The 144,179-nt window shown below is 41.0% G+C and overlaps 1 protein-coding gene across 1 annotated transcript; it reads right to left on the bottom strand.

The window, feature by feature from the left end:
• Positions 1–46,380: 46,380 nt before the first annotated feature.
• On the bottom strand, positions 46,381–47,846 carry LOC149018699 (NAC domain-containing protein 87-like). The gene is given in 4 exon segments (XM_089153946.1): positions 46,381–46,753; positions 46,755–46,790; positions 47,174–47,471; positions 47,669–47,846. Coding segments are annotated over 4 exon segments (879 nt in total). The 5' UTR covers positions 47,841–47,846.
• Between the last annotated feature and the right edge of the window lie 96,333 nt (positions 47,847–144,179).

Raw genomic sequence — 144,179 nt, 5'->3', positions numbered from 1 at the left:
CTTTGATTCTTGTCTATAGAACTTAATAGTCAAATTTTGGGCTTTCTATTTAGACATTTAGATTGTGTTAATTACTTGATTAGTAGTGTTCTTATATTGTTATTAATCATCCCTCCAAGTTCCGGATCGATCCGAACCCCGGAAGACCGATTTTGGACCAAGATCCCAAAATCCACTATGCAGCCCGAGACTGTCTTGGTCGATCCTCCTTGGTCGATCCCATCGACCAAGAGCATCGACCAAGCATGCTGCTGAACTGTGTCCTTCGCCGTTTTGACCCATTCGACCTTCGATTTTCCTGATTTCTTCTCTAATATTTTATTTATGTTTGTCTAGGGTCTTATTACCATCATTGGATCATTCTTGTGTGACCTTTGGATCATCATCATCACAGCATAAGGTAAGGACGGTTATCACCATAAATACATAGGCTATGAGATTATGTGTTGATGTTCATAACTTAGTGAACATAGTCTCTTTATTACCTTTGAATGTCGTAGGACTGCTATACATGCTTTAGAACAGTAGTATTGTGTTTTTATATATTCTTGTTATAATGATTAGTCATTCTTGTTACTCATATATATGATGAATCATTGCGATGTTATGACTTAACTTCTATTATGATGATGTATCAATTGTGTATGGTATAATGGACTTGAGCATGTGATTGCTTAGGTATAATCTGGGATTGGGGAGTGTCCTATTGACACTTCTGTCCTTGGGCATTAGAGGGAATAGTATGGGATGTTCTCCGAAGGTGCCCATTGACACTTTCCTGGATTATTGGATGACATATATAGGATTGTCTAGTTGTGTGGCTAGGATGTCTTTGTCATGTCAAGACCCAATCGGAAGGACATTGAGACCGAACGACCCGTGGTAGTGTATGGTTTGATGGGCGCTCAAGACCGGTAACCAACTCGTGAGAGGACATAAACCATGCTACGGATACTCGAAAGGGGCCATTTATTGGTAGAGTTGCAAATAGCTATACTTGGGCTCACGGGCGCTCGAGACCGGTGAGTCATATCCATGAGAGGTCGTGAGAGCTTCCAGTCTACTATTTGTGGATGACCAATAGGGTTGGTGAGTCCGGTGGGTAATATCCGTGACTCTAGTGTGAAGGATACCGGAAAGGATCCCGGGATGGGAGGAATAGAAGTATCCGGATCTGACTTGATACGACTGAGTATATGACTTGCATTGGGCTAGGCCTTACCTTGACATGTGCCAATACTTAGACCAAATGGTGATGTGAGAGAGTGGTGACCGAAACCCCAACCATGGATTGTCTGAGAGGGATGCAAGACCCGATTCCCCCGGGTGCTGAGTGATTGAGACTTACCTAAAAAAGTATGGTGCTATGACTTAAAGGATGTCTACCTTAGAGACTAGCATTTATAGAGTTAGAATCATATTTGCATCATGTGTTTCATATCATACTGCATCATGTTATGACTTGTACTCATATGGTTTATGAATTATGGAATAACTGCTTTGTTGAGTTCTTTGAACTCATTCCTTTTGTGCAAATGTTTGTTAGATTATCCCACAAGTGTTGAAGACCCCGATGGTGCGACCTATGAGACAGACCATGATTCCACATACTACCCTCCGGGTGGTAGCTACTATGAAGACCAGGGTTATGGTGCCGAGGAGGATTACACTACGTACCAGGGTTAGCCCCACAGTGGTGAGGGAGTAGTCATGTTGGGCTTTCTTCGTCCACACTTCCGAGGATGCACTTATTAGAGTAGAGGAAACCCTAGTCTAGTCCCCCACCCCTGGATTTTTGTTAAATACTTGGATATGTAATTAACTTTCACTGAGTTACTCTTTAGATGTTGGATTGTAACTTAATTTGATTTCTTGCTACTTTTCCGCTGCCACTGAGGGAGTGACTTCCGCTCACTCTCTCTTTCTTTTGATCACACTTATACATTTGGTATCATATCTATTTCCGCACTTTGATTATCTGTTCTTATCATATCCATGATTGCTTTTATTATTGCTTTTACCTTGATTATTATTGTGCATGATTGTGTTATTGCATATGTGGGAGGCATGGTCCCTCGATGCTTGATCCTTGGACTGTGGATCACATACCCGAGTATGCCATGTAGGGTACCGGCTGGGTGGATGTGACATTTAGCGCCAGTGCAACCTGTAGGACAGAGAGAGCTTGTCTATTATTTTTGCCAGACCAGAGAACATCTTGCTCGTCTCTACCCTCGTAAGTCAGGTCGTTCTGTTGCTTTAGTTGCAAAGCCAGTTCAAGCCCCTCCTACTGGTAAAGTGTATAGCATAGTTGGAAGCGAGTTAGAGCCGAACCAAGATGTCATGACTGGTACATTACACTTAGCCTTTAACTCCTGCTATTAATCTATTCTTTGCTTGTGCATTGCATACATGCCATATGCATTGTGTTGATTTATTCTTTTCCGTATGAGTTGCCTAGTTTCGTTTGGAAGAAGTTGTGGGATAGAAGTTTACCCCGAAAGAAATTTTGGGAGAAGGAAGTCCAGATGAAAGTAAAATATTTCCATCTCTTTGGAAGCCAAGTACTCTCCCAATTTCAAGGACAAAATTCTTTTAAGGGAGGAGAATATGAAATCTAGCCCAAACCCTAGCCCAGACACCATGTCTGTTTTGGATGAAGAAGTGACTTGAATGGTGTATGACCTTGAAGGTGGACCTTGAGCTCAGTATGGATAGCTTTAGAAGGTCATAGGAAGTCATACTTTTCCCTAAGTTGGTTGAAGGCCTAAGTGTCGGATTTGACCTTGGAGATCCAAATTCAGCAAGTTGAAGAAGGGAGATGTGAAACCCAGCCCTGACCCTAATCCGGAAACTTTGTTATTTGTAGGTCCAGTGACCCGAAGTAGGGCAAGAAGTCATCTTTGGGCCATTTCTGTTGAAGACTTGATGGCTGGATTGGAATCCATGAGTGTTGATGCCAATGTCCAAATGGTGGCCACCGGATGAGTTGGATTAGTTGATGGTCTTGGAGGGTCTCGTTGATTTAAAGGCATTTCAACTCCTAGGTTGTCCTCTGAGGTGTGCAAAACCCCTTGATGTTTGGACTTGATCGGCCTTCAATTCCCTGTTTTGGTTCTGCTTGATTGGTCGCTCATTGGTCGAATGGACCAATCGACCAATCAATCGACCAATTGATTCGTTTTGAATTTGAATCCTGTCTCTTCTATTTAAGTCTAATCTCGGGAATACTCCGCCTCCTCGCCTCCTAAGCCTCGGGCGGTTAGACCCTAATCTAACCCATTCCCTTGCATTCTTTGGTGATCTCTCGAAGCTTGAAGAATTCTTCATCCTCCTACGAGGTATGATTTCACTCACTCTCTCTTCTACCTCGATTTTCTTTCTTTAATTCTGTTCTTTGTTGAGATCAGGAAGAAGATGATGCACTCTTGCAACCATCTATTCCATGATCTCATCATGATCTTTAAGATCCATGATCATCATCATGATCTTAACCTCAGCTAGTGGAATCATCGAAACCCTAACCCTAATCCTTTGAAACCCTAACTCGTGAGATCGTCTGGAGGCTTTTGGTACCTCCCTTGTGAAGGAAATCTTCTTGGGTAATATTGTGTTACCTAAACTTCATCATTGATGACCCTTCTTGTTATTTTTGGCTAACAATTTATCTCCCTTCATCCGGATCTCACAATTATTTTCCGAGGGAACCAAAAGGGTAAAACCCTAATTCTTGGGTAAGATCAAGAACCTCTAGTTTAATCATGGTAACCCAATCAACTTGTTTTCTTTACTATATCTATAATCCTCATATCCTAATTCTTGAATCTTTGATTATAATATTTTTCTCTCATAATCTATGTTTAACCTAGTAGGTTAACCTTTGTGTTCCTAGGTTATAATTTGGGAACTTGATTTGATTTATGATTTGATATCCTCTATACCCTAGAATACTACCATGATAATTCCCCTCGTTTGTACCCTTTTGAACCATTGAATTCGGTTCTTGATTCTCAAAATTCGGTTCTTGCGGCCCTGTCTGCATTGGTCGACTCATTGGTCGCGGTCCAGCAGACCAATCAATCGACCAATGAGTACGACCTCAATCTTGGTCCTTTTCGATTGATTTATGATCTTTTCCTTTATGCATCTTTCCTAACATGTTGTGTGCACTTGTTTAGGCTGTCTTCTCGGTTTAGTCAAGATCATACTTGATTCTTTAGATCCCATCCGAGTTAGAAGGTAAGGACGTTAATTCCTTAACTACATAGATTGCTTGTTCTCTGGTTTCTACTTTGTGAAACTATGAGTTACCTCTGTTGTTGTATTTTATTCGATCTCCTCGTGGGCGTGCACTTGTTTATATCATCTTTTTCATTATTCATGTTATATGAATTACTTATTACTGCTTAATCGTTTTGCTTTTACATTCTCTTTTATATGATGACTACTAGTTGTGTATGTCATGATTGATCGGAATGTGTTTGTTAGTTTGCTTTGGGATTGGGAGGTGTCCATTTGACACTTCTGTCCTTGGACATTATCGGAAATAGTATGGGATGTTTCCGGGGTTGCCCATCGCGCTTTCCCGAATCAATGGTTGTCATACTTAGGGATGTCTAGCGGTGTTTGGCTAGGATATACCCCTGTTATATCGGACCGATTCGGAAGGGTATTGAGACCGAATGACCCGTGGTAGCAATGGGGATTCACGGGCGCTCAAGACCGGTAACCAACCCGTGAGAGGCGGAATCACATTGTGGGGCCATTTATTGGAGGGTTGCATATGGCTAGACTTGGGCTCTGGGCTCTTAAGATCGGTGAAATGATCCGTGAGGGGACATGAGGCTTCCCGTTTACCATATGTGGATAACCAATATGGTTGATGAGTCCGTAGTCGGGGACTATTGGACTCTAGTGGGGATACCGGAAAGGATCGCCGGGGCCGGGATGGAAGTATCTGGACTCGGTTGTGTAATTGAGTGATGACTTGCATTGGGCTAGGCTTTTCCCCGACATGTGCTAGTACTTTGCCAAATGGTTGTGAGAGAGTGTGTTGACTTAACCCCTACCATGGTTTGTCCGAGAGGGATGCGGACCCATTCCAATCGGCTGCCCAAGATCCTTAAATGGTTGAGGGATCCAAGATATCTTATATGGTTGAGGGTGTGAGAGGACTTTCCCTAAGAGTGGTGCTATGACTTAATGCATGTCTACCATAGAGACCAGCATACATGAGTTAGATGCATTCACACTTATTTGTTTCATCTGCATTGCATCATGTTATGTTTTGCCACATGTTATCTATGATGTTTGGATTAACTACCTTTTACGAGTTTCTTCGAAACTCATTCCTTTTGTATATTCTTTGTTTAGATTATCCTGCGTCGATTATTATGCGAGCGAGCGGTGAAGCGCAAGCCAATGAGCGTATTACACGCAGGTGCTGGCGGCGATCAAGATTACTCGATGATCCCTCGGCGGATCAGCTGCGTACTACTTTTGAAAACAGCATAGAGTTAGAATGGATTCATTGGATTGCGGTCCATACTTATGAAGCGTTATCTATAAACTAGAAGCGTTTGATCTTAGTTTATTTCTTAGTACATTTGTTTCAGTTGTAATTCCTTTTGACTTTCATACTATGTTCCGCTATTTTGGTGAAGTGAGTTTCCGCCTCACTTTACTCCTTTTTGATATCATTGGATATCCGGTATCTTTTTTGCACTCTGATTATACTGATTATTCATTTTTGTTTTGAACCTTGTTTATAATATTAAGCCTTGATTAATTCCTGTTTATGATTATGTTATTGTATATGTGGGAGGATGATTTCCTCGATACTTGATCTTCGAGGCTGTGGATCACACTCTCGGGTATGCTAGTTAGGGTACCGGCTGGGAGGATGTGACAGGAGACCCTTTGGTCGATCCCCCATCCACCAAGCAACATCGACCAAAGCTGTGAAACTCAGCCCTATCCTAACCCTGGCCTTGACCCAGAACCCTTGATGTTTGTAGGTCCGAAGACCCGGAGTGGTGGAAGAAGAGACTTGTGGGCCCTCGTAGTGGAAGACTTGGTGTATGATTCGGAGCCCATGGATATTGACAGTGAAGTCCCTTACTTGGATACACTGTCAGTGTTCAGTGAGAAACTACACCTAGAAGAGGGGAAGCTTAGTTGAAGTGTTTGATGTGCTTCTGGTCTTGTTTCGAAGGTATTTCTCTACTCTAGACTTGTTTATTGACTTGTAGGAGAAAACCCAACTCAATTCAGACCCGTATAGCCTTTCATTTCCCTGATTCAAGCATGTTGTCCATGCTTGGTCGACTGATTGGTCGACTTGGCCAGTCAACCAAAGCCAGTCGACCAAAGGTTGTACAAATCCGAGAAAAAAGATGCTTTTTGGATATTCCCCTCTCTATTAAAGTGTTTCTCATGTTTTGAACCCTATTCCACATTTCTAACTTGCTGAGAACGTGAGGAGAGCTTCCCAAAGCACCTCCTTGGTAGTGGTGAAGATTATTTCCTTCCAATCATTGCCAATCATTGATTCTTGTCTCCATTAACACCTACAAGGTATGATTCATCACTCTCACTCTCTATTCTACTCTTTTCTTTTCTTTTCTTGCTATTGCAACCTTGGAGTTGATGCTGCAACCTTGCAACCATCACTCCAAGTGTTCACTCTTAGCTAATCATTGATCTCATTCCATTTCCATTGATGCTATGCTCTCATTTCAATCCTTGCATATGCATTCCTTTGATTCTCTTCTTAACTTCATGTATTCTTGTCCTAAACTGAGGTATATAGTGTGCTATATTTATGTTTATTGCTAGCATATGATTCTAATCCAATTCCCATTAGTTCCCCTAGCTAATTCATTCATTTTCAATGCAATCGCACTTGATTTCAATTCATGCTATGATTATTGCATTTAGAACATAGGGTTTCAATTTGGGGGTTTCTAATTGGACCATTATATTGTATCAACTACTTGATTAATAGTACCCTTATACTTTATTACAGTGAATCCCTCCAAGTTTCGGATCGATCCGAGCCCCGGAAGATCTATTTTGGGCCAAAAATCACTATTCAGCCCTGGTACTATTCACTTGGTCGACTGGTTCAGTCGACCAATCAGTCAACCAATTGATTGCTGAATTGTGTACTTCGCCAATTTGATCCGTTTGACCTCCAATTTTCCCGATTTCTTTTCTAATCTTTCATTTATGTTTGTCTAGGGTCTTAATACCATATTTGGATCATTCTTTTGTGGCCTTTGGATTATCATCATCGCGGCTTAAGGTAAGGACGGTTATACCCATATGACATAGACTATGTGATTATTACACTGAGTGTTGGTAACTTAGTAGGCTTAGCTTATTAGTTGTTTTTAGACATCATATGACTATTGTAGTTACCTTATAACAGTAGCACCATGTTCATTACTTTGCTTATCATGTCTATTCATTCTTGTCATTTACTTATACACTTGATCATGTGATGTTATGACGTATCTTTCAATATGATGATGTATCATGTATGTATGAAATGATGAACTGAGAATGTGATTGGATAAGTATGATTTGGGATTGGGGAATGTCCTTTTGACATTTTTCTCCTTGGACATCGGAGGGAATAGTATGAGATGTTCTCCGAAGATGCCCATTGACGCTTTCCCGAATTGTTGGATGACATACATAGGACTTGTCTAGATGTGTTGGCTAGGACATCCCCGTTGTATCAGACCCGAATCAGAAGGGTATTGAGACTCAACGACCCGTAGTAGTATTATGGTTTGATGGGCACTCAAGATGGGTAACCACCTTGTGAGAGGAAATAAATCATACTACGGATACTTGAAAGGGGCCATTTATTGGTGGGGTTGCAAATAGATAGACTTGGGCTCACGGGCACTCGAGACTGGTGGGTTATATCCATGAGAGGACGTGAGAGCTTCCCGTCTACTATTTGTGGATGACCAATAGGGTTGGTGAGTCCGGTGAGTAATATCCGTGACTCTAGTGTGAAGGATACCGGAAAGGATCCTGGGATGGGAGGAATGGACGTATCTGGATTTGACATCATATGACTAAGTAGATGACTTGCATTGGGCTAGGCTTCACCTTGACATGCACCACTACTTAGACCAATGGTGATGTGAGAGAGAGGTGACTTAAACCCTAGCCATGGATTTGTCCCGAGGGATGCATGACCCATTACCAACCGGTGATTGAGTGATTGAGACTTACCTAAAGAAGTATGGTGCTATGACTTAAAGCATGTCTACTGTAGAGACTAGCATATGTAGAGTTAGAATCATACTTGCATCATGTGTTTCATATCATCTTGCATCATGTTATGATTTGTATCATATGGTTTATGTATTATGGATTAACTACCTTGCTGAGTTCTTTTGAACTCATTCCTTTTTGTACAATTGTTTTGTTAGACTTCTCTACGGCTAGGTTGTCTTTGGGTTTCAACCCCCTGAGCAAAGCACCCTTGTATAGCAATATACTTGGGGGCGGTTGCTAGTGGCGGTTGATTAAACCAAGCGACCGCCTTAAGCGACCGCCACTTTCTGCTTGCGGGAAAATGCCCTATTTTGCCCCCTGTTCGTTATAAATAACATCCCTCGCCCTATTAACGCATTATTATGTTCGGGATTGCTATTTTGGGAGATTAGGCGGCAGTGGAAATGTGTTGGAAGGTGGGCGAAGTGCTGTTAGTGATCTGGAACCTTTTCCCTTTTATTCTTGGTGATTCTGGTTAAGGTAATGAATCTTCATATGCTATTCTCTTCTTTTTAACCTCTAATTGATTTGAACCCATCCCCATTTTGTTAGTGGTTACCCAATTGATTAGTTGTAGCTCTCTTTCCAATGTTCTTGATGAGATCTTGTTCAGAAACGAATCCTTGCATTTGTTAATGGATGGATCTAATCAAGGGGAATGATTTGGGTGGTTGATCTTTGTTAATTTTAGGGTTTCGTCTCACCCCTTTGTTATAGACCTATTAAGTTTGAAATTTGGACTAAGATCATCTCAAAACGCATTGAAATCGGATGATCAAAAGTCTAATTTTTGGAGTTGGAAACTATCTGAAACAGGGGCGGTCGCTTGTGGAGGTCGCTTAACCTAAGCGAACCACAAGTAATCGGCTGGTTTTCAGTGACTGTGTAGGTTTGATTTTGGATTTGTTTTGACTGTTGACTCTTATACATTCTTGTAACCCTGCATATAAGTGTCCTCTGTTTCTACTTTAAGTTTTATAATTGTGTTCGGATTGCAATTTAAAGGACTTCTACTAAATTACAGGTAAGGACATGCATTCTTATTTATATGCAATTACATATACATGATGATTCAGCTGTTCTATTTACTATTCTTTGACCATTTATCTTTCTATAATTGTATAAAGCATGTGAATCTTATTGCATACTTGCTATTTGTGATGTTCCTTTATATACTTCATCTTTTTATGATATTTCACAACTGTTTTGGCATGATGATGAGTGATGTAGTGTAGTTGTGATGGAAGGGGTATTCCATTGGGATATCTTGTCTGGAGATATCAGAGGGCTATGGTATGGGACACATGCTCACTGATGCCTCTAGCACTATCATGATTACTGGATGACATACCTAGGAGAGTCTAGAATTGCATGGCTAGGTACCCCACATGCTATTACCCTTTTGGCAGGGGAATTGAAGCCAGGTGACCCATGACAATGGTGACGTGACTCTATTTCATCCTACAGCGGTAACCAGTCCCATGCGGAGACTCATTGGTCCACTATTGGTCATGCAATGGTAGGGTTGCATATGTTAGGTTGGGCTCATGGATGTCTAAGGAGTGGACCGGGTGTCCTGAGGAGTCATGAGAGCATCCGTCCCAATAATATGTGGATGACCATAGGGTTTAGGAGTGGAGTCCAACAGCGGTAGCCAGTCCGTGAGGGTTCTCACTCCTAGGTTGTGAAGGATACTAAACCGAGTTGGTTGGTGCCATAGGGGAAGTATCTAGACTTCATATAGTATGTTACCATTATGACTTGCATTGGATTAGAAACCGACATGCGCTAGTACTCATTGCCAATGGTTGTGGTGAGAGAGTGTTGACTTAACCCCATCCATGGTTTGAGAGCCAGGTGTGGACTTACCCCTTTGCCCAGGATCCCTAGGTAACCAGTCCTTGCCGGATCAGAGTGACTAGACCTACCCAAAGGAGGGCTAGTGTTATCTCTTAAAGCATGTCAACTGTTACTCTATTAGAGACTTGCATAGTTAGATCTTAGTAGCATTCATATTTCTGCATATCATCCATATCATTTCATATGTGCATTCGTGGATTGTATTGACATATATATGAGAATTGTCTGTTCCTTATTGAGTTCGTCATAACTAATTCCTTTCATTGTATATATTATATGAGTTGTACAGATGATGGCACAACGTCAAAAGTTGGAGATGATTCGTATGAAAAAACCTTCTCGTATGAAGCTGATGTGGCATAGACAATGGTACATGAACTTGCAGAGCATGAAGCCTCCTGAAGATGCTTGGTGTGCGCTTATAGCACCCATTGATGGGCGGAGGAGATAGGTTGCCAGGCAATTTGCCCTTCGTATGGAGAAAGATTGGAGGACCCCTTTACTTGTTAATTTAGAAAACCAGTTTTTAGATTTAGAAAAGAAAACCGGAAAGAGGATTATTTATTTTATTTATTTTGCTTCCGCTGAACTCGATATTACATTTGATTCTTGATTCTTTCTTGGATATTTATTAGAGTATTTGGACTCCTGTAACCTTTTTATTAATTATTGCACTTATTCTTGCTCTTGATTGTCTATACTTGTGTTTATTATTATTGATGGGTAAGACCGTGGATCCTGTGACGGTTCACTCCCACGGGTTGTCGGGCGGATAACCAAGACTGGCGGGTGGGTGTGACACTTGGCCACTCTAATGGAGTTCAAGAGGAGGGAGAAAGTCAGTCTGGGAGGCATAAGAAGGAGATTTTGGCATGTTCGGAAACCAATGCTAGAGGATTCAAATTTCAAGGTAAACTATACCATTGATCAGGCCTTGAAATGACCTCTATACCCATCCTTAGATCATAGGAATCAGCCTTCGAATAAGAGAGATGGAGGGCCAATTGATCATACTAGTTGCACGGCTGGTTTAATCGCCCCCCTACCTAGGTGCGAGGCAGATTCAGGATTTCGGGTTTAAAACCCCATTTTATGACTCTTACCTCTCTCAAACGCATTTCTTTATGTTAGAGTGGGGTTGAGGCTTGGGAGTGGAGGAAACCTTGGAGTTTGTTGGATTCCTTGCATGTGGTGAAGCATTGAAGTGTGAATAATCGCAATAGCATGTCGAAAGGTGAACATTCATGACCCTCTCTTGAAACCTATCTTTTAAGGTTATTTATGAGCAATGAATACTATGTTGTGGTGATTGTTGATGTTGGGTAGTATTGAATGCTTCTTTCTACCTCTATTTATGTCTCCCAACCCCAATGATTGTTGATTTGTGCAAACCGTTACATTCGACATTGATTCGACCTCTTTGAGACGCTTGCGGGTAGACACACAGAGCCTAAATTGGGAGCTTTTGTTTGGGAATCAATTGGGATGTTTGAAAGATGTTTTGGGGACCTTAATTTTGTTAGATTGAAGACCCCAAAGCCCCATTTTGAGTTGATTTCAAAATAGAGTCGAAATTGACCATTTTGGTCGCAACCCTAGGGTGGGCGGTCAACCGGCCTTGGTAGGCATATTCACTTGCCCCTTATGTTGGGTGTGTGTTTTGACCCGCTTTAACCCTCGATTGATCCTTGACTTACCTTCGTTTGATTTCTCATGATTCAACGCTTAATTTGAGTTGATTGTACCTTCTTTGGTGGATCTCTTTGGACTTTGGAGAGTGTTATTGACACTAACAGGTAAGGAATACATCGCCATTATCTCGTGCATTTGAATTCATTTGAATTGCTTAATTTCATTTATGTTGTATAATTATTTAAAATGCGTGAGTCTTTTTAAGACAGAAGGTAATGTGATTATTGTTTATTTACTTTTTAAATTATTTAAATGATAATGTGATTAATATGTGTGTGTGGATTTGATGGTGGGACATTGTCCTCTGGTATGTATATATACCAACTGGGGTTTTGGGTTTGCCTATTACCTTGGTGACTCTATATCTTCACTTAGACCTAGGCATATAGTCAATAGGTGTCTAGCTGTGTTGGCTAGTGAACCTTGAATGCTACTACCCTTTCGGTAGGGGTATTGAAGTTGAGTAACCTATGATGGCAGTGGTTGGGTCTTGAGGGTATCAAGCGGGCCCAATGACATCATGAGATGATAGAGTTGCGTATGATAGGGTTTAAGCTCATGGGCATCCAAAGATGGCTTGAGTGCCTTGAGAAGATATGAGAGGCATCCGCCCCAACATATGAGGATGACCATAGGGTTAAAGAATTGAATCCAAGAGATGCATCCCGTTGAGGATACCAACCCTAGGTGGGAGGGATGTCGAGCCAAAAGGGCACTAGGCATGAGGTAGGGTATCCAAACCACATGTGGTACAATACTGTATTACTATGCATTGACCTTAGAGTTATCCCTAACACGATCCAGTTCTTAGACCAAATGGTGATGTGAGAGAGTGGTGACCTATTCCCCAACCACGGATTGAGTGACTTGACCCGACAATTGTGGAGAACACAAGAGGTGCCTCTTGTTGAGGGAGTGTGACGAGACCGCCCAGAGGAGGCTGGTGTATAGCTTAGTGCGTGTCTACCATAAAGACCTCATGGTTAGTGTTAGGAGCATACTTGCATACCCATTAATTATTCATCTCATTATTATATATACATGGTTGTTATTGAAATCATAATAGATGCGTGACACATGGTTATGTTGACTTCACTGAGTTCTATTGAACTCACTCCTTTATATATATGTGTGTGTGTGTGTGTGTGTGTGTGTGTGTGTGTTTAGATCTTACAACAGCAGATGAGGGCTCCATTCAAATGGAGAATTTGCAGGTAGAATGCTTTGAGGGATTGGAAAGCAAGGAGATGGACTTGCATGGAGATTTGTGCCCGTTCTTGGATTTCTCCTATCAGGCTGAGTATTGTTGAGGGCTTGACGATACCTTTTGAGATTGTAGCTTCCCTCGTGGCCCTTTGCTATGTCCTTCTTATTGAGCCCATAGATGGGAGTGCTACCTAGTCCTTGGAATCCTCGTTGAAAACTTAGTCTTCTGTTGTGAACAATTACTCTTCTTAAATTATGATGAATTAACTTGGCTAACTTTGGATATTGATTTTGGATTGAATATTGGATGAATGTAATAACTTGATCATTATAATTTGATCTCATTACTTTAATCTCTTCTTGCTCTTTAATTATGCTATATTGTATGGTGTCATGGGTTTGGCCATGAACCTTGGTCTTGTAGTGTATCACCCCCATAGGTATTCAGGTATGAATGGATTCAGCTGGGTGACAAAAGATGGTATCAGAGCCTAGGTTCACTTTCAAATCCTAACTCTTATGTGATATATTAAGGGCATCTTGAGTCATTTATCCATAAATGACTCGATAGGATTAGAAGTGAATAATAGGTTTCAACCACTAGCTTGAGATAACATACAATAAACATAGGAAACCCAAAGTCGCACAAGTGTTAATAAATAAACAAGCATAAAACATAATAACCCATATTAAATGATAAAGGTGCATAAGTTAATGAAAATATTACAAACCAAAATATCAAGTGAAAGAGTGTGGACAAACATGCATAATAAGAGTATATAACATAAGTCCAAAAATAAAGTAAGCCGAGTTGGGTAACTCAGGGATCAACCAAACATCAAAGATAAGTTGAATCATTAGCGCTTTAGAGGTGGTGGAGGCAAAGGCATGTACTGGTTTTATAGGAAACACTCCCAGTGGATGACGTGGTCTTGTATGTCCCTCATTTGTTGGACTATGTCCTACTGGCGAGTGTTAATCTCCACAATCTAGCACCCTATGAAGTTCTGGTTCTACTCGATCCTCCCTATGGAAGCTAGGAGCATCACCCACTGAGAGGGGTCTACTAGAAAGGCAGTCGATGCCTGTGAAACCTCCCTAGCTCGGGAAGACTAGCCCTATTCCATACGGTGCGCGGGTGGTTTATCCTCTAGTATCTAATCATCCTTGCCATTTGCCGATAAAATAGGAGAGTTGGGCCCATCCCGAATACCCATCTGTGAAAGGAGCCTCCTCCCTATATTATCTCCTATGCCTTCCTATATCTCCTCATTGTCGCTAAAATCCATTCTAAAGTGCTTGAAAATGCAGGTCAAGAGTTGCTTGAACCAAAGATTCGACATCATGGGGGTTCTCTACCTTGTAGATTATTGCTCACTGGATAATGTAGGCAAGGTCTATAGGATACCCTACATACACGACAATTGTGACGAAAGCCTGCATTAAGGAGATCTTGTCTTGATGCCCTCCCTTGGGCACGATATGCAGCTCACAATATGGGAGATAAGTTTAGGAGAGGGGAGCATACTGCTACCCTTGCGCACGTGATCACACTCATCGTTGCACAACATGGTAAAAATAAGAAATCTCTCTATGTAGTGGATGGATTCATGCCCACCCCCAGGGGATAGCATGAGGCTGATGCTTGGTGGAACGCAATCCGACCAGTCTTGGAACCATTACATAAAAACAATATTGCTTGGGATATGTTCAAGGATGCTCTTCTGCAAGAATTACTTTCCAGAGTCGGTGAAGGATGCCAAGGAATCAAAGTTTATGGCACTTGCTCAGGGAATAATGACAGTATTGGAATAACAACCAAAGTTCAAAAAATTGTTTTACTTTGCTCTTGAGTCAATGAAGGTGATAGAGAGACAAATAAGTTCTTCAAAGGACTCTTACCTTCTATTAGGACATATCTCTCTATTAAGCCAATAGAGAGTTATGCTCAGATCATTCAAAATTCAAAGGAAGTGGAAGAGTTGGAGAGAGATAACCTTCGTTTCTAGCACACAGTGCAAAATAAAGACATAGGCTATATTGATAAAAGCAACAAGAAATTTAACTGACCTGCTCCATACCCCACTCCATCTTTTTAGCCAAGGGGTGTAGGCTATGGATATGAAAATATGCAAGGTGGACGAAGTGTTACTAGTCGATCAGTTGGTACTACTTAAGCCCAAAGGCCCATCTATGACAATCCAAGCCCCATAAATTAGAGACCTCCAGTGTCACATCCCCCTTGTGGGTACCCTAACAACAATACCTGGAGGTGTGATCCACAGCCCCGAAGATCAATTATCTACAATCATCCTCCCACATAGTACAACAGTATAATCAAGAGGAAGGAATAATCATTGTATAAATATCATTAAAGAAACAATCAAGGATAGATCTTAAGAAAGATCACAACGAACATGAGAGTGCATAATAAACGATACCAATAATAAATCACTGATAGAGTATAGTAGAAATAACCCTAAAGTCATAGTGGAAAGGTAGATCAAAACTCTAATGTATTACAACCGATTGAAGTAAAGGAATAAAGAAGTCTAAGAACCGTTCAAAAACTAATCATAATAAATCTCCGTATCAAAAAGATTATACCTAAACTCAAAAACTTCCATATCCAATATGGGACACTCTAGCTCCAGAATAGGACTAATCCTAGTATGCACAATCATCACACTGGTAATTTTCACTGTGATGTTCGTAATTGTGAAATCCCTCACAACCCTAACCCAAAAAGTTATGTTGTAGGTCCGAAAACTTGAAGTGAAGGTAGAAGACAGCTGTGGACCATCTCATTTGAACCCATAGGGTCTAACCTAGAACCAATGGAAGTAGATGATGAAGATCCCATTTTGGAAACCCTAAGTGATTTTGGAAGAAGATGCAGTCTGAATGATGATGGACATGGAATATGGACAAAGATTTCAGTGCTGACACTATTAGAAGGTCTTATAGAACTAGGTAAGACTCTTTCATAAGTTGGAAAAGGATCCAAGTGGAGCTTGTGACTTTCGGAGACCAAAAGACCATTTTGACCAAAAGGTACTACCTTTTTTGATTGCTTTGGTCACCTCAAGCGACCAAAGCTTCCCTGAGACAGATTTGGTATTTTTGGAAATTAGGTTTCCGAAGCCTTATATATTCAAACTTCGATCTAATTTGAGCCACTTTGCCCCTAAACTTGTGGAGAACATGAGAAGAACCCTAGAGTTCACTTTCCAAGGCCAAGGAAGATCCCCAAGCATCCAGGAGAGATTCCTACGTCAAATCTTCTTCTTCAAGGAAGATCCCCAAGCATCTAGGAGAGATTCCTCCGTCAATCTACTCTCTCTTTTGTTTCTACCCATTGTTGTGATTGTGAGAAGGGTCTTATGCTACTGTAACGACCCATTCTTCAATTCTCACAGTCTTAGAGTGAATCCCCGTTCACTCTATCCTTTCCATGGACAACGGTGTGATTTTGGTATTAAGCCTAGCATGATCTTCATGATCTTATTCTTACTTGAATTATTTGCATTCTAATCCATGTTAGATCTATTCATAGGTTATTTCTTGACCATGATCCACTATTTTCTTATCTCTAAAGTGAATTCCAAATCACTCTAGTCTATTTATGAAATCTGCGAATTGAGCCTATTATGTGATTTATTAGATCTTCATTTCAATGACCATTTTTTATGCTTAGATCATGATAGATAGTCTCCTTATGCTATTTCATCATTTTCCTATTAATTTCGGAGTGTTTGGAACTCAAATGATGAGTTTCCAATCAAAGGTATGGTTTTCTGTCCGTACACTACATGCTTGGTCGACTGCCTTGGTCACTCCAAGCTACCAAGGTGTCATGTGACAGCAAGTTTGCCCCGTTTGACCCCGTTTCGTCTACGATCCTTTAGGGTTTGTTCCTTATGTTCAATACTCGTCTAATTAGGTTCTCTTTGGTGACTTTGGATGTAAAATCCAGCCCTATCCTAACCCTGACCCTGACCCGGATCCATTGTTGTTTTTAGGTCCGAAGACCCGAAGCGGTGGTAGAAGAGACTTGTGGACCCTTTTGATTGATAATTTTGAGTCGGAGTCCGAGCCCATGGACATTGACGATGATACCCCTTACTTGAGTACATTGTCAGTGTTTAGTGAAAATCTGCGCATCAAAGAAGAGTGAATCAATTGAAGTACCTAATGGACTCCCGTGCACAATCCAAAGGTATTCCCATGAAACTAGACTCCTTGATTGACTTGTAGGAGAAAACCCCACTCGATTTGACTCTGTATAGCCCTCCAAATCCCTATCCGAAGTTGCTGAACTATTTCTGGATTTTCTGCTGAAACTTGTTTTGGTCCATCGACCAAGACCATCGACCAAAGTATCGCAGACTCGAAATTAATAATTCTTTGGAATATTCCCTATCCTATTTAGACTAGCCTCATGTTTTGAGCCCTATTCTAATCGTTATCACTCCGCAAAACGTGGGGAGAGCTTCCCAAAGCACCTCCTAGGCATTGGTGAAGAAGATTCCACCCAAATCATTGTTCCTTGCCTCCATCAACAACTACAAGGTATGATTCATCACCCTCACTCTCTATTCTATTCTTTTCTACTCTTTTTCTTTCTGTTGAAACCTTGGAGTTGATGTTGCAACCTTGCAACCATCACTCCAAGTGTTCACTCTTGCTTAACCTATGATCCTCTCCCATGTCCATTCATGCTATGCTCTCATTTCAAGCCTAGCATATACATTCCTTGATTTTCTTCTTAACTTCATGCATTCTTATCATAAACTGAGGTATATAGTGTGCTATGTATATGTTTATTACTAGCATATGATCCTAATCAAATTCCTATAAGTTCCCCTAGCTAATTCATGCCTTTCCAATGCAAATGCAATTGATTTCAATCCATGCTATGATTCTTGTCTATTGAACTTAGTAGTCTAATTTGGGGCTTTCTATTTAGACCATTGGATTGTGTTAATTTCTTGATTTGTAGTGTTCTTATACTGTTCTTAAGCATCCCTCCATGTTCCGGATCGATCCGAGCCCCGGAAGACCGAATTCGGACCAAAACCCCCAAAATCCAACATGCAGCCTGAGACTATTTTGGTCGATCCTCCTCGATGCCATCGACCAAGAGCATCGACCAAACATGTTGCTGACTGCAACTTCACCTAGTTTTGACCCTTTCGACCTCCGATTTTCCCGATTTCTTCTCTAATCTCTCATTTGTGTTTGTTTAGGGTCTTAACACTATTATTGGATCATTCCTCTATAACTCTTGGATCATCATCAACTCAACTTAAGGTAAGGATAGTTATCACCATAAATACATTGGCTATGTGCTTATGTCTTGATGCTCATAACTTAATGAACATAGCCTCTTAATTGCTTTTGAATATCATAGGACTGCACATGTTTTAGAACAGTAGTATTGTCATTTCATATACTCTTGTTATAATGATTTATTATTCTTGTTACTTGTATATATGATGGATCACTTCGATATTATGATTTAACTTCTATCATGATGATGTATCAAATGTATGTGATATGATGGACTTGAGTATGTGATTTCTTAGGTATAACTTGGGATTGGGGAGTGTCCTATTGACGCTTTTGTCCTTGGGCATCGGAGGGAATAGTATGGGATGTTCTTTGAAGGTGCCTATCGACACTTTCCCGGGTTATTGGATGACATACATAGGATTGTCTAGTTGTGTGGCTAGGTTGGTCCTTGGCGTGTCAGACCCAAATCGGAAGGGCATTGAGACCGAACGACCCGTGGTAGTGTATGGTTTGATGGGCGCTCAAGACCAGTAACCAACCCAGGAGAGGACATTAACCATGCTACGGATGCCTGAAAGGGGCCATTTATTGGTAGGGTTGCAAATAGCTAGACTTGGGCTCACGGGCGCTCAAAGATCGGTGAGTCATATCCGTGAGAGGATGTGAGAGCTTCCCGTCTACTATTTGTGGATGACCAACAGGGTTGATGAGTCCGGTGGGTAATATCCGTGACTCTAGTGTGAAGGATACCGGAAAGGATCCCGGGATGGGAGGAATGGAAGTATCTGGATCTGACATGATATGACTAAGTAGATGACTTGCATTGGGCTAGGATTCACCTTGACATGCACCACTACTTAGACCAATGGTGATGTGAGAGAGAGGTGACTTAAACCCCATCCATGGGTTTGTCCCGAGGGATGCATGACCCATTACCAACCGGTGATTGAGTGATTGAGACTTACCTAAAGAAGTATGGTGCTATGACTTAAAGCATGTATACCATAGAGATTGGTATTCATAGAGTTAGAATCATACTTGCATCATGTGTTTCATATCATATTGCATCATGTTATGATTTGTACTTATATGGTTATGAATTATGGAATAACTACCTTGCTGAGTTCTTTTGAACTCATTCCTTTTGTGCAAATGTTTGTTAGATTATCCCGCAGGTGTTGAAGACTCCGATGGTGCACCCTACGAGACGGACTATGATTCCACATACTACCCTCCGGGTGGTAGCTACGGTGAAGATCAGGGTTATGGTGCCGAGGAGGATTACACTGCATATCAGGGTTAGCCCCACTGTGGTGAGGGAGCGGCCGTGCTGGGCTTTTGTCGTCCACACTTATGAAGACATAATTATTAAGATAGAAGAAACCCTTGCTTAGTGCCCCATTCCCCTGGATTTTTGTTAAACACTGGGATATGTAATTAACTTTCACTGAGTTACTCTTTAAACTTTGGATTGTAACTTAACATGATTTTACTACTTTTCTGCTGCCACTGAGAGAGTGACTTCCGCTCATTTTCTCTCTCTTATAATCATACTTATACACTTGGTATCATTTATTTCCGCACTTTGATTATCTGTTCATGTCTTATTCATGATATCTGTTATTTATTGCTTTTACCTTGATTACCATTGTTCATGATTGTGTTATCGTGTATGTGGGAGGCATGGTCCCTCGATGCTTGATCCTTGGACTGTGGATCACATACCCGGGTATGCCAAATAGGGTACCGGCTGGGTGAATGTGACATTGGACCTACCCTCTGATCTCTTTTCTTTGAAGTTTATGGATCGAGTTTAAGGTGAGTATGTTCACTTATAATTGACATGATTACATTCCTTATTTTATTAGAACTTGTATGCATATCTTAACTATGGTTTTAGGACTGTTCTATATTTGTCATATTTCTATAATTTTAGAATATGTTTTGTTATGTTAACTTGCATACTTGTATGAATGTGGATGATTCCATTGTGACTGGACCTTGATATGATATATTTGTTGAATCATATTGAGATGTGATTGCCTAGGTTGTAATTGTGGAATGGGGAATGCCCTTTTGGTATTTCTATCTTAGGACATCAGTGAGGTGGTATGGGATGCTTTCCCATGTTTCCCCTTGGCACTTTCTGCGATTACTGGATGTCATACTTAGGACTTGTATAGATGTGTTTGGCAAGGAAACCCTGTCATATCTCACCCTATTGGCGTGGATATTGAGGCCGAGTGACCCGTGGAAACAATGGGGATTGTGGGTGCTCAAGACTGGTAGCCAACTCGTGAGAGGACATAATCACATCATGGGGGCCATTCATTGGTAGGGTCGCACAAATAAGCCTGGGCTTATGGGCACTCAAGACTGGTAGACAAACCATAAGAGGAGATGAGAGCTTCCCATTTATTATCTGTGGATGACCAATAGGGTTAAGAGTCTGTAGTCCGAGTTGGTTGGTGCCATAGGATATGATGACTCTTGGGAGGGAGATAATGGAATGGACAGCCTAGGCACAGTATGGAGGTAAGGATATCAAAACGGACTGTCTAGGGCACAGAAGGGAAGTATCTGACTCTGAGATTGATATGACTCAGTAGATGACTTGGATTGGGCTAGGTATAACCATGACATGCAGAGAGTGGTGATCTAAACCCTAGCCATGGAATGTTTGTGATGGATGCCGTGACCCAACTACCGTGGAGAACCCAATATACAGAGATTGTTAAGGGAGAGTAACTGAGACTGCCTAGAGGAGTATGGTGTTCTATCTTAATGCATGTTTGCCACTAGAGACTAGCATATATAGAGTTAAAAGCATATTTGCAATAATGTCTTATATCATATTGCATCATGCTTGTTCAAAACTATTTGTATTCATTATTTGTGATTGAATTACTTGCTGAGTTGTTTTGGGCTCACCCTTTTAGGACAATGTTTGTTAGATGATTATGCAGGTTCGGAAAAGATCCTGAGCTTATGTGCGGAGGACCCTTCCATATGTGATGTAGTTACGGAAGCAGTGGGAGAACTTGGTGATCAGTGGTATGACCTGACCACCTGTATGGACTACACTAATGGCACCTATTGACAATAGTAGACATGTCTTGTTTGTCGTTGGGAACATGAGCTGGATATTGATCTCCCCTGGGTGAAAAAGTAGATTTGACATAGAAGAGGAAGAGGAAGAACTGATGGAAGATATAGGTTTGATATAGACTTCTTTACTTCCTTATTTTATTCAGTTGTATTATACTAGAGTTTTGATCTACCTTTCTGCTTTGATTTAGAGTTTATTTCCATTATATTCTATACTTTGATTTATATTGGTATCATTTATTCTGCATATTGATATTCTTTTGTGATCCTTTTGAGCCTTTCGTCGATTTTTTTATTTAATAATATTTATACAATGATTTTCTTTTGCTCTTGATAATACTATTGTGCTATGTGGGAGGATGATTGTTATGAATTGATCTTCGGGGTTGTGGAGCACACCTCTGGGTATTGCAGTTAGGGTACCGGCTGGGGGGATGTGATAGTAACAGCCAACACCTTGTACACAATACGGGTCACTCTTCATGGCCTCGTAGTCCTGGATCTCGAAATCATTGGTACCTACAACAAGGTCTAACTAACATTGTCCCCAATGGGTTAGCTCAAAAAAATTCAGCAAGTAGTTCAATCACAAATAATAACTACAAATAGTTTGGAACAAGTATGATGCAATATGAGATGAGACTGTAATGCAAGTATGCTTCTAACTCTATATATGCCAGTCTCTAGTGGCAAACATGCATTAAGATAGAACACCATACTCCTATGGGCAGTCTCAGTCACTCTCCCTCAACAATCTCTATATCTTGGGATCTCCACAATAGTTGGGTCAGGGCATCCATCTCAGACATTCCATGGTTGGGGTTTAGGTCACCACTCTCTTACACCACCATTGGTATGAGTATAGACGCATGTTAGGGTTATACCTAGCCCAATGCAAGTCATCTATTGAGTTATATCAATCTCGGTGTCGGATACTTCCCTTCCGTGCCCCAGTCCGTTCCAGTATCTTTCTTCCTAGAGTCATCATATCCTATGGCTCCAACCAACTCGGACTATGGACTCTTAACCCTGTTGGTCATCCACTTATAATAAACGAGAAGCTCTCATGCCCTCTTATGGGTTGTCTACCAGTCTTAAGCACCCATGAGCCCAGGCTTATTATGTGAGCCCTACCAATGAATGGCCCCCACAATGTGATTGCGTCTTCTCATGGATTGGATACCAGTCTTGAGCGCCCGCAATCCCCATTGTTGCCACGGGTCACTTGGCCTCAATTCCCAAGCCGATAGGGTGAGATAGACAGGGTTTCCTAGCCAAATACATCGAAACAAGTTCTAGGTATGACATCTAGTAGTTGCAGTAAGCACCAAGGGGCACCATAGGAAAGCGTCCCATATCACCTCCATTGATGTCCCATGACAAAAATACCCAAAGAGCATTCCCCATTCCCCAACCACAACTTAAGCAATCACATTACAATATGATTCCATACATCATATCATATCATAATCCATTCATAATAGAATCAATCACATTCTTAAAAATATGCAAATCAACATATGAATCACATTCTAAAATTACAGAGATATAACAATAATAAATAAGTCCTAAGACAGTGGTTAAATAATGCATACTAGTTCTAACATAATGAAGAATGTAATCATGTTAATTATGAGTGAACGTACCCACCTTAAGCTTGATTTGAGAACTCCAGAGAACAGATCAATGGGTAGGTCCAAGTTACTAAAGAAACCCTAATAATACAAGGATTAGGTATTAGGAACAAACCCTAAAGGATTGGAGATGAAACAAGACCAAAACAAAGACAATTGTTGTCATTGTACCCTTTGGTTGCTTGGGGCGACCAAGCCTTCTGTGTACGGACATAAAACCCTAATTTTGAGCGGAAACTCATTGTTCGGGTTTCAAAACATTCTGAAATTAATAGGATAATTTTGAAATAGTATAAGGAGACTATCTATCATGATCTAAGCATCGAACATGGTCAACATAATAGAAATCCAACGAATCATATAATAGGCTTAATCCAAATCAGTCTGTAGATTTCACGGATAGACTAGAGTGAATGGGAATTCACTCTAGGAATAAGAAAACATTAGATCATGGTCAGAAAATAACCTAGGAATAGATCTAGCATGGATTTAGAATTCAAATAACTCAAACAAGAATACTACCATAAAGATCATACTAGGCTTTTACCAAAATTATACTGTGTTGCTTATGGAAAGAATAGAGTAAATGGGGATTCACTCTAAGACTATGAGGATAGAAGAATGCGTCATTACAGTAGCATAAGACCTTCCTCACAATCACAATAACGGGTAGAATCAGAAGAGAGAATAGATCTAGAGAGAATGAGAAGGATTGCTAACCTTTAAGAAGAAGATTTGACGGAGGAAACTCTCATGGATGCTTGGGGATATTCCTTGGTCTTGGTGTCACATCCACCCAGCCGGTACCCTACCTGGCATACCCGAGTGTGTGATCCACAGCCCCGAAGATCAAGTATCGAGAAAATCATCCTCTCACATATAAAATAACATAATCATGAACAAGATAAAATCAATGTAACATTATAGAAATAAAGAGATCAAAATAAGAAGAAGAGGATGACAACATAATCAGAGTGCAGAAAGAAATGATACCAATATAATAATCAAATGTAGAGTGTGCGAAAAGTCACTCCACAACTACAACAGAAAAGTAGATCGGAAGTAAAAGAAAAGATTACAACAGGTTCTCAAAAGAAGAAAAGAAAAGAAGTAATCAAACTAAACTAAGGTCTCCCCTGACTAAAGAATGTCTTCATAAACATAAACTTTATAAATCAAACATGGCCGCTTCCACTCCAAGGTAGGGCTAATCCTGGTACGTAGCATGATCACACAAGGAATCTTCACTGTAATCTTTGTAACCGCTAGCACCTTGAGAGTAGTATGCATCATTGGCTTGTGCTTCATAGTACTAGCCTTCATAGTCGTCAGTACCTGCAGGATTGTCTAACAAAGATATTTTCAAAAAGGAGTGAGTTCAAAAGAACTCAGCAAGGCAAGTTATTCCATAATAACATAAATAACATGATAGCAGAACATAGTAGATGCAATATGATATGAAACAGACAATGCATGTATGAATCTAACTCTAGGTATGCTGGTCTTTATAGGCAGACATGCTTTAAGTCATAGCACCATACTTCTTTGGGTAGGTCTCAAATCACTCTCCCTCAACCATTTTAGTATCTTGGGTTCTCCGGTGGTAATTGGGTTCTGCATCTCTCTGGACATTCCTTGGCTGGGGTTTAGGTCACTGCTCTCTCACATCACCATTGGTCTAAGTATTGGTGCATGTCAAGGTAAAGCCTAGCCAAATGTAAGTCATCTACTTGGTTATATCAACTTAGGGTTGGATACTTCCATTCCTCGCCCTGGGTGATCCTTTTCGATACCTTCCCCCCTAGAGTCATCGTATCCTATTGCTACAACCAACTTCGACAATGGACTCATCAACCCTACTGGTCATCCACAAATAATATATGGGAAGCTCTCATGTCCTCTCACAGATATAACTCATCGGTCTCGAGCGCCTATGAGCCCAAGTCTACTAATTGTGACCCTACCAATAAATGGCCCCCACAATGTGATCTATGTCCTCTCACGGGTTGGTTACCAATCTTGAGCGCCCATAAACCCACATTGCTACCACGGGTTACTCGGTCTCAATACCCTTCCGAATCGGGTCTGATATAACAGGGACATCCTAGCCAAACAACGCTAGACAAGCCCTAGGTATGAAAACCAATAATATGGGAAAGCGTTAAAGGGCACCATCAGAAATGTCCCATACCACTTCCACTGATGTCCAAGGACATAAACATCAAAAAGATATTCCCCAATCCCAAATCATACCTAATCAATCATATTCCCAATTCAGTCATAGCATACATAACTGACCATCCATCATATAGAAAGATAAATAGACACATGATCAATTGAATATGAAAATTACAAGAATGGTGTTCATACATGATCAAGTAATAAGAAAATACATGAACAAGGTACTACTGTACTTGAAGTACTTACAACAATAATATCATATTAAGAGAATATAAGAACAGTAGTAAATCTAAGAAATTCCCAAATTAGAAACTAAGATTCATGCAATCTATGTTAATATGGAAACAACTATCCTTACCTTAAATAGATTCGAAGAAAATCCAGAGAAACAAGAGATCAAGTCCAAAGTTAGCAAATAAACCCTAGACAAACACATGTACAACATTAGGAAAAAGCCCTAGAAGATTGGAGGTTAAACGGATCAAATCGGACGAAGAAATCAATGCTGTCCCTGCCTGGCAGCTTGGCTGGTTGACTGGTCTAGTCGACTATGCAGTCAACCAGGTGAACAGTGTTCGTAGCCAAAAGTTGAATTTTGATTCGAAACTCATCTTCCGGAATTCGAAACACTCCGAAATTTCAAAGGAACCTTAGGAACAGTAATCTAAGACTAACTAGCACAGATTAGACACTAAACAATGATTAAAACCATGACTTTCTATTTTGAAATGTGACTTTCTAATTTGATCAAAAGCATGGTTTTCAATGAAAAAAACCATGGATGCAAAGGAGAATGAAGCATTCACTCAAGAGGATCATTAGTAATAGATCAGAGATGAATACTAACATAAAATTAGATCTAATATGCTAGAGAAATCAAACTAAAAGAATGATCATGTCTTCATGAAGAAATCATATGAATCATGGCTAGAATCAAGTATGAAGATCATAGCATCAATGGAATGAATGGAGATTCATTCTCAATCATTAGAGATTGTAGAAGAGGTGTTTGCAAGGTTGCAATACCTTCTTCATAATCACAATAGTAAGAATTTGATCATGCAAGAGTAAATTAATAAAAAGTATAAGAGATTACTAACCTTGAAGATGAACAAGAGATGAAGAACTAGAGATCTTGCAAGAGTTCTTCACTAACACCAAGGAGAGGCTTTGAGAGAGGCTTCCCACGTTCTCTAAGGGTTTTAGAAACAAAAGAGGCTAAGAAACACGAAGTTCTATTATATAGAGCACCAAAAGAGCTAAATAGAAGATATTCTTAGATTTTGTTAGCAGCTGGCAGCCTGGCTAGTCGACTGGCCAGTTGACCAAGGTAGGACAACAAGGTCTAGACAGGGAATTGAAGGCCTAAACCTACTCAAATTCTAGTGGGCTTCTTCCAACTCAACAAATGACTTATCTAGAATAGAGGAATGCCTTCAAACCATGTCTAAGTAGGCTTTAGGTCCAACAACTAAGCTCTCCTTCATCAAGGTGTAAATTCTTCTCAAACACTAACAAAGTTTTCAAGTATGGAGCACCATCATCAATCTCCATGGGTTCGGGGTCAAACACCATGTATTCTACTGAGATGGCCCATAGTTGTCTTCTTCCTTCACTTCGGGTTTTCGAACCTACAAACAATAGGGTTTCCGGGTCAAGGTTAGGGTTGGATTTCACACTTGGAGAGAGTGCTCTAGGGTTCTTCTCACGTTCTCTAAAAGCTTAATGACAATATGACATGAATTAAACCGAAGTTTGAATATATAAGGCTTCAAAAACCTAATTTCCAAAAAGTTCCAAATCTGTCTTGGGGAGGTTTGGTCACTTAGGGCGACCAAGGCAATCGACCAAACAATACCTTTTGGTCAAAAAGTGAAATTTTGTCCTTGAAAGCCACAATCTCCTCTTGGGTCCTTTTCCAACTTATGAAAGAGTCTTACCTGGTTTTGTAGGACCTTCCAATTATGTAAACATTGTACTCAATAGTCCATCTCCAAGTCCATCATCATTCAAGCTGCATCTTCTTCCAAAATCAGTTAGGGTTTCAATAATAGGATCTTCATCATCAACATCCCTTGGTTCTAAGTCATACCCAATGGGTTCAAATGAGATGGTCCATAGTTGTCTTCTACCTTCACTTTGGGTTTGCATACCCACAACATAGATTTCCGGGTTAGGGTTGTGAAGGATTTCACATCCAATGCCAATGCAGACAGTGGGACAGAAGGAACCTACTTGTTTTCATTACCATCAGACAGGACACTATTCTCATGCATGCCCTCAAAAGACAAATCAGCCAACTGCAATAGTGGCTAAGCCACCACAAGCCCCTTTTTCCAGGAAGTTGAATAGCATAAATGGGTCTGAATTTGATTAGAGTCACGATGTTATCACAGGTACGTTGCTCATAGCTAGCCTCAGTTCTTGCGTTTGTTTATTTTACACTGGTGCATCCCATTCCTTTATATCATTTGCTTTTGTGAAGAATATTATTTGTGACATCTAAGAAGTTGGTCAAGGGTCTAATGATTAGTACCCCCATTAGATACGGTAGTTCGATTGGATGAAGTAATGGAGTCTTGCCCCGTAACTATAGAAGGTAGAGTTTTAGAAGCTCAATTGGTAATCCTAGACATGAAGGACTTTGATGTAATTTTGGGAATGGATTGGTTAACTGCCCATAAAGTAGTTATCAATTGCTAGTTAAGGAAGGTACAGTTCCATCCTAAGGGAACTACACCTTTTGAATTTCAAGGCAATCAATGACGACTTAGTAAGAAGACCTTAGCTGCAGCTTCGCAAGTAAGGGCATTGGTGGAAAGTGTATCACTCAATGTTTCATCAGGGGATGAAGACAAGAAAGAAAAGAGTATTGAAGATGTTGAGATAGTAAGAGACTTCGTGGATGTCTTCCCAAAGACTTATCAAGATTACCGTCGGAAAGAGAATTAGAATCCGCGATAGATTTGATTCTTAGAGTGGCTCCAATATCGAAGGCATTGTACATGATGGCCCCCACAGAACTGAAGGAATTCTAGAGACAACTAAATGAGCTCTTAGAGAAAGGTTTTATACAACCAATTGTATCACCTTGGGGAGCTCCAGTGCTATTTGTGAAGAAGGACGGTAGCATGCGGTTGTTTATTGACTACCGGGAGTTGAATAAGTTGACTATCAAGAATAAATATAGGGTTCCTAAAATAGATGATCTCTTTGATTAGTTGAAATGAGAGGCAATGTTTTCAAAGATAGATAAGAGGTCTGGTTATCATCAACTTAGAGTGAAGTCAAGTGACACCTTCAAGACTACATTTAGGATTTGTTGTGGACACTACGAGTTTAAGGTGATGCTTTTGGATTGACAAATGCCCTTGTAGCTTTCATGGATCTGATGAATCGTGTATTCTAGGGTGTCCTAGATAAGTCAGTGATTGTACTTTTTCTTTTAAATAGATTTTGTTGCCTAGATTCTTTTTTGATAGATCTGTTCAAGCTTGGTCCACATCTTCAAGGTTGTGTCATCATCCTCACTAAGACATCTAATCACCCCATCAGTAATGTTCAAGTTCATGCATCCAATGGCATTCTCCATAACCTCAGTCTGAAAGCAAGGTTTATGCTCTCAAAGAAAGCATTAGGGTCATCGATGGCTCTCAACAATCTCTGTTGGGCCATAAGGGCTCTCATTTTCCTCTTCCAACTGGTGAAATCACCAGTCCCATCAAATTTCTCTATCTCTACACTAGAGCTCCCAATTGAAGCCCTTAAATCGGGATACTTGAGGTCTATATCCTTTCCTACAACCACACTAGGGGTAGGGGTAGTCACACTAGGAGAATACTCCCCTAACTCCTCAACTCCCTCTATGGTCTCCACTTTGATATTACTAAAAAAGTTATCTAAAGCACAAAAAAATCACAGGTATAACAAATTGAATTTAAATACAAAAATCCAACAACAATGGTTCATACAAGTGTCATGAATGTTTTCAAAACACCCCAAAAAATAGTTCAGAATATATATTATATCAATCATAATAGGCTATATTCTTGAAACAATAAGCAATGGCACTTCTAGCTTCCCAACACTGGCTAAACCAGTGTCCACCAAAGCCTACAATAGATTTACACAATAATTTGTATATAATTAACAATTAATTGAATCAGATGAATCAAATCCACAAATTAAGAATCAGAAAAATATTAAAGAATTAATTCTATGCATAGGACTCAGTTTAGTAGAACCAAATTGCAATTAATCTGTAAATCATATTCACAATAGTGATTTCAAATAGCAAGATTGCAAAATATTAACAAATTAGAAAAAATCATAAATAATTTATTAACAAAGTAATAGAACCTAGCTAAACCACATTGCACAACAATTATTCAAGAAATTAATAGCAGAAGCAAAATATGATATACACATAGATGTACTGTCAATTAAATGATAAGAACCATCAGATTAATTAACTGAGTGATAGAAATGATGTGGCAAAACCAGATCCAAGCATGTATATATTAGATTAAAAGAAGTTGAACAATTGAATAATCACAACAAGTACCTTGGATCAGATATGCAAAACTCTAATCAGTTAATTAAGAGTTACAAATAATAGATCAATTAACAATGAATTAGAGAATCAATCTAGCAAAACTAGATTGCACATAGAGTGTATCAGACTCAAAGAAGAATGGAACAATTAGATTAATAATCGATCAATATTGCCAAGTGTTGGTAAAATTCCATATATCTCAATTCGATAATAGAAGGGAAAATAATCCTTACCTGGATTTGCTTTTTCCCAATATAGAATTACCATAGCGGAAGTTAATTTGGATCCACGTCCTTGTTCCACCACGAACTCATCACCGGTTTGATTCCACAATCACAAGGAGAGGGAATGCATTCCACAACCCAAATGCTTTGTGGATGGATGGTATAAGATTGAGATCCAAAGCAAGGAGAACAAGATCCTCGAACAATTTCTCCTTCCTGCGTTTCTTGGAGAGAGAGAGAGAGAGGGAGCCGGCTTTCATAAAATCTCACATACGAATAATCAATCACACAAGTGATGTGGTGGTTACCAAAATATATAACCCTATATTTTGTAACCGCCCTAAAAGTGATTTTCAAGTTTTTCCCTTGGGCATATAATTATACTAATAATCAATAAATCCCAACATCTCCCACTTGCACAAGGGAAAGTGTTAATCTCTCTATCATAGTGTGTCCCAGACACACATGTATATCCCAGATATACATATTCGATCTCTCTATCACAGTGTATCCCAGACACACATGTATATCCCAGATATACATGTATTGATCTCTTCATTATGTATCCCAGATACATAGACCTCTTATGTCCCAAACACTAACTGTGAAACCCAACCCTAACCTTGACCCGAAAACCTTGTTGTTTGTAGGTCCGACAACCCGAAGTAAAGCAAGAAGTCAACTATGGGCCATCCCAGTGGAAGACTTGGTGACTGGCTTTGAATCCATGAGTGTTGATGGTAGTGTTCCATTTATGGAAACTGTATCTTGATGAAGATCGGATCAGTTGATGGACTTGAAGTGCTCTCTATATTGGTTCGAAGGCATTTCTACCTACTAGCTAAGTCACTTGGAGTGTGTGCAAAACCCCTTGATGTTTGGATTTGATCCGAGCCTTCATTTCCCTATTTTAGTCTTGCTGTTCTGATTGGTCGACTCATTGGTCGACTGGACCAGTCGACCAATCCAATCGACCAATGGGTTTTGTTTTTGCTAATTAGGTCTTGCTTGCTCTATTTAAGTCCAATCTCGAGTCTACTTCGTATTTGCTGCCTCCAAACTCTTTGGAACTTATCAGAGCCCTATGCAAGTCATCTCCCTTGCGTCCTTGGTGATTATCTTGACGGATCTTCGTCAAAATTCGTGCTTCTACACAAAAAGGTATGTGATCATCCTCTTCTGTGTTTCACCTTCGATTCTTCATTATTTTCTTTCCTTTTCTGATTGAGGACAGTAGAGAAGATGTTGTATCTCTGTTGCAACTATCTCTTTACTCCTTCCCTCTCTTTTCCTAAGGATCTAAAGCTTGGTGGATGATCTTCATCAAGATCATCACTCGCTTTTGAGGGGGAAAACTTGTATTCATTCACTTTCCTTATTTAGATTATTGTTCTTCAGCCTTAGATCTAATTTTCTTGAAGATCTATGCATGCTTTTCATGATTTCTTATTCACAATCAGTTATCCATCATCTTATTGTTCTTGTCCATGATTTTTACTATGAATTCTTCAAGAACCATGATTGATCTAACTATGGTAACTTTTGTTTCCTAATTTGTAACTTGAAAACTTGATTCGATTAGTGTTTTGAAGTTCTCTTTATACTAGAATGCTGCCATTGTAGTTTACCCCTTGTTTAGTACCCTTTTTGAACCACCAAATTCGGTTCTTTATTCTCAAAATTCTGATTTTTGAAGCCCACTGTCTCGGTTGGTCGACTCATTGGTCGACTGAGGTAGTAGACCAAGTCAATCGACCAATGAGTACAACAACTCCATATTTGGTCTATTTTGGATGTTTTGATATCTTTCCTTCTAGGTGTCTTTCCTAATATGTTGTATACACTTGTTTAGGACCTTCTTCTCAAGTTTTGTCAAGATTTTACTTGATTTCTTAAGATTCCTTTGCGAGTTATAAAAGGTAAAGATGGTTACTTCCTTAACTACATAGATTGCATATCTTCGTTTCTATATTTGAATCTTAATTTATTTCTTTAATTAGATTCTTGCAATGTTATACTACTGTTGTACTATTTTGATTTTAGTAGCATTACTTGTTTATGAATCATGTATGATTTACTTACCAAATATATGCAAGTTATATATTATTATTGATTTCTTTCCATATATGAAGTTGCCATATATGTGATGTTATGGATTGATGCTTGTGTATGCTTAAGTATGGTTTGGAAAGGAGAGGTGTCCTTTTGACACTTCTGTCCTTGGACTACTACGGGAATATTATGGGATGTTTCCGGAGATGCCCTTTGGACACCTTCCTAAACTGTTGGATGACATATTTAGGACTGTCTAGTGATGTTTGGCTAGGATGTCCCGTTATGTCAGACCCTAATCGGAGGGGTAGTGAGACCAAACGACCCGTGGTAGCAATGGGGATTCATGGGCGCTCAAGACCGGTAACCAATCCGTGAGAGGACAGGAATCACATTGTGGGGACCATTTATCGGTAGGGTTGCATATGGTTAGACTTGGGCTCACGGGCGCTCGAGACCGATAACCAACCCGTGAGGGGATGTGAGAGCTTCCCGTTTACCATATGTGGATGACCTATAGGGTTGATGAGTCCGTAGTCAGGGACTATGAGGACTCTAGTGTGAAGGATACCGGAAAGGATCGCTAGGGGCGAGGAATGGACGTATTCGGATCTGACTTGATGTAACTGAGTAGGAGACTTGCATTTGGCTAGGCTTTGACCCTGACATGCGCCAGTACTTAGACCAATGGTGATGTGAGAGAGTGGTGACTTATATCCCCAGCCATGGAATGGCCCGAGGGATGCCGGACCCACTACCAAAAGGCGTATTGTGATGAGACCTTCCTAAGGAAGTACGGTGTTATGACTTAAAGCATGTTTGCCAATAGAGACCAGCATACATAGAGTTAGAATCATATTGCATCATGTGTTTCAAATCATGTAGCATTTTACTTTGCTTTGAAATCCTGCCATTTATGTTGTTATGGATTTTACTGCCTTACTGAGTTTCTTTGAAACTCATTCCTTTTGTACAATGTTTGTTAGACTACTCTACAGGTACTGATGACTATGAAAGTCAATTCGAGGAAGCACAAACTGAAGAGGCGTACTACACGCAAGGTGCTGGCAACCATGAAGATTACATTGAGGATTCCTCAAGTGGTTTTGCTTGTTACCAGGATTAGCCATGATGTGGAATGGGAACGTCTGAGCATAGTTGATGAAGTCTATGTTTATGAAGATGTTCTCTATAAAGTAGAATAGACTTTAGTTTAGTATGCTTCAGTTTTCTTTCCTATTTTAGATACAGTTGTAATCTTTCTTTCTTTTTATTTACGATCTACTTTCCGCTTGGTTGTAGAGTGGGATTCCGCCTCACTTTACTTTATTGATTTGACATTCTAATTATCTTTCGTACTCTGATTATATATGATTTACTCTTTCCTTGTTTGGATCTTTTGTTTATCTTTTGCACATTGATTGTTATTGTTCATGATTATGTTATTGTCTATGTGGGAGGCTGATTACCTCGATACTTGGTCTTCGGGGCTGTGGATCACACACTCCGGTATGCCAGGTAGGGTACCGGCTGGGTGGATGTGACACTAACATCCACAAGTCATATTGGAAAATGGGTTGTGCGACTGGTGATATTCTTGCACGTGTAAGCCCCAAACTAGAAACCTTCCTAGAAGGCCAGAATGGCACATCACTTAAAGAAACACATCAAATATGCATTAGTACACCACAATGTTCTATGTTTATTCAAACTCACCAGACTAAAGGTTTCTCGATCCCTACCTTCTTGTCCTTAAAATGTTCACTACTGTAATACATATAGTTGGCGCCAGCTAACACTTTTAGGGTGCAGTTGAATCAAACCTTTTTTTTCGCCCCAGACCATCACAACACTTAGGATTGACTCATTTCCCGGTAATGCCCCTTTAGGTCGAATCAATCATGACCATAGGTAACACTCCAAAGCAGCCACATCAACCCTTCGTTTCACGATGTCGTCAAAAGTCACTAAGAACACTAATGGACCATAAGGCCTAGGACTCACACAATGAAAGGATCAAGGATCCATTCTCTCATTTCCAATGATCGCTAAGCACACATAGTATGTATGATATACGTGCTATGGTGGTGCATTCTATACACAATAGAACATATGTCCCTCTCAACACCATATAGGTCTTAGTCTAGATGCAACCTCTTGCGTTTAACCCGAATTTATTTATTGTTGCCACCCTAGCGCCACATTAAGTACTCACATCTAGCTCCTATAGGCAACATGAATAGTGAGAACATTCATGTCGATTCTCTTCACAATAGAGAAAATCATCTTGATTCCAAATCAAGGCGACATCATGATTATGAATTGACCTACACAAAGTCATTCACAATCCGTCTCATCTCTGCTCGCCTCCAAGGCGCTAGAGGCAAATGCTCGTGTGAGTGAGCCATTATCTTGCCTATTGACATATCTCATTTTATGCTAGAAGAACACAATCACACAGAAAGTGAAAAATAAATGCTGGAATGAACTCATATTACTCAATAATAAGAAAGTTTCAGTACAAAAGTAAGTCACAATCTACGCAAACCCAAGGATTTTACATGAGAAATAAAAACATCCTAGGCTATAGGTTTGGTAAGAGGGTCAACTACCATCTGACTAGTAGATATGTGCTTAAGTACAACTTTCTTCCTTGATATAATGTCTCTAACAAAATGATATCTTAACTGTATATGTTTGGTCTTCCCATGATACTTGGGGTCCTTGACATAGCTAAGAGCTACCATACTATCACAATAGACAAGGGCAGCCTCTTTGGATGTCATCACAAATCCAGTATGTTGTAGGAATCTCCTCAACCAAACAGCCTCTTGAACCGTAGTTGAGCATGCCACATACTCTACTTCCATGGTCGAGAGTGATATACAAGTCTGCTTCTTGCTACACCATGAAATGGCCCTGCCATTCAACAAGAAAGCATATCTAGAGGTCAATTTGTGCTCATCAATGTCTCCAGCCCAGTCAGCATCGCTGTAGCCAACTAATCGAAAATTCGATCCTTGGTAACACAACATGTAGTTACTCGTTCCTCTAAGATATCTCAATATCCTCTTGACTACTTTCCAGTGCTCTATGTCTGGGTTTGATTGGTACCAACTAACCAAACCCACTGCATAACAAATATGTCACATCCCGCCTGCCGCTGGGCCCGGTTACCCGCCCGAACAACCCGTGGGTGCGAACCGTCACAGGATCCACGGTTTTAGTCTATCAACAATATTAAATACAAATACAGATAATCAAGAGCAAGAATAGTGCAATAATTAATAAAAAGGTTACAAGAGTCCAAATACTCCGATAAATATCCAAGAAATAATCAAAGGAAAGAATCAAGAATCAAATGTAATATCGAGTTCAACGGAAGCAAAATAAATAACTAAATAATCTTCTCTCTGGTTTTCTTTTATAAATCTAAAAACTAGCTTTCTAAATTAGCAAGTAAAGATGTCCTCCAATCTTTCACCATACGATCATCAAAATCTTGGCAATCTACCTCCGTCAGCCATCAATGGTCGCTATAAGCGCTCATCAAGCATCTTCAGGAGGCTTCATGCTCTGCAAGTTCATGTATCACTGTCTGTGTCACATCAGCTTCATACAAGAAGGTTCTTTCATACGAATCATCTCCAACTTCCAACGTTGTGCAACCATCTGTACAACTCATATAATATATACAATGAAAGGAATGAGTTCCAACGAACTCAGTAAGGAACAAGCAATTCTCATATATATGTCAATACAATCCACGAATGCACAGATGAAATGATATGGATGGTATGCAGAAATATGAATGCTATTAAGATCTAACTATGCAAGTCTCTAATAGCTGACATGCTTTAAGATATACACCAGCCCTCCTCTGGGTAGGTCTAGTCACTCTGATCCGGCAAGGACTGTTTACCTTTGTAGGGATCCTGGGCAAAGGGGTATGTCCACACCTGGCTCTCAAACCTTGGCTGGGGGTTAAGTCAACACTCTCTCACCACTACCATTGGCAATGAGTACTGGCGCATGTCGGGGTTTCTAATCCAATGCAAGTCATAATGGCAACATACTATATGGAGTCCAAATACTTCCCCCTTTTAAATAGCACAAAGAGTTCAAAAATTACTAGGATTTCACCAAACTGACCAAACTGACCATGTTGGTTGATTGGTTGCCAAAGAGAAAGTTCTAAGGTCCTTCCCACGCCATCAAGAGGTTTAGAAACATAGTGGGATAGCTTAACACAAATTTCAAAGAAATAAAGCTTTTAAAAACCTTCAAAACAGAAAATTACCAAAATGCCCCTGCCTGGACAGCTTGTTCAAAAATAGGGATTTAATGGGCCTAACTTCAATATTTTTGGATGGGCTTCTTTCAACACATCATACTACTTACCTAGTATGGAGGGATGTCTTCAAACCAGGTCCAACTAGGCTTTAGGTCCATCAACCAAGTTCTTCATCACAAATAAATAGTTCAACTCCAAATCAAAAAAGGTTTCCATAAAGAAACACCATCATCAATATCCATGGGTTTTGGGTCAAACACCATATCTTCTACTGAGATGGACCACAAATACATCTTCCTCATTTTGGGACATTGGATCAACCCTAAGGGACAGGTTTGACATGGCTTCCTAAGATTTTCAAAGATAGTAAAACTGAAATCACGGTCCAACTTCAAAGTCAACATTAAACAAACCCTACTTCACCCAAAACAGATCGAGTTTTCGGGCTAGATTTGGGCTGGATGTCACAAAATATTTGGCCTAATACATAAGGCTACCCACTGCACTGGAATTAGAAACTCTTTCCATCTTGGTTTTCTCCTCTAGAGTCTTAGGACCATATCAAGGCTCAAATGCACCCTTCTCCACTGGAGTATCTATTGGTTTGCAGTTGTGCATTTGGTATTTCGTCAAGACGTTGTCAATATAGGTCTCTTGAGATAAACCCAGAAATCTCTTTTGCCTATTTCTGACAATCTTGACACCAACCACATAGCTTGCTTCACCCATGTCCTTCATATCAAATACAGAGGACAACCTTTTCTTAATGGTTTCCAATAGCTCCTTGTTATTGCTAGCCATGAGCATGTCATCTACATACACACAATGGTCTTCCTCAAGCATGGAAACCCATTTTCTATCATAGCTTGGTGGAAGAGCACATTCCACTGTCTAGATGCTTGCTTTAAGCCATATATGGACTTCTTAAGCTTGCACACTTTGCGCTCAAGTCCATTAGCTTTAAAGCCTTGAGGTTGATCCATATAGATCTCTTCCTCAAGTTCTCCATTGAGAAAAGCAGTTTTTACATTCATTTGATAAAGCTCCAAGTCCAACTAAGCAACAATGGCAAGTATGAGGCGGATGGAGGCAAACCTAACCACAGGGGAAAAAGTTTCCTCATAATCAACGCCCTCTTGTTGGGTGTAGCCCTTAGCCACTAAACAACCCTTGAATCTCTCAATAGATCCATCCACCTTTCTCTTGATCTTGAGAACCCACTTGTTCCCAATAGCCTTTCGGCTCAGCGGTAAGTCAACCAAGTCCCAGACATGATTAACTTTCATCCACTCCAACTCTTCCTCTATCGCTTTCAACCATTCCTTTGAGCTTGTCCCTACAAGAGCTTCCTGCATGCTCTTTTGTTAATGCTCATCGACTAGAGTCATCTCACATTCGATCTCTTTAGGGGTTACCATGCAGGCTTCATCCTCTATGTCAAAACGTCGATGAGGAACTAGCCCGCGCCCACTACAGTGCAAGTGCATGTCAGATTGCTCACCCTCTGAGGTAGCAATCACATCTGCACTCCCACTCCCACTAGGATCTTCTGGATGAATCCTAGGTTCATTATCCAGAGTCTAAATCTTTGGAGTGACAAGATCACTATCTTGTATCTCAAAGAATTTCAATGATTCTTTGTTAACTCCTAAAAGAGATGGAAAATCATTCTCCAAGAATGTTGCATCCCTAGACTCAAGTTTTGTTCTCCTCTCACTCTCATCTAGTCCAATGAAGACATGGCCCTTTGAGAGTTCATAATATCTTACAAACATACACTTTCTTCCTCTAGATCCAAGTTTCCCATATTGGTGAGAAATAGAGTGAACATATGCTGCACATCCCCATGTGCACAAGTAACTCAAATCTAGCTTCCTTCCAGTCCACAACTCATATGGTGTGGAAGGAACCGATTTGGTTGGAACTCAGTTGAGGATATAGGCTACAGTCAGCAAAGCATCTCCCCAATAATAGATGGGTAGGTTTGCCTATGCCATCATGGATCTCACCATGTCTAGCAAGGTTCTTTTCCTCCTCTTAGTAACCCCATTTTGTCGTGGAGTTCTTGGAATAGTAAGTTGCCTAGATATCCCCTTTTCATCACAAAACCCTTTGAACATATCGGAGAGATACTTTCTACCTCTATCCATTCTAAGAGTTTTAATCCTTTTATCTAACTGAACTAAGCTCATAAATTTCTTAAAACATTTTAGAGCTTCTAACTTATGAGAAATTAGATAAATATGACCATATCATGTATAGTCATCTATGAATGTGATGAAATAAGCTTGTCTTTTTCTAGTATGCACATTCATGGATCCACATACATCTAAATGAATAAGTTCAAGAGGAAGAGAGGCTCTCAAAGCCTTTTTGAATGGTTTTCTAGTTGTTTTTCCTGCTAGACATGATTCACAGGCTGGCAAATCAGATAGTGAACCTTGGCCCAAGAGACCTTCTCTTGCCAACCTGTTCATCCTATCTAAGCCAATATGTCCTAGTCTAGCATGCCACATATTAGAATCAATACACACAGTATTTTGGCAAACAAAAGCATTATTCCATGAAGCACGAGCGTTCACTTGTTTTGTGTACTGTCGCACCTGAATCAACAATCCACAAATGATTTAGTTCAGCAAGCATAGTAGAACTTGTTACAAAACAAGATGAGGTATAACACACTGTACATACCCCCTGCTCAGTGCAATCACGAGCAAAATGACCAGGCTTTCGGCAGTTAAAGCAAATAAGAGGTGATTTCTTCTTGCTAGCACTGGTCCCCCTTGAACGCTTGGTGCCACTCTTGTTTTTGTTCCCACCTTGGTTACTTTGCATGGACCGTTGAGGTTGAGAGAACTCCTTCTTGTGCTTAGAGCCTGCACCCTTACTAGTGCTAGCTTCAGCAACAAATACTTCAATGTGAGGAGCTTTCTCCTTCTTGTGCTTGGACATGATGGTTATATGCTACCTCATGGTGTGACCTTGGCACATCTTATAACCATCAAAAGTGAGTCCAAGCTGGGGGCCTCTTGTGGTGGGAGTCCCTCCATATTGGAACTTCATAGCCTCTCATAAAGACTTTGCAATCCTACGCTTCTCAAACCGAAGCATCAGGTCATCCCTCATGGAGGATTGGATAGTAATCCTAGCTACCCGGTCTTTCCTCTTCTAGGCATTGTAAAGCTCAAGGTCCCTGCAATGCTGTGCAATGGTACCTTCCTCAAGTGGGGACATGGTTTGGTTTATGGTTTCCAGCATGTCCTGCTCTTCCAGAAGATGCTACACCTTTCGGTGCCAGAGGTCATAATTCCTTTCATTCAGTTTATCTCCTTTCGTGAGGTCAGCAACGATGTTCTTGGTAGCAGCCATTAAGCTAAAGAGAATATATACAAGGATGAGTGCAACTATTCTAGCATAAAACACAACACAAAACAAGCAAACAATTCACACCAGCATAGTCAATCTATGGGATAAGCATTTAAACCAAAAGAGATGCTAACAAACATTCAATCAAATTCTCATGCAAACCCACATAGACTTATTCTGTCACATCCCACCAGCCAGTTCCCTATCTGGAATACCCGGAGGTGTGATCTACAGCCCCAAAGAAAAAGTTTAGGAACGATCATATCCATTTAGCACAATAACATAATCAAAATCAAGAACAAATCATTGTATTCAAGTATTTTACTAATAAAAGCCAAGAAAGGATCTTAGAAGGATCACAAAAGAATATCAGAGTACGGAATAACATGATACCAAATCAAAAGACAATTGTAGAGTATAGCGGAATTATACCCCATAAACATATAAGGAAGGTAGATCGAAATCTAAGACAAACTCTAAGCTAATATAAGTAAAAGAAAAGTCTAGAAGAAACAAGAGAAGTCTAATCAATGTCTTTAGTCTTCATCTTCTTCACTTTAGGGTCATGCTCTTGAAGCTTCGGATCAGCATCTAGCGCACGATCCCATCGGCGAATAAGACAATGGCGGCTGCCATCAATGGGAGCCATCAATGTAGTCCAAATCCGAGTGTTGGTTGCCTCGTTGTTCATTACCTTGTCTAAGGACATCCGGAGTTGTACCATATATGGAAAGGTCCTCCATGATGGGGCACGAGTTCTCTTTCGGTCCTGCAATGTCATCTAAAACAAGTCCCCCAAAGGGTAAGCTCAAAAGAACTTAGCAAGTAATCCAAACATAATAAGCATCTTCACATGCATTCATAGGCAAACATATATGCAATGATATGAAACAATATATATACAAATATGCTTCTAACTCTATGTATGTATGCTAGTCTCTATTAGCAGACATGCTTTAGGTCATAGCACCATACTCCTTTGGGTCTGGTCCAAATCACATATCATCGGTTGGTAATGGGTCTTGAAACCTTCCAGACAACCTTGGCTGGGGTTTAGGTCAACACTCTCTCACATAACCGTTTGGTCTAAGTATTGGCACATGTCAGGGTAAAGCCTAGCCAAATGCAAGTCTTCTACTTAGTTATATCATCTCAGGTCCAGATACGTCCATTCCTCGCCCCTGGCGATCCTTTCTGGCTATCCTTTCCACTAGAGTCAGCATAGTCCCGGACTACGGACTCATCAACCTTATTGGTCATCCACAAATAATAGACGGGAAGCTCTTATGTCCTCTCACGGATTGGTTACCGGTCTTGAACGCCCATGAGCCCAAGTCTACTATTTGCAACCCTACCAATAAATGGCCCCCACAATGTGATTCCTGTCCCCTCACGGGTTGGTTACTGGTCTTGAGCGCCCATGAATCCCCATTGCTGCCATGGGTCGTTCGGTCTCAATACCCTTCCGAATCGGGTCTGATATAACATGGGTATTCCTAGCCAAACACTGCTAGACCAATCCTAGGTATGTCAACAAGTAGTTAGGGAAAGAGTCAAGGGGCACCATAGGAAAGCATCCCATACCACTTCCACTGATGTCCAAAGACAGAAACGCCAATAGGGCATTCCCCATTCCACAACTACGACCTAGGCATCCACATCACATCATGATTCCAAACATATCATATCCACACTCATATCCACATCATAGTCCATAGCGCATTCTCATAATCAATTATCAATCCTAATATGTAATTCACAATGTGGACAAGCTACTGTAGTTGCAAAAGTATCATAATGTAAAAGAAGCTAAACAACAGTAGTTAAATCATGCATTCATGTCATAATACATAAAGACATGTAAATAGGCATATTGTTTGTTGGAATATTCACCTCGTAATCCAAACTTATAGTCTTCAAATAAGATATCAGAGAACAGATCCAAAATCACCTAAACAAGCTTGACAAAACATGTATAGCTCATAAGAAGCAATTCCAAAAGATTGGAGTCGAAACGGATAAAAAACGGAGTTGCTGTCACTGCGGGTAGATTGGTTGGGTTGATTGGTCCAATCGACCTAGGTAGTCTACCCAGTGAACAATATGAATCCAAAATCAGAATTGTGGTCCAAAACCTATTCTACATGATCCGGAATGCTATGAAACTTGGAGGGAATCTCTAAAACAATAATCTAAGACTATCTAGAATAGTTTAGACATCAAACACTGATCAAAACCAATACTTACTAATTTGGAATCATACTTTCTAATTTGGTAGAAAACATAATTTTCAAAGAAAACGGGCTATGAATGAAAGAGATGGACTAGAGATGATGAGATCTCATTCTAGTATATGAATACAGTAAATCAAGTATATGAATAATCATGGAGATGCATCTATAATGCTAGAAGAAATCAAAATAAGAATATGATCATAGTTTTAAGAAGAGATCATAAGAATCACGTTGAGAATGAATATGAAGATCATAGCAATAGAGAATGAATAGAGATTGTAGAAGATATGATTGCAAGGATGCATCATCTTCTTCGTAATCTCAGTTCAGAGAAAAGAATGATCATAGTAAGAATGAATCAATAACATATTAGAGTGATTACTAACCTTTGATTGAAGAACAAGAGAGAGAAAGCTTGAGAATTGAGTGTAGATCTTCTTCCACACCAATGGAGGCTTGGAGAGGAGTTCCCTTTGTTCTCTAGGTGTTTTGGAGGCTAGAGATACGAAAATCCGAAGTCCTATGGTATATATAGCAATATAACCCTATTTAGAAGATTCTGCCCGAATTCAGTATCCTTGGGTTGATTGGCTTGGTAGACTGACCCAGTCGACCCAGGCAATCTACCCAGGCAGTCAGCAAAGCCTAAGTTAAGGAATTGAGGTCCTTTCTCTTTTTGGAATCAAACGAGATTTTACACACACAAACTATAACTTACCTAGTATGGAGAAATGCCTTCAAATCATGTCTAACCAAGCTCTAAGGTCATCAACCAATCTTCTATTCATCAAGGCGCATTTCATCTCCAAATCAGACAAGGTTTTCAAATAGGGAATTCCATCATCAATTTTCTATGGGTTTGGGTTCAAACACCATGTCTTCAACTGAGATGGCCCACAAGCCTTCTTCCTTCACTTCAGGTCTTCGGATCTACACTAAGGGAGAGGTCCGACCTGACTTTCTAGGATCTTGTAAACATATCAACACTATACTCAAGATCCAACTTCAAGGTCAAACATCAAACAAGTTCTTCTCCATCCAAAACAAATAGGGTGTCTAAGCTAGGTTTAGGGCTGGATTTCACATATACAATAGTTTCATTCTGTGTTAGAAACATGATTAAAAGACTCATAATCAAAATAGTTTTAATAAAATAAAACACTCTATCATGTTTATGCTATGAGGTGGTTCACACAGAACTCTTCTACCTCACTAGCTCCCACTAGGCCCTCAATGCCAAAACATCACTCAAAGTGTCAGGCTTCAGGTGTCCAATAAGTTAGAAACACATTTTGAACCGGATAGACCAAGTCTTAAAATCCATCTCCCAGATGGACTGCTGTCTGGCTAGACGGACTTTTGTCTCCCTAGATGGAAAATCAGTTTGGTCCTCTATGATTAGACGGACGACCGTCTGGTCCACTGTGACCAGACAAACTTTCCTTCTAGTCCACTGTGATCAAACGGACTTTCCTTTTGGTCCACTATGATGAGACAGACACCCTTCTGGTCCTCAGTGACCAAACGGCATTTGTAATTATGCACGAATTACAGAACTTGAAAACATAAAAAAAATGTTTTTCACCCAAAAAAATTCCTGAAAATACATTCTCATGCATCATCAATCATGTATGTTTTTACAGAAGGAAAATCACAAGGATCCTCCCACTTGGATCTAAACCCAAAAATTAGGGTTTCTTAAAACCCTCTCAATCCTCCATGGGTTTCCATCAAACCTTGGATTCTCTGTGGGTTTCTATAAACCCTTGATCCTCCCATTGGATCCATTCAAGAAAGCAGAAACAATAGGGAGGAACTGAGAATCATGGGAATTTTGGCTCTAATGCCAATGTTAGTAAAATTCAATATATCTCAATTCGATAATAGAATCCTTACTTGAATTAGCTTTTTCCCAATATAGAATTACCACAGCGGAAGTTAATTTGGATCCACATCCTTGTTCCTCCACAAACTTGACACCGGTTTGATTCCACAATCACAAGGAGAGGGAATGCATTCCACAACCCAAATGCTTTGTGGATGGATGGTATAAGATTGAGATCCAAAGCAAGGAGAGAGAGAGAGAGAGAGGGAGCCGCCTTTCAGAAAATCTCATGTACGGATAATCAATCACACAAGTGATTTGGTGGTTACCAAAATATATAACCCTATATTTTGTAACCACCCTAAAAATGATTTTCCAATTTTGCCCTTGGGCATATAATTATACTAATAATTAATAAATCCCAACATCAAGAAATAACCTTAATAGCCGTCAATCATCTCATAGGGCATTAGAAACGAAAAAGCCCCCAAATTGCTTCCACCAAGAACTAAACCCTAACCTGCTCTAATGCCATGATTAGGTATTAAGGGTCGATTGTTGTGAAAATCAAGAAGGATAATAGATAAGAGGAGACACCGGATTGTTTATGGGGTTCGGTAAATGCCTACATCCTTGGGGCTTAGGTGATACCTAGATCCACTAATAGAGAGATAGGAAAGAAATTATAAAGGTGACATACAAGCCCACCGACAAAGGATATACACATTGTAAGGATCAAAAGCCATCACAATGTCGCCACTAAAGCACCTCCAATCTACCAAAAAGTCACTTGCATAGGAAGAGAAGAAGTTGTGCTCGAAACCTTACGCTGAGCCTCTCTATGTTCTTTTCTCCAAAATGATATAACCCCAAGTTGAATGAATAATATGAACCAAACCAACCCAGTTACTTATAAGCCCTACTCCAACTTAAAACAACCTGGCCAGTTCAATGAAACTAAACCAAGACCAAATAGAAAACCCATGGTCCAATTACACATGATCAAGGTAAGTTATATCACCAAATTTTGGTGGTTTCGGTTCATGGCGAACCGAAATCCATAACGAAATCCGAATTTACAATATATTGCCGGAATATTGCCGGAAAATCGACTATTTTCGGGCGATTTGGCGAAAGACTAGCGAATATCGCCGGATATGCCAAAACTCTATCGATCCATGCTCTTTTACCTCCATTATTAGTTGTTATCTATAAACAAAGAGGGAAAATGCAACGTTTTAGTCAATATTTTCCAAGAAGAAGAGATAGATGTTGGAGCAAGGAGGAGAGAAGCTTGCAGAACCGCCATGGAAGCAACAAGAAAAATAACAAACAAAGTATAGAGACCACGATCAAACTCCTTCATCACAAATAAAATATTGAGAAAGTGAAACGACATTGGCCATCCACAGTAGAATCACAGGGAAGGAGAAAAAACCTGAAAACCTCCATTTTGCAACAAAGGTTCACAAAACCACCAAGCTTGAAAACCTCCATGGCTCCACCTCCATCTGCAACGAAGGTTCACGAAACGACAAATTGTGATTAAATTTATTGGTTTTATTTCCAAATCCCAATGTAGTTTTTTCATTTTCCAAAGTGATTTTGCATTAAATTTTGATTTTATTATCCCACCGTCCCACACATTCCAATTTCATGATGTGATGTCACGTCATTGCTTTTTTTTTTTTTTTAACTTCACTTGCCTTGTCCTTCACGACTACTTAGTCTCCACACTCCACGTCATTGTCATGAACCGTTGGCTAGCGAACCGGCGAAGTTGGCTGAAACTTCGCACCTTGCACCTGATTAAATAAAAGGGAAAATTACATATTAGCCCATTCTACACATTACTTATCACATCCAAAAAACAATAGAAATATGCATGCAAAGCTGTGAGTTTCAATTACTGGTGTAAACGGATCGGATTCAGATCGGATCGTGGTAATACCATATCCGCATCCTATTATATTCGGATGGATTCGGATAATATCCTATTGGTTATCGGATGGATTCAGTCGGATTCGATGATAGTCGGATAGTTATTTTCTCAAGTAGATTCTTCTAAATTGGTATAAATACAGAACAAACACAAGTTTTTGACTACTTGTTGACATCTTTAGCACTTTATTTGTCAGGGCTAGGTTTGAAATTTAAGAATTTTACAACTTTGGTAGTTATTTTAGAAGAAAATCTAAAAAAAATAGTCACATATCTCAAGTAAAATTTTTATAAAAATGAGAAAATAAATTTAGGTAAGTAACTTAATCGGATAATTTAATCGGACGGATAATAATCGGTAAGAAAGGGGTATACTATATCCGAATCCTATTACTAATTAAACAGATTCGAATACCCCTAAATGAATGCAAATGCAAATTCGGAGACGGATTTTGGTTATCCATTTACACCCCTAGTTTCAATCACTGTCTGCCTTACTGAACAAAATAGGTCAAAAAAAGGATGGTATCTTTACGCTTGATCTACACACTAAAAACATTTGTACATGTAAACGTATATACATCAATATTTCAAACACAAGCTGGGCAATTTTTCTTAGTAGTTCCAGAGACAGTCAATCAAGTCCTCAACGGGTGCTGTTCCTGAAGAAATTCCATCAATATTCTCGTTACTTCCGAAGGTGGAAATCACTGATGATGAGATGTCGGTGCCCAACCCGGCCGTATCCTGAGAAATGCTAACCTTATATCGGTGATGTTGTTGATCAAGATGAACATGATGACCACCTGTTGTTGCTGCAGATACGTTTTTCCCGTCGGCTCGGTCGTTGTAGTTAAAGTAGGGCGAGTTCAAGAGATCCGCCAACGATGGTGAATAGTCAAATAGCAAATCATCGACAAGACTGAATGAGTTCATCCTTAGTAGGCTGCTGGTTGATGGAATTATTGGGCCTCTCTTGCACCCCCCTGTTCTTGTGAAATACCTTACAAACCACCCATTCATCCAGCATTCGTACACGTATGGTTTATTAATTGATGGTCTTTAAAATATTTATATATATGTAAGCAATTCATTTTTTTTTTTAAATTGTTTCGAGTTTTTACTGCTTAATGGAGTTGTTATCGCATGCAAGAAGTGTTCTTGAACACAACTAGTTATTACATGTGACAGCTTAATTTATTAGGGATCGGACTCCTAGCAGCAGTGAGGGCAGATTAAGACTCTTGACCTGTGCCCATACTCAGGAAGTATCCCCTCATCTGAAAATGATGAAGATTGAACTTCCGCGTTTGAAGAAGTGAAAGAAAGAGGAGATCCAAAGCAAACTTAAAGGGGATTGAAGTAACTTTTAAGGAAAAACTAAACGACTATCCTTGATTAAGTTACCTTAGCGGCGGCAGCAGGAAGAAGGTTGACATGATAGTAGGAAAGTTTGCCCTGGAGTTTGTATTCATGCATGACCCAATTGGTCTTTTCTCCTTTGGGAGCTCTCCCGCGATAGAAAACGAGAGTCTTCTTCATCCCCACGAGCTGCTGTTGGCAGCCTTTGCTATAGATCTCTTTATCCTTCCCAGTAGCCTTCCAATATCCGGCTTCCGTTGCTCTGTTTGTTCTGAAGCCTGTAGTATATTTTCTATCTTTCAGGCAGAAGAAGTACCATTCTTTTTCTCCCATTTTCGCCTTCTCTGCGTGTAAAAATAATTGAAAAACATTAAGGAAAGAGAAGGCATAGGCATCATCATGGAAGACACTAAGGAATAGATTAATCCTGCAATATAAGTTTGTATTTATTAAAAAAGACGAAAAAAAAAAAAAAAAAAAAAAAAAAAAGAGGCATGAGCACATAAAGATGATAAAAAAAGGCTCGATCGATCGCACTTACGTGGTAAGTCCCAGGGTTCGCACTTGTTCATGTCTACCTCGCCTATAGCTCTTGTACTAAAGCCACAATTCAAGACCTTCTGTGAAAGATAATGGGTTATGATCTCTTCATCCGTCGGATGGAATCTATAACCAGGAGGCAATTCTATACAGACGTCTCCTTCCGTTAGCATTGAAACTTTGGCATCCATAGAAACTAATCACACCACTAAGTTCCGTGTGTAAATCTACAGAAATTACGTCACTTAATAACCAGAACAACGGGAGAGAGATTTGCGTTTTCCCCTTCTGATAGAAAGCGAAGAAGAAGAGCTCGTTAAATAGTAGGGCGGATGATTTTTGAATTCCTAAGACCCGTGGGCAACAAGGAACTTCCCAAAGAAGCTTCTTATGGAGAGTACTTTTTCTTTGATGAGTTGTCTATGAGGAAGCAGAATGACCTTGCCATTAGTTTCATGTTATTATGATATTACTAATTATTATCATCATCATACTACTTTTTTTTTTGGGGTCCACCATCATACTACAATTATAAGAGTATGTACTCTTCTTTTTCGGTAAATCTTTTTGTCCTTTTTTGTCTTTTATCTTTTTTCCAAATACAAAAAATGTTGTACTATTTTCTATATGTTTACTTATTTTTACAAGGATAATTTAGACATTTTAACCATAAATTATTATCAATTTATCATTAATTTTAATCCCTCTCTTAATTTCTCTCTCGATTTATCTTTCGATTTCTCTCTTCACCTCTCTCAATCTCTCTCAAAGTCTGTTGGTCTCTCGATCCCCTCAATCTCTCGCTCGATCTCTCTGAATTTCTATGAATCTCTCGCTCGATCTCTCTCTCAAACTTCTCGGTCCCCTCAATCTCTCTCAAAGTCTCTTGGTCTCTCAGTCTCTCGATCTCTCGATCCCCCCAATCTCTCTCAAAGTCTCTCCCTCTCTCGATCTCTCGATCCCCCAATCTCTCTCTCGAACTTTCTCGGTCTCTCGATCTCTCTAAATCAGTCAATCAATCAACAGTGTCTCTCGATCTCTTTGAATCTCTCTCTCACTCTTTCTTTTCCCTTTCATCTGATTTTTCTTTTTTCCTTGGGCAAAGCGTAACCCTAACGATACGGCACACGCACTCATCATATCTGCAGGTACAGTTTTTATTCTGTTTTATGCAGTTTTAACAAATAAATCATACCATTCTGTTTTATGCAGTTTTTATCTTTAGTTTGAGTTTTTGTATTGATCATTGTGCTTTAGGAGTATATAGTGAACAGATAAAAATCATACCGTTCTTTTTTATGCAGATTTTATCTTTGGTTTGAGTTTCTGTATTGATCATTGTGCTTTAAGAGTATATTTCTCTCTGACTGTGGAGGATGCACTGCTGCACTGAGTTTGGGAAGTGGTTTCACTATGAGTTTAAACTTTTGTCATATACTTGCCTGTGGTTAATATTTGTAGACAATCTTCAAAGCAGTTTTCAACTGGGAATACATTGGTCATGCATATCATTTATTTGCAATATGGTATGAAATTCCAAGATGTGCTTCTACATCACTGAATGATTTGATGTGGATTAGTTAATTCCTCCAGATTGAAAGTTGTATTAATTTCTAAGAACAAATCAAACATGGATCTTGCTGACTTTGTTCTCCCCCAACATAAGCTTTATTTACAATAGCAATTATGACTGTTTTACTTCCCATTGAAGCTCTCTCCAATGCTTTTGTTAGTTCATCTTTTGGACTGCTTATGCTCATGATAGTCTAATAATGGAAATAGAAAGAACCCAACAAGAAAAAAGATTACATTTTCCAAAAATAAAGCAAACCCATTTCGAAATTCAATGATCTTAGATGTTGATGCGTCCAAAATCTGCTCAGCCCTTGGATCTCCACGTGATGTCCTGCAAAACGAAAGCGTCAGATGTGGCCCGACCGCTGGGATCGGGAGTCCACCTCCGAAGGCTAAGTCAGTTGATGAACTTAATCACAAACGGCTCTGCTAGAAGCACGAGCTAATGAATGAAGAAACGGGAAAGGTGATCTAGATAGCAGGACGCTGATAGTTTGGATCTATCAGTATGTATCTGAACCTGAGTCTCAGATAGTATTCTTTTTGATCGATTGATCCGTCCCTCACCTTGTATGGTAGTGAGGTTTATATAGAGTGTACCTTCGAATCTCCTTCGTTGGATGCACTCGAGCCTTCTTCGGGTAGTCGTTGGATCTTATCAATGAGATCCGTTGAGCGATAGACTTCTACTAGTTTGGGCTAGTAGAGGACTCCTGAGATAACCGTTAGGTTATGCGATAGTTATCCCTTTGATGATGATTATCCGCAGCCGTCGGTTTGAGTCTCTTTGTCATCGGGGTGATTACCCTAATCCATAAGTAAGATTAGGGCACGCTTGCGGCCGAATAAGCTTTCTTCTTCAGACAAGCCATCTTCCGGATCCGGTTCGCTCGGGAGCGATTCGGTTTTCTCCGTCTCGACCGGGGTCGAGGGTCGGACCAGGTATGAACCCGGTCTGATCATAAACTCTCCATATCACGAGCCCCCCAGACCAAGCGTTCGGTCGATCCCGAGGGCTTGGTTTTTAACCGGGTTCGTCGTCGGTGATGATCTCTGCGTGCTTCATTAAAGTCATATCACATTTAATGCGGTGGTCACTTTTCCTCGAGCGTTGTGAGTGTAAGGCCACGTATCTTCGTTGCGATTGATCTGTCGTGGCTCACGTCATCCAAGCGACGGTTTCCGAACGCCTATTTCGGATTCGTGAGTTCAAACTTTCAAAACGTCTTTCAATCTTGATCGTTGATTTTGAATCAATCTCGATCGTTCGATTCCCGAACACTCGTGCGGGAGCTTTAAAAGCGGTTCGTTGTCTTCGTAGGTTTCATTCTTCCCGTCTGGAATTTGAACCTTTGTCGTCGCCTTCGCGCCTTCCTGCTCTCAAGCTTCCGTCTCACCGAATCGGTAAGTTTACCGGTCTTTTCTTTTTGTAGTTTACTGAAACAAGTAATGGCGGACGATAGGGCTTCTTTAGTACCCCATGTTGGTGACAGCGGTGATGCTTTTGCTTCTCCTGCTCTCGAACAGTCGGATAGTGATAACAAAACCCTAACCGTCCTCCTCGGCGGGAGTTCGCTGAAGTTTCTCAAAAAGGTTTTGAAAGAACAACCGAAACTTCTCCTGTCCTTCTCGAGTCTGGATCTTCCAAGATTGTTAAGTCTTCTAGGCAGCCTCAAACCTCCGGGTCCAATGGTGGGCCTGGCTCTGTTCCTTCCATTTATAATGGAGAAACCCTTCTTTCAGCTGTCCAAGATTTTGACCTTCCTTCCTCTTATCGGTTAGGGCTCCCCACCCTGATGAGAGGGTTGATTCATCCCTTTCGGGTGAATTTTCTCTGTACATAGATGCACTGGAAAGCGGGGTTCGCTTTCCCTTTTTTAATCCTTTATTCTCCGCAGTTTTGAATCACTGGAACATTTGTCCCGGAATGCTCCTCCCCAATAGCTGGCGTCTCATCGTCGGCTTCTTGGGTTTGTGTTTTGAGCTTGGCATTACGCCATCTCTTTCTCTTTTTGTACATTTTCATGTTCTTTCTATCTCCCATCCTCCCGGATGGGTCTTTCTTTCCAAACGCAATAAGGCTGAACTTGATTGGAGGGGCAGCATCCTTGTCAAAGGAACTTGCCCTTCTAATCACAAAAGATGGCGTGAACGATACTTTTTCTGTCGAGCGCCTCCATCAGATCTTAACTTCCCGACCACCTAGAGGAGGTTTACTTCTTCATCCGAAAGTAATCGGGGCCTTCCCTTATCCAAAGAAGACGAGGCGGCCATCAGGAAGATCAAATCCATTCCGTGGTATCAAGAGATACATGGATATGAAGTGGAGTATAACTCTATCCTTCAAGATCTTGGGGCTTGGCTCATTGTGAGCTTCTAACCATCATCCTTTGATTTGACTGAAGTGATATGTCTTGAATTCCGATTCTTGTCCTTCTTCTTTGCAGTGCCTCCCAGAACGAACCCCGAAAGCCTGCGGGTGAAGGCCGCTAGGGCCGTTGTGACAGCCGAGCAACGATCGCCCAGGGTCTTGACTGCAGATCAAGAGGCTTCTCTTCCCTCTCCCGACCCCTCTTACGGGGTATCGGGAATATCAGGGCCCGTAGCTGATGCTTCAGGTAAAGGGAAGAAACCAATGGTGGAGAGGGCTAAAGTCTCTTCCTCCGTCCGAACCAAGAGGAGGCATGACACAATTGATGCTCCCTCCAACAAAAAATCCAAAGCTTCGACGGATGGTGAGGAGGTCTTCATCCCCCAGTGGACCCTGAAGATGACCGACAGGGTTACTCGGGATCCCGAGAAAGCTGCAGAGTGGAGCTCCCTCGGTCTTGCTCCTTCGGTCGCCGGAGTTTGAAGCCCTGGATGACACCTCCCTTGTTAGTCAATCTACAAGGTACCGGTCTTCTTGCTTACTTATGTTTTCATAATTTCTTATGACTTCTTCTGATATCTTCCGTCTTCCCAGGAATGTTGTGTTGAGCTTTTATCAACACATGGAAGCATTGAGCCGGGTTGGTCGCACCAGCTCCTTGCTGCAAACTTGTGAAGAGAAATTGGCCAAGGCCAATTCTGAAATAGACCAGCTGACTGCAGCTACCGTGGAGCTGCAGAAAAAGCATGAGGAAGAAGTGATCTCCCTCAAGGAAGCTCTTGAGGCTTCGAAAATTCGTGTCTCTGCTGCCGAGCGCGAGGCCGAGAAGCAAAAGGCAGCTGCCACGTTGTTTGGTGACAGCCTTGAAATCAAAAGTAGGGAGCTCGAAGAACATCCGAAGTTGGCAATCCCTAGCAAGCCCGAGCATATAAAGCCGGACCTTTGGAAGGAGTGCATTCGGAAATACCCGAACAGCGTACCTTTCTCCGAATTGCTAGGTTTCTACAACATTCAGGCTTATCGCATGGGGCGGAACGACGTTTGGGGAGCAGATCCTTGGAACGATCCCTGACTTCGACACTGCTCCTTTTCGTGAGGTATGCCACCCAGAGGTCTTCGGGAAAGTTGGTATGGATCTTCCAGACTGGGCTCAGGGAGAAGATGATCCTTTTCCAGCTGACCCTCAATATGAGGCATATCTGAATGACGAGCCGGCACTTCCAGAGGAGAAATCACAAGCCGAGTCTCAAGTTGTTGCTGTAGAGGATTCAGCCGATGCCACTCTTGAGGAAGGCTCTTCTCATGGTCCCGAGAAAAGTCCTCCCGACCAGGGTCCCTCGGGCAACAATGAAGAAAAGGCTTAGGGAGTTGTTCTTTTGTAAAGATGTACCCTCAATTTAATGAATAGACATTTCTTTATTCATGTTGGCCTCAAAATTTCCCCGTCTCCTGCCGAAGTCTTGCCTTGAATATCAAAGTATTAATGATAAAACTTATCACTTAACTTTTCATTCCTCGCCGAATGATGATCTTATAGAAATATTGTGAAGATGTGTTTCGGGAAGATGCGTTAATCTTCCCCACTACTTCATTTATTGCAAAGTCCGCACGTTTCCCTTCTGCGAAGTTCAAACGTTTTCCTGCTTTCGTATACCATTAACTGTTTCCAATGAATCGGAAATACATCCATTATTTTAATGGCAAGTGCGACGATTGGAGGTTTCTCTCGCATCAGGTGCTCGCTTCCACATGTTTCCATGTGGCATCCCTTCGACCGTTGATCTTGCTTTTTGCGGATTTCGAAGCGTCGCTTCGATCTGGGTCGTCGGTTGTCCTTAGCCTTCAACTGTCGTCTTAGACCTTAGGCTATTTAAAGCCTTCGTGGGTACTCTCCATCTATCCTGACTTCTGCAAGATAGATTTGCTAAGGTGCCAAAGCAACCTTTCGTCCTTCGGCCTGCTTCCGTATTCCTAGTACTCCAACGACAGCTCTATCCATTTCTGAACAAGTGAGTTTTTTTATTTCTCATCTCTTTCCCCACTTCCCCCCCGAAGTAAACTGCACAGTAGTTATACTTGGGGTTTAGTTTGTTGGTCTGTCGTGAAGCTTTAGAAAACTAGGGTTTCCCCATTGTTGTTGTCGTTTATTTCTGTACTGATACGGCTGGTTTTTTTGTTGTTTTGCATAGTGGCTCCCAAGATCAACCCGAACTTTATTAGAGCAAAATCTTGCAAGAAAAGGGTTGCATCGGTGGTGGTTGGGGCCAGTGTGGTGGTTTCAGCTAGTGAATCCTCCAAGCGTAAGGCGACTGCTGGCGGTGAATCTTCAAGTCGATTCCTGCAGCTTTCGTTGATGCCGTCCCTACGCCTCCTTTGCCCGAAGTGATCGCTCGTCTTTCCCGGAAGATCTTGATCACTCCGTTGCTGATGGTGCTGCCGGCACTCCTGCTGGTGAGCCTGTTGGTGCACCCCCGAAGAAGACTCTTCGGGCATCCGAGGCAACTATGTTGGCGTCTGATGAAGGTGTGGTCCCAGCAGGTGTTGCTCCTATTTCTAACTCCAGTGCTTGTTTGGCATCCACCTCCTCTCTTTCTGAGTTGGAGGATTTTGCCACTAGGAAGCGCCGTCGGGTGACAAGTGATGAAGCTCAGCCTTTGCTTGATGTAGTTCATCCTTCTCATCCTTCGCTTGAATTAGTGTCAAACGAGTTTGACAGAGAGTTGGAATGGTGTACTGCTGCTCGAATGACTTCCGAGAGCGCAGTTCTTTCCAAACTTCCGGATGAAGTCTTTACGAAGTCACTTGGTGATGTAAGTCTTTCTTCATTATCCTCCCGATTTTGAAAATTTACTTTTCTACTCCTCGCTAACTCGAAAGTTGTTTGCGGGAGTCTTGCTAGTAACTTCCACAACCAAGTGGAAGCAAGTTACTAGACTCGAGAGGTTGACCAATGAAGTTTCTAGGCTTCGGGAAATCTCTGAAGCTAGCTAAAGATGTTGAGATTGCTCGCCTTCGAAATCTAGCTTGGGAGGTGGCGGGAGAAAAGAATTCGATGATTGGTCGTCTTCGGTCGGACTTGGATGATGCCGGGGAGAAGATCCGGCGACTGGAGCGAAGCAGTTGGAAAGTCGGGAGCTAAAGGATCCGAAACATTACCCGAAAGGCAAGTCTGTCGTTCCTTTGCCCGAATCCCTTCCAACCGATGTTCGCAGAGCTGCGTCTTCAAGTATTTACACAAGGTAAGCCTTTTGTTGATATGCTGAATGCTTATAACTTGCAGGCGTACCGGGATGGTGAGAACGAAGTATGGGAATCAATATTAAGGAAAAATCCTCATTTTGATACGACTCCCTACAATCTTGTTTGCCATCCCGAAGTATTTACCGACACGGGTATTCCTCCTCCCGACTGGACCAAGGATAAGATTGATCCTCCACCTTCCGATCCAGATATTATGCAATATCTGGAAGATTCTCCTGTCTATTCTCCGCTGGAAGAAGTCAATTATGACGAGCTTGTATCGAATGCGAGTTTGGTCGAGGACCATTCTTCTCCTGGACAAGCTGGACAAAGAGTATGAAATTGCGGAGGATTTTCTGAATATCGAAATATTTTTGTAATCCTCATTTCTTCTCTTCTTTTCCTTGACTCCCCACCAATGGTTGACTCATATGTTTGTTCTAGCAAAGTCGCGTCGATCTTGTATAACTTGTTAATAGTCACCTGTAATGACTTTCTTCTTTGATCAGAGATTGTATCCAGCTCTTGTAATTATTTTGATACTGGCCTCTTTGGATCTTCTGAAGAAATAAGAAATTACTTTATCTTGAACTTTGCTAGCCACTTGAATCGCCGGTGCATTAGGTCTTAGTTGTCTGAAACAATGCCTTTACTTAAGGATTTCCGGAGAAATACAATAAGTCTGAGAAGGAACTCACTCGGGTTTTAAACCGATGCCTTATACTTAAGGATAATTCAAAAATTCAATAAGTCTCGAAGGAACTCACTCGGGTTTCAAACCGACGCCTTGCAAAAGGAACTCACTCGGATTTTCATCCGATGCCCCGACTTAAGAAAGTTCGAAAAATTTTCCATAAGCGTTGAAGTGTTGAAGGACCCACACGAATTTTCATCCGATGCCTTATAGTTGGATCTTGTTCTTGAATGAGGTGTATGATGCCCCCCAATCAAAAGATAGTTTGTTAAAAGCCAAAAATTGCATTGATTGAGATCATCCTCAAGGATAAAACTTTTTGAGATGCCTAGCATTCCACGAATGATCCAACTCTTTCTAGGAATCTATGTTCTTCAGCCTGTAAGCTCCTGAACCGACCGGTTTCACAACCATATAGGGTCCTTCCCAGGAAGGGTCCAACTTTCTTTGGTGACGCGGGTCGGAAGCTAGGGTGTTTCTCAACACCAAATCTCCGGCTAAGTACCGACGATTCTTCACTCGAGTATTATAATGAGACGCTATCCTTCTTTGATAATGTTGAGTTCGTGCTATTGCCTTTGCCCGAACTTCGTCCAACAAATCAAGACTATCAAGCAGTCCTTGTTCATTTTCTTTTTCCTCGAACTCACGATCCCGTAACGTCCCCGCCATTATCTCCACAGGTGCCAATGCTTCGGATCCATACGCCAACCTGAATGGAGTTTCTCCTGTAGGTGTTCTAACCGTAGTTCTATAAGCCCACAATACATTATGTAGTTCTTCGACCCAAGAAGCTTTGTCAGCTTCGAGTCTTCTCTTTATTCCTTCCAGTAGTGTTCGGTTAGTAACCTCTACCTGGCCATTGCTTTGGGGGTATGCCACTGAGGACATACGATGCTCGATCATATATGTTCCATAGAATTGCTCAAATTGTGGACAGTCAACCGAGTACCATGGTCGGTGACAATTATCTTTCGAATCCCAAAGCGATATATGATTGATTCAAGCACAAATTTCTCCACTTTTTCTCGATAATTGTCACCGATTACACTGCTTCTACCCATTTTGTGAAGTAATCAATTGCTACTATCAGATATTCCCGTCCGCTTGATGCCTTGGTGAATTTGCCCATGATATCAATTCCCCACATTGCAAAGGGAAAGGGATTTAGAATTGAAGTCATAATTTCCACCGGGCGCTTCGATACTGTAGCATGAATTTGACAGTTACTACATTGACGAACGTAGTCCATAGCAGCCTCTTGGATCTTAGGCCAATATAACCTAAGTCTTAGAATTTTGTGGGCCAGGGCTCTGCCACCCATGTGAGCGCCACAAATTCATTCATGAACCTCAGCCAAAGCTGATTTTGCTCCTTCGGGGCCTATACATCTCATAAGGGGTCCAGCATAAGATCTTTTGTATAGTCTCCCATTCTGAATGAAAAATCTAGCTGATCAAATCTTGATCAACCTTGCCTCTCTTTGGATCCTCGGGTAACTTGTCATCTCTTAGATATTCGATTATTGGATCCATCCAAAGAACGTTCTGCTTCAATATAAGAAATTTCTTTCTCATGATAACTTGGAAAAGTTACCTCTTCAATGTAGACCGAAGGGTCTAGATTCTTTTCCTTGGCATTGGCTAGTCGGGATAGCTCATCCGCCACTTGAATTCTCATTCCTCGAAATCCGAGATATCTTCAAATTCCGAAATTGGTTCTGAAATGCCCGCACTATCTCCCAATATTTTTGCAAGCGTGGTTCTTTAATGCCATACTCCCCCTGGACTTGGTTGACTATAAGTCGAGAGTCACTATAAATAGTAACATCTGCGATAGCTAATGCCTTTGACAACCGAAGTCCTGCTATCGGGGCCTCATACTCCGCTTCGTTATTACTTGCATCAAATGCGAATCTCAAAGCATATCGAATAATAAATCCTGCTGGACTTTTTAATAGAATTCCAGCGCTGCTCCATCTTTATTACTCGAACCATCCACATATACTTCCCAAGTGGTTGGTATAATGGGATCCTCAATGGTGGGTTCCACTGGTGCAGTAGTTTCTACTACAAAGTCGGCTAATGCCCGAGCCTTGATTGCAGTTCACGGGGCTTAAAGCTCACTTGGAACTCACTTAGCTCAACCGACCAGGATACCATCCTTCCGGACAAATCGGGTTTGTTAAGAACTTTACTAAGAGGAAAAGTTGTAAATACCTCAATTGGATGAGCCCGAAAATATGGCCTTAGCTTCCTGGCAGCCATCATGAGAGCCGAGCACGCTTCTCAATCTGCGAATATCTCGTCTCCGCATCTAGCAACACGTGGCTTACAAAGTAAATCGGCCATTGTTTCTTATCTTTCTCCCGAACAAGTACTTTGCACCGACCACGAAAGGGATGTCGCTAGATATAGCTGTAATATTTCCCCCTTCTCTCGCTCCGGACAGGATCGGTGGTTGTCCAAGTGCTTCTTTTAATTCCTCGAAAGCTTTCGGCACTCTTCAGTCCACTTTGCTTCCTTACGCCCCTTCAGGTCTTTAAGTGCCTTGAAGAAAGGCAAACATTTTTCTCCGGACTTGGAGATAAATCGATTTAAGGCAGCAACTCTCGCTGTGAAACATTGTACATCCCGAACGGTTTTGGGAGCCTCCATAACAATCAGAGCTTGTATTTTGGCAGGATTAGCCTCAATTCGCCTCTGTGATACCATGAAACCCAAGAATTTGCCCGAGGAGACTCCAAAGGCACATTTTTCGGGGTTCAACTTCATTTGATGTTTCCTCGATCTTGAGGAAACCTCGATCAAATCTGCAATGTGATTTGCTTTTGTAAAGTTTTTCACCAAAGCATGTCGTCAACATATGCTTCAACATTCTTTCCTATCAGCTCTTTGAAAATCTTGTTGACGGCCCTCTGATATGTTGCTCCTGCATTCTTCAGGTCAAAAGGCATGACCTTGTAATAATAGCTTTCACGATCAGTCATGAAAGCCATATACTTCTCATCCTCCTTATTCATAAGGATTTGATTATACCCTGAGTAGGCATCCATGAAACTTAAAGTTTCATATCCTGCAGATAGCATCTATCAAGAGGTCAATCCGAGGCAACGGGTAGCAATCTTTTGGGCAAGCTTTGTTTAGATCCGTGTAGTCTATACACATCCTCCACTTCCCATTCGCCTTTTTCACCATCACCACGTTGGCCAACCAAGTTGGGCACTCGATTGGTTCTATGAAACCAGAATTCTTAAGTTTTTCAACTTCGTTCCGAACGGCTTCATACTTTTCAATAGAGAAATTTCTTCTTTTCTATATCACTTGGTTTCGCCTTAGGGTCTATCCGAGTTTGTGCTCTGCAATGGCCCGATCGATCCCGAGCATGTCCTCGGCAGACCATGCGAATACATCTTTATTCCGTTGAAGAAATAACTTCAACTCATCTTTAAACTCTTCCAAATTGTTCGGACCCGATATAAGTAATCTTTTTCTCATCCTCGGTACACAAACCTGGATTTGCTCCAGTTTCTCCACTGGTTCGGGCCTTTGCATCTTCTCTTCCCGATCATCTCGAACTTCTATGGGGAGGGCAGTAACCTTCCTCGGACCCTCCTTGTCTTTTAATTAGGCAACATAACACTGCTGAGAGAGCTTAGTCGGAGGAGACTTGACCGATTCCCATATCGGTCGGGAATTTTATCTTCGGGTGCTTTGTCGAAACAATAGCACCTATCTTGGATAAAGATGGTCGCCCGAGAATCATATTATAGGCTGGTAGTTCTCGAACCACCAAAAAATTGATTCGGACAGTTGTTTCTTTAGGGAAACTTCCAATAGAAAGATCCAACTGAACCGATCCTTCCGTTACTGCAGATGACCCTGCAAAGCCATATAGGTGTGTAGATGAAGGTTTCATCAAGTCCTGATCCACCTTCAATTTTTGATACACTTTGTAAGAAATTAGGTCAGCTGCAGACCCTGTATCAATCAATACTCTATGCACTTCCCGCCGTGCAATCTCTACCTTGATGACTATAGCATCATCATGAGGTAAACAAACGTCTCTTTCGTCTTCTTCGCTAAAGGTGATAGAATCTTCACCATTCAGCTTCTTCCGCTTCTGCGCCTCTCCGGATCCAACAAATTTGGATTTTGTTTTCAGACTCCGGAATGATTCGGGCTCTGGTCCCCCGAAGATGGTAAGGATGGGTGACCGAGGAGCAGCTTCAATCACCTCCTTGCCTTTTTTAGACTTCGAGGCCTCCCTCGATCGTTCTGAACTAACCGAACGATCCCTTTTAGAAGCAGCCGCACGTGGCTCCTTCCTTCTCCTGCTAACAAAACTGGACAGATGTCCCCGAGATATCAATCTCTCAATATCTCGCCTTCGATGACGACAGTCATTAGTGTAATGACCATAGTCCTTGTGGAATCGGCAATACTTTTCCCGATCCTGCTGCTCTCCGGGTTTCAAAAGAATTTTAGGCGGCCACTTCAAAATATTTTTTCTTTTGAGGATATTCAAAATATCGGCCCGAGGAGCATTCAATGGACTGTACTCACTTCTACCGGGGGATCTTTGGCGCCAAGGTTGGGATTTTCCAACCTGATCGCGAACATTCTTCTTTGGCTTCTGCTTCTACTTAGGAGCCTTTTGTTCCTTATTGGAGACTTTATTATCTCCTTGGCGCGCATCTAGAATCTCCATGACTTCAGCCTCGCTTCGGCATCTCTGTACCAACTCAGGCATAAGTCGTGGGTATATCCTTTAGTAATAAATCTAGGAGTTTCCGATTTGTGAGTCCTGTGAATAGAGCGGTTCTGGCTACTTGTTCATCCAAGTTTTCTATCTCCATCGTCACTTTGTTGAATCTTTTCAGAAACTCTCTGATCGATTCGTTCTTTCCTTGTTTGACAATAAACAAGGTTTCTTCCGTTTTCTTGACCTCGTATCCCACTCCGGGAATCGCCCTATGAATTGGCGTGCCAATTCGTCAAAGTTTACGATCCTTCCCGAGGGGAGGTTAGAAAACCACTTTTGTGCCGCTCCGATTAGAGATGAACCGAAACCCGCATAAAATTTCATCGAATTACCCGAAATCGCCATGGTCTGTTGGTAATAGCCGATGTGAGCTGTTGGATCTCCGGAGCCATCGAATGTTGAGAAGGTAGGCAAACGGAAGTTATGGGGAAACCGATATCCCGCAATTGGCTCAAGCAAAAGGAGTCTTCCGAATGACTGAGTAAATATCCTCAGTTATTCTTCCCTTAGCCAACTGCCCTAACTTCTCATTGATGTTGGCCAATTCTTGACCAATCTGGGTCGGGTGATCTTTAGCAATACGATCACAACCTCGATTAACACGATCATCACGTGCTACTCGATCATCACGAACAGCCCGTCCTTCACGAACGTTTCTCTCGTCACGAACTACTCGATCATCACGAACGGTTCTTCTGACAGTGGGTGAGTGAGTTCTTACCCCTGAATCCAACCTTGTATTTGAATCAGTTGTACTCTCTTGTGGTCTGTCGAACCGACCGCCTCGCCTTGGTTGATCATCAATCCTCCGAAGTCCTCGGTCTCCTTCACGGAAATTCTGATCAACATTCCGGTCTTCAGCCATTCTTTGGTCACGTGGCAATGCACGTCTCCTTGAATCGTGTTGATCAAGTTCTTGTGGTAAAACCACTCGTCTGGTGAGCACGCGGAGTGCTTGGCTCACCTCCAAGAGTTGAATCTTTACCTGATCCAATTGATCTTGGATTGTATCAGGAGGAAGATTACGTCCTCCCCGGCCATCATCCACCTCGATAGGATTTTGACTTTCTTGAGGAATATCCGGATTATTCACCCCAGTATCCCGAACACCGGAATTGCGTTGTGCAACGGCTGCTGCGGCTGCTGATCTAGTCACCATGGCTTTTTCAAGTCTTTCCCACAGACGGCGCCAAATGATGCGTCCAAAATCTGCTCAGCCCTTGCATCTCCACGTGATGTCCTACAAAATGAAAGCGTCAGATGTGGCCCGACCGCTGGGGTCGGGAGTCCACCTCCGAAGGCTAAGTCAGTTGATGAACTTAATCACAAACGGCTCTGCTAGAAGCACGAGCTAATGAATGAAGAAACGGGAAAGGTGATCTAGATAGCGGACGCCGATAGTTTGGATCTATCGGTATGTATCCGAACCCGAGTCTCGAGATAGTATTCTTTTTGATCGATTGATCCGTCCCTCACCTTGTATGGTAGTGAGGTTTATATAGAGTGTACCTTCGAATCTCCTTCGTTGGATGCACTCGAGCCTTCTTCGGGTAGTCGTTGGATCTTATCAATGAGATCCGTTGAGCGATAGACTTCTACTAGTTTGGGCTAGTAGAGGACTCCTGAGATAACCGTTAGGTTATGCGATAGTTATCCCTTTGATGATGATTATCCACAACTGTCAGTTTGAGTCTGCTGTCATCAGGGTGATTACCCTAATCCATAAGTAAGATTAGGGCACGCTTGCAGCCGAATAAGCTTTCTTCTTCAGCAAGCCATCTTCCGGATCCGGTTCGCTCGGGAGCGATTCGGTTTTCTCCGTCTCGACCGGGGTCGAGGGTCGGACCAGGTATGAACCCGGACTGATCATAAACTCTCCATATCAGATGTAGAGTTAGTTACATTTTTGTTTGACACTTCTTTGCATCTGCAATTCTGGAATGGAAAGATGCGATGGAGAAGAAGGAAGGTGAAGGATGCCATATGCAAAGATAGAATAGTCCAAAGGGAAGAAAGGAAATTACAATCAAATTGAAGATGTTACCGTTAGAGTGATCCATGGTTGTTCCTATCAAAAAAGAGAAAACTTATAACTGTCTTTGCATTGACTAATTGGTAAGCAAAGAGTTTCCAAAACCTTTTCCAAGGACCTCCTAGCCAGAAGCAGGAAAACAGGGGGATTTCCAAGATGTGCTTCTAAATCACTGAGGCTGCGTTTGTTTGCTGGAATAAAGGTGGGGTGGGAAAAAAGGGGTGGAAAAATTCTTGAAAAATGTGTAGATGTCTTACTTTTCCTTTAAATCCTAAAATGGTAGAGTGTTTGGTTGCTTGGGGTGGGAAAGTGGGAATCAAGGAACCTTGTCTGCTGATGTGGCAGTTCAACTTTCCCACCCCATGCTATTTTAAAACCCCACATATTTGGTGGGATTTTGTGGGAAAGTTGGGAAAAGTAAAAAGTGGGACCCACCCCATCACTTTTCCACAAAACCCTTTCCTTTCCTTTTCTTCTCCCTCACCCCACTACATGTGGGACCCACATGTTTTTTTTTCCCCACCCCTTTTTTTTTCCACCCCACCTTTGCAAACAAACGCAGCCTGAATGATTTGATGTGGATTAGTTAATTTCGCCAGAGTGGAAGCTGTATTAATTTCCTAGCCTATGGTGTATGATTTGGAAACAAATCCTCACATCTTATTTTTGGTTGAATTTATGTTGTTAGAGGGTTTGATGAGACTGATATAAATGATATTGAAATACCCTTCTTCAATCACCTGATATTGATACTAGTATAGGCTTTGCACATTTTTTACAACCGAGACTATGGAAAATACCTGTTACTCTTACTGTTATTGATAATATGTGATGGAAGGTTCAATGGAACTTATGCGTAAGGAGTTGGCAGTAAAACAGTCGCATATTTGACTCAAGAGGATTGATGCACTGCTGGACTGTTAAAATGCAGATTCCACTAAGAAATTAAGGGGGAAAAAAAGGCATTTTCTTTTATTCTATCATTCCCTCTCCCTCACCTGCGTATGGCTTTTTTGTTTTATCTTCTTCTCTCTCTCCCTTTTTCAGGTAATCATTTTCAAACTTAACATAGGCTACTGAGGAAATCAAAGTGCCATAATTCATTCGTACACAAAAAACTGGGTTTTGTTGGGTATACTCAGCAATGGTTTTGACAGCCTCCATCATGATCCATATGCTCTATCGTCTTTTTTAAGGTTCTAGCAAATCCTACCCATTCACTGAAGTTGACAATTATCTCATTCCAATCCTTTCTTTTACTAATGCATGTTTCATAAGAAGGATTTTGGGGTGTGTCACCGCAACAAAGCTTTTAAAGCGTGCCTTCAATAAAGCGAGCCCCTGGCCTTAGGATTGAAATTCCTAAAAGATCTATTGTTTCTAGCTTTTGCTTGGCCTGGGTTCCTTTTATTCTTGATAAAACCTCTTCTTATGCTGACTCTGTCGTGCAACACTGGGAGATCTTATCTTACTTCACCTTCTTTTTACTAGTTGCAGGTATATATTATTTGGTTCAACAATCCCAGTGTGGATCAATTTGAATTGTTTGGACCACCTTCATTGTGGGGCCGAGGAAAGTTGACAGCAACGTTTTAATGGGATTGTGACATCTGTTTTATAGTCAATTTGGCTTGCAGCTTCAGAATTTTGTTGCAGGTGGCTGAGTACCATGGACTGAAAGGTTGTGGGATTCTGTTGGTGTGATACAGTTTATTTCATCCTTTTGGCAGTCTCTTCGATATTAACTATCGGTACAGTGCATTGGTTTTTCATTATTTCATGAACAATGACTTTTCCATCAATTGAATGTTACTTTCTAGATTACTTAGAGAAGTTGAATGTGGATTTTATTTTTTTGGGTATAACCTCCATCCTGTTCTTGGACTATTCATTTAGAATGGCTACAAGTGAAGTGTCAAACAACGTTCATGATCATGGGACGACACCTGTTGATGAAAAAAAGAAGAGAGTTAGATGCAACTACTGTTCCAAAGAAGTGAGCGGTTTCAGCCGCCTTAAGCAGCACTTAGGAGGCATATGTGGTGATGTACTACCATGTCAAGAGGTTCCCGTAGATGTAAGGGTTCAAATGAGAAACAGCTTACTTGCAAGAAAGAAAGGGTTCTGAGTAGGGAAGTTGACACACTTTACCATCCAGATTTACCATGGAGAAGGAACTGGTGTCCTAAGACTTCCAGTGACAGAACAGTGTCTTGGGGAAGAGACATCACGGATCAGTGGACCATCTGCATGAGAAAGATCCGGAAGAACCCACACAAGGGGAGATTCCTTTCCGGTGACAAAGAGTGAAGATGGAATGCAAAACTTGTCAAGGAATGCTCAGAGGTCCATTGGCAGATTCTTTTATGAAACTGGTATTGATTTCAGCTTGGCCGAGTCACTTAGCTTCTGGAGAATGGTAAGTGATATCCTAGGTAGTGGTACTATTGCCTATAATACTCCCAGTTCTGAGGAACTTAAAGGGTGGATCATGTGGGAGGAGATAAAAGAGATTCAGCAGTATGTGAAGGAGGTGAGGCATTCATGGGGAAGTACAGGAAGTAAGCTTTTTATAAAATTATCTATTGGTAGCCGATTGAATTAAAATTTGATTGCTCTTATATTTCATGAAGGGTTTATTGCTAATTACCACTTGATTGTTCAATAATCAATCTCTTAATCCAACTCTATGATTTATCCAAGACTGTCGTTTTAGTAGGGAGCACGGGAATGGGTGAATATTTGCAGATTTTACTCATGTAACCTACACTGTTATGAGGTACCTATATTTCTGTGTCTCACACATGCATTGCTGCGTTGGACATGCCGTTTTTAACCCGTTACAGTTTCTATTGCCCTTAAGACCATTTTCTCTAAAATATTTAGACATGGAAGTGTGGAATGATGGAGTTCTGTCAATCTATTTACAGTGTTTTGTGGGGATAGATGGAGCTATCATAGTCATTGATAATGCTCTGTCTAATTTACTTCTTATGGCTTGGCCGCCTAGATTAAATTATTCCTCTTTTCTCTAAACTATTTGTCTATACTTTTTTGGAGAGTTTATCTTTCTTATGTGCAGCAACAAACTCTCACTCTAATTGATCAGGGTTTTAAATTTTTAGATTTACCTACCACAGATATTTGCTGTATGATTATATTAGATAATTCTAATGGCCTTTGACTTTGTTTTCATTTCAGAGAAACAATTTGAGGTTGCAGGATAGATCAGGGCTGCTTAATTGGTTTAAAATCAAGTCTTACATTGTTTAATTTCATTTAAAATTGTAAAATAGTTCAAATATATTGTGGACGTGCAATAAAATAAGGTTGATGTAGCAGGACAAGACCACCATTGGAGTTCATACCGAATAAAGAGCTGGAGCTGGAGTTAAAACCATGCTGGATGCGTTCTACATTTTAATGATGAGATGGGTTTTACCAATTCAAAACAACTTAATAAAACACATTAATTGTAAATATCCATTAATTGCACACAATGTTTCAGATATTAATGTAATGGTAATTAGTCTTTTCGAGCTTTTCTTTCAATGAATAATTATGGCTGGTAATCTGTAAAGATTGTAGATCATAAGAATTTCGCATTGCAGTGTTACTGCTTGCCTTCAAGTAAATTAGCAACACGCAACGAAGCTGGATAAGTTTATAACACCAGAACTCCAAGCACATGGACGTTGCAATAAACACGGCTAGAGCCATTAAATGGCACCGATGTTGAAACCATGACCTCAATGACACTACACTTCACAACTTTAATCCTTTCATAGTAAAACAACACCAATTCTGATTCAAGTTCTAGCGGTAACCTGAGCCATGCACACTCCCCTGAATATTTTTTTCATAGCTTTCAGTTTCATGCGTTCGTCAAAGAATCCAAGAACCTGTCCTTAAAAGGAACCACAACTTTTTTTTGGATAGTATTACACAAGGCAAGACATCACAATAGACATTAACCAGAAATAGACTGACCCTTAGTTGTAGAACTTTCTAATGGAACTTCCACTTACTATCACATCCACCCAGCCGGTACCCTATTTGGCATACCTAGGTGTGTGATCCATAGCCCCGAAGATCAAGTATCGAGGAAATCATCCTCCCACATAAGCAATAACATAATCATGAATAGATTAAATCAATGTGTAATAATAATAATCAAGAAATCTAAATAAGGAAAGAACAAGATTATATAATATCAGAGTGCAAATGATAACGGATAAGTATCTAATCGAAAGAAGTAGAGCGAGGCGGAATCTCACTCCACTAGTGCAGCGGAAAGTAGCTCAAAAGAAAGAAAAGAAAGTACAATTGTTCCCAAAAAGAAAGTAAACAAAACTAAACTAAAGAGTAGTTTTCAACTTTATAAAGAATATCTTTCTAAGTATAGGCTTCTAAAATCAGGCACGGACGCTTCCACCCCACGGTCGGGCTAATCATAGTACGAAGCATGATCACACGAGGGATCTTCACCGTAATCGTTGTAACTGCTATTACCCTGCGTGAAGTATACCTCTTCACCTTGCGCTTCCTCATATGGACCGTCATAGTACTTAGAACCTGTAAAGAAGTCTAACAAAAGATATTGTACAAAAGGAGTGAGTTTCAAAGAAACTCAGTAAGGCAAGTTAAATCCACAAAAACATAAATAACATGATTACAGAACATAACATGATGCAATATGATATGAAATAGACAATGTATGTATGAACCTAACTCTATGTATGATGGTCTCTATTAGCAGACATGCTTTAAGTCATAGCACTACTTCTTTAGGAAAGTCTCATCTCACAATGCCAGTTGGTAGTGGGTCCTCCATCCCTCGGGACAATCCATTGCTGGGGATATAAGTCACCGCTTTCTCACATCACCATTGGTCTAAGAACTGGCATGTCAAGGTTAAGCCTAGCCAAATGCAAGTCTTCTACTTAGTTATATCAATTCAGTTCTAGATACATCCATTCCTCGCCCCTGGCGATCCTTTGCACTAGAGTCAGCATAGTCCCTGACTACGGACTCATCAACCCTATTGGTTATCCACATATGGTAAACGAGAAACTCTCATGTCCCCTCTCAGGTTGGTTAGCGGTCTTGAGCGCCCATGAGCCTAAGTCTATCCATATGCAACCCTACCAATAAATGGCCCCCACAATGTGATTCCTATCCTCTCACGGGTTGGTTACTGGTCTTGAGCACCCATGAATCCCCATTGCTACCACGGGTTGTTCGGTCTCAATACCCTTCCGATTCAAGGTCTAATATAACGGGGTATTCCTAACCAAACACTGCTACACAATCCTAGGTATGAAAATCAATAATTCAGGAAAGCGTCAATGGGCATCTTCGGAGAACATCCCATACTATTCCTTCCGATGTCCAAGGACAGAAGTGTCAAAAGGACACCTCTCAATCCCAAACCATACCTAATCAATCACATTCATCAATCAGACATAACGTACACAACCATTGTCTCATCACATAGAAACATATACAATGACATGATCGATCTCATACATAAGTGACAATAAAAGACATTCATAATCAAAAGAATTCATATATGTAATGCTATTGTAGTTGTAGTACCTACATCAGTAGAATCACAACAAGATATTACATTTATGGTAGTGAATCCAAATGAATTCAAATATAGAAACTAAGATTCACGCAATCTACGTAATTATGGAAGTAACTGTCCTTACCTTGTATAGCTTTGAGAATATCCGAGAATCAAGGAGAATGATTCTAAACTTGGCAAGAAGATCCTAAACAATCATAGATACTATATTAGGAAAGAGATCTAAAAGATAGAAAGTCAAACCAATTAGAACAGACCAAGAACAGAGCTTCTGTCTTCATCGGTCGATTGATTGGTCTACTGACTCAGTCGACCAACAGAGTCAGTAAGGTACAGAAGTGATGTTTCTGATCCGAAACTTGATTTACATGATCCGAAACATCACCAAACTTGGAGGAGACCTCAATGACAGTATCCTAACATTAAAGAATAAGTCTAAACACCAACATTGATCAAAACACAAAGATACAAATTTGGAAACAAAACCTTCCATAAAAGTAACAATTAGGGCTTTCGATGAAATCGTAGTATGATCATGAAATGGAAACCAGAGATGAAGGAATACTCATTCTAGTAAAGAATAAGCCGAGATCGTACGCTAATCAACCAAGAAAAACATATCTAAAAATGATAAGGATCAAATCAAGAAATTGGGTTAGGGTTAGACGTTGTTTCATGATGATTCCACAATGATCATGGCGAAGATCATCATGAAACCATAGAATAAAGATCACAAGAAGATTTTAGAAGAGATGCTTGCAAGAATGCAACATCCACTTCATAATCCTAAACACAAAGAAAAGGAAAATCAGAGATGAGGAAGAAGATGGGAGAGATAACCAACCTTAGAAGCAAGAAGATGAAGGATTGCTTGAGTTCTTGCAAGATTATCACCAAGGATGCAAAAAGAGGCTTGGAAATGAGTCTTCACATGTCTCAAAGGGCTTAGGAGGCAGAGGAGACAAAATAAACTCGAGCATGCACTTAAATAGAGCAACCAAGACCTAATCAGCAAAAATAGATCTGGTTGGTCGATTGGTCCAATCGACCAAGCAGTCGACCAAGCAGGACAGCAAGGCCAAGACAGGGAATTGAAGGTCCAGATCAAATCCAAACTTAAAGAGCTTCTACACACACATCAAGTGACTTACCTAGTATGTAGAAATGCCTTCGAACCAAGTCAAATAATACTCCAAGTCCATCAACTAAACTCATCTTCAACTAGGTGCATCCTTTTTTTAGTTCTGAGCAAGTTTCCATATATGGAATACCATCATCAACTTCCATGGTTTCTAGGTCAAACACCAAGTCTTCCACTGATATGGCCCATAGTTGACTTCTTCCTTTACTCCGTGTCATCGGACCTACAAATTGCAGGGTTTCCAGGTCAAGGTCAGGGTTAGGATAAGGCTGGATTTCACATTCTCCCCCCCCCCTTAAAAGAAATTTCATCCTCGAAATTGAAAGCGTACCTGTACTTCCAAAAAGATGAGGAAACTTCTCCTTCATATCTTCTTCCTTCTTCCTTCTCCCAAGAAGCTTCTTCATGGGTATGGTTCTTCCACCGAATATTCACCAAAGGGATGGTGCAATTCCGCAATTGCTTGTCCTTCTTATCTAGGATTTCGGCTGGCTCTTCATCATAGGTAAGATCAGCGCTAAGTCCTTCAGGTGCTTGCTATAGTATGTGTTCTGGATTCTCTATGTATTTCTAAAGCATCGAAACATGAAACACATTATGAACTTCAGTAAGAGATGGAAGCAAGGGTAGACGATAAGCGACAAGTCCAACCTTCTCAAGAATCTCAAAAGGTCCAATGAAATGAGGGCTAAACTTTCCTTTAACATTGAATCTCATCACACCCTTCATAGGTGAAACCTTCAAGAAAATTTTCTCCCCAACTTGAAATTCCAAATTGGTTCTTCTCTTATGAGCATAGGATTTCTGTCTTGACTGGGCAGACTGAATCCTTTCTCTAATCATATCAACCATCGCGCTTGTAGCTACAATCATTTTCAGGCCTAAGACTTTTCTTTCACCAGTCTCAATTCAATACAAGGGTGTCCTACAAGTGTTTCCATACAAAGCCTTGAATGGAGCCATGCCTATTGTTGCTTGATAACTGTTGTTATAGGCAAACTCAACCAAAGCTAAGTGTTCATCCCAATTCCCGCCCATATCAACAACACAAGATCTAAGCATGTCTTCCAAAATTTGAATTGTTTGCTCAGATTGTCCATCCGACTGTGGGTGATGAGCAGTACTCAAATTCAATTGGGTTCCCAAGGCCTTTTATCTGTCACGTCCTCCCAGCCGGTACCCTATCTGGCATACCCGAGAGTGTGATCCACAGCCCGAAGATCAGGTATCGAGTGATCAACCTCCCACATAAACAATAACATAATCATGAACAATCATAATAAAAGTGCGGAAGATAAACCATAGATCCAATAAAGTAAGAATGAATCATAAATGAATCAGAATGATAGATATAATCAGAGTATCAAACAGATAAGTAAAGTGAGGCAAAAATCCCACTCTACAACCAGCGGAAAAGTAGCTCTAAAAAGAATAAACTAGACAAAAGCTAATCCCAGTAGCAAGTACAATGGGTAACTAAATTGTTCTCCACTTTATAGACAACATCCTTATAAGTGTAAATCTCATAAATGGCACAAGGACGCTTCCACTCAATGGTCGGACTAAGCATCGTACGGAGCATAACCACTCGCGGGATCTTCAGTGTAATTGTGGTAACCGCAATCACCTTCCTGGAGATATGCCTCTTCGCCTTGCGCTTCTTCATAGGGACCGTCATAGTACTCAGTACCTGCAGGATAGTCTAACAAACATTGTACAATAAAGGAATGAGTTTCAAAGAAACTCAGTAAGGCAGTTAAAAATCCATAATAACATAAATGGCAAGATTCCAGAACAAACATAAATGCAATATGATATGAGACAAGCAATGAATGAATGAATCTAACTCTATGTATGCTGGTCTCTATTGGCAGACATGCTTTAAGTCACAGCACCGTACTTCTTTAGGAAGGTCTGCTCACATCCTCAACCATTTAAGATATCTTGGATTCTCTCACAGATCATTTCACCGGTCTTGAGCAGCCGATTGGTAATGGGTCCTTCATCCCTCGGGACAAACCATGGCGGGGGTTAAGTCAACACACTCTCTCACAACCATTTGGTATAAGTACTTGGCGCATGTCGTGGTAAAACCTAGCCGAATGCAAGTCTTCTACTTAGTTACATCAAGTCGATCCAGATACGTCCATTCCTCGTCCCCGACGATCCTTTCCGGTATCCTTCACACTAGAGTCCTCATAGTCCCCGACTACGGACTCATCAACCCTATTGGTTATCCACATATGGTAAACGGGAAGCTCTCACGTCCTCTCACGGGTTGGTTACCGGTCTTAAGCGCCCGTGAGCCCAAGTCTAACCATATGCAACCCTACCAATAAATGGCCCCTACAATGTGATTCCTGTCCTCTCACGGGTTGGTTACCGGTCTTGAGCGCCCATGAATCCCCATTGCTACCACGGGTCGTTCGGTCTCAATACCCCTCCGATTAGGGTCTGACATAACAGGACATCCTAGCCAAACACTACTAGACAATCCTAGATATGTCATTCAACAGTTTAGGAAGGTGTCCAGAGGGCATCTCCGGAAACATCCCATAATATTCCCGTAGTAGTCCAAGGACAGAAGTGTCAAAAGGACACCTCTCCTTTCCAAACCATACTTAAGCATACACATGCATCAATTCATATCATCACATATATGGTAACTTCATATATGGAAAGAAATCAATAATTACAATCAACTTGTATATAATTGGTAAGTAAATCATACATGAATCAATTTAAGCAATGCTACTGTAATCAAGGTTATGCAGCAGTAGTATATCGTTGTAAGAATCTAATTTAGGAAACATATCAACGATATTCAAATATAGAAACTAGATTCATGCTATCTATGTAATTAAGGAAATAACCATCCTTACCTTTTATAACTCGCAAAGGAATCCTAAGAAATCAAGTAAGATCTTGGCAAACTTGAGAAGAAGGTCCTAAACAAGTATATACAACATATTAGGAAAGATCCCTAACAGAAAAGATACCAAAACATCCAACACAGACCAATTGGAGTTGCTGTACTCATTGGTCGAGTAGGATTGGTCGATCGTCCAACGATCGACCAATCAATCGACCAATGCAGACAGTAGCCTAAAAAAAACAGAGTTTTAAGATATGAAATCCGAATTTGGTGGTTCAAAAGGGTACTAATCAAGGGGTAAACTACATCAGTAGTATTCTAACATATAGGGGACTTCAAAACACCAATCAAATCAAGACATCAAGATCCAAATTAGGAAACAAAAAGTTACCATAATTAGATCAACCATGGATCTTGATGAATTCGAAATAGAAATCAAAGACAAGAACAATAGGAGGATGGATCATTGCTTCAGGTAAAGGTATCATGAAAACATACTTAGATCTTCAAGGAAAAAGGCTTAGAAGCATAAATCTAAATAAGGAAATAAAACCTACCATATATGTAACTACCATGCTTCATGAAGAACACATAGTATGGTAGAAGAGAACAATTAGAGATTGATAGATCATGGATCATGGAAAGAAAACACAGTAATTAACTACTAACATGATCAATATAGAAGATCCAAAGAGATCAGAATTCAAATCAGATGTTTAACAAGATTAGATCATGATTCCTTCAAAATCTTGCAATGATCATGGTTAAGATCATTGTTCTAGCCTCAAATCCTTAGGATGATCATGAGAACATGTTCAGAGATGTTTGCAACAGAGAATGCAGCATCTCTTCTACTGTCTCAACTCAAAAAGGAAAGAAAAACAAAGATGGAGGAGAAGAAGAGAGAGTAGACATACCTTTTGATGCAAAAAGGAAGAGTTTCGACGAAGATCCGTCAAGAAAACACCAAGGATGCAAGGGAGATGACTTGCAGAGGTCTTTGGTTCGTTCCAGAGAGTTTGGAGGCAGCAAAAACGAAGTGGACTCGAGATTGGACTTAAATAAAGCAAGAAAAACCTAATTGCCAAAGACAGCACTCATTGGTCGAGTGGATTGGTCGACTGGCCCAGTCGACCAATCAGTCGACCAATGCTGACAGCAAGTCCAAAACAGGGAATTGAAGGCCCAGATCAAATCCAATCCAAAAGGGGTTTTGCACACAAGTCAAGTGACTTACCTAGTAGGTAGAAATGCCTTCAAACCAAGATAGAGAGCACTCGAAGTCCATCAACTAATCCAATCTTCATCAAGATTCAGTTTCCATAAATAGAACTTCATCATCAACTTTCATGGATTCAAAGCCAGACACCAAGTCCTCCACTGGGATGGCCCAAAGCTGACTTCTTACTTTACTCCGGGTCATCGGACCTACAAATAACAAGGTTTCCGGGTCAAGGTTAGGGCTGGGTTTTACATTTTGCAAACTGTTCCAAAACCTTGAGGTGAACCTAGGATCACGATCAGAAACAATACTCACTGGCACTCCATGCAGACGAACTCCATTGTCCACATAAAGCCGAGCTAGCTTATCCAAAGTATGAGTGATCTACATAGGAATGAAATGGGTTGATTTGGTCAACCTATCAACAATTACCCATACAGTGCCATTGCCTTTACTTGTCCGAGGCAAGCTAGTCACGAAGTCCATAGAGATATCTTCCCACATCCAACTAGGAATAGGAAGGGGTTGTAGTAATCCAGATGGGGGTTGACAAACTGCTGTCACATGTTGGCAAGTCTCACACTTGGCAACAAAATCTTCTACATCGGCCTTCAAACCAATCCACCAAAAATGTTCTCTTAAGTCCTTATACATCTTGGTGCTTCTAGGGTGTACTGTAAAGATCGACTGGTGTGCTTCCTTCAATATCTCTTTCTTGATTTCTTCATTAGTTGGCACACAAAGTCTACCTCCAAACAATAGAACACCATCCATAGATATACCAAAGTCAGGGTCCGAATCAGGATTCGAAGAAATCTTCTCAATCTTTTCTTTAAATTCCGGATCAGAACCTTGCAGAGCAACAATTCTGTCTCTAAGGGTAAATCTTGCTGTCATGGCAGAAAGAACAAAATCCGAACCTTCAGGGACCACTTCCAAATCAAAACTTGCAATTGAAGACAATAGAGGTTGACTCAAAGCATTCAAGTCCAGTACTTTCTTCTGACTTTTCCTGGTAAGAGCATCAGCAACCACATTTGCCTTACCAGGGTGATACTGAATGTCACAATCATAATCAGAGACCAATTCCAACCATCTTCTTTATCTCATATTTAACTCCTTTTGGATAAAGAAGTATTTCAAACTTTTATGATCCGTGAAAATAGAAATTTTCTCATCATAGAGGTAATGTCTCCAAATCTTCAAAGCGAAGACAACAGCGGCAAGTTCTAAATCATGAGTGGGGTAATTCCGCTCATAATCTTTCAATTGCCGAGAAGCATAGGCCGCCTTACCATGTTGCATCAGCATGCAACCCAAACCAATCTTTGACGTGTCGGTATAAACTGTCAAACCGCCGAAACTATCAGGTATAATCAACACCCGGGCACTTGTCAATCTATCTTTCAACTCTTGAAAATTCTTCTCACACGCATCAGACCAAACAAACTTCTCTTCTTTTCTAGTCAGCTTAGTCATGGGAGCAGCCAACCTAGAAAAGTTCTCAAGAAACCTTCTGTAGTATCCTGCAAATCCAAGGAAACTCCTTATTTCCGTCACAGTCTTCGGTCTTTCCCATTCAGCAACTGCTTGTACCTTTTTGGGGTCAACTCAAATACCTTCAGCTGAAACCACATGGCCAAGAAATACTACCCTTTGGAGCCAAAAATCACACTTGCTGAACTTAGCATAAAGCTTCTTTTCTCACAGTCTTTGCAAAGTGAGATTTAAATGCCTTGCATGCTCTTCTTCATTCTTCGAGTAAATCAAGATGTCGTCGATAAAAACTATCACAAACTTATCAAGCACATCATGAAATACTCGGTTCATGAGGTCCATGAACACAACAGGAGCATTAGTCAAACCGAAAGGCATGACTCTTAACTCATAATGCCCATACCTTGTTCTAAACGCTGTCTTGAAAATATCACTTGGCTTCACTTTCAATTGGTGATATTCAGATCTTAAGTCAATCTTTGAGAATACGGCTGCGCCTTTCAATTGATCGAAGAAATCATCAATCCTGGGCAGCAGATACCTATTCTTGATTGTCAACTTGTTCAACTCACGGTAATCGATGCATAGACGCATACTACCATCTTTCTTCTTGACAAACAAGACCGGAGCTCCCCAAGGTGATACACTAGGCTGTATAAAACCCCTATCTAAGAGCTCATTCAACTGGTTTTGTAGTTCTTTCAGTTCAGTAGGAGCCATTCTATATAGAGCCTTAGATACCAGAGTAGCTCTAGGGATTAGATCTATAGAGAATTCAACATCCCTATCAGGAGGCAGCCCTGATAGATCACCAGGAAAGACATCAACGAAGTCACAAACAACCTTGACTTCTTCTAACTTCTTCTCTTCCTTTACCTTGCTATCAGGTGAAGCATCTTCTACTAAAGCACAGACTTGCATCAATGCGGTCAAGGTCTTCTTATCAGTTCTTCCTTTTTCGCCTTGGAATTCAAAAACTGAACTTCCACAAATCTGAAACTAGATTTTCTTTGAAGAGCAAAGAATTATAGCTTTGTGGGCTATCAACCAATTGATTCCCAAAATGATATCAAAGTCTTTCATATCAAGAAGTACTAAATTGGCTTCTAAGTTCTTCTTCACCAACCAAAACAGGACATTTAGCTAACACCTTATCTTGTTTCACCATAGATCTAGTAGGAGTACTAATCAATAAACAACTAGATAGATTCTCAGGTGTTAGGTCAGTCTTCTTGATGAATGCAGATGATATGAACGAATGGGATGCACCCGTATCAAATAAGAAAAATATAGGAATAGATGTCACATCCTCCCAGCCGGTACCCTAACTGGCATACCCGAGAGTGTGATCCACAACCCCTAAGATCAAGTATCGAGGAAATCATCCTCCCACATATACAATAACATAATCATAAACAGGAAATAAATCAAGTTTTAATATTATAAACAGGGTTCAAAACAAAAATGAATAATTAGTATAATCAGAGTGCTGAAAGATACCAGATATCCAATGATATCAAAAAGGAGTAAAGTGAGGCGGAAACTCACTTCACCAAAAATAGCGGAACGTAGTATGAAAATCAAAAGGAATTACAACTGAAACAAATGTACTAAGAAATAAACTAAGATCTAGCGTCTTCAAGTTTATAGATAACGTCTTCATAAGTATGGACTTCGTCAATCCAATGAATCCGTTCTAACTCTATGCAGTTCTCAAAAGTAGTGCGCAGCTTGATCCACCGGGGAATCATCAAAGTAATCTTGATCATTGCCAGCACTTTGAGTGTAATACGCTTCATCAACTTGTGCTTCGCTGTACTGCTCGTCATGATAATCTATATCTGCAGGATAATCTAACAAAAAGAAATATACAAAAGGAATGAGTTTCGAAGAAACTCAGTAAGGTAGTTAATCCATAACATCATAGATAACATGTGGCAAAACATAACATGATGCAATGCAGTATGAAACAGATAAAGTATGAATGCATCTAACTCTATGTATGCTAGTCTCTATGGCAGACATGCTTTAAGTCATAGCACCGTACTTCTTAAGGAAAGTCCGCTCACACCCTCAACCATATAAGATATCTTGGGATCCCTCAACCATTTAAGGTATCTTGGGCAGCCGGTTGGTAATGGGTCCTGCATCCCTCTCAGACAAACCATGGTAGGGGTTAAGTCAACACACTCTCTCACAACCATTTGGCATAAGTACTGGCACATGTCAGGGAAAAGCCTAGCCCAATGCAAGTCATCTACTCAGTTACATCAAGTCAGTTCCAGATACTTCCATTCCTCCCCTCTCGGGTTCCTTTCCGGTATCCTTCACACTAGAGTCACAGATATTACTCATCGGACTCATCAACCCTATTGGTTATCCACATATGGTAAACGGGAAGCTCTCATGTCCCCTCATGGATATAACTCACTGGTCTCGAGCGCCCATGAGCCCAAGTCTAGCCATATGCAACCCTCCAATAAATGGTCCCCACAATGTGATTCCCGTCCTCTCACGGATATAACTCACCGGTCTTGAGCGCCCATGAATCCCCATTGCTACCACGGGTCGTTTGGTCTCAATACCCTTCCGAATCGAGGCTGATATAACAGGGGTGTATCCTAGCCAAACACTGCTAGACATCCCTAGGTATGACAACCATTGATTCGGGAAAGTGTCGATGGGAAACCCCGGAAACATCCCATACTATTTCCGATAATGTCCAAGGACAGAAGTGTCAAAAGGACACCTCCCAATCCCAAACCAAACTTAATCAAACACATTCTCAGATCAATCATGACATACACAACCAGTAGTTCATCATATAAAAGAGAATGTAAAAGCAACATTAGATTAAGCAGTAATAAGTAATTCATATAACATAAATAATAATAAAAAATGATATAAACAAGTGCTACTGTTCCAACAGTAGGAGATCAGAATTAAAATACAATAACAGTAGGTAATCTCATAGTTTCATAAAGTAGAAACCAGAGAACAAGTAATCTATGCAGTTAAGGAATTAACTATCCTTACCGTCTAACTTGGATGGAATCTTAAAGAATCAAGTATGATCTTGACTAAACCTAAGAAGACAGTCCTAAATAGGTGCACACAACATGTTAGGAAAGATGCATAAAGGAAAAGATCATAAATCAATCGAAACAGACCAAGATTGAGGTTGCTGTACTCATTGGTCGATTGATTGGTCTGCTGGACCAGTCGACCAATGAGTCGACCAATGCAAACAGTGGCCTACAAGAATCCGAATTCGATGGTTCAAAAGGATACAAATCAGAGGGGGATTATCATGGTAGTATTCTAGGGTATAGAGGATATCAAATCATAAATCAAAACAAGTTCTCAAGTTACAACCTAGAAATCATGAGGTTAACCTAATTAGGTTGAACATAGGTTAGGAGGGAAAAATAGAAAAATTAAAGATAATGAACTAGGATATGAAAGAATTCAGATCTAGTAAAGAAAACATAATAATTGGGTTAACATGATCAACAAGGGGGTTCCTGGGTTTGATCCAAGAAAATTAGGGTTTCACCCTTTTGGCTCCCTGGACAAATAATTGTGACATCTGGATGAACAAAGACAAATCAAAACAGGAAAATATAGATGATTAAGTTTTAGGTTAACACAATGTCACCCAAAAAGGATTTCCCTTTCACAAGGTAGGTTACCAAAAGTTCTCCAGACAAACACACAGGTTAGGGTTTCAAAGAATTAGGGTTAGGTTTTCAAGAATTCAACAGGCAGGGTTTAAGATCATGATGATGATCATGAGTCTTAAAGAATATGGTGAGATTAGAGAATTGATGATTACAAGAATGCTTCATCATCTTTCTGATCTCAATGAAGAACAGAATAAAAGAAAGAAAATCAGAGATAGAAGACAGAGTGAGTGAAATCATACCATTGCCGTAGGAAGATGAAGAATTCTTCAAGTCTTTGCAAGAAATCACCAAAGAATGCAAGGGAATGGGTTAGATTAGGGTTCTAACTCGTTCCAGAGGCTTAGGAGGCAGAGGAGGCGGAGTATTCCCGAGATTAGACTTAAATAGAAGAGACAGGATTCAAATTTCAAAAACAGAATCAATTGGTCGATTGGTCCAATCGACCAATGAGTCGACCAATCAAGACAGCAACTTCAAAACAGGGAATTGAAGGCTCAGATCAAGTCCAAACATCAAGGGGTTTTGCACACACCTAGAGTGACATACCTAGGAGTTAGAAATGCCTTCGAATCAATACAGAGACCACTCCAAGACCATCAACTAATCCAATCTTCATCCGGGTGCAGTTTCCACCATTGGGACACTGGCATCAACACTCATGGATTCCAATCCAGCCATCAAGTCCTCAACAGAAATGGCCCAAAGATGACTTCTTGCCTTACTTTGGGTCACTAGACCTACAAATAACAAAGTTTCCGGATTAGGGTCAGGGCTGGGTTTCACATTCTCCCCCCCTTAAAGAAATTTCGTCCTTGAAATTGAAAGCGTACTTGAGCTTCCAAAGAGGTGAGGAAACTTCTCCTTCATATCTTCTTCCTTCTCCCAAGAAGCTTCTTTAGGGGTATGGTCCTTCCAACGAATCTTTACCAAAGGGATGGTGTGATTCCGCAATTGCTTGTCTTTCTTATCCAAAATTTCAGCTGGCTCTTCATCATAGGTAAGATCAGCACTAAGTCCTTCAGATGCCTGCTGTAAGACATGTTCCGGATTTTCAACATATTTCCGGAGCATTGAAATGTGGAACACATTATGCACAACAGCAATAGCCGGAGGTAATGCCAATCGATAAGCAACGGTCCAACTTTTTCCAAAATCTCAAAAGGTCCAATGAAATGAGGGCTAAGCTTTCCTTTAACATTAAATCTCATCACACCCTTCATTGGTGAAACCTTCAAGAAAACTTTCTCTCCAACTTGAAATTCCAGATCAGTCCTTCTCTTGTCAGCATAGGATTTCTGTCTTGACTGAGCAGACTTAATCCTTTCTCTTATCATATCCACCATTGCGCTTGTAGCTTCAATCATCTCAAGACCTAAGACTTTTCTTTCACCCGTCTCAGTCCAATACAATGGTGTTCTACAAGTGCTACCATACAAATCCTTAAACGGAGTCATGCCTATCGTTGCTTGATAACTGTTATTATAGGCAAACTCAACCAAAGCTAAGTGTTCATCCCAATTTCCACCCATATCCACCACGCAAGATCTGAGCATGTCTTCCAAAGTCTGAATTGTCCGCTCAAATTGTCCATCTGACTGTGGATGATGAGCTGTACTCAAGTTCAATTGGGTTCCCAAGGCCTTCTGTAAAATGTTCCAAAACCTTGAGGTGAATCTAGGATCACGATCGGACACAATACTCATTGGTACACCATGTAGACGAACCACATTATCCACATAAAGTCTAGCTAGCTTATCCAAAGTATGAGTGATCTTCATAGGAATGAAATGGGCTGATTTGGTCAACCTATCAACAATCACCCATACAGTGTCATTGCCTTTACTTGTCCGAGGCAAGCTAGTCACGAAGTCCATAGAGATATCTTTCCACTTCCAACTAGGAACAGGAAGGGGCTGAAGCAATCCAAATGGAGGTTGATGAACGGCTTTCACACGCTGGCAAGTCTCACACTTGGCAACAAAGTCATCAACATCGGCCTTCAAACCAATCCACCAAAAATGTTCCTTCAAGTCCTTGTACATCTTGGTGCTTCCAGGGTGTACTGTAAAGATTGATTGGTGTGCTTCCTTTAATATTTCCTTCTTAAGATCTTCATTTGCTAGCACACACAATCTACCTCTAAACAATAAAGCACCATCCAAAGATATACCAAAGTCGGGATCCGACTCAGGATTTGAAGAAATCTTCTCAACCTTGTCCTTAAGTTCTAGATCAGAACTCTGCAAAGCAACAATTTTATCTCTAAGACCAGACCTTGCCGTCATAGCAGAAAGAACAACAGCAGAAATTCTCAGGAACAACTTCCAAATCAAAACTCTCAATAGAAGACAACAAGGGTAGACTCAAAGCATTCAAATCCAGAACCTTCTTCTGAATCTTCCTACTAAGAGCATCAGCAACAACGTTTGCCTTACCAGGGTGATACTGAATATCACAATCATAATCAGAGACTAGTTCCAACCATCTTCTTTGCCTCATGTTTAACTCTTTCTGGGTAAAGAAGTATTTCAAACTCTTATGATCCATGAATATGGCAATTTTCTCACCATAGAGGTAATGTCTCCAAATCTTCAAAGCAAAAACAACAGCGGCAAGCTCTAAATCATGAGTGGGGTAATTCCGCTCATAATCCTTCAATTGCCGAGAGGCATAGGCTACAACCTTACCATGCTGCATCAGTACACAACCCAAACCAATCTTCGACGCATCAGTATAGACTGTCATACCACCAGAACTATCAGGTATAGTCAAAACCGGGGCACTTGTCAGTCTATCCTTCAATTCTTGGAAATTCTTCTCACAAGCGTCAGACCAAACAAACCTCTCTTCCTTTCGGGTTAACTTAGTCATAGGAGTAGCTAACCGAGAAAAGTTCTCAACAAACCTTCTATAGTAACCTGCCAGACCAAGGAAACTTCTTATTTCCGTTACAGTCTTCGGCCTTTCCCAATCAGCAACTGCTTGGACTTTCTCAGGATCAACACGAATACCTTCAGTAGAAACCACATGGCCGAGGAATACTACACTCTTGAGCCAGAAATCACACTTGCTAAACTTAGCATAAAGTTTCTTTTCTCGTAGTCTTTGCAAAGTGAAATCTAGATGCCTTTCATGCTCTTCTTCACTTTTCGAATAAATCAGAATATCATCAATGAAGACAATCACAAACTTATCGAGCACATCATGAAAGACTCGGTTCATGAGGTCCATGAACACAGCAGAAGCATTAGTTAATCCAAAAGGCATGACTTGGAATTCATAATGGTCGTACCTTGTTCGGAAAGCTGTCTTGAAGACATCACTTGACTTCACTTTCAACTGGTGATACCCAGACCTTAAGTCAATCTTTGAGAACACAGCTGCACCCTTCAATTGATCAAAGAGATCGTCAATCCAGGGCAGCGGGTATCTATTCTTGATAGTCAACTTATTCAACTCACGGTAATCAATGCACAGACGCATACTACCATCTTTCTTCTTGACGAACAAGACCGGAGCTCCCCAAGGTGACACACTAGGTTGTATGAAACCTCTTTCAATTAGCTCATTTAACTGGTTTTGCAACTCTTTTAACTTAGTAGGAGCCATCCTATACGGAGCCTTAGATATCGGAGCGGCACCAGGGACGAGATCAATAGAAAATTCAACATCCCTATCTAGAGGCACTCCCGATAGATCATCAGGGAAGACATCAACAAAGTCACAGACAACCTTGACTTCGTCAACTCTTTTCTCCACTTTTCTCTTGCCTTCAGAAGAAGCATCATCTACTATGGTATAGATTTGCATCAATGCGGACAATATCTTTTTACAAACCCTTCTTTTCTCACCTTGAAATTCAAAAACTGAACCTACGCAAGTATGGAATTGAATCTTTCTCGAGGAGCAAAGAAATACAGCTTTGTGGGCTGTTAACCAGTCAATTCCCAAAATAACATCGAAGTCTTTCATATCAAGAAGTACCAAATTAGCTTCCAAGTTCATCTTACCAACCAATACAGGACATTTAACTAATCCTTTATCTAGTTTCACAATAGGACCAGTAGGTGTACTAATCAATAAACAACTAGACAATTTATCAGGGATTAGGTCAGTCTTCTTAATGAATGCAGATGATATGAACGAATGAGATGCACCCGTATCAAAAAAACAAATGCAGGAAAAGAAGCGACTGACAATGTACCTGTGATCACATCATGGCTTCCATCTTGCTCAGTACTAGAGGTACTGAACACTCTACCAGAGGGAGGAGCAGGAGCACTCTTCACCACTGGAATAGGCTGCTGGACAAGCTTCTTTGGACAATCGCGAGCAAAATGACCGGACTGCTTACAGTAGAAGCAAACAGGATTGCTCGGTCCTACCGGAGCAGCTGCAACAGGAGGCTTCTGAACAAAAGGCTTAGCATTCGCATTCACTGGCCTAGCACTTGCATTCACTGGAGGTCGATTCCCACCATACTAAAACTGACCAGGCTGTCGAAAACCAGGGCTTTGACCTATACTCCTAGGCTGAAAAGCAGGAGTGCGATAGGGTGTAGGTCTCACAAAGCGCTGATCATTACGATCCACCAAACTAGGGTTTCTAGACTGTCAAGGCCTTTGCACACGAGCATTCTCCTTTTCATTTTCTTCCAATTTCTTCGAGTTCTGCACCACTTGGGCATAGCTCACTATAGGCTGGACAGTGAGATAGCCTTTAATTGGCAGGGCGCAATCCCTTAAAGAACTTCTTCGCCTTAGCAATATCAGGCTTCAGAGAATCAGGAGCAAAGAAATGAAGTTCCTCAAACTTCTGTTGGTACTCTAACACAGACAAGGATCCTTGTGAGAGAACCATGAACTCAGCTTCCTTCGCATCCTTTACCGCCTCAGGGAAATAATTCATGCAAAAAACCTCTTTGAATAAATCCCAAGTTACAACACCTGCATGCAAACCTTCCAAAACAGGCCGAGTGGAAGTCCACCAAGGATCGGCTTCATGCTGCAACTTCGCTCAGCAAACAAAATCTTTTGAGCTTCGGAGCATTGCAGATGACGAAAAGTCTTTTCCAACTCATGAATCCACTTGTTAGGGAACAAGAGATCCTTGGTAACACCAGTAAAGTTGGGCACCTGCATCTTCAGAAAACTCTCCATCAGGCGAGTATGAGGAGTTCTAGCAAGGCCACCCGCATTTGGAACTGCGGCATGAGGATTCACATTAACACCAGCACAAGTCTCATTATGCAGTGTCATGAAACCCGTCAACATCTGATTAAACTTGGCTGCTTGTTGTTGCATCATATTGCCCATAATGTTGGCAATATCATGAAAGCTTCCGACATTCGGGGCACCTGGTATGTCCGGAGACCAGAGCGCTTCGACACTCCACAGGCCGAGTTCCTGTATGAGGCCTACTTCAGCTACTGCCAGATCGAGCTAGGACGTCTATTACACCTTCGCCAGCTCCGAGTCTTTAGGATACAACAGAGGTTTGACACCTTGCAGTGGACTCATCTCTTCACAGAGGATCTGCCTGTATATCCTGAGCTAGTGAGGTTGTTCTTCAGCAACCTTACTTACACCGAGGAGGCTAGAGGTCCAGGGCATCCACTTAGACTTGTCCTCAGGAGCAGGGTCCTTCAGACTCATATTCGCTTTTCCACCAGATCGTTAGCCGAGATCTTGCGGGTCCCTCACTACCCAGATAAGTGCGTATGGATACCTGCAGAAGAAGATATAGATAGCTACTTGATGCCATACGAGTTGCGCGAGATATGCAACACACTGTGGGACAGCCGCCGGTGCTTCACTCCTAGGAACAGCGAACAGATGACAGATTATGCACGAGTTATCGGTCGCATCGTCGGTCAAAACATCATGCCGAAGGCTGGACATTACCATAGGATTACAGTGATGGAGGCCATAGTCATCTACCGTATTTACATGGGCTTCGAGATTGACCTTTCCTACATCATACAGTAGGTCATGCTGGATCTGGTTCTGCGGCCTAGCATGAGGAATCTTTGCTATGGGAGGTTACTGACTTTGATCTTCAGGCATTTCGGGGTCAGTTTCGAGGATACACCAGTGGACACTGGTCCACAAGGATATGTCATGGGGACTAGGATGGTACGTCAAATGGGACTGACACAGACAGTGAGATCTCCTGGTCCAGAGGGTGAGGAGGATGATGAGACAGAGGATGAGCAGGAGTCAGAGATCATAAATCAGTCGAAACAGACCAAGATTGAGGTTGCTGTACTCATTGGTCGATTGATTGGTCTGCTGGACCAGTCGACCAATGCAAACAATGGCCTACAAGAATCCGAATTTTGAGAATCCATAACCGAATTCGATGGTTCAAAAGGATACAAATCAGAGGGGAATTATCATGGTAGTATTCTAGGGTATAGAGGATATCAAATCATAAATCAAAACAAGTTCTCAAGTTACAACCTAGAAATCATGAGGTTAACCTAATTAGGTTGAACATAGGTTAGGAGGGAAAAATAGAAAAATTAAAGATAATGAACTAGGATATGAAAGAATTCAGATCTAGTAAAGAAAACATAATAATTGGGTTAACATGATCAACAAGGGGGTTCCTGGGTTTGATCCAAGAAAATTAGGGTTTCACCCTTTTGGCTCCCTGGACAAATAATTGTGACATCTGGATGAACAAAGACAAATCAAAACAGGAAAATATAGATGATTAAGTTTTAGGTTAACACAATGTCACCCAAAAAGGATTTCCCTTTTACAAGGTAGGTTACCAAAAGTTCTCCAGACAATCACACAGGTTAGGGTTTCAACGAATTAGGGTTAGGTTTTCAAGAATTCAACAGTCAGGGTTTAAGATCATGATGATGATCATGAGTCTTAAAGAATATGGTGAGATCGGAGAATTGATGATTACAAGAATGCTTCATCATCTTTCCGATCTCAATGAAGAAACAGAATAAAAGAAAGAAAATCAGAGATAGAACACAGAGTGAGTGAAATCATACCTTTGCCGTAGGAAGATGAAGAATTCTTCAAGTCTTTGCGAGAAATCACCAAAGAATGCAAGGGAATGGGTTAGATTAGGGTTCTAACTCGTTCCAGAGGCTTAGGAGGCAGAGGAGGCGGAGTATTCCCGAGATTAGACTTAAATAGAAGAGACAGGATTCAAATTTCAAAAACAGAATCAATTGGTCGATTGATTGGTCGATTGGTCCAATCGACCAATGAGTCGACCAATCAAGACAGCAACTTCAAAACAGGGAATTGAAGGCTCAGATCAAGTCCAAACATCAAGGGGTTTTGCACACACCTAGAGTGACATACCTAGGAGTTAGAAATGCCTTCGAATCAATACAAAGACCACTCCAAGACCATCAACTAATCCAATCTTCATCCGGGTGCAGTTTCCACCATTGGGACACTGGCATCAACACTCATGGATTCCAATCCAGCCATCAAGTCCTCAACAGAAATGGCCCAAAGATGACTTCTTGCCTTACTTTGGGTCACTGGACCTACAAATAACAAAGTTTCCGGATTAGGGTCAGGGCTGGGTTTCACAATAGAAGTGACTAACAATGTTCCAGTAACCACGTCATGGTTTGCATCTTGCTCAGTACCGGAAATACTGGACACTCCACCAGAAGGAGGGGCAGGAGTACTCTTCACTAAAGGAGTGGACTATTGAACTGACCTCTTTGGACAGGCACGAGCAAAGTAACCGGTCTACTTACAGAAGAAGCAAACAAAATCCTTAAGTCCAACAATGGTAGCTGCAACTGGAGGCTTCTAAACCAAAGGCCTAGGAAATGCATTCACAGGCCTAACATTTGGAACGTTCACTGGTTGCCGATTTCCTCCATACTGATTATACTGGCCGGCTTGCTGAAATCCAGGACTCTGACCTACACTCCTAGGCTGGAAAGTAGGAGTAGGGTAAGGTGCAAGTCTCATAAAGCGCCGCTCAGTACAGTCCACTAAACCAGGATTCCTTGACTGCCACGGTCTTTGCACGCGAGTGCTCTTCTTCTCAGTCTCTTCTAACTTCTTCGAGTTCTAAACCACTTGAGCATAGCTTCGATAGGCTGAATAGTGAGGTATGCTTTAATTGTTGGCCGCAATCCTTTAAAGAATTTCTTTGCCTTAGCACGGTCAAGCTTCAGAGAATCAGGAGCAAAGAAGTGGAGTTCCTCAAACTTTTGTTGGTATTCTAACACTGACAGGGATCCTTGCATCAAAGTCATAAACTCATTCTCTTTTGCATCCATCACGGCTTTAGGGAAATAGTTCTTGCAGAAAGCCTCTTTAAAAACTTCCTATGACACAACTCATGCATGCAACTCTTCCAAAATAGGCCAAGTGGAGGTCCACCAGGCATCAGCTTCGTATTGCAACTTCTATTCAGCAAACAAAATCTTTTGGGCTTCAGAACATTGCAGATGTCGGAAAGCTTTCTCCAACTCACGCAACCACCTTTTAGGAAACAAGGCATCTTTGGACACACCAGTGAAAGTGGGCACTTGTAGGTTCAAGAAACTCTCCATCAAACGCGTATGAGGAGTTCCAGCCAACCTTTCCACATTCAGAAATGCAGCATGAGGATTTCCGTTGGCACCAGTTCGAGTCTTATTGTGTAGAGTCATGAAACCTGCCAGCATTTGATTGAACTGGTTCGTCTGTTGCTGCATCATATTGCCCATAATATTGGCAATATCATGGAAATTTCCGATGTTCGGGGCACCGAGTATGTCATGAGTACCCTGATCACTAGTGTGGGTCTACTCAGAACCATCAAGGGGTATCTCAGAACCGCCAAGAGGTATCTCACCATTCCCGTGGCTACTGGATCCACCACGACCACTTCTTAATAGAACCATTCTGCAAAACTGAAAACATCAAAAACACCGAATTTCGAAGTTTCAACCTAATCCACAAGTCCAAATGATTAAAAATCTTAAATCATGCTCAAATATATCCATTTAGTCATTAAACAATTAATCATAGGACAAAATCCACGTCTTCCCAAAATTCATCAGAAATCAAGGCCACTGTGTAAAACCCAGCCCTAACCTTGACCCGGAAACCTTGTTATTTGTAGGTCCAGTGACCCGAAGTAAAGTAAGAAGTCAGCTTTGGGCCATCCCAGTGGAGGACTTGGTGTCTGGCTTTGAATCCATGAGAGTTGATGATGAAGTTCTATTTATGGAAACTGAATCTTGATGAAGATCGGATTAGTTGATGGACTTGGAGTGCTCTCTATCATGGTTTGAAGGCATTTCTACCTATTAGGTAAGTCACTTGTTATGTGTGCAAAACCCCTTTAGGATTGGATTTGATCTGGGTCTTCAATTCCCTGTTTTGGAATTGCTGTCAGCATTGGTCGACTGATTAGTCGACTGGACCAGTCGACCAATCCACTCGACCAATGAGTGCTGTCTTTGGCAATTAGGTCTTGCTTGCTCTATTTAAGTCCAATCTCGAGTCTACTTCGTATTTGCTGCCTCCAAACTCTTTGGAACGAACCAAAGACCTCTGCAAGTCATCTCCCTTGCATCCTTGGTGATTTTCTTGACGGATCTTCGTCGAAACTCTTCCTTTTGCATCAAAGGTATGTCTACACTCTCTTCTTCTCCTCCATCTCTGTTTTTCTTTCCTTTTTAAGTTGAGACAGTAGAGGAGATGCTGCATTCTCTGTTGCAAACATCTCTGGACTTGTCTCTCATGATCATCCTAAGGATTAATGGCTAGAACAATGATCTTAACCATGATCATTGCAAGCTTTTGAAGGAATCATGATCAAACCATGATCTAGTCTTTGTTTAACTTCTGATTTGAATTCTGATCTCCTTGGATCTTCTATATTGATCATGTTAGTAGTCAATTGCTGTGTTTTCTTTTCATGATCCATGATCTATCAATCTCTAGTTGTTTCTCTTCTACCATACCATGTTTTCTTCATGAATCATGATAGTTACATATATGGTAGGTTTTGTTTCCTTATTTAGATTTATGCTTTTAAGCCTATTTCCTTGAAGATCTAAGTATGCTTTTCATGACACCTTTACCTGAAGCAATGATCCATTCTCCTATTGTTCTTGTCTTTGATTTCTATCTTGAATTCTTCAAGATCCATGGTTGATCTAATTATGGTAACTTTTTGTTTCCTAATTTGGATCTTGATGGCTTGATTGAATTAGTGTTTTGAGGTCCCCTATATGTTAGGATACTACTGATGTAGTTTACCCCTTGATTAGTACCCTTTTGAACCACCAAATTCGGATTTTATATCTTAAGACTCTGTTTTTTTAGGCTACTGTCTGCATTGGTCGACTGATTGGTCGATCGGGACCATCGACCAATCCACTCGACCAATGAGTACAGCAACTCCAGAATTGGTCTGTGTTGGATGTTTTGGTATCTTTTCTGTTAGGGATCTTTCCTAATATGTTGTATACACTTGTTTAGGACCTTCTTCTCAAGTTTGCCAAGATCTTACTTGATTTCTTAGGATTCCTTTGCGAGTTATAAAAAGGTAAGGATGGTTACTTCTTTAACAACATAAATTGCATATCTTAGTTTCTATATTAGAATCTTGTTAAGTTATTTCTTTAATTAGATTCTTATGATGTTATACTACTATGGTACTACCTTGATATCAGTAGCATTACTTATTCATATTGAATTGACTCATGTATGATTTACTTATCAATTATATACAAAGTGATTGTGATTATTGATTTCTTTCCATATATGAAGTTACCATATATGTGATGATATGAATTGATGCATGTGTATGCTTAAGTATGGTTTGGAAAGGAGAGGTGTCCTTTCGACACTTCTGTCCTTGGACTACTACGGGAATATTATGGGATGTTTCCGGAGATGCCCTATGGACACCTTCCTAAACTGTTGGATGACATATCTAGGATTGTCTAGTAGTGTTTGGCTAGGATGTCCTGTTATGTCAGACCCTAATCGGAGGGGTATTGAGACCGAACGACCCGTGGTAGCAATGGGGATTCATGGGCGCTCAAGACCGGTAACCAACCCGTGAGAGGACAGGAATCACATTGTGGGGGCCATTTATTGGTAGGGTTGCATATGGTTAGACTTGGGCTCACGGGCGCTCAAGACCGGTAACCAACCCGTGAGAGGACGTGAGAGCTTCCCATTTACCATATGTGGATGATCAATAGGGTTGATGAGTCCGTAGTCAGGGACTATGAGGACTCTAGTGTGAAGGATACCGGAAAGGATCGTCAGGGACGAGGAATGGACGTATCTGGGATCCGACTTGATGTAACTAAGTAGAAGACTTGCATTTGGCTAGGCTTTACCCTGACATGCGCCGGTACTTAGACCAATGGTGATGTGAGAGAGTGGTGACTTAACCCCCAGCCATGGAATTTCCCGAGGGATTCATTGTTTGTCTCATACCATACTGCATTTATGTTTGTTTTGAAATCCTGCCATTTATGTTATTATGGATTTAACTGCCTTACTGAGTTTCTTTGAAACTCATTCCTTTATTGTACAATGTTTGTTAGACTATTCTGCAGTGCACGAATATTATGACGGTCCCTATGAAGAAGCGCAAGGCGAAGAGGCATATCTCCAGGAAGGTGATTGCGGTTACAACAATTACACTGAAGATCCCGCGAGTGGTTATGCTCCATACGATGCTTTGTCCGACCATTGAGTGGAAGCGCCCTTGTGCCGTTTATGAGATTTATACTTATAGGGATGTTGTCTATAAAGTGGAGAACAATTTAGTTACCCATTGTACTTGCTACTGGGATTAGATTTTGTCTAGCTTATTCTCTTTTAGAACTACTTTTCCGCTGGTTGTAGAGTGGGATTTTGCCTCACTTTACTTATCTGTTTTTGACACTCTGATTATATCTAGTATTCTGATTTATATATGATTCATTCTTTCCTTATTGGATCTATGGTTTATCTTCCGCACTTTTATTGTTATTGTTCATGATTATGTTATTGTTTATGTGGGAGGTTGATTACTCGATACCTGATCTTCGGGCTGTGGATCACACTCTCGGGTATGCCAGATAGGGTACCGGCTGGGAGGATGTGACATACTGGGTCCATTGGTTGATTGCTTGGTCGATTGGCCCAGTCGACCAATCAGTCGACCAAGGCTCACAGCACACGAAAATTCGCATTTTAAGTCACAAATCCTCATTCAAACTCATTCCAAACCTTGCAAACTTGAGAGGAAGCTCTGGGGAAGAAGTTCTAGGTTTCTTCTAAGTGTTCTAAGAGTGGATTGGTGCTTCAACAATAACTCTTTAACACTCATACGTCATCATACAAGGTAAACCATCATTTTCTCTCTCAAATGCATCTTCTCATTCTAGCATTTCCTCAAAAACCATGTGTTGCTTATGTCTATTGCTAGAAATCATGTTTAGGAACACTTAGAAACATGTTCCATGAGTTTTTAACACAATGCCATCCTTAAACAACGAGTTTTAACACAACCTTGCACTCTCACATCGCTTTCGTAACCGAAATCGCCTATCTTTAGAAAAAATTTGATTTCTCACAAACCTCTTGGAGTTTTCACACGAAATAAAATGCTACATGCTTAAAATGATGTTGTGGACGTGTACATGTAGTTTGGTTCCACCAATTTCAGAATTTTCAAAAATCCAATTTTGACCTAAAATGCAAAATCCCCAAATTCCTTCTTGCTGAATTTTTGACTTTAAACCGAGGTTTTAATCGATTTTCTTCAAATAAAATCCATAATCATGCTATTCTAAGTATTTTGCACATGCTAGTATGTTAAATTTGCATTTTCCGAAATTTTCAACTTTGAGGAGAAATTACAATAATGCCCTTCTAGCTGAATTTTCGAAACAACTCTAACAAGCAATGACCTTTGTCTTTTCCACAGACATTCATCATGCAGAGAGGAGGATGAGGTCGAGGCCATATAGTTGGAGCTCGGAGAGGTAGAGATCGAGTTCCAACTCAGCCAAGAGCGGAGGTACTTCGGCTTGATCGATTCGATACGTCGCAGGTAGAGTTCCTGTAGGAGGCATTCTTCGAGTACGGGCGACTTCTTCACTTATGATAGCTGAGGGTGTTCAAGATCCGACAGAGATTCGACACCGTAGGGTGCACTCATCTCTTCACGGCGGACTTGCCCGTCTACCCAGAGCTAGTGAGGTTGTTCCTTAGTAACCTCACGTCTATCGAGGAGGCCAGAGGACAGGGCCGTCCTTTCAGACTGATCCTTGTGAGCAAGGTCATGGAGACACATATCCGGTTCTCCACAAGGACATTGGCACAGATTCTCAAGGTGCCTTACTATCCACATCAATGCTTATGGATACCCTCAGGAGCTGAGGTGGACCTTACTTGTTGCCCTATAAGCATCATGAGATATGTGCCACTCTTTGGGATAACTCAGAGTGTTACCTTCCACGGAAAAGCAGGAAGATGACGGATTCGGCTCAGATTATCCGTCGCATTGTGGGCCGAAACATCATGCCGAAGGCCGGACATCATCACAGGGCCATAGTGATGGAGGCAGTAGTCATCTACCGTACCTACATGGGATTCCAGATCGACTTGTCCTACATCATTCTGAACATCATGATAGACCTGGTGGTGCATCCGAGTATGAGGAACCTATGCTTTGGGAGATTACTGACATTAGTCTTCCAGCACTTCGGGGTGAGTCTAGAGGGAGCAGATGTAGTCACTGGAGCACTGGGGTATACAATCAGGATGAGGACCATTAGACAGATGCGGCTTACTCAAACTGTGAGATCTCCAGGTCCAAAGGGTGAGGAGGATGATGATACTAAGGAGGATGAGGAGGAGGTTCTAGCAAACGAGGGTGATGCTGGTCCAGATTCTGATGATCAAGCAGAGGAGGATACTGAGATGCATGAGGCTGATTCAGAGCATCATGAGATTCCCAAATCATCACATTTTGAGAGTGGAGGTTCTTCACACACAGTTCTAGAGACTTCGGATCTGGATGATATATGAGATCGATGGCTTCCATGCTAAAGAGGATGGAGGTCAGACAGGAGCAGATGTATAGTGCAATGGAGTCACGGCAGGAGCGAATAGAGTCTTAGATTACTCAGATGGCCGAGGACTTCAAAGCATTCAGAGATCACAGTAGAGCACCTAGTTAGATTGTACTTAGGATTTTCCATTATGCTTTATCAGATGTAAACGCTGTAAACTTTTCTTCAAATTAATGAAGTTCATTTTGTTTCTCTTTATTATTATGTATTATGCATTTTCCTTTATTGCATTATATGACATTTGTTAAAATATAATTATTGTGTATTATTCAAAATATTCAGTTATGCTTCATTAAGTAAGTTTCTAATCCAAGTGTCCTATTATTCACTTCTAAGAATAGTTGAGTCATTTTTGGATCTATGACTCAGGAATGTTCCGTTATTGTTTTCTGTGGTTAGGATTTCCTTGAACTTTGGGCTCCGATACCACTCTGTCACATCCACTCAACCGTACCCTATCTGGCATACCCGAGTGTGTGATCCACAGCCCCGAAGATCAAGTATCGAGGAAATCATCCTCCCACATAAGCAATGACATAATCATGATTAAATCAATGTGTAATAATAATAATCAAGAAATCTAAATAAGGAAAGAACAAGATTATATAATATCAGAGTGCAAAAGATAACGGATAAGTATCTAATCGAAAGAAGTAGAGCGAGGCGGAATCTCACTCCACTAGTGCAGCGGGAAGTAGCTCAAAAGAAAGAAAAGGAAGTACAATTGTTCCCAAAAAGAAAGTAAACAAAACTAAACTAAAGAGTTTTCAACTTTATAAAGAATATCTTTCTAAGTATAGGCTTATGAAATCAGGCACGGACGCTTCCACCCCACGGTCAGGCTAATCATAGTACGAAGCATGATCTCACAAGGGATCTTCACCGTAATCGTCGTAACTGGTATTACCCTGCGTGAAGTATACCTCTTCCCTTGCGCTTCCTCATATGGACCGTCATAGTACTCAGAACTTGTAAAGAAGTCTAACAAAAGATATTGTACAAAAGGAGTGATTATGGAACATAAACATGAACATAACTCAGTAAGGCAAGTTAAATCCACATAAACATAAATAACATGATTATGGAACATAACATGATGCAATATGATATGAAATAGACAATGTATGTATAAATCTAACTCTATGTATGATGGTCTCTATTGGCAGACATGCTTTAAGTCATAGCACTACTTCTTTAGGAAGGTCTCATCTCACAACGCCCATTGGTAGTGGGTCCTCCATCCCTCGGGACAATCCATTGCTGGGGATATAAGTCACCGCTCTCTCACATCACCATTGGTCTAAGAACTGGCATGTCAAGGTTAAGCCTAGCCAAATGCAAGTCTTCTACTTAGTTATATCAATTCAGTTCCAGATACATCCATTCCTCGCCCCTGGCGATCCTTTGCACTAGAGTCAGCATAGTCCCTGACTACGGACTCATCAACCCTATTGGTTATCCACATATGGTAAACGGGAAGCTCTCATGTCCCCTCACGGGTTGGTTACCAGTCTTGAGCGCTCATGAGCCCAAGTCTATCCATATGCAACCTTACCAATAAATGGCCCCCACAATGTGATTCCTATCCTCTCACGGGTTGGTTACCGGTCTTGAGCGCCCATGAATCCCCATTGCTACCACGGGTTGTTCGGTCTCAATACCCTTCTGTTTCAAGGTCTGATATAACAGGGTATTCCTAACCAAACACTACTACACAGTCCTAGGTATGAAATTCAATAATTCGGGAAAGTGTCGATGGGCATCTTCGGAGAACATCCCATACTATTCCCTCCGATGTCCAAGGACAGAAGTGTCAAAAAGACACCTCTCAAACCCAAACCATACCTAATCAGTCACATTCATCAATCAGTCATAACGTACACAACCATTGTCTCATCACATAGAAACATATACAATGACATGATCAATCTCATACATAAGTGACAATAAAAGACATTCATAATCAAAAGAATTCATATATGTAATGCTATTGTAGTTGTAGTACCTACATCAGTAGAATCACAACAAGATGTTACATTTATGGTAGTGAATCCAAATATAGAAACTAAGATTCACGCAATCTACGTAATTATGGAAGTAACTGTCCTTACCTTGTATAGCTTTGAGAATATCCGAGAATCAAGGAGAATGATTCTAAACTTGGCAAGAAGATCCTAAACAATCATAGATACTATATTAGGACAGAGATCTAAAAGATAGAAAGTCAAACCAATCAGAATAGACCAAGAACAGAGCTTCTGTCTTCATCGGTCGATTGATTGGTCTACTGACTCAGTCGACCAACAGAGTCAGTAAGGTACAGAAGTGATGTTTCTGATCCGAAACTTGATTTACATGATCCGAAACATCACCAAACTTGGAGGAGACCTCAATGACAGTATCCTAACATTAAAGAGTAAGTCTAAACACCAACATTGATCAAAACACAAAGATACAAATTTGGAAACAAAACCTTCCATAAAAGTAACAATTAGGGCTTTCGATGAAATCGTAGTATGATCATGAAATGAAAACCAGAGATGAAGGAATACTCATTCTAGTAAAGAATAAGCCAAGATCGTACACTAATCAACCAAGAAAAACATATCTAAAAATGATAAGGATCAAATAAAGAAATTGGGTTAGGGTTAGACATTGTTTCATGATGATTCCACAATGATCATGGCAAAGATCATCATGAAACCATAAAATAAAGATCACAAGAAGATTTTAGAAGGGATGGTTGCAAGAATGCAGCATCCACTTCATAATCTCAAACACAAAGAAAATGAAAATCAGAGATGAGGAAGAAGATGGGAGAGATAACCAACTTCTTAGAAGCAAGAAGATGAAGGATTGCTTGAGTTCCTGCAAGATTATCACCAAGGATGCAAAGAGAGGCTTGGAAATGAGTCTTCACACGTCTCAGAGGGCTTAGGAGGCAGAGGAGACGAAATAAACTCAAGCATGCACTTAAATAGAGCAACCAAGACCTAATCAGAAAAAATAGATCTGGTTGGTCGATTGGCCCAATCGACCAAGAAGTCGACCAAGCAGGACAGCAAGGCCAAGACAGGGAATTGAAGGTCCAGATCAAATCCAAACTTAAAGAACTTCTACACACACATCAAGTGACTTACCTAGTATGTAGAAATGCCTTCGAACCAAGTCAAATAATACTCCAAGTCCATCAACTAAACTCATCTTCAACTAGGTGCAATTTCCATTTTTTTAGTTCTGAGCAAATTTCCGTATATGAAACACCAACATCAACTTCCATGGATTCTAGGTCAAACACCAAGTCTTCCATTGAGATGGCCCATAGTTGACTTCTTCCTTTACTCCGGGTCATCGAACCTACAAACAACAGGGTTTCCGGGTCAAGGTCAAGGTTAGGATAGGGCTGGATTTCACAGTTACAATGTTCAAAAGCATTCCCTGTTCAAACTGAACTGCAATTACAAAATCCAGTTTAACCCTGATTGTAAATACAAAGAGTCTTATGAACGCCACTGATAGAGGAAAGATAAACCAGCCTAAACTCGTTCGGTTGAACCCGAGTCAGTTCAGCTAGACCGACCAGGGCGGACCAATCCAAACTGGCCAAGATAAAGTCGGCGGAATAGCAAGACATATTCCAAGAAGACTTGTAGCCAAGGAAACGGTATTCAATTGGAATCCAGCTACTCCAATTCGAGTAGGATTCAATTATTGAAATTCATATTGCAGATTAACTAATGTTTGAGTCCCAGTCAAACTCATGCATAGAAAAGCTATAAAGAGTTATGAGAACACAAGAGAAAGGTATGCTGAATAGAACTATCACTATTCGTATTCTTATTGTTCACTATTTTCTTGTCTTCCTTAGTCGGATTCCTAACTTGATCGTTGGAGGTGAAAACTCGACCTCCACCGTCAAGCTCATTCTTACAGGTTCAACCGGCTGAAGGGACGAACAAGATTGTGCAGCAATAGCCACTAACTAGCTCACTTTTTAGTAAATTACAAGTTGGCGGTGCTGAAAGGTTCCAATCTGGCAAAAAATGACAATTCATAATATGTTCTATTTGTAGCCATTAGGACTATACATGACTGAAAATTTAAATGGTAAATTCCTGATTTAAATTATTGTACATCAGATGGGTTGGTAATAGCTCGAAACATTGCCTGTTTGAAAGGTTGACTTATGGGACATAGGTACAAAACTTGGTTAAACAACTGCATATCCATCCTCCAATAAGCGACGTGCATTTGCACTTCTTTTTTATTTTATTTGATCTATCACCCTCTCAAGCTTAATAGAATGTTCACAAAAGGCCTGGACGAAAGTGATATTCAGTGGATCAAGAAGGTATCCAATATGTGGATGCTTCAATAGCATTTATGAAATTTTAATTTGCAAAAGCCTTTTTTTCTAATCATCTCCGTAATTCTTATATGGGTTTTGATCTATTGTGTCCCATTTGAGATCTCTAATATTTAATGTAAATCTTGGTTGTTTGCATTCTTCCCGAAAATGAATATTCTTTATTGGAAGAGAAAAAAGGAAAAACTTTATATGGCCTTTTGCTTATGATTCTTGGTATTTATCATCTATCCAAGGTTCATTTCATGTAGTTCTTAAGGAGCATTATTTTTATTAATTTGAAACTTTATTGGTGCTTTGATGTAATACTTGCTGAATCTTGCAGGGATCAGATGAAGACAAGCAGCTGCTTTAGTCTCCCCTAGCTAAGAAATTTACTTTTGGTAAAGCCTCACAATCTCCTTTGCACACAACAAGAATTATCTCTCTTCACCAATTCTGCCTTGACTGAAGTTCCATTTTGGATTATTAACAGCTAAGACTACGTTTACTCTTGGCCTGAGTGATGACGATGATGAGAGTGGAGCATCGGTTGATATGGATACCGATTGCTTTGATGAATCTGACGATGCTCATTTTCTTTGCTTCTTCATCTATTGCATCATGCATCTATGTTTTATGATTTACATTTCTGTTGGTAGATTATTCTTTGTTTTTATTCACTTTGTTAATTATTTAGAGATAGAGAAAAAACATGTTACGATATTGTTCCTACATTTTTAGCTAGGATATTGAATTTAAAAATGGTATTCCCAATATTCGATTAGAATGAAGTATAAGAGATTATAGAATGCACGAATCTATATTTCCTTTAACTATGATGCATGCCATTTTCATTAGAAAATTATCATTTCTCCACTTGTGGTTGCTTTTATTTTATTGCATATCAAGATATCTCACAAAACAATTTTCAAAATCTCACTCTCTTAATCCTTCATACATAGTCACCTGCATTTGCACGTGTGTAAGTTTGCTAGTTATTATAAAAGCATGTACTCCTCTTTCGCCGCAAATCTTTCACTTGATTATTATATCCTTTGTTGTTGTTCAAATGTCATATTTTTTGTATTAATTTCTCTATCATTTTTTTTTTCACAAATTCTTGGTATCTTTTATATATTTTTTTTTATTTAAATGCATAAAATCAAATCAAGAAAGAATTTTTTTTTTTTAGAAAAGAGAGTAAGAGATACATTATTTTTCAATGTCAATCAAGAAAGAATTTTTTTATGGGAAACAATTGAAGCAGTAACCATCATTTTAAACCACCAATCTCTTTCTTAGTAAAGAAAGTAATAGATATTTATTTTTTTCAATGTCAAATAATTTTCCTTGTAAACAACTACTAGAAGCCTTATTTTATTTACTTTTTATTTTTTAAATGCTTTCCTTTATTAACCTTAATTTAAAGTTTTTTATTCTTTATTTCCTATAAACTACTTTTTTAAAAAAAAATCTCAAACAATCTTCCCTTGCAAATCACAATCTCAATCTCTCTTTATTATTTTCAAAGGGGAGATGCTCTACCAAGACGGGGACCTACCTCTCTCTCTCTCTCTCTCTCTCTCTCCCCCCCCCCCCCCCTAATGCTTCAAGTACGCTTGGTATGATAAACGGAGTTTTTTCAATTGTCTACCAAGAAAATTGAGTCGATTAGAACCATTTGCTGTGAAGGAAGGAACAACTAAACCCAGCACAAAGCCCACCAAATTACAGATCTACATGCATCTTCCTTGCAATTGAACGTCTTCAATATGGCAGATATAAAACGAGATGGTTGAATAACAATTACCGCTAGCTGGGTAGGTGGTGAAATCTCAAACAATCTTCCCTACAAACCACAATCTTTCTCAAGCTCTTTGGTGTTTCTTTCTCTTTTTCTTTCCATTTACCAATTACCATTACCAATCTTTCTCTGCTTCTGATTAAGCATGGACATGTTCTTTGAATCAATAATAATTGAGATTGTTGTTTTGTTTTTGTCAAAGATTTGGCTACAGGTACTACAATTCAGTTTCTTCCTCTATGCTTTAACAATTATTTTATTTTATTTTTCATGTTTATATGATTTTATCTTATCATTTGTTTGGTACTTTGGTTTATGTTTTAATCACTGTCTTCTTTGGCTCTACAAGGCTTCGTACCCACCTTCATTTTGATATTTGGAATTGCTTTTGGGTCTAGTTGGAGATCCTAATCTCTAAGAAGACTCCATCTATTCATTGCCCATCTCACTAGATCAAGAAATTCTAAGGTGTTGCTAAGAATCCTACTGATATGGAGAAAATATAACCGAACCTGGTTCAACCTTGGTTCGATCCTCGACCCTGGTGGGGACAAAAGGAATCGACTCGCTTCCGAGCGGGCCGGGTCCAAGAGATATAGCTTGCTGAGGAAGAAAACTAACTCAGTCACAAGCACGCCGTAATCCTCTACGATCGAAATGGACTAATCGTCAAAGAGACGAGTAGCAGCATTTGCGGCTAATGCTTATCGCTACTGTATGGATAACTACCATATAGCAATCGTATTATTAAAGGAGTCATCTACTAGTCCAACCTAGTAGGGATCTATCACTCAACGAATCTATCCGTTAAGATCTGACGGCTATCCAAAGAAGGCTCAAATACATCCAACGAAGGAGATTCGAAGGTACACTCTATATAAGACATCACCTACTCACAAGGTAGAAGGACACATACAATCTGAATCGTATTCTCGTTGTTCATTCCTTAGCTCTATACTCAAGCAGAGCCGTTTGTGATTAAGTTCATCAACTGACTTAGCCTTCAGAGGTGGACTCCCGATCCCAGCGGTCGGGCCACATCTGACGTTCGTTTTTGTAGGTCATCCACAGGAGATCCAATGGCTGAGCAGATTTTGGACGCATCATTTGGCGCCGTCTGTGGGAATCGCTTCAAAAAGCCATGGTTACTAGATCATCGGCAGCGACGGCAGCAGCAGCGGTTGCTGCAGCTCAGCGAGATGCTGGCGTTCAAATTCCCGGAGCAAATAATCCAAATATCCCTGAGGGGAGTCGACCTCTTGAAGTACGGGAAGATGGTGGACAAGGAGGTAATAATCCTCCAAATCCACTCTAGTTATTGGAGGTGAGTCAGACACTCCGTACGCTGACCAGGCAAGTGGTGGCACCGCAAGCACCTGATCACTGTGACGCGGGAAGGCGCTCATTACAAAGGGAGCAAAGACTGATTGATGACCAGAATGTCGGTCAGAATTTCCGAGAAGGTGACCGGAGGCGAGAAAGAGAACCTAGGAGAACTGGAGAACTCCCTAGGAGAAATGATCGATTTGAAGGACCACAAGGAACCACAACCGATTCAAATACTAGGTTGGGTGCAGGAGTACGAACTCACTCACCAACTATCAGGCATGCGGCTCGGGAGAATGATCGTGTCGTCGGAGATCGTTTAGCACATATTGGTCAAGAATTGGCCAATATCAATCAAAAACTCGGACAATTGGTGAGAGGGAGAATAACTAATGATATCTATTCGGTTATTTGAAAAACTCTGTTTACCGAGACCATAGCCGGATATCAGTTTCCTCACAATTTTCGTTTGCCGACCTTTTCCACGTTCGATGGTTTGGGAGATCCCACCGCACACATCAGTTATTATCAGCAGACTATGGCTGTTGCGGGTAATTCCGATGAAATCCTTTGCAGGGTTTTCGGTTCATCCTTGACTAGAGCAGCACAGAAATGGTTTTCGAATCTCTCGTCGAGAAGGATCGTGGATTTTGAAGAATTGGCGCGCAAATTCATAGGACGATTCCAAAGCGGAATCCAAATCAAAAAGACCGAGGAGACCTTGTTCACTATCAGACAAGAGTGAATCGATTCGAGAATACCTGAAAAGATTTAACAGGGTTACAATGGAGATAGAGAATCTAGATGAACAAGTGGCTAAAACTACTTTGTTCACTGGACTCACTAACTGACGACTTTTGGAGTTATTACATCAAGACATGCCTACCACTTATGCTGAACTGGTGCAAAGGTGTCAGAAGCAGGCAGAGGTGACGGAGATCCAAGACGCAAGCCAAGGGGATAATAAAGCCTCTACAAAAGAACAGAAGGCCCCTGAGAACAAGCAGAGGCCGAAGCAGAATGTTCGTGATCGAGTTGGAAAACCTCATCAGGCATGGCGGCAGAGATCTCCCGGTAAAAGTGAGTATACTCCATTAAAAACTCCTCGGGCTGATATTTTAAATATTATCAAGAAATAGAATATCTTGAAATGGCCTCCAAAGCTTCCCACAAAACTTGGGGAGCAGGATAGAGAAAGGTATTGCCGTTTCCACAAGGATTACGCTCACTATACCAATGATTGCAGACATTTAAAGGCGGATATTGAAAGATTGATATCTCAAGGGCACTTGTCCAATTTCTTCAAAGGGAGACGAGCGGAACCGCGAGACATGGGTAACAAGAGGGAACGTTCGGTTAGCCTAGAACAACCGACGGAGGCTCCTAAATCTAAGAAAGGTGAGGAAGTGATCGATGCCACTCAGTCACCCATACTAACAATATTTGGAGGTCCCGAACCTGAGTCGCTCCGGAAGCTGAAAGCCAAATCCAAGTTTGTTGGAACCGGAGAAACGCAGAAGCATACAAGGCCGAATGGTGAGTGTTCGATCACCTTCGGCGAAGAAGATGAAAGAAGCGTTTGTTTACCTCATGATGATGCCATAGTCATCACAGTAGAAATTGCACGCCCAGAGGTGCATAGGGTGTTAGTTGACACCGGGTCTGCTGTAAACCTTTTATCCTATGCAGCTTATCAAAAGCTTAAAGTGGATGAAGACTTGATGGAACCGTCATCCACACACCTATATGGCTTTGCGGGATTGTCCGCAATAGCAAAAGGATCTGAACAGCTAGATCTGTCGATTGGAAGCTTCCCCAAAGAGGCTACTATTCGGGTAAACTTCTTGGTGGTTCGAGAACTTCCAGCTTATAACGTCATCCTCGGAAGGCCATCCTTATCAAAGTTAGGTGCTACAGTTTTAACAAAGCACCTGAAAATAAAATTCCCGACATAAATGGGAATTGGTCAGGTCTCATCCAACCAAAGAATTTCTTGACAATGTTATGTAGCATATTTAAAGGATAAGGAGGGCCTGAGAAAGGTAACTGCGTTACCAATAGAAGTACGAGACGATCGGGACGAGGTAGAGATGCAAAGGCCTGAGCCAGTAGAGAAGTTAGAACAAATTCAGCTATATCCCGATGACGAAAAAGGGATTACTTATATCGGGTCTGAGCAGCTGGAAGAATTCAAGAAGGAGTTGAAGTCTTTTCTTCAACAAAACAGCGATGTGTTCGCGTGGTCTACGGACGATATGCCAGGAATTGATTGGCAAGTTGCAGAGCATAAACTTTGGATAGATCCGAAGGTGAAACCAGTAATTCAAAAAAGGAGAAATCTCTCCATAGAAAAGTATGAAGCCGTTCGGGGTGAGGTTGAAAAATTGAAGAACTCTGGTTTCATTGAACCCATAGAATGCCCAATCTGGTTGGCCAACGGGGTAATGGTTAAGAAGGAAAATGGAAAGTGGAGAATGTGTACAAATTACACAGATCTCAGCAAGGCTTGCCCAAAAGATTGTTATCCGTTACCCAGGATTGATCTGTTGATAGATGCCACGGCAAGATATGAAACATTGAGTTTCATGGATGCATACTCAGGATACAACCAGTTCCTCATGAACAAGGAGGACAAAAAGTTTATGGCTTTCATGACTGATTGTGAGAGTTTTTATTACAAAGTCATGCCGTTTGGCCTGAAAAATGCAGGGGCTACTTATCAGAGGGCTATCAACAAAATTTTTAAAGACTTGATCGGGAAGAACATGGAAGCATATGTTGACGATATGCTGATAAAGAGCATTGCAAGGGAAAAACACATTGAAGATTTAGCGGAGGTATTTTCAGTACTACGGAAGTACCAAATGAAGCTGAATCCGGAAAAGTGAGCCTTCGGAGTCTCGTCGGGCAAGTTCTTGGGCTTTATGGTATCACAAAGAGGTACTGAGGCTAATCTGGCCAAAATACAAGCTTTGATTGATATGGAAGCGCCCAAGACTGTTCAAGATATGCAATGATTAACGGGGAGAGTAGCCGCGTTGAACCGGTTCATCTTACAGTCGGGAGAAAAATGCCTACCTTTTTCAAAGCACTCAAAGATTTGAGGGGCGGTAAGGAGGCAAAATGGACTGAAGAGTGTTAGAAGGCTTTCGAAGATTTGAAGGACACACTGGGAAGACCACCGCTATTGTTCCGACCCAAAAAGGGATAAATTTTGCAACTATATTTAGCAACATCCCCCTCAGCAGTAAGCGCGGTACTCGTTCGGGAAAAAGACAAAAAGAAGTGGCCAATCTATTATGTCAGTCACGTATTACTCGACGCAAAAACACGGTACTCTCAGATCAAAAAGCAGGCTTTGGCTCTTATGATGGCAGCTAGAAAACTACGGCCATACTTTCAGGCTCATCCAATCGAGGTATTTACTACTTTTCCCCTTAGTAAAGTTCGTAAACCTGATTTGTCTAGAAGAATGGTAGCTTGGTCGGTCGAGTTCAGTGAGTTCCAAGTAAGCTTTAAGCCTCGAACGATAATTAAAACCCAAGCATTGGTCGATTTCATAGTAGAGACTACTGCACCAGTAGAGGAGATTATCGAACCCACTATTCCAACCGTTTGGGAGGTATACGTGGATGGTTTGAGTAATAAGCAAGGAGCAGGGGCTGGAATTCTTTTGAAGAGTCCAGCAGGTTTTATTATTCTGTATGCATTAAGATTCACATTCGAAGCAAGTAACAATGAAGCAGAGTACGAGGCTCTAATAGCCGGACTTCGATTGTCAAAAGCATTGGTGATAGCGGAGGTAACTATTTTTAGTGACTCGTAGCTTATTGTTAATCATGTACAAGGGGAGTATAGTGTCAAAGAACCCCAATTACAAAAATATCAAGAGATTGTGCAAGCAGTGCAAAAAGAATTCAGGAATTTGAAAGTATGTCAGATCCCAAGAAAAGAAAATACGATGGCAGATGAGCTATCAAGACTAGCTAATGCCAAGGAAAAGAATTTAGACCCTTCGGTCTATATAGAGGAAGTAACATTCCCAAGTTATCGGGAGAAGGAGATATCATATATTGAAGCTGAACAGTGTTGGAAGGATCCGATCGTGGAATATCTAAGAGATGATAAATTGCCAGAAGATCTGAAAGAAGCAAGATTAATCAAGGTACGATCAGCGCGATTCATAATGCAGAATGGAGGGCTATACAGAAGATCATATGCTGGACCCCTCTTAAGATGCTTGGGTCCCAAAGGATCGGAATTAGCTCTAGCCAAGGTACATGAAGGAATTTGTGGGGCTCATATGGGCGGTCGGGCCCTTGCACACAAAATTTTAAGGCTCAGTCTGTATTGGCCTAAGCTTCAACAAGCTGCTATGGAATATTTTCGTCGGTGTAGTAATTGTCAAATCCATGCTACAGTATCTAAAAGTCCAGCTAAAACCTTGACTTCGATTCTAGACCCCATCCCTTTTGCGATGTGGGGAATCGATATCATGGGAAAATTCACCAAGGCATCTAGTGGAAGAGAATATCTTATAGTAGCGATTGACTACTTCACCAAATGGGTCGAGGGTAGCTCTCTGGCAACCATCACTGAACGAAAGGTGGAGAAGTTCGTGCTCGAGTCTATCATTTACTAGTTCGGGATGCCAAAAATAATCGTAATCGATCATGGCACTCAATTCGATAATCCACAGTTTGAACAATTTTGCAGTACTTATCTGATCAAGCATCGTATGTCATCAGTGGCATACCCCCAAAGCAACGGCCAAGTGGAGGTTACAAACCGAACATTACTTGAGGGGATAAAGAAGAGACTAAAAGCTGATAGAGCCTTATGGATCGAAGAATTGCACAACGTTCTGTGGGCCTATCGAACTACGGTTCGAACACCCACAGGAGAAACTCCTTTTAAACTGGCTTATGGATCTGAAGCATTGGCACCTGTTTAAGTAATGGCTGGAACAGGAAAGAGGGTTCAAAGAAAAAGTGAACGAACAAGGACTACTAGATAGCCTTGACTTGTTAGATGAAGTTCATGCAAAAGCAATAGCACGAATTCAACATTATCAACGAAGGATAGCATCACATTATAATTCCCGAGTGAAGAGTCGTCGATACATAGCGGGAGACTTGGTATTAAGGAATACCTTAGCTTCAGATCCACGCCATCAGAGGAAATTGGACCCTTCATGAGAAGGTCCTTATATGGTTATTAAACCAGTCGGTTCGGGAGCGTATAAGCTAAAGAACATGACAACAAACAAAGAGCTGGATCGTTTGTGGAATGCTAGGCACTTGAAGAAATATTATCCTTGAGGAGATTATCATTTTCATTCATGATGTAACAGTATTCAACTCAATCAATACAATTCTCAGTTTTCAACACACTATCTTTTGATTGGGGACAACACAACACTCAAGATCAGATCCAGCGACAAAATCAAAAGGCATCGGTTTAAAACCCGTGTGGGACCTTCTACAAGGTGTCGGTTTAAAACCCGAGTGAGTCCTTCTCAAACTTATTGAATTTCTCCGGAGAAATCCTTAAGTAAAGGCATCGGTTTAAAACCCGTGTGGGACCTTCTACAAGACATCGGTTTAAAACCCGAGTGAATCCTTCTCAAACTTATTGAATTTCTACAGAAATCTTTAAGTAAAGGCATTGTTTTAAAACAACTAAGACCTACTGCAACAGAGACTCAAGTGACTGACAAAGTTCAAAGATGAAGATAATTCTTTATTCCTTTAAACGACCAGAAGGGGCCAACCTTTACATCAAATATACATATGAGATAACAAGTGTTGGGATACAATCTTTGTTCGGTCAAGAAGGAAAATCATCGTCGGTGATCGTGAAGAACTCTAAAACAAGATCGAAGCAGCTTTTTCAGAAGCAACACAGAGTCAAGAAGAACAGAGTCGGGAAAACATATGTTATCATTTGTTTATCTCCCTCGGGGATTGCGAAGCATTCTGTAAACTCCAACTTACAAAATCCTCCGCAATTCCATACTCTTTATCCAGCTTTTCCTGAAGAAGCCTGGCCTTTGATCAAACCTGCATTCAAGGCAAGCTCTTCATAGCTGAATCCCTTAAGATGAGACAAAGGAGGAGAGTCATCAAGATGATGCATTATATCCGGATCTGGAGTTGGAAAGTCCATTACGTCGTTGGCCCAGGCAGGAAGAGGAAGTCCTAGCTTTGCAAACACTTCAGGATGACAATTGGCGCAGTGGGGAGTCATGTTGAAATAAGGATTTCTCCTTAGTATCGATTCCCATACCTCATTCTTACCGTCCCGATATGTCTGCAAGTAATAAGCGTTCAGCATGTCAACAAAAGGCTTACTCTGCAAATATTTGAAGATGCAAGCCCTGCGAACATCAGTCGGAAGGGACTCGGGAAAAAGGGTAACATCTTGCCTTTGGGTCCTTGATACAGCTCCAGACCCTTTCGCCCCTGCTAAAAGCTTTTCAACTTCCCGCTCCAGCTGTCGGATTTTCTCCCTGGCACCATCCAAATCCGAATTAAGACACTCATTCTCGGAATTCTTCACTCAGGCAATCTCCCAAGCGTTGTTTCCAAGACGAGCAATCTCAACATCTTTGGCTCTGGATTCTTCCCGAAGCCTAGAAAGCTCATCACTCAGTCTACTGAGTCTAAAGGCTGCTTCCACTTGATTATGGAAATTACCAGCGAGACTCCTGCAACAACTTAAGAGTTAGTCAAGAGCAAAAGAAAAATCTTCAGAACGAAAGGTAATGAAGAAAAACTTACATCACCAAGGATTTTATAAATTCCTTATTTGGGACCGTAGAGAAGGCTCTGCTCTCGGCAGGCATTTGAACAGAAGTGCACCATTTTAGTGCCTTGTCAAAATCGCCTGTCACCAAGTCAGACCTCTTCAGCGACTAGGAAGGTTGGAAAACATCATCGGCCAACCGAGGGCGCTTCCTAAAAGCAGAATCCTCGGCCTCCTCTAAAACCTCCACACTAGAAGGATTGGAGGAGGATGCCAAACAAGCACTAGACTCAAGTTCGAAGGCCCGAACGACGACTGCAGGGACCACATCTTCCTTAGAAGCCCGAAGGGTCTTCATTATGGAAGAGGACTCCAGTGTAGTGCTAACAGGGGTTTTAGCAGTGCAAACAACGACGGAGGGAGCCACATCCTCGTTAGAAGACCGAACGGTCTCTCTCAGCAAAGGAGACGTGGGAGAAGCATCAGCAGAAGCTGTGGGAATCTGAACTGAAGATTCACCAACAGCAATCGCCTTGCATTTAGAAGATTCACCAACAGCAATCACCTCAGAGGGAACAACCTTCGTCAGCACTGGAGCAGTCTTCTTGGAAGATTTTGCCCTAATATTATCCAAGTTAATTCTTGGAGGCACTACCAAGGAAAAGAAAGCATCGTCAGTACGAGAAATCCACCAAAAATATAGCAAAAAAGGGAAAACCCTAGATATGAAGAACAGACAAAGCAAGGAATCCAACAGGGAATTTCCATAATGAGTAAACCCCAAGTATGAATACTGTGGAGATTACTCAAGGAGAAGAAGAAGTTCATGATAAAACTAAATGACAGAGGAGAAAACTTACTTGTTCAGGTTCTGATCAAGATATTGTTGGAGGATAAGAGCACAGAGGCAGCAAAGGCAAAATACTACTTTGCAAATTTAGTAGACAAGAATAAGTTACAGATAGTAAGGATAAAGATGAAGCACCCTTGAGGAACTTAAATAGCCATAGGGAGTGATGCGACGGTTGAAAGCCCAAGTTAATTAAGGGTTAGGATGGAAGAGACATTTTGAATTCTGAAAAATGCAGGATCAACAGTCAGGAGATAACGGCGCTTCAAATTCGAAACTTGAAGTCTGTCCTAAGTTTCCACGCGGAGTAATGTGCACCTGATACGAGGATACTGTCAAACACCAACCGTCGCACCAATATTAAATAAGAGAGTATTCCCAATTCCTTGGGAAGAACAATTCGTATGCAAATACGAGGAAATGTTTGGGCTTCGTCATAAAGAAGGAGCAATCGGGAGATTAAGTTGTCAAGTGTCATAAAAGGTTCAGTAAGAATCAAATTAACGCTCCTGAGCATCATCTTCAATTAAGGTACAAGTTTCTCTACATAATAACTTGTCTCTTTCCTAAAACGTCATTTTTACGAAAAGGAACAAAGAAAATTCTTTGAGCAAGTATTATTAGAGCTTTTTGGCAATCATTGGAAGAGTTCGAGAAGGAAGGTGGCAAATGACTGTTTCATTATCAGTAGGCCGTGGGGGGCCAACATTACAAAAAAAAAAAAAAAAAAAAAAAAAAAAAAAAGATAGCTTCCTATTGTTCCTTAACATTTTCGGCCGAAGGATCTTTGTCTGAGGCAGACTTTGGAGGTTCTTCAGGAAGAGGCGGCGAATCATCAAGAAACTTCTCGATATCTGGATCTGCTGGAATAGGGTCCTCTTCCTCCCAAACCCATTCTGGAATAGGCAGCTTAAACTTCTCAAAGATTTCCTTGTGACATATGCTCCGAAAGGGAGTTGTGTCAAAGGAAGGGTCAGCTTCAAGAATATCTTTAAAGACATCATTCTGCCCCTCTCAGTAAGCTTGAAGGTTAAATTGAGTCATTAGATTGCTGAAGGGAACGTTGTTCAGGTACTTCCGAATGCAGTTCCTCCGAAGATCTTGTGAAAGATGTTCAGGTTTGCTGGGAACTGCCATCTTCTTCAGACGTTCATTCTCAATGGCTTGAAGCTCGAGGCTGTCAGTGCTCACAGTGGCAAGATTATTCTGCTTCTTGGCTTCGCGTTCGGCAGCAGCAGCACGACTGGTCGACAAGTCCAGATTCTTCTTCAAAGAGTTTATGACCTAGTCATTCTCCTCTTTTAACTCTTCGGCTGCTTTCTTCAGCCGGTCCACCTCAGAATTGGCCTTCGCCAAATTCTCTTCACTGGTCTGCAACAAGGAGCTGCTACGACCAACTCAGCTCAAGGCCTCCATGTGTTGGTAGAAGCTCAACACAGCATTCCTAGGAAAGTAGGAGAATTATCAAAAATCCCAGGAGAGATTACAAAGCAGGTAGTGGAAACCCAAGAAAAATAATACCTCGTGGAAAGACGAACGAGAGCGTCGTCTTGCAGGGTTTCAAAGGCCTGTCGATCAGTAGGCATAAGGCCGAGAGAGCTCCACTCGGCAGCCTTCTCATGATCCTGCGTGACTCGGTCTGTCACCGCCAGTGACCATTGAGGGACGAAGATCTCCTCAGAATCTTTATTCTTTTTGGATTTCTTCGGGGCAGAAGCATCGACCAAGTCATGCTTCCTTTTGGTTCGGATGGGAGAGGGGACTTCGACCTCTTCCACCATCAGTTTTTCCCCTCTCCCCGAAGCCTCAACCACTAGCTTCAAGTTTCTTATACCCTTATAAGAAGGATCTGGGGGAGGCATAGGGGTCACCTGCTCTGCAGTCAATGCTCGAGGAGACCGTTGCTCTGCAGTCACAACGGCCTTGGCAGCCTTCACCCGAAGGTTGTCTGGATTAATTCTTGGAGGCACTACAAAGAAGGACGACAGTCAGAAAGTTGAAAAAGTTCGCAGTACATTCAAGAAAACGAAACGTGGCAGTTAGAAAGCTCACATTGAGCCAGCCCCCAGTATTGAAGAATGTAGTTGTATACCATCTCATAACCACATCTCTTGATACCATGGAATTGACTTGATCTTCCTGACAGTAGCTCTGTCTTCCTTAGATAGTTGAGGGACCTGGTTGCCCTAAGAGTATGAAGTGTACAATTTCCAAGTGGTCTGGAAGTTAAGGTCTGATTGAGGCGCTCGGCAGAAGAAATACCGCTTGCGCCACCCCTTGTGATTGGAAGGGCAGGTTCCCTTGGCAAGAATGCTACTTGACTAGTCAAGCTCAACTTTGTTGCGCTTGGAAAGAACGACCGAGCCAGGAGGATGGGAAAGAGAAAGAACATGAAAATGTACAAAAAGAGGAAGAGAAGGTGTGATGTCAAGTTCAAAACATAAACCCAAAAGCCGACGATGAGATACCAGCTATTGGGAAGAAGCATGCCAGGACATATATCCCAATGATTTAGAACAGCAGAAAACAAAATATTGAAGAAAGGAAAGCGAACTCCGCTTTCCAAGGTATCTATATACAGGGAAAATTCGCCAGGAAGGATCGAATTAACCCTCTCATCAGGAGTGGGAGCCCTAAGATGGTACAAGGAAGGAAAGTCGAAGCGTTCGATGGCTAAAGGAAGGTTCTCCTTAGTAAACGAGGAGGCAACAGAACCAGGTCCATCGGTGGACTTGATAGGTTGTTTGGACTGCCCAGAGGATTCGGCAATCGCCTTTGGAGTTCTAGATGGTCCAGACTCAGGAAGCGCAGAAGGAGCCTTACCACTTTCTTTTGCTCTTTTCTGTTGGCTTACTTCTTCGAAGTCACGCCAAAGGGAAGTTAAGGTTTTCTGGTCACTATCCGATTGCTCAAGAGGGACTGAGGCAAAGGCCTCATCACCAGATTCGCCCTTACCGGCACTAAGTTCAGGAGGAATTTCAAAAGAAACCCTACCGCCTTCCATTACTGAAAAAGTCTGGTTGTGGTTTTTAACAAGAAAAAAGAAACCTGGAGACGAAAGTAAAGATTGCAAAGGAGTCAATAGACTTACTGAATCACTGAGGCAGAATGCTCGAGAGCGAGATGATCGTTAGAGCGTGAAGAAGACGATGAGGTTTCAAAATTCTAGACAAAGAGAATGAAACCTACGAAGACAACGAACCACTTTTAAGCACTCGCACGAGTGATCGGGGACACGTACGATCGAGATGGATTCAACATCGACGATCGAGATTTGGAGATGGTTCGAAAGTTTGAACTCACAAATCAAAAACAGGTGTTCAGAAACCATCATTTTGATTTCGTGAGCAACGATAGTTTCGGCTACAATGGACGCGTGGCATCACCCCCACAAAAAGTGAAAATATTTACGATGCTCGAGGAAAAAGCAATACAGCCGCATTAAATGTGATACGACATTTAATGGGCTGGGGATTATGCAAAACTATTGTTCAACAGAATACCCAGTTCAAAACCAAGCCCTCGGGATCGCCCGAACGCTTGGTCTGGGGGGCTCGTGATATGGAGAAAATATAACCGAACTTGGTTCAACCTTGGTTCGATCCTCGACCCTGGTTGGGACAAAAGGAATCGACTCGCTTCTGAGCGGGCCGGGTCCAAGAGATAGCTTGTTGAGGAAGAAAACTAACTCGGTCACAAGCACACCCTAATCCTCTACGATCGGAATGGACTAATCGTCAAAGAGACGGGAAGCAGAATTTGTGGCTAATGCTTATCGCTTCTGTATAGAAAACTACCATATAGCGATCGTATTATCAAAGGAGTCATCTACTAGTCCAACCTAGTAGGGATCTATCACTCAACGGATCTATCTGTTAAGATCTGACGGCTATCCGAAGAAGGCTCAAATACATCCAACGAAGGAGATTCGAAGGTACACTTTATATAAGACATTACCTACTCACAAGGTAGAAGGACACATACAATCTGAATCATATTCTCGTTGTTCATTCCTTAGCTCTGTACTCAAGCAGAGCCGTTTGTGATTAAGTTCATCAACTGACTTAGCCTTCGGAGGTGGACTCCCGATCCAGCGGTTGGGCCACATCTGACGTTCGTTTTTGCAGGTCATCCACAGGAGATCTAAGTGCTGAGCAGATTTTGGACGCATCACCTACAGAGACAACAGTCAGCAACCTATAAGGTTCATTTTAAGGATAGATTGATAAATGTATGTGAGAAGGTTGTCTCATCAAGAATGTAATCCAAAACCGTAAACGGCGTAACAAGTGAGAATCTTCCCTTAAGATTTTGGGAACATCTATTTCACTCTATTTTAGGAACATCTATACACACCACAGTAAGATTCTAAACCCTGTAATTATATTAATAAAAATTTATATTGTGACTTTAATAATTAACATATGGGAATATTTAGAGTGTCAGATTCTATAGGGACAATAACAATTACAATATTCGATGCTATTTAGAGTATTGTTGATTGTTCAACAACTAAATATGCAGCATCCAAAAAAAAATACTATATATTTATTAGCATTATAAAATAATATATTTATAATACCAATTTAGATGACTCAGTTAAAAATCTAATATCTTCTTTTTTTAAATCGAATTTTACAGCATAAAAACAAATTGGATTATTGTCATGGTCGAATGCATTCATTCTATTTCAAATTTGATAGTATAAACAAATACAACATAAGATCGAAGGCCATTATTGCATATCTAATAAAAAATGAAGATGATAAACTGAAGCAAGTAGTTGATTTAGACAAATATGAAAACATAAAATGTAAAAATATTGAAATAGAGAAAAATTAGATATGATAAGTTTAATTAATCTTTATATGTAAATACTGAGAATTTTTTTTCTTTATCTTTCAGTGTCATTTTTATTTGAATGTACTATTTCAACTAAATTTATTTATTTTTTTATTATAACACTATTTGTTTAGCATTTTTTACTAGTATATATTTTTTTTCTTCTTTCTAACGAAAGAAAACAAATGCATTAAATCATCAAACAGAAATCACACAAGTTCTCTTTGTTTACAACTATAGTGGCAAGGAACCAGCCCTAGTAACTCCTTGGTCAGGTTACCTGACAGGGAATATATGAAGAACCCCTATTGGGGTTAGCTCGAAGAAGCCCCTATTGGGATAGATGTAAAGACCCCCGTCGGGAAGGACCTGGGTTGAGGAAACAAGTACCCCAAATATGGAGAGCCACGTTTGAAGAGTCTTCAAAGAGAGACCAAATCAAAGGGGTATAGAAGTAATCGCCCCATACGCCTCTCGAGACTTTGGGGAGTGACTCTCGAAGTAACAGCTCCGTTAAAGTCCATTAAGGGAGCCGCTGAAGAGTAGAAACGTGCTTCCTGAGGAAACTTGCGCCACATCTCACTAAGTGGACGAAATCCATGAAGTAACCATGTCACATCCACCCAGCCTATTGGTGCAACCTAGAGGGGGGGGTGATTAGGTTGTACCTAGTGGTTTATACCAAATTCTTTGTTTGGTTGCAATTTCAAAATGAATTAACAGTTTAAAATGAAATTTAATGAAAACAACAATCACAAACACAGAATTTATAGTGGTTTGACTCTACGAGTCTACGTCCACTCCTCTCTTAGCCTCAAGAGAGTTTTTCCACTAATGAATCTCTTTCAATACAATGGGTAGAGAATCAAACCCTTACAATCTTTGTTACTGGGCAAGAGTACCCTTTACAATCTTCGTTCACGAGCAAGAGTACCCAATACAATAAATTCTAATCAACCTAGACTAGAATTAAATAACCAATTCAAAATGCAAGAAGTATTAGATATTACCTATCAAAGGAGAGTAACACTTTACCCCTTGAGTGCGAGTGATGCAATGAATGAATCAAGAATAGCAAGCATCAATATACTTCAGTGGCTTTCAATAACTCCAAGCTTTGCTTTAATAAAAGCTTTAACTTTGGAATATCCCTCAAAGTTAAACGGAGTTGAGAGGACTGTAATAATGCTAAAACAACAAGAATTTGCTTTCTCACTTGTGAGTGAGTATGTGCTTGATGGGGGAGAAGAATGATTCTCAAATGAGGGTGGTTGGGCTTTTATAGACCTCAATTCATTGCCCTCCCCATTTCCCCAACGGATATAAAATCTCAGCGAGATTTTGGTCCAGACGGTCAGCCGTCTCAAAAGTATCCGTTGCAAACAGCTGTTGAGAATATTCTCTTCAAACTAGCCGTTATAGTCAAATCAGGGCCAGACGGACGTCCGTCTGGCTTGGACTGGCCCAGACAGGCATCCGTCTGCCAAACGGAAATTCTGTCTGGCCTTCTTTTTTTTCTAAGAAACAGAATCATTAAAATAGACGGTCGACCGTCTGAGCTCTGTTTTGCTGAACAGTTTTGGGCTAGGACATGGCTTGGGTTTTTGGATCTTTTTGTCAACCCTAAGCGTTGTACACCTTACTTACATGTCCTAGGTCACTCTAGTAACATGAATTACATATTATGGATGCATTTACATGTGTGTGTATGCAAAGGTATCCTGAGCCCTAATTTAGCCTAAGTCTTGATCTTTGACTTTGTCTTTGACTTGATCTTGATCAACGGCCTTGATACTCCTCTTGACTTTGGTTCTTTGTCTAAGATGGTTTGAGTTGATCTTGAGCTTGACTCTCCGGTAATTTCTTTGATTCGGTTATTTACATCGAGATTCTCTGTAGTGATGAGCTGGACAAAACATATCTACATGAAAACATTAGTAGAGTGTTTGTAATCATCAAAACTGATTGGAGGCCGATGTGGCAAAAGCATTTTCCAACAATCTCCCCCTTTTTGATGATGACAAACGTGCAAGTGATAAAATGATATAAATCGTAAAGCATTACCGTTTATGCACTTGGACGATTATATAACCATGAAGTGTGCTTATTTCCCTTAGTAAGCATCAGATAACTCATCATATGTATTTCCAATCTTCATTTTATTTAGGGTTTTATTTTCTCCCCATTTGTCAGAAACAAAAAGGAGGAAAAGCATGGCATGCTCCCCCTACTTAGGAAGCTCCCCCTAAACATGAGCTCCTGCTGTTATCACAAGCAAGAAAATAGCAGAGAATAAGAGGGTAAAAGACATATACTGTGTATTTCAATAGAGATTGTTTTATGCAATGTAAAGGCAACAAGCAGATTTAAACATAAGTGTCAGCAAAGTGCAATAGCTATAACGGCAGCAAAAGAGAAAAGAAAAAAAAAACAAGTGTTCAATTGTAAAGCGAAAGCCAGAAATAGAGAGCACACAAAAAAAATATGAATATAGCAACTAGGCAGCATCGTCACTGCCTTCCTCATCATCTGCACTTCCATCTTCATTTCCATTGCCACTGCATGTTCCTTCACTATCTTCTTCCTCATCTCCTTCCTCGTCTCTTTCCTCATCGTCATCGTCGCCTTCCTCTTCTGCGACTTCCGGTTCCGGTAGGGGAGGAATCTGAAGATGAGTCATCATGTGGTGCATCATGATGGTTTGATGAGTGAGCATGTTGTCAACAGTATCCATTCGATGTCCTATGGAGTCAAAGCGGGCATCGAAGTGTTGTTGCATGTTGGTGAGGCTCGAATCAAGTGCTTGAAATCTTGAAGCAGTTGAGGAGGAGTAGGAAGATGGTTGTTGGGGCCCAGCTGATGTGCCCTCTACATCCATGGGTTGAGGGGCACTCTTTCGGCGTGCTTGGGCCGCGGTTCGCTTGCGGGAGGGAACAATGCCTTTGGCGTCTATCCTGGAGGTAGGTGGAGTAGGGTCCTCATTTTTCAGGCTAACGTTGAAGTGCTTGAAGATTTTGGTGAGGAGACTGCCATATGGTAGACATTTGTTCCCAGTCACAGCAGACTGAATCATGTAGGAGAGAATGGCATATAGGAGATAGAGAGGGACTTGATGAATAATACAGTAGGTGACATATGTTTGAAAGGAGGTAATATCAGATCGATGTCTCTTTTTAGGGATTACATTCCTTTGAGTGATCTTGCTTACAACTTTGGCTTGTTCAGTGAACATGGTTTCTTGAATGTCCACGTGGTAGCGAGGAGAGGTTTCAGGTGGGAGAAGACTTTGGTAGACTGTATCTATCTGAACATCCTCAGGTGGGGTATCCTTGTAGGTCCAAAACCGAAGAGCACCCTCCGTGGAGAGCTGACAGATGGGGTTAAAAGAGGGGATGGTGAGAGTAATGTCTACCCCTTTCACATATGAGGTGATGGTCAGATTTTCATTTGTTCCCTCATGCCGAAGATTGGCATAGAAATGATTGACTAAGCGGGCATAGGTGATTTCCTCAGCATGAAGCATGGATTCCCAACCCATGGCTTCAAACATGTCCTTGATGGGAAATTTGGAGAAGGCATCAAGGTCAATAGTGGAGCCTTGTACAATGCTGCGGGCAGCAACTCTAGGGTACGCCCTTTGAGCCTTAGCATCCCTAAACCATTTGTCTATCCTAGGTGGACTCTCAGGAGGTTGGTGTCGGGAAGAGCGAGGAGGGTGGGCTCTAGATGCGGAGGCACCACCTCTATCTGACGGATGCTTGCGACGAGGCATGATTTATCTGTTAAACAAAATGTCAACAGGTATAAGCAAACAGGCTGCACAGAGAGTTTGTGAATTTTTATTTAGAAATGCAGGAGGGAAAAAATTTGTGCCCTAAGGACATGTAATCTTCATAGGTTTGAAGATTATAAGTTGTTTTTACTCATCTAGAGGCTTGTTTTAACCAACAATTATTCCACAGAATATGGTTTCAACAAGCAACTCAGAGTATAGGGTTTTGAAAATAAATAACTAGATTTGGAAGACAAAAACAAAACAGGGAAAGTTGAAGTCTTGAGGATACCAAATCAGTTACTTGAATGATGCTGTAAAAATAATTTTATCAGGGAAAGGAATGCATAAGAAGGGTCAATAAGAGGTTGCAATCATACTATGGAGTTTCAGTATGACATCATGGTTAGGACCCAAGGAATTTCAGAGAAACCAAAAAAGCAACAACTCATATGACTAAATCCAGAATTTCAGTGTAGTTGATAGATCAAACTTGAGTTGAGAACAACAAAAAAACAAGATAAAATAGATGGATAGAGGGATTTGAAGACTTACCAAGAGAAATGCACGCAAGAGAGAGGGAGAAATGGAGATGCTACAAGTGAGACTTCAGACACGCAAGGCAGAGAGGCGATGCTGCTGCAGGTTGTGTCGTGTGCAATTTGTTGCAGGGTTTAAGAAGGAAAGGGAGAGAGAGATATGGGTAGAGGGAAGGAGGAAAGTTAGGGATTTGAAACGGTTTGAAATCGTGGGGAGTGAAAGAGGAATGAGAGGAAAGTTAGGGATTTTAAGAACACAATCGTGTATTTTTTTTTTATTATTTTTTTTTTAAAAGTGAGACGGACGACCGTCTGGTTCAGACGGTTGTCCGTCTGTTTTACAGTTTCTGTGTTTTTTGAACACAGTGAGTCAGACAGAAATTCGTTTGGACTTTGTAGTCAGACGGACAACCGTCTAGGTAGACAGTCGACCGTCTGAGGTGCTAAACTACCCAGTACTTTGGGAAGTTGAAGTTTGATACCTGGGAGAATGGATTGTGCTATTCTAAGAGATCAATTAACCCCAATTCTCTACGTAGTTCAACAAAACGGTCTTCACTTAGGGGTTTTGTGAAAATATCCGCTAATTGATGGTTTGTATCAATGAATTCAAGAATGACTTCATTCTTTTGGATACAATCCCTAAGAAAATGATGTCTAATGTCAATATGCTTGGCTCGGGAGTGAAGCACAGGATTCTTGCTTAGATTGATGGCACTAGTGCTATCACACTTGATAAGACATTTGTTGAGTTGAATCTTGTAGTCTAGCAAGGTTTGTTTCATCCAAATGACTTGTGCACAACATTAGCCAGCTGCAATGTACTCCGCCTCGGTTGTCGATAGAGCAACATAGTTTTGTTTCTTGCTGAACCATGACACTAGGCAGGGTCCAAGCAGATGACATATGCCACTTGTGCTCTTCCGGTCAACATGACAACCAGCAAAGTCAGCATCCGAAAAACTTAACAAGTCAAATTCTTGATTTATGGGATACCAGAGTCCTAAGTTGGATGTGCCTTTCAAATATTTGAATATTCTTTTGACGGCACAGGCATGGGACTGTTTAGGGTTAGCTTGATATCTTGCACAAGCACAAACACTAAACATGATATCTGGTCTACTAGCTGTTAAGTATAGAAGACTTCCAATCATACCTCTATATTTGGTGGCATCAAAAAGTTTCCCATCCTCATCTTTTGATAATTTCAAAGATGTGCTCATGGGTGTTCCATTTGCCTTTTGAGATGTAACATCAAATTTCTTGAGGAGTTCTTTTATATACTTGGTTTGACTAATAAAGATGCCATTGTCATTTTGTTTAATTTGGAGACCAAGAAAAAAAGATAATTCACCCATCATACTCATTTCAAACTCATTTCTCATGCAAGTACTAAACTCATGACACAAGGATTCATTTGTAGCACCAAATATGATATCATCTACATATATTTGAACGATTATAATATCATTTTTCTTATATTTTACAAATAGTGTGGTGTCTACTTTACCCATTGAGAATTCCTTTTGGACTAGAAATTTACTTAGTCGTTCATACCAAGTACGTGGGGCTTGTTTAAGTCCATAGAGAGCTCTTTTTAGTTTGAAGACATGATTTGGAAAAGTGGAGTCTTCAAAACCCAGAGGTTGTGCAACATAGACTTCCTCCATAATGAATCAATTTAAGAATGCACTTTTCACATCCATTTGATACAACTTGAAGTTCTTATGGCATGCAAATGCTAATAACATCCTTATGGATTCTAATCGGGCGACGGGTGCATAAGTCTCATCAAAATCAATGCCTTCTTGTTGATTATATCCTTGGGCAACTAAGCGTGCCTTATTTCTAATGACTTGACCATTTTCATCAAGCTTATTTCTAAATACCCATTTGGTACCTATGATGGTATGGTCTCGAGGTCTTTGAATGAGTTTCCAAACGTCATTTCTTTCAAATTGATTTAACTCTTCTTGCATGGTCATGATCCAATAATTGTCAGTTAAGGCCTCTTTAGCATTCTTGGGTTCTATAGTTGACATGAATGCAGCATAGGTATAGAAATTTTGGGCCCTGGATCTAGTTTGGATTCCTTGACCTAAGTTGCCTATGACTTGGTCAAGAGGATGGTCTTTCCAAGGAACTACCTCCTTAGGTAATTCTTGAGAGGGGGTTCTACTATCTTCTGGAATAGTTCGAGCTTTTTCTAATGATTGGTTATCCACTTTTTCCCTAATGACCTGTTCTGTCCTTCCATCATCTTCCTCATCAATTAGAGGTTTATATTTATCCTTAGATGGAGAGACATCACATGTGACATTCATGGATTCTTCCACAACAAGGGTTCTTTGATTTAATACTCTATATGCTCTACTGTTCTAAGAGTATTCTAGGAAAATTCCCTCATCAACTTTTTCTTCAAATTTTCCTTTAGGATCTCTAGTGTTCAATATAGTGCACTTACAACCAAATATTTGAAAGTGATCAACCCTAGGGACTTTATTATGATAGAGTTCATATGGTGTCTTGTTTAAGAATTTTCTAATTATCACATGGTTTAAGACATAACAAGCGGTACTTGTGGCTTCTGCCCAAAGGTATTTAGGCATTGAGAATTCACTAAGCATGGTTCTAGCCATTTCTTGAAGTCATCTATTCTTTCTCTCTACTACTCCATTTGATTGGGGAGTTCTAGGAGCAGAAAAATTATGAGTTATGCCTTCTTTGTCACAAAATTTGCCAAAGTAGTTGTTGTTATCAAATTCCCTTCCATGGTCCCTTTGGATGGTAGTTATAAGGTATCCTTTATGATTTTGAATTTTTTTAACAAGAATACTGAATTCTTCAAAAGCATCATCTTTATGCTTCAGAAATAAAGTCCACATATACCTTGAGTAATCATCAACAATGACAAAAGTATAGTATTTGCCACCAAGACTAGCTATGGAAATAGGTCCAAATAAGTCCATATGCAATAGTTCTAGTGGTCTACTAGTAGAGACAATGTTTTTGGACTTATGGGATACTCTAGTTTGTTTTCCCTTTTGGCATGCATCACAAAAGTAGTTTTTGTCAAACTTCATTTTTGGAAGATTTCTAACTAGATTTTTTGATGCAATGATTTCAATTTGTTTTTTATTTATGTGACCTAGTTTTCTATGCCAAATTAGAGTTTCTTCAAGAGACATGAGACAAGTCATACTAAGAGATGATTCATTGAACACACAAGTGTAAATGTTGTCTCTCCTAATACCTTTAATGATTAATTTTTCATTTACATCTTTCACATAGCAAGAAGAAACATCAAAGGTAACTTTATAACCTATGTTGCATAATTGACTTACACTAAGCAAATTATATGATAGTTTATCAACTAAATATACATTTGAGATAGATGTACCTCCAATATTAACTTGACCAATGCCAACTATCTTTCCTTTACTATTATCTCCATAGGTGACGCATCCTCCATCATATGATCTAAGCTTTGTGAAGAGCTTTGGATTTGACGTTATATGCTTGGAACAACCACTATCAATGTACCATTCACTTCTTTGAGTATTCATCAAGCAAACCTACAGAAGAAAGATAGACGTGCATTGGTCCCCACGTCTACATGGGTCCAAATCGGTTAGTTCTTATTGGTTCCATGTTGAACCAACTAGATTGATATCCTTTTGGTCTTTGAAATCTTGGATCACAAATGTCAAATGGTTCTTGGACTTGAGGTTTTTGTCTACTTGGTCCATTGAAGTTTTGACTTCTTTGTCCATTTGTCTTGTTTATATTTTTAAAGAGGTTTTCACTTCTTCTAGGCATATGTGACATAAATGGAGGTTGAGGAATATGCTCATAGGGTGCAAAATAGGGATACAGCATTTGGTTTTGGTTTGGCCAAGATTGATGATGTTGTCTTTGGACATTTTGAAAATTTTGGAATTTTTGCTGCCTATGTTCATAGTTGTAGTTGTTTTGATTTCTACCATTTCTTCTTGAATAATTTTGATTATGATGATTTTGTCCTTGATTATTCCTTTGTCCATTCTTTTGATTTCCATTTTCCCTTTTTCTTTGGGAGTAGTAATTTTTCTTTTCAATCTTTCCTTTGATTGTTTAAGGTTGAGTCTTGTTCCCACCTTGAATGTTTCCTTGAACATTATTGGGTGTTGGTAGGGAGTTCTTACTGGATGTTCCTTTTTCGAAACGAACTTCTTTCCCTTTTCTAGGAGTTTCAGTTTCACTATTGAATCCTAGTCCTTCTTTGTCTTGGGGATTCTTTTTGGGGTTACCTAGAAGACTATCTAAGTTCTTTTGACCATTTGTGAATTTTACAAGAGAGCTGTTTAAGTCTACATTTTCTCGTTCTATTTTCTCAATATGTTCCCGTAATTCAATTACAGTACTATTGAGATAATGTACTTCTCCTAGAAGACCATCTAGATCTTCTTGCTCACTTGTGGATTTCACACTGTCATTATTTTCTTTTTCTATTTTCTTAATGTACTCTCGTAAGTGACTTACTGTGTTATTTAGAGATAGTACTTTTTCTTCTAAGATTTTGTTTTTCTTTTCAATTTTCTTGCTGAACTTGTATAAAGTTTCAAAACCACTAGCTAAGTCTTCTTATCAATGTTATCTATATCATTTTCATCATGCGTAGAATCAAGACTATCATATATGGAATTTACCTCATGATCTTGTTCTTCATGTGAACTAGCCATCAAGGCTAAGTTGATCTTTTCTTCATCGGACTCTTCACTTTCTTCTTCTTCATCACTTGTAGTGTAGATTACTTCGGCTTTGTATGCCTTCTTTTTCCCTTTGGTAGGGCATTCGTTCTTGAAATGTCCTTGTTTTACTACACTCAAAGCAAATAACATCTTAACTGTTAGTAGATGAAGCTTTACCTTTTGATGAGCTTTTACCTTTGAATTCTTTTGACCCTTGTCCTTTGGATGGAAACCTTTCTTTCCTTCCTTTTAGAAATTTCCTGAACTTTCTTGTTATAAGGGCAATATCACTGGTCGAGTCACTTTCTGCATCGCTTTCATTATCTTTGCTAGAACTTTTAAGAGCGATGGACTTCTTCTTTTGTTCTTTTGACTGGCTTTCTTCATACTTCTTGTCTTCTTCAAGTTTTGCCTCATGTGCAAGTAGAGATCCCATGAGCCCATCAAGTGTAATATGTTCTAGATTTTCTACTTCTTGAATTGTTGTTTTCTTGGGTCTCCAAGATGGTGGAAGAGCTCGTAGGATTCTTCTTGTCACATCTTCATTTGCAAATTCCTTGCCAAGGCTATGCAACTTATTTATAATGTTAGAAAATCTAGTAAACAAAGAAGTTATATCCTCATTATCTAACATTTTGAAGTTTTCATATTGAGACATATAAACATCCAAAATATCTTTTTTATTTGGTTTGTTCCTTCATATGTAACTATTAATTTTTCATAAACTTCTTTTGCATTCTTACAAGTACCACATCTATTGTATACCTTCTCACTCAAAGCACATTGTAGGAACATTTTAGCCTTGTGATTTGCTTGGGATTTTGTTTTGTCAATTCCATCCTATTCAGTACTTGGTTTTGGGATTTTGTTACCATCTTTATCAAGTTTGGTAATCTCATTGGGTCCATATATAATTATGTCCCAAACATCTATATCAATAGCACATACAAAGTCTTCAAATCTATTCTTCCAATAAGCAAACCCTTCTCCATCGAAATATGGAGGCCTAGAGGTATTTAAACCTTCGGGTCTTGAGGAGAATTGGTTGGATAATGATGCCATGATCTTTTACTTTTTTTGAGATTGATTTTAATCTCAATTTGAGCTCCCGCTCTGATACCAATTGTTGGTGCAACCTAGAGGGGGGTGATTAGGTTGTACCTAGTGGTTTATACCAAATTCTTTGTTTGGTTGCAATTTCAAAATGAATTAACAGTTTAAAATGAAATTTAATGAAAACAGCAATCACAAACACATAATTTATAGTGGTTCAACTCTACGAGTCTACGTCCACTCCTCTCTTAGCCTCAAGAGAGTTTTTCCACTAACGAATCTCTTTCAATACAATGGGTAGAGAATCAAACCATTACAATCTTTGTTACGGGGCAAGAGTACCCTTTACAATCTTCGTTCACGGGCAAGAGTACCCAATACAATAAATTCTAATCAACCTAAACTAGAATTAAATAACCAATTCAAAATGCAAGAAGTATTAGATATTACCTATCAAAGGAGAGTAACACTTTACCCCTTGAGTGCGAGTGATGCAATGAATGAATCAAGAATAGCAAGCATCAATATACTTCAGTGGCTTTTAATAACTCCAAGCTTTGCTTCAGTAAAAGCTTTAACTTTGGAATATCCCTCAAAGTTAAACGGAGTTGAGAGGACAGTAATAATGCTAAAACAGCAAGAATTTGCTTTCTCACTTGTGAGTGAGTTTGTGCTTGATGGGGGAGAAGAATGATTCTCAAATGAGGGTGGTTCGGCTTTTATAGACCTCAATTCACTGCCCTCCCCATTTCCCCAACGGATATAACATCTCAGCGAGATTTTGGTCCAAACGGTCGTCCTTCTGCCCAGACGGTCAGCCGTCTCAAAAGTATCCGTTGCAAACAGCTGTTGAGAATATTCTCTTCAAGCTAGCCATTATAGTCAAATCAGGGCCAGACGGACGTCCATCTGGCCTGAACTGGCCCAGACGGGCGTCCGTCTGGCCTTCTGTTGTTTCCGAGAAACAGAATCATTAAAATAGACGGTCAACCGTCTGCTCAGACGGTCAACCGTCTGAGCTCTGTTTTGCTGAATAGTTTTGGGCTGGGACATGGCTTGGGTTTTTGGATCTTTTTGTCAACCCTAAGCGTTGTACACCTTACTTACATGTCCTAGGTCACTCTAGTAACATGAATTACATATTATGGATGCATTTACATGTGTGTGTATGCAAAGGTGTCCTAAGCCCTAATTTAGCCTAAGTCTTGATCTTTGACTTGGTCTTTGACTTGATCTTGATCAAGGGTCTTGATACTTCTCTTGACTTTGGTTTTTTGTCTAAGATGGTTTGAGTTGATCTTGAGCTTGACTCTCTGGTAATTTCTTTGATTCAGTTATTTACATCGAGATTCTCTGTAGTGATGAGCTGGACAAAACATATCTACATGAAAACATTATCATCAAAACTAATTGGAGGCTGATGTGGCAAATGCTGACATGGCATTTTCCAACACAGTCGATATCCATTTACCCAAATACTTGAGGGTGTGATCCACACCCCCAAAGATCAGGTCTCAGACAATCACCAACCATTCCACACAATAGTCCAATCATGAGCAAGATTAAATCAATGTAATAATATTAATAAATTAATTAATTAAGTGATATGGATCTCAAAACTGAATCAGAGTGTGGAAGTGATGTCAAATCTAAAGTAAACAACTGGAAATGAATAAAGTCAAATCAGAATTTCCTAAGTTTACATTAGGTATGTGTCCTTAATTAAAATATAGTTTCGAAACTCAGAAATCTCCGTATCACAGACGGCATAAATCAGCTCATAAGTCAAACTCATTCTGTATGCACAAGTCAAGACACAAGCATTCTTCATTTTGAATGTCATAGTCCCCAAAATCTTGTACACCATACGAATCGGTCACCGGTGACTCGTATTCTTGAATTTCTGTGACATCTGGATCTGCAACAAGTTCTAAAGCAACAAATTCCCCTAAGGGTGAGCTGTAAAGAACCTAGTGAGTAGTTCACAGACAATAACCAATATCACAGTCCAAATAAATACATCACATAGTGCAATATGACATAAGACAAAATGCAAGTACACGACTATACTCTAATGGATGCTAGTCTCTAATGGTAGACACACATTAAAATGGAACACCAATGTCCTTTGGTTAGGCCTTGTCACTCTGATCTCTCACAGGTTGGTTACCGATCTTGAGATCTCGAGTAAAGGGTCAGGGAATCCCTATTGGACTGTCACCAAGGTTGAGGTTTAGGTCACCACTCTCTCACCACACCATTGGTATGAGTACTGGCACGTGTCAGGGTTATACCTAGCCCAGTGCAAGTCAACTACTCAGTCACATCAACCTAGGTTCAGATACCTCCTCTCATGCATCTCACACTCTTGGTTTAGTATCCTCCCCTACTAGAGTCAATGCATCCTATGACACCAACCAACTCGGATTACGCCTTCTCTTAACCTTATTGGTCATCCACATATAATGGAAGGGAAGCTCTCATGTCCTCTCATGGGTTGGCTTGTCACACCCCACCCACCGGTCTGAGTTATCTACCCGACAACCCGTGGGAGTGAACCGTCACAGGATCCATGGTCTTACCCATCAATAATAATAAACACAAGTATAGACAATCAAGAGCAAGAATAAGTGCAATAATTTTAATAAAAAGGTTACAAGAGTCCAAATACTCCAGTAAATATCCAAGAAAGAATCAAAGGAAAGAATTAAGAATCAAATGTAATATCGAGTTCAGTGGAAGCAAAATAAATAAAATAAATAATCCTCTTTCCGGTTTTCTTTTCTAAATCTAAAAAGTGGTTTTCTAAATTAGCAAGTAAAGGGGGTCCTCCAATCTTTCTCCATACGATCATCAAAATCCTGGCAATCTGTCTCCGTCGGCCATCAATGGGTGCTATAAGCGCACACCAAGCATCTTCAGGAGGCTTCATGCTCTACAAGTTCATGTACCACTATCTGTGCCACATCAGCTTCATACGAGAAGGCTCGTTCATACGAATCATCTCCAACTTTTGATGTTGTGCCGCCATCTGTACACTCATATAATATATACAATGAAAGGAATGAGTTCTGACGAACTCAGTAAGAAATAGACAATTCTCATATATATGTCAATACAATCCATGAATGCATATATGAAATGATATGGATGGTATGCAAAAATATGAATGCTACTAAGATCTAACTATGCAAGTCTCTAACAGTTGACATGCTTTAAGATATACACCAGCCCTCCTCTGGGTAGGTCTAGCCACTCTGATCCAGCAAGGACTGGTTACCTCTGCAGGGATCCTGCGCAAAGGGGTAAGTCCACACCTGGCTCTCAAACCATGGCTGAGGATAAGTCAACACTCTCTCACCACGACCATTGGCAATGAGTACTGGTGTGAAATCCAGCCCAAACCTAGCCCGGGGCACCCTATTTATTTTGGGTGAAGAAATACTTGTTTAATATTAGACCTTGATGTTAGACCGTGATTTCTGTGTTTTTATCTTTGAAAGCCTTAGGAGGTTATGTCCGACCTTTTCCTTAGTGTAGATCCATGTCCCGAAATGATGGAAGTTGTCCTTGTGGGCCCTCTTTATGGAAGACATGGTGTTTGACCCGAAGTGGGGGAAATAGAGACTTGTGGACCCTTTTTAATAATGATTTGGTGTCGGAGCCCAAGCCCTTGGACATTGTCGATGATGCCCCTCACTTGAGAGCATTGTCAGTGTTAGTTTTGAATCTGTAGCCTGAAGAAGGTGAGCTTAGTTGGTTGACCAAGGCTATACGGGGTCAAATTGAGTGGGGTTTTCTCCTAAAAGTCAATCAAGAAGTCTAGTTTCCAGAAATACCTTCAGATCAAGCATTGGACCAGGCAGGTTATACTTCTATTATGATGATGTATCAAATGTATGTGAGATGTTGGACTTGAGTATGTGGTTGCTTAGGTATAACTTGGGATTGGGGAGTGTTCTATTGACGCTTCTGTCCTTGGGCATCGGAGGGAATAGTATGGGATGTTCTCCGAAGGTGCCCATCGACACTTTCATGGGTTATTGGATGACATACATAGGATTGTCTAGTTGTTTGGCTAGGATGTCCCTATCGTATCAAACCCGAATCGGAAGGGCATTGAGACCGAACGACCCGTGGTAGGGTATGGTTTGATGGGCGCTCAAGACCTGTAACCACCCCGTGAGAGGACATAAACCATACTGCGGATACCCGAAAGGGGCCATTTATTGGTAGGGTTGCAAATTGATAGACCTGGGCTCACGGGCGCTCAAGACCGGTAACCAAACTGTGAGAGGACGTGAGAGCTTCCCGTTTACTATTTGTGGATGACTAATAGGGTTGATGAGCCCGTAATCCGGGATTACACTGACTCTAGTGTGAAGGATACTAGAAAGGATCGCCGGGGGCGAGGAATGGACGTATCTGGATCTGACATGATATGACTGAGTAGATGACTTGCATTGGGCTAGGCTTTACCTTGACATGCGCCAATACTTAGACCAAATGGTGATGTGAGAGAGCGGTGACCGAAACCCCAGCCAAGGTTGTCCGGAAGGTTTCAGGACCCAATTTCCACCGGCTTGAGTGATTGAGACCTACCCAAAGAAGTATGGTGCTATGACTTAAAGCATGTCTACCTTAGAGACCAGCATTCATAGAGTTAGAACCATACTTGCATCATGTGTTTCACATCATATTGCATCATGTTATGGCTTGTATCATATGGCTTATGTTTTATGGAATGACTACCTTGTTGAGTTCTTTTGAACTCACTCCTTTTTGCAACATATTTTGTTAAACTTTTCTGCAGGTACTACTACTATTGACTGTGATAGTCAACACTCTGAAGACAAAGTTCGTGACTTGTACCACACTGGTGGCAGTGAATACGTTGATAAGGATTAGCAGTCCGAGACTGATTTTTGTCATGAGCAGATGTGGCCTGGCTTAGTTTCTTATAATTTTGTTATTTAGGAAATATTGTATAAGGTAGAAGAAATTGTAATTTAGTTGTTTACCTTTCCTTTCCCTTCTTTTAAGAACTGGTTGTAACCTGCACCTTATCTCGATCTACCTTCCGTTGTTATTGTAGAATGGGTTTCCGCCTCATTTCAATTTTCATTAATTATTTTATTAGTATCTTTCTGCACTCTGATGCTCTTTGTGATTCTTAAGAGATTCTTCTTTGACTTTTATTATTAAGTTAATTGAAAATTTTGATTTGTTCCTGCTTTTGATTAAATTATTGTGCTAAATGGATATGATCGTTCCTAAACTTGATCTTTTGGGTTGTGGATCACTCCACCGGGTAATCCAGATAGGGTACCCTTAGGGTGGATGTGACAAAATGGTATCAGAGCCCAAATTTTCGGACATTCATAACCATAGAACATAGTAATGAAAGCATCCTTGAGTCATAGATCTAGAAGTGACTCAAACTTTCTTAGAAGTGAATAATAGAAAACTTGGAATAGAAACCTGAGTAAATGAAGCATAATACATCTTGATTGAATAATATACAATAATTAAAGTTTATGACTTATACTGGGGTTGTTGTCATGGTTAGAATTAAGCTGTCGGTTTTAAGTTATTGTATATGTGTGTTGAGTCGTAAGTTGGGTCTTAAGTTGAAAGTTGTCGTCGTGAGTCGTCCTTGTCAGTGAGTTGTGAGTCTGGTTGTCGTCAAATGTTGTCATGAGTCTGAGTTGTGTGTCGTCGTATGAGTCTGAGTCGAGTGTTGTTGATGGGAGTAATGGTCGTGAGTAGTCATCATGAGTTATAAGTCATAACTAAACATTTACAACTTCTAATGCAACAAAAGAAATGCATAATGTACAATAACACAAGTGAAACAAACTGAATTTCATTAATCACATAAGAGATTTTTACAAGTCTGAAAGAGAATACATCTGTGAAAGCATAAAAGGAAACTCCTAGCACTATATATCTAGGTGATCGACTCCGGTGATCTGTCTGGTCCCTCCTAGATTTGAACTCCTTCTCCAGTCGTACAAATCTGTTTCTCAAAGTATACATATAGGACTCTATCCTTTCCTGTTGAGCCTTTATCCTCTTAATCGTGGAAGAAATCGATGACTGATGAGAAGCCACACCTGGAGCCTCAGAAGTCATATGTGTTGGACCTCCAATCTCACGGAAGCGTGGTGTAGGAATCTCCTTATGTCTCAGAATCTCATTCTGACCTCGATCCTCATCTCTATGATCCTCACCTCCCTGATCATCAATATCATCCTCATCCCAAGCTAGAACCCCGTCATTATCATCATCATCACCATCTCTGTGCTCATCACCAACAGCATCGCCATGATCATCCTCATCCTACTCATCACTGTCAACGACATTCATCCTCTATGTCACCAGCCTTGGCAATATCACCCTCATCCTCTGACCTAGCTGTGTCGCGAAGCCTCTGTGATGTCTGTGCTAGCCGAACTCCACCAGCGGAAATCCCGTACGTATGAAACATCCACAATGCGGGTTAGTACCCTGATAGTAAAGCCGATCGCTTTGCCTCCAACCGTAGACTCGATGTCAATCTATCTATTTAGGAAATTGTTCCTGAGAATCGAGCTCATCACTCATAGCCAGAGACTTTTCCTCAAGTCGTGTCAATCGATCTTCTATAATGCATACGTGTGTCACTATCCTCTCTTGTGTGGAAGTCATTGCTAACAGCTGAGAAACTACACCGGTGCCTCGGAAAATGAATACGATGAACCTCTAACTTCAACCATTGAGCTGGAATAGTTTCCTCCTCATCTTCCTAAACCTCCTAATCCTGTGTCTCATCCTCATTCTCCTCGTCCTCGTCCTCATCATCATCTTCATCCTGATCTTGAACCCTATTTGTAGTCTGGACTATTGTCTCCTTATCCTTGTATTATCCTTGTATTATCCTTGCTTGTGGCGTATGAATAGTACTCTGATCCTCATCTCTACCTCTCCTAACCCTTAAGTGTTTTTCTTCGTGGTGGTTTGATGGGAAATCTGAAGAGTCAAGTTGAGATTTGCATTGCATGAGTAAAGGAAATTAAGCAATGCAATAGTTTGTGAAGAAGGGTATTTTGGAAAAATTTTGGAAAATTTTGTTTTCGATGGAAGCTGCGATTTGGACATGTTAGCATGTGTGCAAGAGTCGGTTTAGCATGCTAAGAAGGTTTATTCGGAGAAGTTCCATCGAAACCCTTGGATTTTCTGAAAATTTTAGAAATGATGAAAGTAGTGGAAGAACCCTCCGATAGAACTACTAGCCGTAGAACATGTCCCCGACCTCTACCAGCCCTTCTACCTCCTCTAGGCTTAGTGAACCTGTTGAGTCAAGAGAAGTTTGCATTTGGATTAGTTCCTTTGCTTGTTTGAATAAAAGAGTGGCATTTTCGTAATTTTTCAAAAAAAATTCTGATTTGGTCGAAATTGCGGTTTGAACATTCTAGCATGTGCATAAGACTTGGATAAACAAGCTGGGATGGTTTGTTTGAAGAAAATCTATCAATTTTGTAGTGTGGATGTGAAAATTCAGCAACTTTAGAAGAAGGAATCCTTTTTTGGGCAAGATCTTGTGATTTTTAGAAAGTTGGATTTTGGCCAAACGAAGTGTATGAGCACCTTCCTCATGTTGAAACAGTCATGTAGGAATTGGTTTGGTGTCAAAATTCCTTTTGGTTTGAAAATGGGACAAGTGTTTGTAAAGTTGGGATTTTTATAAAGTGAATAGTAAAATTGGTGCGAAGTGTGGGAAATCTTTTTGGTTGAAGCTTGGCGTCATGTGGAAATTGATTGGAGCATGTTTCTAAACACCCCTAAACATGTTTCTAACCAAGAACAGCAAGCAATTCTCAGTTTTGAAGAAAATCATGTTGTTGGTAATGAAATTTGAAGAGAAAGAGAAGTAAGAATGAAGATTTCCTTATGTTGTTGACCTGTTTAGTTTGTGTGAAGTTGTTGAAGCCTCTTGAGAGTCTTGGAACCTTAGGAACCCTAAAGAACCTTTTTTCCTAGAACCAAACCCGAAGTTGGAAGTGTTTGAAGTGTGACTGAAATAGAGAAAGTGGTCACTTTAAGGCTGTTCTTCAAGCAGGGTAGACTTTGCTGTTTTGGGAAAAATTTTGATTTTGATAAGGTTGTTCTTCAAGCAAGGCAGACTTTGCTGTTTTGGGAAAATTTTTGATTTTGATGCATTCTTTAAATTTTTATAACCTATGCAGCTAATTTAAGTATGTTTGTCATGTTGGATGTGTGATTTTGGATTTGGACTTTCCCATAGATTTTTCTAACTTTCGTTTGGTTTGTTAGAATGGCCAGAAGAAGGAACCGTGGTGCCTTCTCTAGTCGGAATGGAAAGAGAGTTCTTCCTAAAGCTGGAGTGTCTTCTGGAAGTGTTGAAGTCCAAAACCCTCTGAAAGGTCAAGCTACCGGCAATCTATCCGGTGCTCCTCCAATGGTCAACTACCAAGAAATCATTAATCTTATGGGAGAAATGTTGCAACAGCAGAGTGTGCAGTTCAACAAAATTTTGACTGGGTTAATGGCCATGCACAGTGAGACCCGTGCTACTGCCCAAGCAAACCCTAACCTTGCTACTGTGCCGGATGTTGGGAAAGTGAAGTTAGGTCACCAGAAGTCCCTACCCAGTGAAAGTTCTAGCCACGCTAAAAGAACCGACAAAAAGTTCACTAGGCCTGCACCGTATCCCACTCCGACTTATCAGCCCCGAACTGTGGGACAAAGTGTTGGGGATGCAAACCTCAATCAAACTACTACAGACCCGATGTGAAACCCAGCCCTAACCTTGACCCGGAAACCTTGTTATTTGTAGGTCCGATGACCCGAAGTAAAGTAAGAAGTCAGCTTTGGGCCATCCCAGTAGAGGACTTGGTGTCTGGCTTTGAATCCATGAAGGTTGATGATGAGGTTCTATTTATGGAAACAGTAATCGCTAAAAAAAATTTTATTTTTTTTTGGGCTTTGGGTGATCTCTATCTTGGTTTGAAGGCATTTCTACCTACTAGGTGAGTCACTTGACTTGTGTGCAAAACCTCTTTAGGTTTGGATTTGATCTCGGGCCTTCAATTCCCTCGTTTTGGCCTTGTCGCCGCATTGGTCGACCGATTGGTCGATCGGGCCGCCGACCAATCCACTCGACCAATGGGTGCCAGTTTTTTGGCAATTAGGTTGATTCTTGCTCTATTTAAGTCTAACCTCGAGTCCACTTCGTATTTGCTGCCTCCAAACCCTCCGGAACGAACCAAAGACCTCTCGCAAGTCATCTCTCTTGCATCCTTGGAGTTTTCTTGGCGGATCTTCGTCGGAACTCTTCTTTTTGCATCAAAAGGTATGTCTACTCTCTCTTCTTCTCCTCCATCTTTGTTTTTCTTTCCTTTTTGAGTTGAGACAGAGAAGAGATGCTGCATCCTCTCGTTGCAAACATCTCTCGAACATGTTCTCATGATCATCCTAAGGATTTAAGGCTAGAACAATGATCTTAACCATGATCATTGCAAGCTTTTGAAGGATTCATGATCAAACCATGATTTAATCTCTGTTAATTTCCTAATCTGAATTCCGATCTCTTTGGATCTTCTTTCATTGATCATGTTAGTGGTTAATGGTTGTGTTTTCTTTCTATGATCCATAATCCATAGAATTCTAGTTGTTCTCTTCTACCTTACTATGTGTTCTTCATGATGCATGATAGTACATATATGGTAGGTTTTATTTCCTTATTTAGATTTATGCTTCTAAGCCTTATTCCATGAAGACCTATGCATGTTTTCATGTTTTCATTACCGAAAGCAATGATCCATCCTCCTATTGTTCTTGTCCTTGTTTTCTATTTCAAAATTCATCAAGATCCATGTTTGATTTATTTATGGTAACTTTTTGTTTCCTAATTTGGATCTTGATACCTTGATTTGATTAGTGTTTTGAGGTCCCCTATATGCTAGAATACTACCGATGTAGTCTACCCCTTGATTAGTACCCTTTTGAACCACCAAATTCGGATTTCATATCTCAAAACTCTGATTTTATAAGCTATCGTCTCGCATTGGTCGACTGATTGGTCGATCGACCACTCGACCAATCCACTCGACCAATGAGTACAAAGAACTCCAGAATTGGTCTGCTTCGGATGTTTTGCTATATATTCTGTTAGGGATCTTTCCTAATATGTTGTATATACTTGTTTAGGACCTTCTTCTCAAGTTTGCCAAGATCTTACTTGATTTCTTAGGATTCTTTGCGAGTTATAAAAGGTAAGGATGGTTATTTCCTTAATTACATAGATAGCATGAATCTAGTTTCTATATTTGAATATCATTAATATGTTTCTTAAATTAGATTCTTACAATGATATACTACTGTTGCATAACTTTGATTACAGTAGCATTACTTATTCATATTGAATTGATTCATGTATGATTTACTTACCAATGTTATACAAATGATTGTAAATATTGATTTCTTTCCATATATGGAGTTACCATATATGTGATGATATGAATTGATGCATGTGTATGCTTACGTATGGTTTGGAAAGGAGAGGTGTCCTTTTGACACTTCCTGTCCCTTGGACTACTACGGGAATATTATGGGATGTTTCCGGAGATGCCCTCTCGGACACCTTCCTAAACCGTTGGATGACATATATAGGATTGTCTAGTAGTGTTTGGCTAGGATGTCCTGTTATGTCGACCCTAATCGGAGGGGTATTGAGACCGAACGACCCGTGGTAGCAATGGGGATTCATGGGCGCTCAAGACCGGTAACCAACCCGTGAGAGGACAGGAATCACATTGTGGGGGCCATTTATTGGTAGGGTTGCATATGGTTAGACTTGGGCTCACGGGCGCTTAAGACCGGTAACCAACCCGTGAAAGGACGTGAGAGCTTCCCGCTTACCATATGTGGATGATCGATAGGGTTGGTGAGTCCGTAGTCGTGGACTATGAGGACTCTAGTGTGAAGGATACTGGAAAGGATCGTCGTGGACGAGGAATGGAAGTATCCGGATCCGACTTGATGTAACCAAGTAGAAGACTTGCATTTGGCTAGGTATTACCCCGACATGCGCCAAGATTTATACCAAATGGTTGTGAGAGAGTGTGTTGACTTAACCCCCCGCCAAGGTTTGTCCCGAGGGATGAAGGACCCATTACCAATCGGTCGCCCGAGATATCTTAAATGGTTGGAGGGAATCCAAGATATCTTAAATGGTTGAGGATGTGAGTGGACTTTCCTAAAGAAGTACGGTGCTATGACTTAAAGCATGTCCGCCAATAGAGACCAAAGATACATAGAGTTAGAATCATTCATTCATTGTTTGTCTCATATCATATTGCATTTATGTTTGTTCTCGAATTCTCGCCATTTATGTTATTATGGATTTTAATCGCTTTACCGAGTTTCTTTGAAACTCATTCCTTTATTGTACAATGTTGTTAGACTATCCCGCAGTACGGAATACTATGACGGTCCCTATGAGGAAGCGCAAGGCGAAGAGACATATCTCCAGGAAGGTGATTGCGGTTACCACAATTACTCCGAAGATCCCACGGTGGTTATGCTCCGTACGATGCTTAGTCCGACCATTGAGTGGAAGCGTCCTTGTGCTATTTATGAGATCTACACCTACAAGGATGTCGTCTACAAAGTGGAGAATAATTTAGTTACCCAATGTACTTGCTACTGGGATTAGCTTTTATCTAGTTTATTCTTTCGAGCTACTTTTCCGCTGGATGTAAAGTGGGATTTTTGCTTCACTTTACTTATCTCGTTGACACTCGATTATATCTATTATTCCGTTTCGTTTATGATTCATTCTTTCTTTATTGAATCTATGATTTATCTTCCGCACTCTTGTTATGGTTGTTCATGATTATGTTATTGTTTATGTGGGAGGTTGATCACTCGATACCTGATCTTCGGGCCGTGGATCACACTCTCGGGTATGCCGATAGGGTACCGGGCCGGGAGGGCGTGATGATTGGTATCGTGAGCCCAAGGTTCGAGGAGATCCTAACCACAAAAGGCAACAACCGAACATTCCCGAGTCATTGATCCGAAGTGACTCTTCTACTCTTAGAAGTGAATAATAGAACACCGAATTAGAAACTTGAACTTTGAGGCATAACAGAACATTTCGAATAACATACCATAATTATACTTGAACAAATGACACTAATGCAAGGAAAAGAAAAGTGCATAACATACAATAATTAAAGAGAAACAAAATGAACTTCATTAATTTCAAAAGTTTTACAATGATTACATCTGAAATGCATAAATGGGAAATCCTAAGGTACAACTATCTAGGTGATCTACTCGATCTCTATATGCTCGAACTCCTCTCGCTAGCCGAGTCACCCGATGCTCTATCCTCGTCCCGTCGAGACTCCATCCTCTCGTACATCTGCTCCCGTCTCGACCTCCATCCTCTCTAGCATGGAAGTCATCGATCTCATCTCGTGCACCAAGATCCGAAGTCTCCGGAACCGCATGTGAAGGGCCACCCGCCTCGAAGTGTGATGAAGGAAACTCGTGATGCACGGGCTCAGCCTCGCGCATATCTCAGATCATCTCCGGCCCGATCATCACTATCAGACCGATATCCTCTCCTCCATCCTCTCGATCCCTCATCCTCATCCTCCGATTCATCATCATCCTCACCCTCCGGACCAGGAGATCTCTCTAACCGATGTAGTCTCATCCGTCGAATGGTCCGAGTCCCAATGGGGTATCCCCGTGATCTAGTGTCCATCGGAGTATCCTCGAAACTCACCCCGAAATGCCCGAAGATCAAAGTCGAAGCCTCCCATAGCAAAGGTTCCGCATGCTAGGCCGCAGAACCAAGTCCAAAGATGACCCGCTGAATGATGTAAGAAAGATCGATCTCGAAGCCCATGTAGATGCGGTAAATGACCAAGGCCTCCATCACCGTGACCCGATGGTGATGTCCGGCTTTCATGATGATGTTTCGGCCGACTATGCGACCGATAATACGTGCAGAACCCGTCATCCGTCCGCTAGTCCACGGTGTGAAGCATCGGCGGCTATCCCATAGCGTAGAGCATATCTCGCGAAGCTCGTACGGCATCGATGGCTGTCCAGTGTCCGCCCGGCAGGTATCCACACACACCGCCGTGGGTAGTAAGGAACCCGCAAGATCTCGGCCGTTGTCCGGGTAGAGAAGCGAATCCGAGTCCGAAGGACCCCGCTCCCCGAGGACAAGTCCGAGTGGATGTCCCCCGGCCCCGAGCCTCCTCTCGTGTAAGTAAGGTTGCCGAAGAACAACCTCACTAGCTCCGGTATACCGGCAAATCCTCGGTGAAGAGGTGAGTCCACCGTAAAGTGTCGAACCTCTCGCCGGATCCCCCGAAGGCTCCGAGCTGGCGTAAGTGAAGTAGACGCCCCATCTCGATGTTACAATAGCTGAAGTAGGCCTCGCACGCAAACTCGGCCCGAGGTGTGTCAAATAGGTCCTGCCTCCTAACCTCCTCTCTCGGGCTCGAAAGGAACCCGACCTCTCGCCCCCGAGAGCACCTACGATGCGACCTCGACCTCTACCTCCTCCTCGTCCTCCCCTCTCGCATGATGTATCCGTGGAAGAGACAAGAGACATTTCCAATTAGTGCTATTTCAAGATTTGAGCCAAAAGGGTATTTTCGTAATTTTTCGGAAAATTTCAAATTTGGGGGAAATTTGATTTGAACATACTAGCATGTGCACAATACTTGGAATTTCATGTCTATGAAGTTGTTTTGATGAAAATCGATCGAAAACTTGGATTAAAGCGAAAAATTCAGCAAGAAGAAATTTGGGGATTTTGCAATTTAGGTCAAAATTGGATTTTTGAAAAGTTGAAATTGGTTAAATCAAATTGTATGGACCTATCTACAATGTCATCTTGAGCATGTAGCATTTGATCTCGTGCGAAAATTTCAAGCGGTTTGAGAGAAAACGAAATTTTTCTAAAGATATCGATTTCGGTATAAAACTTTGCGAGATGAGCACCAAATGTGTTAAAACTTGTTGTCTATGCATGTCATTGTGTTTAAAACCTAGGGAATATGTTTCTAAGCATTCCTAAGCATGATTTCTAGCATTGGATACAAGTAAAGCATGGTTTTATTGAAATGCAAGCATGAGAAGATGAAAATGGAAGAAAGAATGAGAGATTTACCTTGTTTGTGAAGATGGTGTGTTGTGTTGTTGTTGTTGAAGCACTAAATCACCTCAAGAACACTTGTGGGAACTCTTGGATATTTTCCCTAGAGCTCTCTCACCTTTGGAAGAAGTTAGAATGAGGTTGGAATGTGGAAATGAGGCTTATAATGCGAATTTTCGGATTCTCGTTTTCATTGGTCGACCGATTGGTCGACTGGTCACTCGACCAACCACTCGACCAATGGTCACAAAGTGACCTCATTTGCTGTTGAATTTTTGGAAAATGTGATTTTTGCCTTATGGAATATTGTTTGATGACTATATGGATATATTTGAGCATGATTTAAGTTTTCAAATCATTTGGACTTGTGGTTTATGTTGAATCTTCGAAATTCGGTATTTTGATGTTCTCGGTTTTTTGCAGTAATGGTTACTCCGAGAAGTGGGCGTGGTGAATCCAAAGGGTCATGGAGGTGGTGAAATACCTCAGGGGAGGTGGTGAAGTACCTCATGGAGGTGGTGAGATACCAAATGCCGATCGTGGTACTCATGAGATCCCCCGGTGCCCCGAATGTTGGAAGTTTCGTAGATATTGCCAATATTATGGGCAATATGATGCAAAGAAGAAGCAAGCAGCCTCGGCTCAACCAGATGTTGGTGGGTTTCATGACTCGCATAATGAGACCCGGGCTGGTGCTAATGTGAATCCTCATGCCGCAGTCCCGAATGCGGGAGGTTTAGCTGGAACTCCTCATACTCGCCTCGATGGAGAGTTTTCTCAAGATGCAAGTACCCACTTTTACCGGAGTTACCAAGGACCCCTTGTTTCCTAACAAGTGGCTTCGTGAGTTGGAGAAGGCTTTCCGGCATCTCGCAATGCTCGGAAGCTCGTAAGATTTTGTTTGCCGAGCGTAGTTGCAACAAGAAGCCGATGCATGGTGGATCTCCACTCGTCCCGTTTTTGGAAGGTTTGCATGCAGGAGTTGTAACTTGGGAGTTATTCAAAGAGGCTTTTTGTATGAACTACTTTCCCGAGGCGGTGAAGGATGCAAAGGAAGCCGAGTTTATGATTCTCGACTCAAGGAACTTTGTCCGTGTTGGAGTACCAACAGAAGTTCGAGGAGCTTCATTTCTTTGCTCCAGCATTCTTTGAAGGAAGACCTCGCCAAAGCAAAGAAGTTCTTCAAAGGACTGCGCCCGCCATTAAAGCTTATCTCACACATCCAGCCTATAGTGAGCTATGCTCAAGTGGTGCAGTAACTCGAAGAAGTTGGAAGAAACAGAGAAGGAAAGTGCTCGTGGTGCAAAAGCCTTGGCGCTCAAGGAATTCTGGTTTGGTGGATCGCAATGACCGTCGTTATGTGAGACCTACACCCTACCCCACTCCTACCTTTCAGTGCTAAGAGTGTAGGTCGTAACACGGGTTTTCAGCAGCCCGGCCGCTTTAAACAAAGATGGCGGAAACCGATCACCAGCAAATGCAAGTGCAAGTGCAAGTGCGAGTGCAAGGCCTTTTGTTCGAAGTCCTCTCGTTGCAGCCACCCCCGTTGGATCCAAAGAATCCCGTTTGCTTCTACCGCAAGCAAGCTGGTCATTTTGCTCGTGCTCGTCCGAGCGGCCCGCCCAAGCAGCCGCCCCCCAAGGTGAAGAGTGCTCCCGCTCCTCCCTCTCGGTAGAGTTTTCAAGATTTCCAAGACCGAGCAAGATCCAAGCCATGATGTGATTACAGTGTACATTGTTAGTCGCTTCTATTTCGCATTTGTCTTATTTGATACGGGTGCATCTCATTCGCTCATGTCATCTCGCATTCATCAAGAAGACTAACCTAATCCCCGAGAAGTTGTCTAGTTGTTTATTGATTAGTACACCCACTGGTCCTCATGTGAAACTAGATAAGGGGTTATCTAAATGTCCCGTGTTGATTGGTGAGAAGAACTTGGAAGCCAATTTTGTGATTCTTGACATGAAGGACTTCGATGTTATTTTGGGAATTGATTGGTTGACAGCCCATAAAGCCGTGTTCCTTTGTTCCTCAAAGAAGATTCAGCCCCATATATGTGGAAGTCCGGTCTTTGAATTTCAAGGTGAAAAGAGAAGGGTTTGTAAGAAGGTGCCTGTCTCACCGATGCAAGTCTATGCCCTAGTGGATGATGCTTCATCTCAAGGCAAGGGTATAGTGGAGAAAAGAGTCGACGTAAGTCGCAGTTGTCTGCAGACTTTGTTGATGTCTTCCCCGATGATCTATCGTGAGTGCCTCCGGACAGAGATGTCGAATTCTCTATTGATCTCGTCCCCGGTGCCGCTCCCGTATCTAAAGCTCCGTATAGGATGGCTCCTACCGAGTTGAAAGAGTTGCAAAATCAGCTGAATGAGCTCATTGATAGAGGTTTCGTGCAGCCCTAGTGTGTCACCTTGGGGAGCTCCGGTCTTGTTCGTCAAGAAGAAAGACGGTAGTATGCGCTTGTGCATCGACTACCGTGAGTTGAATAAGTTGACTATCAAGAATAGATATCCACCGCCCGTAATCGATGATCTCTTCGATCGCTTGAAGGGTGCAGTTGTGTTCTCAAAGATTGACTTAAGGTCCGGATATCACCAATTGAAAGTGAAGTCTAGTGATATCTTCAAGACAGCTTTTCCGAACGCGGTATGGTCACTACGAGTTTAGAGTCATGCCTTTCGGATTGACCAATGCTCCCGCGGTGTGTCATGGACCTCATGAACCGAGTATTTCATGATGTGCTTGATAAGTTTGTGATTGTTTTCATTGATGACATCTTGATCTATTCGAAGAGCGAAGAAGAGCATGCGAGTCATCTAAGTTTCACTTTGCAAAGGTTGCGGGAAAAGAAGTTGTTTGCTAAGTTTAGCAAGTGTGATTTCCGGCTTAAGAGAGTGGTTTTCCTTGGTCATGTAGTTTCAGCCGAAGGTATTCGTGTCGATCCCGAAAAGGTCCAAGCCGTGGGCTGATTGGGAGAGACCGAAGTCGCAACGGAAATAAGAAGTTTTCTTGGATTGGCGGGTTACTACCGAAGGTTTATTGAGAACTTTTCTCGGTTGGCTGCTCCTATGACTAAGTTGACCAGGAAAGAAGAGAAGTTTGTTTGGTCCGACGCCCGTGAGAAGAATTTCCAAGAGTTGAAGGATAGATTGACAAGTGCCCCGGTTTTGACTATACCCGATAGTTCCGGTGGTATGACAAGCTTTATACCGATGCGCCAAAGATTGGTTTGGGTTGTGTACCGATGCAACATGGCAAGGTCGTAGCCTATGCTTCTCGGCAATTGAAGGATTATGAGCGGAATTACCCCACTCACGATCTAGAACTTGCCGCCGTTGTCTTTGCTTTGAAGATTTGGAGACATTATCTTTACGGTGAGAAGATTGCCATTTTCACGGATCATAAGAGTTTGAAATACTTCTTTACCCAAAAGGAGTTGAACATGAGACAAAGGAGATGGTTGGAACTCGTCTCCGATTATGATTGTGATATTCAAGATCATCCCGGGAAAGCAAATGTTGTTGCCGATGCTCTTAGTAGGAAGAACCAGAAGAAGACTTTGGATTTGAATGCTTTGAGTTTACCATTGTGGTCTTCTATTGAGAATTTTGATTTGGAAATCGTCCCGAGAATTCTCGATTTTATTCTTTCTCGCCATGACGGCAAGATCTGGTCTTAGAGATAAGATTGTTGCTCCACAGAGTTCGATCAAGAGTTTTTGACCAAAGTTGAGAAGATTTCTTCGAATCCCGAGTCGGACCCCGACTTTGGTATATCCATGGATGGTGCTTTGTTGTTTAGAGGAAGACCGTGTGTGCCTCGCAAACGATGAAGTTAAGAATGAAATATTGAAGGAAGCACACCAACTCACTTTATCAGACACCCGGAAGCACCAAGATGTACAAGGACTTGAAGGAACATTTTTGGTGGATTGGTCTAAAGGCGGATGTTGACGATTTTGTTGCCAAGTGTGAGACTTGCCAACGTGTGAAAGCCGTCCGACAACCTCCATCCGGATTACTTCAACCCCTTCCTATTCCTAGTTGGAAGTGGGAAGATATCTCCATGGACTTTGTGACTAGCTTGCCTCGACAAGTAAAGGCAATGACACCGTGTGGGTGATTGTTGATAGGTTGACCAAATCAGCCCATTTCATTCCTATGAAGATCACTCATACTGGATAAGCTAGCCAAGGCTTTATGTGGATAATGTGGTTCGTCCGCATGGTGTGCCATTGAGTATTGTTTCGGATCGTGATCCTAGGTTCACCTCAAGGTTTTGGAATAGTTTGCAGAAGGCCTTGGGAACCCAATTGAACTTGAGTACAGCTCATCATCCACAGCCGATGGACAATCTGAGCGGACAATTCAGACATTGGAAGACATGCTCAGATCTTGCGTGGTGGATATGGGTGGTAATTGGGATGAACACCTAGCTTTGGTTGAGTTTGCCTATAACAACAGCTTATCAAGCAACAATAGGCATGGCTCCATTCAAGGCTTTGTATGGTAGTACTTGTAGGACACCTTTGTACTGGATCGAGACAGTGAAAGAAAAGTCTTAGGTCCCGAGATGATTGAAGCTACAAGTGCTATGGTAGATATGATAAGAGAAAGGATTAAGTCTCGCCTCACCGAGACAGAAATCTTATGCCGATAAGAGAAGGACCGATTTGGAATTTCAAGTTGGAGAGAAAGTCTTTCTCAAGGTCTCACCAATGAAGGGTGTGATGAGATTCAATGTTAAGGGAAAGCTTAGCCCTCGTTACATTGGACCTTTCGAGATTTTGGAAAAGGTTGGACCCGTTGCGTATCGATTAGCATTACCTCCGTCTCTTGGCTGGTGTGCACAATGTGTTCCATATTTCGATGCTCCGAAAATACATAGAGAATCCGGAACACATTTTGCAGCAAGCACCGAAGGACTTAGTGCTGATTTGACCTATGATGAAGAACCGGCCGAAATCCCGGATAGGAAGGACAAGCAACATGGAATCGCGCCATTCCTTTGGTGAAGATTCGGTGGAAGAACCATACCCCTCGAAGAAGCTTCTTGGGAGAAGGAAGAAGACATGAAGGAGAAGTTTCCTTACCTCTTTGGAAGCACAGTACGCTTTCAATTTCGGGGACGAAATTTCTTTAAGGGGGGGGAGAATGTGAAACCCAGCCCTAACCTTGACCCGGAAACCTTGTTATTTGTAGGTCCGATGACCCGAAGTAAAGTAAGAAGTCAGCTTTGGGCCATCCCAAAGAGAGGACTTGGTGTCCGGCTTTGAATCCATGAAGGTTGATGATGAGGTTCTATTTATGGAAACAGAATCCCGATGAAGATCTAATTAGTTGATGGACTTGGAGTGATCTCTATCTTGGTTTGAAGGCATTTCTACCTACTAGGTAAGTCACTTGACTTGTGTGCAAAACCCCCTTTAGGTTTGGATTTGATCCGGGCCTTCAATTCCCTCGTTTTGGCCTTGTCGCCGCATTGGTCGACCGATTGGTCGATCGGGCCGCCGACCAATCCACTCGACCAATGGGTGCCGTCTTTGGCAATTAGGTTGATTCTTGCTCTATTTAAGTCTAACCTCGAGTCCACTTCGTATTTGCTGCCTCCAAACCCTCTCGGAACGAACCAAAGACCTCTCGCAAGTCATCTCTCTTGCATCCTTGGAGTTTTCTTGGCGGATCTTCGTCGGAACTCTTCTTTTTGCATCAAAAGGTATGTCTACTCTCTCTTCTTCTCCTCCATCTTTGTTTTTCTTTCCTTTTTGAGTTGAGACAGTAGAAGAGATGCTGCATCCTCTCGTTGCAAACATCTCTCGAACATGTTCTCATGATCATCCTAAGGATTTAAGGCTAGAACAATGATCTTAACCATGATCATTGCAAGCTTTTGAAGGATTCATGATCAAACCATGATTTAATCTCTCGTAATTTCCTAATCTGAATTCTCGATCTCTTTGGATCTTCTTTCATTGATCATGTTAGTGGTTAATGGTTGTGTTTTCTTTCTATGATCCATAATCCATAGAATTCTAGTTGTTCTCTTCTACCTTACTATGTGTTCTTCATGATGCATGATAGTACATATATGGTAGGTTTTATTTCCTTATTTAGATTTATGCTTCTAAGCCTTATTCCATGAAGACCTATGCATGTTTTCATGTTTTCATTACCGAAAGCAATGATCCATCCTCCTATTGTTCTTGTCCTTGTTTTCTATTTCAAAATTCATCAAGATCCATGTTTGATTTATTTATGGTAACTTTTTGTTTCCTAATTTGGATCTTGATACCTTGATTTGATTAGTGTTTTGAGGTCCCCTATATGCTAGAATACTACCGATGTAGTCTACCCCTTGATTAGTACCCTTTTGAACCACCAAATTCGGATTTCATATCTCAAAACTCGATTTTATAAGTTATCGTCCGCATTGGTCGACCGATTGGTCGACTGGACCACTCGACCAATCCACTCGACCAATGAGTACAAAGAACTCCAAATTGGTCTGCTTCGGATGTTTTGCTATATTTTCTGTTAGGGATCTTTCCTAATATGTTGTATATACTTGTTTAGGACCTTCTTCTCAAGTTTGCCAAGATCTTACTTGATTTCTTAGGATTCTTTGCGAGTTATAAAAGGTAAGGATGGTTATTTCCTTAATTACATAGATAGCATGAATCTAGTTTCTATATTTGAATATCATTAATATGTTTCTTAAATTAGATTCTTACAATGATATACTACCGTTGCATAACTTTGATTACAGTAGCATTACTTATTCATATTGAATTGATTCATGTATGATTTACTTACCAATGTTATACAAATGATTGTAAATATTGATTTCTTTCCATATATGGAGTTACCATATATGTGATGATATGAATTGATGCATGTGTATGCTTACGTATGGTTTGGAAAGGAGAGGTGTCCTTTTGACACTTCTGTCCTTGGACTACTACGGGAATATTATGGGATGTTTCCGGAGATGCCCTCCTGACACCTTCCTAAACCGTTGGATGACATATATAGGATTGTCTAGTAGTGTTTGGCTAGGATGTCCTGTTATGTCGACCCTAATCGGAGGGGTATTGAGACCGAACGACCCGTGGTAGCAATGGGGATTCATGGGCGCTCAAGACCGGTAACCAACCCGTGAGAGGACAGGAATCACATTGTGGGGGCCATTTATTGGTAGGGTTGCATATGGTTAGACTTGGGCTCACGGGCGCTTAAGACCGGTAACCAACCCGTGAAAGGACGTGAGAGCTTCCCGCTTACCATATGTGGATGATCGATAGGGTTGGTGAGTCCGTAGTCGTGGACTATGAGGACTCTAGTGTGAAGGATACTGGAAAGGATCGTCAGTGGACGAGGAATGGAAGTATCTCGGATCCGACTTGATGTAACCAAGTAGAAGACTTGCATTTGGCTAGGTATTACCCCGACATGCGCCAAGATTTATACCAAATGGTTGTGAGAGAGTGTGTTGACTTAACCCCCGCCAAGGTTTGTCCCGAGGGATGAAGGACCCATTACCAATCGGTCGCCCG

The sequence above is a fragment of the Hakea prostrata genome, chromosome 4 (genome assembly GCF_041222555.1).
Source record: "Hakea prostrata isolate BN-2017 chromosome 4, UWA_Hpros_2, whole genome shotgun sequence".
Lineage (NCBI taxonomy): Eukaryota > Viridiplantae > Streptophyta > Magnoliopsida > Proteales > Proteaceae > Hakea > Hakea prostrata.
Note: the sequence above shows the minus strand (reverse complement) of the source record. Positions and strands in the feature narration are given on the sequence as shown.